This window comes from Perna viridis, chromosome 10, assembly GCF_037379345.1.
Source record: "Perna viridis isolate PV_CMFRI_1.1 ecotype Kerala chromosome 10, ASM3737934v1, whole genome shotgun sequence".
Lineage (NCBI taxonomy): Eukaryota > Metazoa > Mollusca > Bivalvia > Mytilida > Mytilidae > Perna > Perna viridis.
In genome coordinates, this window is record NC_142454.1 from 4,655,083 (window position 1) to 4,799,261 (window position 144,179).

The 144,179-nt window shown below is 32.9% G+C and overlaps 5 protein-coding genes, 1 long non-coding RNA gene and 1 pseudogene across 22 annotated transcripts in view; 5 read left to right on the forward strand and 2 right to left on the reverse strand.

Moving 5' to 3' along the window:
* Window positions 1-18,951: 18,951 nt before the first annotated feature.
* Window positions 18,952-44,487, forward strand: LOC148604227 (glycine receptor subunit alpha-2-like). Of its 6 annotated transcripts, XM_088547795.1 has the most exons (11): window positions 30,490-30,583; window positions 32,294-32,441; window positions 35,343-35,447; window positions 36,563-36,577; window positions 38,083-38,147; window positions 39,540-39,607; window positions 40,380-40,606; window positions 40,936-41,018; window positions 42,034-42,165; window positions 42,492-42,883; window positions 44,126-44,487. In XM_088547795.1, the coding sequence occupies exons 3-11, from the start codon at window positions 35,359-35,361 to the stop codon at window positions 44,303-44,305; spliced, it is 1,251 nt and encodes a 416-aa protein (XP_088403921.1). In that variant the 5' UTR covers window positions 30,490-30,583; window positions 32,294-32,441; window positions 35,343-35,358; the 3' UTR covers window positions 44,306-44,487. The 6 variants fall into 6 exon arrangements, with proteins under 6 accessions (XP_088403922.1, XP_088403926.1, XP_088403920.1 ...); XM_088547796.1 differs by lacking the exons at window positions 30,490-30,583; window positions 32,294-32,441 and adding an exon at window positions 18,952-19,108; XM_088547794.1 differs by lacking the exon at window positions 32,294-32,441 and having other exon boundaries at window positions 30,449-30,583.
* LOC148604228 (uncharacterized) lies at window positions 42,879-59,607 on the reverse strand. Of its 2 annotated transcripts, XR_015915780.1 has the most exons (5): window positions 59,418-59,607; window positions 59,123-59,197; window positions 58,232-58,244; window positions 44,906-44,987; window positions 42,879-43,406 (listed from the first exon to the last, which is right to left on the reverse strand). It is a non-coding gene; the product is annotated as an uncharacterized LOC148604228 (long non-coding RNA). The 2 variants fall into 2 exon arrangements; XR_015915781.1 differs by lacking the exon at window positions 59,123-59,197 and having other exon boundaries at window positions 59,418-59,606.
* LOC148604229 (glycine receptor subunit alphaZ1-like) lies at window positions 58,685-78,052 on the forward strand. 5 transcript variants are annotated; one of them, XM_088547801.1, is made up of 10 exons: window positions 58,685-59,054; window positions 63,756-63,864; window positions 65,488-65,505; window positions 66,994-67,067; window positions 70,571-70,638; window positions 71,076-71,302; window positions 72,522-72,604; window positions 74,037-74,168; window positions 74,590-74,972; window positions 75,982-78,052. In XM_088547801.1, exons 2-10 carry the CDS (start codon window positions 63,797-63,799, stop codon window positions 76,165-76,167), a joined length of 1,239 nt encoding a protein of 412 aa, XP_088403927.1. In that variant the 5' UTR covers window positions 58,685-59,054; window positions 63,756-63,796; the 3' UTR covers window positions 76,168-78,052. The 5 variants fall into 5 exon arrangements, with proteins under 5 accessions (XP_088403927.1, XP_088403930.1, XP_088403929.1 ...); XM_088547803.1 differs by lacking the exon at window positions 58,685-59,054 and adding an exon at window positions 63,446-63,490; XM_088547804.1 differs by lacking the exon at window positions 65,488-65,505 and having other exon boundaries at window positions 75,982-78,051.
* An 859-nt stretch (window positions 78,053-78,911) lies between these two features.
* Window positions 78,912-100,073, forward strand: LOC148604230 (glycine receptor subunit alpha-2-like). Of its 6 annotated transcripts, XM_088548338.1 has the most exons (10): window positions 81,272-81,909; window positions 88,630-88,731; window positions 91,150-91,299; window positions 93,275-93,339; window positions 93,763-93,830; window positions 94,535-94,761; window positions 95,515-95,597; window positions 95,927-96,058; window positions 97,781-98,160; window positions 99,313-100,073. In XM_088548338.1, the coding sequence occupies exons 3-10, from the start codon at window positions 91,166-91,168 to the stop codon at window positions 99,508-99,510; spliced, it is 1,287 nt and encodes a 428-aa protein (XP_088404464.1). In that variant the 5' UTR covers window positions 81,272-81,909; window positions 88,630-88,731; window positions 91,150-91,165; the 3' UTR covers window positions 99,511-100,073. The 6 variants fall into 6 exon arrangements, with proteins under 6 accessions (XP_088404463.1, XP_088404466.1, XP_088404464.1 ...); XM_088548337.1 differs by lacking the exons at window positions 81,272-81,909; window positions 88,630-88,731 and adding an exon at window positions 78,912-78,962; XM_088548340.1 differs by lacking the exons at window positions 81,272-81,909; window positions 88,630-88,731 and adding an exon at window positions 78,912-78,962 and having other exon boundaries at window positions 91,150-91,272.
* Window positions 100,074-104,631: 4,558 nt separating this feature from the next.
* On the forward strand, window positions 104,632-115,390 carry LOC148604231 (glycine receptor subunit alpha-3-like). The gene is made up of 8 exons (XM_088549641.1): window positions 104,632-105,255; window positions 105,590-105,654; window positions 107,171-107,238; window positions 107,468-107,694; window positions 108,160-108,242; window positions 109,151-109,282; window positions 109,708-110,072; window positions 114,605-115,390. Exons 1-8 carry the CDS (start codon window positions 105,176-105,178, stop codon window positions 114,764-114,766), a joined length of 1,182 nt encoding a protein of 393 aa, XP_088405767.1. The 5' UTR covers window positions 104,632-105,175; the 3' UTR covers window positions 114,767-115,390.
* An 8,281-nt stretch (window positions 115,391-123,671) lies between these two features.
* On the reverse strand, window positions 123,672-125,318 carry LOC148604232 (uncharacterized; annotated as a pseudogene).
* A 10,408-nt stretch (window positions 125,319-135,726) lies between these two features.
* The window catches only part of LOC148604233 (uncharacterized), a 21,217-nt gene continuing 12,764 nt past the window's right edge, over window positions 135,727-144,179 (forward strand). For both annotated transcript variants that reach the window (XM_088548209.1, XM_088548210.1), the window contains exons 1-3: window positions 135,727-136,487; window positions 139,785-139,895; window positions 143,500-143,685. In XM_088548209.1, the coding sequence (XP_088404335.1) occupies window positions 135,760-136,487; window positions 139,785-139,895; window positions 143,500-143,685 (1,025 nt within the window). In that variant the 5' untranslated portion in view covers window positions 135,727-135,759. The remainder of the gene's footprint in view (window positions 136,488-139,784; window positions 139,896-143,499; window positions 143,686-144,179) is intronic.

Here is a 144,179-nt window from a genome sequence, read left to right on the forward strand (position 1 = left end):
TGGTAAAAGTAAAACTATTGACCAAACTTTACGACAAACGTGAAGACTTTTCATTCAGAATTGTCAACTTTCCTTTCATCTGTGGCAACATCCCTTCAGCACTTGCGTATGGAGTGTTCATATCACAACTCATACGTTATACCAGAGCTTGCCGAAACTGCGCAGACTTTTTATATCGCGCTAGAACTCTAACAAATAGGTTTCTGAACCAGGGGTATGTTGCTACAAGATTGAAGTCATCACTACAAAGGTTTTATGGTCGTCATCATGAACTCGTGGATCGTTATGATGTATCCATCAGCACCATGAAAACTGATTTATTCAACGGGTCATATTTTGCCTATCCTCCTTTGTCTACCCCGGACCTGACTTTTTATGAGCAAGTCGGCGGGTGTTTCTAGAAAAGCAGAGGACGCTTTCCCTACCGGTGCACCTGGTCCATGCTCCCAGTTTTAAGTGGAGTCAGAGTTGCTCATTTACTTTTGTTACTTTGTATGTATGATTTTAGTTACTTTATGTTCTTTGTTGCGTGTGTTTGTTTGCCATGTCTAGTCTTTGTCCCTGGATTACATTCTTTTGATTACCGCTATAACCTTGGTTCCCTTGATTACTCTTTAGTTCTCTTTGCCTTTCATAGTTTCAAAAAACTATCAAACTGTAATGAATTCAATATAGAATTAATTATCATAAAGAAATAACAAAATCATAAATAATAAATGGTTTATATCTTGTTCTGATAAGTGAAAGATTCTGTCAGAATAGAATATTATGCAGAATCCCAGGATGCTATGAATCAACTATTTCGACATAACATTATTGTGAAGGCATTATCAAGTCCTTGCCAAAATGTTGAGATCGCTGTTTTGTCGTCGGTCAATTTTGATGTTATTTAGTTTATATTGTACATCTACAAATAGATAAGTATCACGTATACAGGGTACAAGCAAAAATTTTTACTCATATTTGTACTGAAATGAAGGGTATTCACAATCAATTTCTTTATGACCTGACATGTGATACTGATTTGATATTAATGGATAGACACAACTAACACAGTAATTTTCTTTTGTTTTATAATATTGGTATGCCAACCCAGTGAACCAAAATGGCGGTAATTTTATTTGTACTTTTGATTAATCAAAGAAGACTATCTGCACAAACTCTTATTACCTAGATATTTTGAAACAAAAGAAACAATGAAAGAGTAATCAAGGGAACCAATGTTATAGCGGTAATCAAAAGAAGGTAATACAGGACAAAGACCTGACATGGAAAACAGATTTACACTACAAAGAACATGAAGTAACAAAAATCATACATACAAAGTAACAATAGCAAATGAGCAATAAAAAAGTCAAGTACGTGGTAGACGAAAGAGGAAAGGAAAACTATGACACGTTGAACAAATCAGTTTTCATGACGCAGATGGATACATCTTAACGATCCATGAGTTCATCATGACGACCATAAAACTTTTGTTACAGTGATGACTTCAATATTATAGCAAAATAACCATGTTCCAGAAGCCTATTTGTTAGAATCTAGCATGATACAAAAAATCTGTGTAGTTTCGGTCAGCTCTGGCATAACGTATGAGTTGTGATATGAACACTCCATACGCAAGTGGTTTAGGTATATTGCCACAGATGGAAGGGAAGTTGATAATTATGAATGAAAGTCATCATGTTTGTCGTAAAGTTTGGTCAATATTTTTTACCATCAATTTTTAAATGTAGGTCAAGATATGAAGATGACCTCACAGTGTCTGTAGTATCCTTTATCACAAATTCTTTGGGGTAGATGCAATGCAAAATATCCCCGAAATCAGGAATGTTTAAAGGTAATACGTCATCTATATACCGGAAGCTAAGATTAGAGGATCTAGCTAACTGATATTCTTTCTTTCGGTTCAGATCAGCTATAAAGTCATCCTCATAAGCGTGAAGGAATAGGTCAGCAAGTGGAGGAGCACAATTTGTTCCCATTGGAATGTCGAGCGTTTTTTGAAAAACGCGTTCACCACACTGGACAAATATGTTGTCGATTAAAATTTCCAGCATTTTGTAAACATCTTCTTCTGTGTATTTTTAAGAACATGACTCAAAAACCACCCTATTTGTAGAAGGGGGTACCCTTTGTAATTTTGCTGGAGTAACAAAATAAACAACACAAGGTATCTACTTATACTTCATTTAATATGGGTATACATTCTTAAGTAGATTTAAGCAACATTTGAAATCATTGGATGGATTGGCTTCCCTTATAGGTATAAATATAGTAAATATTCATGACGTCACAAGGACCGCCCCTTTTGGGAGAACAATTTGTCCAGAAGAAAAGGCCCGTGGCCATGGGATTGAATAATATTTTTCAAATTTAATATAATTTGAAAGATATATCATTTTTGCCCTTCAGAATATGACAGTTCTTCATTTTGCTGTTTATTTTTTTTTTCACAGCATTTTAAAAAGGAGTGGGGGCTAGAGACAAAATGTAGCACATTTTCACATTGTATGTAAATAAGCCATGGAAATGGCCAAAAAATGACGTATGATCCTATGTTTTGAAAATTGCAGAGGAAAACTTGGCTTGGGAACCTATAAGAGTAATACATAAAACTGCTTGATTTCTAAAGGTTAGTTCACTAGGGGCATTACTTAAAATATGGGTTTGCATTGGAAGAAATGGGAGTTTTTTACTGAATTTATTCCTATACAGTAAAAACATAGGCTTATGTTTGGGGTTAGTATGGCAACGGTTTAGGTCACATCTACTTTATGAAATATTAATTTGTTGCTACTAAGGAAACCAAAGTTGCACATGTTATGCCTTGACTGCTTAACAAGTTACAAGTCTTTGGTGACATTTCCAGTTTTAACTGAATAAAAAGATATAAGGTTTTATATTTAAACATAGTATGTCAATTTAAATACCAATTATAAAGATAATTTATATGCAGACATTGTCAAAAGGAACAACATCTTTTGCATCAAAGCCTAAAAAATTCAACTATATTTGGTCCAATTAGAATACCGATTTTAGTTGACTTAAGTAATAATTAGATACGAGGTATTGAATTTTATAGGAGAGATGAGTATCTTTCTTGTTTTAATGAGAATAATAGTCAAGGTCAGAGGTCAACTTGTTTTCTTGTTTGTTGGTGAAGCCTGTCGACATTCCTGAGACAAAAGTTAAGACAAAACCTGTCTTGAAACAAAATAGTGCAAAACATGATTAGACTCACGAATGTATGGACAAAGACCAGACTAAGAAAACAAACACCACAAAAACATGAAATATCTCATTAAATATCCAAAGGAGACAACAGTAGATAAGCACCTCCAACAAAACGATAACTCTGACATGTAAAAACGGGCAGTTGGCAAACATAAAACTGCATATATGTAAAACAAATTTTAATCCCCAAGATAAATCTAATTTCAGATTTAAGTCCAAGGTAAATGTCTATACAACTGAAACGCAAGTTCTTGTCTGCAGGAAATGTGCACATATACAAATATCAAAAGCCGATGCAGTTCCATCTTTCTCTTTTTTTTCTTGATAACAGAGGTCAAGACCATAGGTCAAAATGCAATATACTGATTAATAAGGGTGACAACATAATAACCAAACATCAATCCGAGTCACAATCAAATCAAGTCCAAACAATCTAACAAAATACACATTACACCACCGGAGCAGCTGGTACCACAATGGTCGTGACTTGGCACAGGCACTTCAGACGAAATGGTGGGTTAAATCTAGGTTTTACAGTTTGCTAAGCAATCATTACTTATTAGTTTAGAAGAAACTGAGTATTTTTCAAACACCATATGCAGGATGTGAAGTGATATTGCTGCACAGGTAAGAACAATTTATGATATAAAAATTAAAGTCGTATCTTTTATCAAACATTAATCATAAAGGACATTGAGACCGGTCCTAGCAAACAAAATTTAGAATATGAAAATCACATCTGTTGACATTGAGAACAGTGTTTGAGGTAAAACACCACAATTTTTACCCCATTAAACGCAGTAATTCTTGATTATATACATTCAAATAAAATATTAAAAGCATATGTAAAAAGATTAAATTGTTATTGCAAAAAGCCTATTTTTAAAGGTTAGTCTAAATAATAAAAAATGCTGTTTCCATGGTTACAACCCTTTAATACAATTCTACAAAACGTTATTGTGTGCATTAAAACTACAATATGTCATTTGAATGATATATGCTAGTTTTTATTCCAGCATTTCTCCATTAGGCTAATATACTTTATAAAAGACGGAATCAATTGGTGCTTTCTTATTGCTTGAGGAACTTACCATGTATCTTGTGATGATTCAAGGTAAGCGTGGAAATGTTTGAAAGATATAATTCCAAAAATGCTTGAATTCAGTAGATTGTATCAGTTTTCAGAACAAACCCTTAGACTTTAAATGATATTGATGACTGAATCAATACACATTTGCCCCGAAAAGTGTGTTTTTTGGCTGGAAAAATAAAATTGTCTTTTGCTAGGGCAACCAGAGCCCATAGCAACCATACAATAATGCAAATTAAGTTAATTATTTATGTGCAAGAGCAATCAAAGGGACCAAGGTTATAGAGGAAATCAAAAGGAAGTAATCCAGGAACAAAGACCAGACTTGGAAATCACACATACACAACAAAGAACATGAAGTAACGAAAATCATACATACAAAGTAACAAAAGCAAATGAGCAACTTGGACTCCACTAAAATATTGGAGCTGGGAGGTTCACCGGTAGGATAAGCGTCCTCTGCTTTTCTAGAAACATCCGCCGAGTTTCTCATAAAAAGTCAAGTACGGGGTGGACGAAGGAGGAAAGGAAAACAACGAGATATTGAACAAATCGGCTTTCATGGCGGAGATGGATACACCGTAACGATCGACGCGTTCATGATGAAGACCATAAAACTTTTGTAGTGATGACTTCAATCTTGTAGCAAAATAACCCTATTCCAGAAGCCTAATTGTTAGAATTCTAGCGCGATATAAAAGTCTGCGTAGTTTCGACAAGCCCTGGCATAACGTATGAGATGTGATATGAACACTCCATACGCAGATGCTGAAGGGATGTTGCCACAGATGAAAGGAAAGTTGATAATCCTGAATGAAAAGTCATCACGTTTGTCGTAAAATTTGGTCAGTAGTTTTTCTTTCCATCGATTTCTAAGTATAGGTCAAGACTTCACAGTGTGTAGTATCCTTTATCTCTAGTTGTATAGAGTAAAAGTGATGTATCAAATCCCCAAAATTATGATTGTTTAAAGATAATACGTCATCTAAATAGCGGAAACTGAGATTAAAGTATCTAGCTGAACGATATTCTTTCTTTCGAGAAAGGAAACAAACATATTAGACTTAATCTATATGAGGAACTCCTATAGAATATGGTATCGAGAACTTTTAAGGCGTTAATTTAAAAACATGTTCAATTTAATTTCTAGAATCGATTTTTTCCACCTACATATTAAAATTAAAATAAAAATAATAAATATAATTGGTGGGCGTATCAAGGCCAAAAATATGAATAAGGTAAACAAGGTAAAACATGTAGTATTTTGTTTGAAAGGACATAGTCTTTCTCTATACTGTTCTACACTAGGCTAAAAGACTCTGACCAGAGAAATGAACTATTTAAAAGTGCACTTGCATATTATGATGATCTAATTAATATGTATGGTACGTAGCATTTATCATCTATCAACGGTGTGTTACCCTTAATAATAATATAAAAAAAACAGGCAGGTGTTTCGTTATTTGCTCACGGAACCATGTGACTATAACAGGTCATTTAGTTCATGATTCTAAAATATCAAGATAAGTCTTAGTTTGTAAACCTTTGATACAGATCATATGCAATGATCATTATAAGAGCGGCATGCATTTTATCTGTTATCTAGTGCATTTTGTTGTGATAACATCATTTGCTACACCAACAAAATTGAACATTCTTTCCTGATTAGCGATACATCAGTAAATATGTGTAAATATCGATTCTAATTTTAACTCGATTTGAAATATACCGTATCGGTAATCCAACTTTTTTTTTAACATTTCTATTTACATTTAGCTTTTGGGCCAATTTTGATTTGTACAAACTGGCATAGTTTTCCTTTTCTTCTTTCGTCTACCTTGGACTTGACCTTTTTATGAGCAACTCGGCGGGTGTTTCTAAAAAAAAAAAAAAAACAGAAGTTGATTACCCCACCGATGTACCTGGTTTATGCTCCCTGTTTTTTGTAGAGTCCGAGTTGCTCATTTACTTTTGTTATTTTGTATATTCAATTTGTTTATTTATGTTCATTGTTGCGTGTGTCTGTTTTCACTGTCCATGGATTTTGATTTCCGCTAGAATCTTGGTTCCCTTGATTACACTTTGCAGCGCAAGAAAAAATCAAGAAGTGCAAGGACACGGCATTGGTGCGTGAACTCTAAAGAAGATCTGATGACGTCACAAACATTTCCGATATTTTGACAAATATTTTTTAATGTCTTGTCAGGTACGTAAGGTACAGAAGAAGATCAAAAGCAAAAAATGCAGGTTACCGAAAAATCAAAATATTGGACTTAATCTGTATGAGGAACTCTTATAGAATATGGTATCGAAAATGCAAATATTACACGCAGCAAAAAGTTATGCAATAAGTTTTTATATACGGTTCCATATGAAAATCAAACAGTAACGTAAGAATGGGTGGCACTTGATGGTTTCAAAATTGGATTTGCCTTCTCAAAGAATTAAGATAATGGATAATCCAATCGTCAATATTTTGTAATCTATTTCGATCTTTGTAAAAAATCATTTCTCTTTGAAACATGGTTTGAAGAGGATAGCATCTAGTATAACAAATTGTTAGAGAAAATCAACAAAATAATCAATACGTGATTCCAAGGTTTGCCCTCTACAATCCTTATTTTGGATTTTACTGAGGTAGGGCTAGGGTAAGGGACACAACTCTTACAAATCATTGGAACGTTTGTATTCACAATTTTACATCAATCACATATAAGCATCAAAGTGATTCAGACTAATTTCATTCTGTTTCAAAGGGATGCCAGAAAGGCTTAGGTGAAAATGAATATGATACAAACATATCACTGATTTCCTGAGTTATTGTCCTTAACATAGGCATACCTTCTTAACCTTTTGTTGATAAAAAGCGTATTATTTAAACTCATTTCCCACCTTCTGTAAATCTTATGCAAATTTTTTGTCGTTCCCTCCGCGGGACTCGAACTCGTACCGTTCTGACATCTATGGCAACACCGCCTGCACTAAGTCCAGCGCCCTAGACCACTCGGGCAGCTAGGCTATATAAAAAATATAGCTTTCGCTGGCTGGGTCATTCCTCCTCGTAGGATTAATCTAGGGCTGTGACTTAGTACACGATGTATGGTAGTGCGGGACAGTTCATCTAGGTATTATTATGTAGGATAGAGGATCAAATTAATGATGCATGTCACAACAAATCAATATTATACAACGTCTCAGAATGTGACGACTCTATTCGCTACACTGCTTCATCGGATCAAATTGATACAGGGAAGATAGCGTAAACTTACAGAAGGGTCTGACAAATTCCCAACGATGTTAGAACTGTCAAATTTACGAAGTATATTGAGTCAAAACAAAGATTGAATATAGAAGAAGAACAACAAGCAAGTGTGTTATATAATTCTCTGTTTTGGTGCATATGTCAAGACGCTGATTTGCAAATGGTAAGAACATATAATTACGTGTTTTATAAACATGCCTCAAAACTATGACGATGCACTATCAGTTAATTCCCCCAAATTATATAATGTAAAAATAAATTTCTAAAGTATATTTAGTCAAAACAAAGATTGAATATAGAAGAAGAACAACAAGCAAGTGTGTAATATAATACTTCAAGCAGGAACAACTTTCTGACACGAGAATTTTACCACAAATACTAATCATTACTACAGAATAATCTGAATATTTATTGTAAATGGAAACAATTTATGAAAACAAAGGCGTGACATTTATAGACAACTAAAGTAGATAGTTAATTATCATCAATCCAAATACTTAGGCTAGGTCACTAACACATGCACTACTTATGGGTTGTGATCATTGCATCACGTTTACATATAATGTACATGTAATGTGCATGTAATCTTGCATTACCTGATATCTAATTTTAACCATTATGTCATACATTTGTATATATATTATCTCATAAAGCTTCATTTCCATATTAGTACTAATAGCCAAAGAGATAAGAGATATTTATTATTCAGATTGATACAATTTATAAAGAATTAAGAGGGAATTTGATCAGCATTTGAATTGCGGCATATTATTGTAAGAACAATATAATGTAGATTGTTTTGCCCTTGTGTTGACAGTACAAATAATTTGTTTCGCTGTTTACTACAAGGCTCAACTTTGTTTTTATCAGTCTTGAAACAATTCAATGCTGTGTTTTATTCTGCACACATGTTCTCGAATATTTAATTTATTTTCATGTACTCCTGGTTATTCTGTTTTCTTTAGTGTAAACCATTCTTATCCCTCACAATGTGTTGACAAGATAAAGTTATGTTAGTCTTTGAAGATGTATCTAAAAGTATTAGTTGTGTTGCTGTATGTCATAATCACATCATGTTTTACATATTGAAATAGACATTTCGGATTTTCCATCTTTTGACCTCAATACTATGTAAGCTGTGCACACTTACATAATGAATTTCGTACACTCTTTTTGATGTTTAGTATCAAATATTTTATAAAATATGATGTATTTTTAATGTAAACATATTTTAAAAATTAATCTTTTGTTTATTTGTTACAATATATACGCCCATGTATACTAGAAAATGGGTCAATATGACTAACCTATTGATCTTGTAACAGTGCATCTAACAGTTTTCAAATCCACCAAAAAGAATTAAAAAAAGATTTGCCTGTTATGTGATTACAACTATTGTACACAGTGACCAAAAGCCATAACTTCATCAGAAATGGGAACACAATGGAATTGTTTTTATTCTTTGCCAAACGACATCACTTTCGTTTTCTAAGAATATACAAAGCGTCGCTTTCATTGACGCATTAAAAATGGATTCTGATGATGACTGTTCATCAAAAGAAGACAATTGAGATTACTATAATTATGATACATTCAGTAAATACAATGAGTTAGAGTATCAAAGATGTAAAATTCGGTATGGTTGTGCAAACCAGTGTGATGGATGTTGATTTTGAATACGGTGGTGCACAGTTCGTTAAATAACATGTAATATGTGAAGGCAAAATATCATTATCATATCTCATTTTCTTAAAATTCTTAATTGGTTTGTGACTGGTAAGACGACCACAAAACATAAATAAAATAAAATAAAAATGGATTTTCCAGTTAAGCGACTAAGCCAAGACTTAAAGGGAATATTACTTCATATTTAAGCAAATTAACATGTATAAAGCAACGATATCATTCTTTTACAATAAATGTTCAAGGTTTGAAAAAAAGAGAAATGTACAGAGCGAGGAATAAGTTCACCAGCTGCTCCAGTGATGTAATATCTATTTTGTCAGACTTCTTTTGGATTTGACTTAATTATGCATCGGATTCGTGTTCGGTAGTTATGTTGTTCCTCTGTCATTGTCAAGATGATGTTGCCAGTCCCGTCTTAGTTTAGTCTCATCTTTTCCTGCAGTATATGTCGCTACCAATATTTAACCACTTTTTGTATGTAATATCGACCGACACAATGTTTTTTTTTTTTTTAAAATGATGACACGCAGGCTTTTAAAACCAATAGCCTGAAATTTATTTTTAAAAATCCTAAACTTCTTAGACTTCCACTGTTCTCGTTCCTGTTGTTATGGTACGGCGCGTATCTTGTACTACATACGAAGACGAGTACTCATCCCAATAAAAAAAAGGTGCAAATACGTCCAAAGCAATTCCAGTCTATATGTCTCCCCGTATCTTTTTGTTAAAAGTTCTGTTTTTTTTTTATACAACCATATTCTTTGCGAACATTTGAGTTGTTTGCGACTTAAACGGTGTTCAGTTAGAGAGTTGCGTTATTGAATTATGTTGTATCTTTGTATCTTACCATACACTACACTATCTAACACTTTTCTAGTATTTATCACCAGAGCCCAACATGATCGTCATGTTTTCTGCGGTGGTAGTAGGAGATTTACTTTCAAACTGTGAAAAAGTATTCAATTAATAAAAACTATCTTTGTACTCTAAATTTTTCGCTGACGTTTAATAGTGGAACCCATAGAGTAAAAAAAACTATTTTTCTGTTTTCTATGTTGTACTCAAATATAATGATATTCTTCCTCCATCCACCCCTATCATTCGTTGGACCCGGCATTTCATTTTCACTTTCTTGAAGTTGTCTAAATTCATTGGATATAACAGCTATTATCCGGCTCTTTTTTTATTTCTACTAGCATATTTCCCTCTTTTCCCTGTATGCTTTGCCTTTTTCTCTCGCTCCTCTCTCCTTGTCTGCAGTCCCCTATAGCAGTGCATTTCATTGATACATTAAAACAGTCAGAAACTTCGTGACTAGCTAAAGATTCCAACTAAAGGTCTTTAATGTTATATTAATATTAACATCAAAATCTGTCTCAGTGTAATGACCGTTTGATACTGATAATATACAACGATTGTGATCTGTTTTTATCTATCATCTTGTAATTATGTTGTTTAAACATTGTGTGATTTACAAACATAATTAGAGATAGTATCCACATTTAAGACCATCGATTTACATTGCATAACACATCAGTAGAAATTATGTAAATAGTGATACTTTTTTCCACAGCTATACAACAGATGTAAAGTTTTATTTTCGTTCAAATATTCTTGGTTATGGACAAAATTTTCATTGATTCTTGTCTTTAATGTCAACCTTGAAACTTCACAACTGAAATTACTGTTTTTTTTATTTTATCAACTTTTAGATACGCGATATTATTTTATGTTTTGAGTAAAGAGAGGTTATAGCGTATTCAGTCGTTAAGTATTTTGTTTTTACAAAACACGTGCTTTGCGTGTGGTTGCCAGATTTATTCCACATAATGTGAGTATATAATGCTGTTGTAGGCAAAATTACTTGTATTGAGGACCTTTTCCAGTGCAGAATTAATGCCAAATTATCCAGATTGGCGAAACGTCGTCACTTCCGGAAATCTGAAATATATTCAATTATTTAGAGTAGCTAATAGTATCTTTATTTCGTGAGGCATTTCTGAAACGTTTGGCCATATCGTCGCAAAACTTTCCAAAATCCCAAAATATTTATAATTGATTGTGAATTTGACATATATTAGTTCTTTCTCTGGAATTTCGAAAAGGGTTGACACATATAATAATTGTCGTGTTGTATTGTATCTTGGCCTGATTTATTCAACGGGTCTTGTTTTCCTTTCCTCGTTTATCTACCCCGGACTTGATTTTTTATGAGCAACTCGGCGGGTATTTCTAGAAAAGCAGAGGACACTTACCCTACCGATGCACCTGGTCCATGCTCCCAGTTTTTAGTGGAGTCCGAGTTGCTCATTTACTTTTGTTACTTTGTATGTATGATTTTAGTCACCTTATGTTCTTTGTTGTGCATGTCTGTTTTCCACGTCTGGTCTTTGTCCCTGGATTAAATTCTTTTGATTACCGCTATAACTTTGGTTCCCTTAATTACTCTGTTATAAAGCCTCTCCAATCAATTGTTAATTATAATGAATACTTTAAATCGATATTAACTTTTCGGGTTTGTCATTTATTGCCTCGAATTAAAGAGTAATCTCAGTAAGTTGTAAACATTCATACATTTTATCATTGGCTATGTTCCCGAACTAAGTTCACTAATTTTGTAATTCAATACAACAATTAGAAACTTGCATAAGAAAACACCCTTTATCTACCAGTCAATATACAGATTAGACATCCGAAAAATGACAAAAAGAGCGGGTGTTTCTAGAAAAGCAGAGGACGTTTTCCCTACCGATGCAACTGGTCCATGCTTCCAGTTTTTAGTGGAGTCCGAGTTGCTCATTTCTTTGTATGTACTATATTAGTTACTTTATGTTCTTTGTCGTGTTTGTATGTTTTTTTATGTCTGGTCTTTGTCCCTGGTTTACATTCATTTGTTTTCCGCTAGAGTCTTGGTTTTCTTGATTACTCTTTTACAGATGCTTCAGGATAAATTTAATATAGCTTTTCAGTTATTTTCTAGATGTATTGAATATATTTGAGGCAGAAAAAAGACTACTTTGAGAAAACAATTATGCACATTGCCAGATTCTTACACAGAATGGTATTTAAAAGTACAAAATACTGTCATTTAGTTTACTAAATTTGTATACCAATACAGCAATACAAAAAAATCAATGAGTATGATTTTGATTGGTCTTTATCAAGTCTGTCATTTGCTATATAGTCACAAGTAAATTGAGTATGACACACCTTTATTAGTGTACAGGTATGAGTAACAATTATTGCACTCACCCCGATTCTTGTAGAAATAATTGTAAAAATGTACATGCAATAACCACCTCGAACGTTCAATGTGACAATGGCTTGGTAATGTTTTATGTCCGGATAACTACTGTTTCATTGCACTATCCCTGAGTTTTTCAACAGCTAGTATTTGTGTTCACAAAATCTAAATGGTACGAGTACTCTCCTAGATGTCTTTTAAATTAAGTCAACATGTTAATTGATGTTTATGCTATCATAAAATAAAACAGAAGAAAGTGTAAGAAAAACAAAAATAAAGCATACAAATCAACACAAACATATATCAAAATAAAACATCAATCTAAAAGTTTTTGTTTTATATCATTATTGCCTAAATTTAAATAAGGACTTAAATATGATACATTGTAGCTAGCTAAATATAAGAAATAACTCGTGGGTTAATGGTGTTTTACTCAATCACACATGAGATGGGTAATCGTATTTGATGTTTAAACCGATCGTTACCGAGGTATAAACTACGAATACAACGGTCAACACGTGTGTAAAAGTTCAACACCATAACTGACATAAATCAATTCTTATAATTGGCCGGCATTTCAATGGTAACAAATTTATCTCCGCTACTAGCTGACATATTCCTTCATTTTGTATGAAGCTGACTATAACTGATCGATCCAAACAAGGATCATTGTTAAGCAAAATCCTTTGGTCTCAGTTTTCACTATATCGATCAAAATTATTACCACATTTTGAAGTAAAACGATATAAAAAATATACACATCTACTCAATACTTAGATATTTGCACAAAAAAAAAATGTTTTCCTTCAAAGATTTTTTCAGTCATCTTTCGTAACACAATAAGCCCTATTTTTATCACTTGTCCAATCTGTCTTGGAACATTATTGTTTTACTTCAATGACAAATGCAATTAAGGAAACGCTGATCCTATTTCTCAAAGCGCCGTTGATATATATTTACAAGATTTATCGTGTCATGTGTCTTGACCATAGATCATTCGTAATTGACATTGCATTCTTCAAAATAATTGGAAAATGATCATAGAAGGCTCCACATAACCAGTGTCGTCTTGCTTTATATCCCCAGAGATATTCTTCTGCTAAATATCAAGATGGCAATTATTTAAAAAACACTATTTGTAGTGTGTAATTCAATAAGAACATTTCATACGAATAAAAAATATATAGCCAGAAGGCATGGTCGACAGGAATATGTTTAAAATGTCTGTTCCTTCCATTAGAATCAAATTGGGAGCGTAATATATAAAAACAAAATAAATTTACAAAAATACTTGAATAAAAGCCTCTAAAACTACATCTATTTTAAGTGTTCCATTTTCAGTGGATAAAAGTAAATAAAATCCTTCTGTTTTATCACTTAAGTAGTGTTATATGTAAAAATCAGACAATATATGCAGAAACAGTGGTTCATGGAAAAAATGAAAATAACTGTTTTTGTGTAGTTATGATTAATTTGATATATTATTTCATGCCATTTATACAAATGTCAAAATATGGTAGATTTTTCAGAAGATCTAATAAATTTGTATTTTCCACATTTCACTGATAACTCTATAGAAACCATGTAAATAATACATTTTAGAAAGTTAATTTTTTCACATGTGCAGTTATATTTTTGTTGCAACCTGCATTTAAATTAAGCTATATATTTTCTTTTTTATAATATTCAAAAAAATATATGTGGTTTTAATTTCTACCCTTGTAAATTTTTTTTACTCTATTATTTTCTGCAGTTTGTTTAAGTGAGTTATCTCCCTTTTAAAAAAATTACCCACAATTTTCAGTTATAAATAAATGGCAGCTTCCAGTCCTTGCTCCATATCTGTCTTCTGCAAAGACAAGTGTGTCCTTTCGCAACACAAACAAAATAACTTTTCACTGATCAAATTGAGGAAATGTGACAGATCTATTCAAGTACACCATTCTAGGGTTGGATTACGGTCAGGCTTTAGAAATGAGGCAGAAGTAGAGTTTGAAGGAGACCTTATATCTTTTTTGTGGGTTTATTTGATGTAACCACAAATTTTAGTGTATTTCCTCTACATAGAGACAATTTTAGGATATATTGGCGCAGGAAGGCAGCATGTCAGTATCCATTACACCAGGGCAAAACCTTCAGGAATTTTACAGTTTTTATGAGTAGACTTTAGTTTTGGTTGACGAATTGTTCTGAAATGTTGATAAGATTTTACCAACAAAGAAGATAGATTCCTATTTAATTTGGACTTTGTTGCCACTGCCGCTTTAGAAAAAGGGGCCAAAAAGGGTACATATACGTATTTAATTAAAATCCATTTAGAATTTTTTTTATTCTAAATATTATTAATTTTTGATGTGTTATTTATGTAATTCGGCTAAACAAATGTACAGCAGATTTCATGTGTTTTGGATCGTTTTTAATTATAGGGTATCTAAATAGGGCAACGCATGAAAACATTTTCATAACTTTTTTTTTGTCCTATTTCGAATTTTTTTATTTGATTGGATTCGTCAACGGTTTCCTCATTAATCATTCTACCTCCATTTCTTTAATTAGATTTCGGATATCTCTTACGGTTTTCGAGTTATAAGGTATCAAACAGGCCACATCAGAATAAATCTTTTTTTTTTGTTTTGTCTTTGGTCCGATTTAAAAAAAAATAAATGGCAATATTTGTACAGCTTATTATATCTTATAGCGAAAATAATTGTCAAGAGATAATTACTTGTAGACTATCATGAAATATGTTGATTTTACAAAATTTCACAAGCAAATGTGCAAGCGCGTGTGTACATATTGCAAAATACTTTGATACAGGCACGCTGATCCCGATTTCACTAGGATATCATTGCATATGAACAGACAAGTGTGCGCGCAAGGGCTTTCTTTTTAACATTTCTTTCATTATTTCATCAGATTCGCTAAAATCGTATTTTGTATTCATTACGTCCATAGTCGTAATAATTTAATCTAGTATCGTAACTTGTCAGTACTTTTTTTGTTGTTAAAATTGACGTTAAAAGAGTTTTTACGTGGCAAAACAGAACGTTACTTTGGAAACGTCAGAAATGCGCTTTTAGACATTTTTGTTAGACACGGTTTTACATATATATTTTTTGACATTTTTGTTAGACACGGTTTTACATATATATATATATATATATATATATATATATATATGTAAAACCGTGTCTAACAAAAATGTCAAAAAGCGCATATATATATTACCCATTTGTTAAGTCAAAGAAAAAATGAAATGATAAAACCATAAAGGAGGATAAATACACTTTTAAGTATATGAAGAAATCGACTCAACACCATTTGCCTTATTGAACAATTCGTTCGAATTTCGCATGGTGTACGCGTGAATAAATAATATATACAAATTTTAGATGTTGTGACATTTTGGTTAGACACAGACAAAATGCAGCACTTAGATACATGTTCAACCAAGTACCATTATTTTTAGAATATACTGCAGCATACATACATGCATATAAAATTCAAAATTTCATAGTTATTAATTCAATCAAAGCTAACGAAAAAAGCTTTTGATAAAGACTGGGTAGCAAGCAACAATAAAAAACGTCGAGAAAAAGACAACGTGACATTACAACATACGTGTGTATTTATCTACTATTAGACAATACATCTCATTATTTTTTTAGAATAAACATGATATTCTGAATATTTATGCAGTCCTTTAAGGGTGGATATACTTTGGTAAAAATACTGTTCGTTGTTATATTTCACAACCGTAAGCAAGAAAGTAGCCATTGGCCAACGTCGAAAAAATACAGATTTGTGACATAATTGGCTTTTACAAAAAAAGACTGATTGAACATTTTATATATAGTTTCATTGGGGTTATGTAATAAATTGTCAAAATAGTTAATAAAAGTCCCGATTTAAAAAAGCTGTTCGCACATCTTTAAAGAAATGTCTAACATGTTGTCTTCGAATCGGTTTCTTTCCATTTTTAAAATGTCCACATCGAAGGGGTTATATTTGTGACATATTGTAATACGGTTTGATCTTATCATTACGTCATGAAAAATATGACATCGTCTGCAGCACAAACTGATCTTTCCAAAAAAGTTTGTTTTATCAAAATACGCCAAGAAACAACTTAGATATATTGGTGAAATGAGAAGCAAGCATTTGTTAATGTTACCCGTCCACATATGAAAATGGACATTCTTGTGATCGAGCTCGAAACACTCTTTTTTTAACAATGAGTTAATTTGCATAGGGTACAAAAGTCACAGTAGATCAATCTAGCAACATTAAGACTGAAAATGTGTATTCCTGTCTATAATAAAAATAATTGAATTTAAAAGATTTCACTTATGACATGCATTATTTGACTTAATGTTAAAAATTATTTAACGTTCAATAAACAATATAAAGACAGCTACAAGGTACAGATGTTGATAATGTGCATACTTATTTTGGCAAACAAATATACACACAACTTAGGCCCAAAAAAATATATCTGTTTCGGGTTTTCCAACCGACCCTAATTTTTTTCTCCCGACCCTAATGCATTTTTTCTCAAAATTAACAAAATCGTCACAATAGCGTTTGAATACTTAAAAAATCATCTTGTCTAAAACCACTAAGCCAATTTGAACCAAACTTGGCAGCAATGGTCCTTAGGTGGTCCTCTTTCAGAACTATATCTAATGACCGGATCTGTAATCCAAAATGGCCACCACAGTTAAACATGGATCTAATAGGAAAATCATATAAAAATCTTCTTGTCTGTAATCACTAAGCAAATTTGAACTAAATTTGGCAGCAATTGTTCTTAGGCGGTCTTCCTTCAGAGCTGTATATGATGACCAGATTCATAATCAAAGATGACTGCTACTGCTTACATAACTTAATATAGAATCCAATGGGTAAATCACTTACAAATCTTGCATAAATTCTCTTGATAACCAGGTGAGCGATGACATGCTCATGTAAGCCTCTGATTGAATCTCATATTCACAAGTCAGAGGTTTGCTTTATGTTCAGGCTAGCAATATAAGCGGCTGCTGGAACCACTTGCATTGTCTAAACCACCCTGTTTTCCAAATATACTGATACTACTATGAATCATTTGTGTAATATTGATCTATCGCACATTGAACTCTACATAAGAAGTTAGAAATTTGAGAAAATCTTACTATACCCGATGTTGCAGTGGCAGGAAATTAACACCACAAGAAGCGCAGAAAGAAATGAAAACCGCAACAGATGATTCTGGAAACCATCTTTTTTCTGGGAAGGACTATTTATCTGTTTCTCAGATAACTTCATTTTTCTCATTTTTCTTTGTATCGCGCTAGAACTGTGACAAATAGGCTTCTGGAACAGGGTTATGTTGATACAAGATTGAAGTCATCAGTACAGAAGTTTTATTGTCGTCATCATGAACTCGTGGATCGTTATGGTGTATCCATCAGCACCATGAAAACTGATGTATTCAACGGGTCATAGTTTTCTTTCCTCGTTCATCTACCCCGGACTTGACTTTTTATAAGCAACTCGGCGGGTGTTCCTAGAAAAGCAGAGGACGTTTACCCAACGGGTGCACCTGGTCCATGCTCCCAGTTTTTAGTGGAGTCCGAGTTACTCATTTACTTTTGTTACATTGTATGTATGATTTTAGTTACGTTATGATCTTTGTTGTGTATGTCTGTTTTCAGAACGAAATATTTCGTCTGACAAAAGGTAAAAGTATATCAAATGACTTTAAGATTTTTTGTGTTTCAATAAATGAGTTTTATATCACAAGAACCAGTTTCATTTTTGTGGTGAATTTGTTCAAGAATATTACATATGCAAGGTTCAACTTTTTTTCAATTTGTCAAATCAGAGGTACTTTATGTAAGTAAAACAAAATATTACACGTATTAACATATAGATGTAACAGGTCTAAAACAAATTCAGTGTTATATATATCCTACACCCGGTATCGATTTTCCGGTGCCTGGAATGTAAATACAATTTTATCACGCGATGCACATATGATGTTTTATCAGAAGACGCAATATTTCTTTTTTTCACTTTGTTCTAGAGGACTTAGATATAAAACTTTAATTTTGAAAGAACTTCGAACTAATTTTATTAATTGCAGACTGTTATAAATTAAAAAATAATCAACTTTGCAGAAATCAGAACAAACTTCACAATCATTTACTAGTGATGTACCAATGAAGTATTGATAAAACAAATATTTCTACAATTCTATAGATAATAGACAAAATTATATAAATTTACAAGTAATTAGCAGTAGTATTATTCCTAAATAGAATATCTCACTCAAAATCAAGGTTATTTCTGTTTTTCTAATGTTCTATGATAACATGAAATTAAAGCTCAATGTTACTCCTACTATGAGGATAGTTAGATAGATCGATACCTAAGCTGGAAGAGACATGTGTATTTACACTTCTACCACTAATGATTTGTTGGGATAAGCGGAAATTTGTATCATTAACTCTGTGTGTAAATATATCAAGATATGGTCTTATCTGGTGCTATACACTTATTTTAATGATGTGACAATGGCCTGGCTTGATGTGTACATATAGACTAGGTAAGATGATTTTCTTAATTTGATTAAAATCGTATCATTATACATCTATCTATATAGAAAAATGTGATGTCTGTACGGAAGAATCCATGCATCTTAACAATTTCGTATTCACACGTTATTTTAACGAAAGTCAAAAAAGTGAAACAAATATCATTCTTAATTGTAAACCATCATGTCAAGCATACATGACTTGTAAATATCATAAAAGTTAAGTTTTGATTGAAAAACATATAACATTAGATTTACGACATAAACGTACTTTTCAACATCTTGATCTTCATCGGGAAATAGTTTTCATTAACTTTGTAGAACGTATCGCCATATCTGATATTATGGATAAAATAAGTCATTTTCTCTGTAACTATTTGGAAAGGGTTTTATTGCCAAATAATTACGGTCGTTTCCTTTTAATTTCCTTTACGGTTTTCACCATGATACGTAACTTCCGAAGATAAGCTATCATGGTGATGGTTGTTGTGGGCAAGTAGGAACTGCTGGCTAATCATGAATATTGGAACTCATCTCCGGTTTGTAGAGGGTACCTTGCGTTTCGTTTCTGTATATAGTTTTAAGTTTCTGTGTGGTGTGCGCTTTTTTCATATTCTGATGTCTAATTGCTGTGTTTTATCCACTGGCGTCCTTGTCGGTATTCTTTATATTTTCTTCCAAAAATACTACAAATTCGGAAGTGTTTTATCTAGAACGTCTATTTGACAACCAGGAAACCAGGCAAATGTGCCACACATGAGAATCATATGATTTGCATCATATGATTAACATATAAATCGAGCACTATATGATAATCATATGTTTCGGTAAACATATGATTATCGCATGGTTTTCATATGATAATCATATGTTTTTTACAAACATATGATTATCATATGTTTTAAGACAAAATTCCCATATGAGAATCATATGATAATCATATGACCATCATATGTTCAATATCATATGATTGTCATATGATTACCATATGATTATCATATGTGGCCCTTTTGGCTGTGTAGTGTTTTAAATATAGATTTGAATAGAAACAGCACGAACTTCTTCATCTAAAAACCAAAGAAAAAAGTACATGACTTGCCTAGTCATAAATAAGAAAATATATGCATAGTGCATTTAACCCTGGTGACAAGCACGTAACAGTTAATCATAATTAAACAATTTTTACGGTGCAAAACTTCAAACCTGCAGTGGAACTAGTTAGAACCAGTTTTAGTGGAGTCCGAGTTGCTCATTTACTTTTGTTACTTTGTATGTATGATTTTAGTTACTTTATGTTCTTTGTTGTGTATGTCTGTTTTCCATGTCTGTATGTTCTTTGTTGTGTATGTCTGTTTTCCATGTCTGGTCTTTGTCCATGGATTACATTCTTTTGATTACTGCTATAACCGTGGTTCCCTTGATTACTCTTGAGGTTCAAAGGATGTACCATCATCAACATTATATTATCATAATTAATATTGAATGACATGACGAATAAGATGATGCAACAACAAAAGATATACTATAAAAATGAATATTAGATATACCAACTTTCCGATTTGGATCCTATCAGCTATTCAGATAGCTATTTTTTTCCTATATTATTAGTTTTTGTACAAATCAACCAATTAATCAGTTATAATAGGACCAATGTGTAATTAATTTGGTATCAAATGTGATCACTTTCGTTATAAATGCTTCATATTAATTTTACATTAATATGAAAAATTGATATAACAATAGCAAAACACTAGCTAAGTACAATCATAATTATGTTTGTGAAAAAAAAAGAATTAATTGAAATGCGAGACTTTTATCCGTGCACAAAACACTTTTCGGAAAGAAATTGCCTGCGTTCAATGATATGAATATTATTTATTAACAAACATTAGGTCTGTGAAGACAAGATAAGAAACCAATCTGCATATCGTTGAATGGTATAATATTTGTGTCTGTCCCCCTTGTTTGGTTTTATCATTGACATTAAAGTCGATCGGTTATTATGTAATACTGACAACACTGTCCTAAAGACGAAACAACTAAATGAAATTGACATTCTCTGTAAATTCAATGACCCAATAAATAAAATAAAAGATGGTTAATGAAGGATTGAGAGAATATTGATCTTCTCGTCGTCATTTTTCAAAAACTGCGTAATTAATTGTAATTTAAAGACCAGTTACATAATAATGACAAAATCAGAACGCGTAATCTCTCAATTAATTGTAAAACCTGAAAATCCCCCTATTTATCTAAATATAACGTGAATATATGGTTCTATTTAGACGAACATTATATGATTAGGAATAGGCCAATTGTATCGTCTATACTTGAAAAAGGTATTATGATAACAGAGCAATATATTTGATTTACACGTATAGCGGACCATGTATTTCAAACGATTGAAGTAAATTTATAGTTCATAACAAAGTACATTTAAAATTGGAATAGTTACTGCGGTCAGGTGCTTAAAATGCCATTTGATGACGACCTCTCATAGGTAAATCTTAACCTTGAATGCGTCGATATTCATCGATTCTCCGCCAATGATTCGACAAATTGATGATAGAGTGGCAATTGTTTGGCTCAGAGTCAGAATAATGAGTACAAGTGACTTAAAATGCATACTTACAGGCCATAGGCGCTTGTGTTTGAAAGCACATTAAAAGTCGACTTTTTATGTTATACTGTACAAAAGACGGTTTGTTTGAGTAATCAAGCATTCTCGCCCTAAAATGCATATCCAATATAAAATGAAAAAAAAACTATAGTCAATCAATCGACCAATAAATATGTCATAAGCTGCAAAACCTTGACAGATTTGAAATAGGATTAACCCCAATTTAAATCTTTCGCGGAAGTGATTTGAAAGAAAGAAATATTTTTGTTGTCCGTTTTCATCAATTAGCCAACACATCTAACAAATATATATTAAGTGTATGCAAAATATCGTAGAAAAAAAATCTGAAAGAATTATATACCTATATTTAACATATTTCAAGGTATCATCAATAAACTAGAAGAATGATACCACAGAGATTACTTACTAATTTGATCATTTGAAGAGTTCACTGATGCCCTATTGTCAATGACTTTCATCAATGTGGCATTAGCGCTAATTTAATTGCATCAAGGTCTATGTATTCTCCAAGGAACTTTATATCAATAAGTCTTCAGAATTGTTGTCAATTCTATCGAAATCTGTCGGATTCAATCTTCTAGTATTACTGGAGAAAATGCTGTGTTTGTATTTTTTACTTAAACCTTCATTCAAAATTGAAAAAAATCAATCGGAAATCTAGCTTCTATTCTATATTGATTTTAAAATGAATTTCTTTGCTATGATAACTGGTCAAATCAAGAATACCCCAGAAAATGAAAATATCATGTTCTGACTTGGTATAACTGTTTTAAATTGAAATTATGGGGTAAGGAGTAATCAAGGGGACACAGATTCAAGCCGAAATCAAACGCATGTATTCAAGGGACAAAAAAAGCGCCCAAAATAGAACATAAAATAACCAAAATAAAACATACCAATAATAAAAGTAAATGAACAACTCGTACTCCACAAAAACTGGGAGTATGGACCAGATGCACCGGAAGGGTAAGCTTCCTCTGCTTTTCCAGAAGCTACCGCCGAGTTGTTCATAAAAAGTTAAGTCCCGGGTAGACAAAAGAGGGAAAGAAAACTATGACTCGTTGAACAATTCAGTTCTCAGGTTTTATGGTAATAGTTTAACTTCCCGCATTTGACCAGACTAGTTCCAGTAGAAACAAAAACGGACATCGTGAAATGCAACAAATGCAACAGCGTGAAATATAAGTACGAGTAATCAAGGGAACCAAGGTTATAGCGGTAATCAAAAGAATGCAATCCAGGGACAAAGACCATACATCGAAAACAGATATACACAACAAAGAACATAAAGTAACGAAAATCACACATACAAAGTAACAAATATAAATGAGCAACCCGGACTCCACTAAAAACTGGGAGCATGGACCAGGTGCACCGGTAGGGTAAGCGTCCTCTGCTTTTCTGACACCCGCCGAGGTGCTCATAAAACGTCAATTCCGGGGTAGACAAACGAGGGAAGGAAAACGTCGACCCGTTGAATAAATCAGTTTTCATGGTGCTGATGGATACACCATAACGATCCACTAGTTCATGACGACGACCATATAACTTCTGTAGTGATGACTTCAATCTTGTAGCAACATAACCCTGTTCCAGAAGCCTATTTGTTAGAGTTCTAGCGCGATACAAAAAAGTCTGCGTAGTTTCGGCATCCCCTGGCATAATGTATGAGTTGTGATATGAACACTCCATATGCAGGAGCCGAAGGGAAATAGTAAATACGTTCGTGTTGTGCACGTTAGATTTCAAGTACGTACAATAGTATTTATGTCAGCGTTTAAGTAACGAAAAACACATCTAAGCATTAAATAGCGTATTTGATACTTTATTTTACCTATCTGAAGACAGCATAAACAAAACATCTATTTGGTATATTCTTTGTTTTACAATTAAAGTACAAAGAACAAAAAAGAAATCATAGCTCTTCATATCGATTTAATATTCCTTTCAGTTGATTTCATAGATATTCCAATTCATGTACATGTAATCGTACTATAAAGGTATACCCACTGATAGAAATGTGGTCTAGACAGATTACAAAATTCAATAACAGAGTCTTAATTTTATAACTTTTTTATCATTGAAAGTGAGATAATTTAAATTTCACCATCGTATCATGAGTGGTTCGTATTAATTGATTTCATCTAAGATGCTTTCCATAACAAACAAGTGGATGGTAACCTGATCCTTTTGAATCTTGTGATTTCATTTCTTTTGTGAGATTTTCTATCGCACATGTTCAAAGAAAACCTTTGAAAGATTTTGTTTTTTAGTTTAAACATATTTATTCAGTAAAAATACACATGTCATTTAATACAAAACAATTTGATATTTGACAGGATCTGGAAACAAGCCTCAAGGCTTTTACAAGTCCATCTCCTGTGATAGTGACAAAAATATAATACAAAGATTGCATGCTCTTAATAACATAATTTAAGCTGGTAACAAATTGTGGAATAGGAAATGGTGAAGACTTCAATTCGAAAAAAAAAGAAATTAATCAAGTTGCAAGTCAGTTAATAAATCTCTTACTCTTTAGAATAAATGTCTGCACCTTGATAAAAACTTGCTTATTTTGATCATCGGTCATCTGATCAGAACCAAATAGTAAAATATCGGTATTTAACAAAACTGGTAAATTTAGGGAAAATAGAGTCTCATTGCGAAGTTCTCGATATCCACCATAATGTAATAAGAAATGAGATATTGACTCACTTCTACCGCAAACGCAGTTCGGTGACTCCACTGGGTTGCGGGAAAAAAGAAGTTCATTTAAAGAACTACAATTCATTCGCAGTCTACTATTTAAAATCTGTCAAATTCTTGATCCGCTATGATAATAGGCAGGACATTTTTATCAAACATTTGTAAGTGATCATGTTTAATGATCTGGAATCGTGTATACAATGAAGCACTTTATTCCATAATTTAATGGCGGACGGTACGAAATACTCTGAATAAAAATTTGTGCGAGTACGAATCTCGGTTATATTCCGAGATTGACGCATGTTATGGGTATGCCGATCTATGACTAAGGTTGGTGTAATATTACCTAGATAAGCCGGTGTATTATTTGTCAAAATCTGTTGAAGTAATAGTAATCTATGCCGTTCTCGTCTTACGGAAAGTTTTTCCCAACCAGTCTCTTTACAGATTCTATCCATTGAGGTAACTTTTGTAGCCCCAGTTACAATTCTTGCTGCGTCCAGTTGAACTTTATTGATGAAGGAATGGTTGTTATAATCCCAGATAACATGCTTTTCCATAATAGGTCGAATAAAACTCATATATATTCTCTGCAAAGTATATCTATCGACAGAGAATTTGAATTTTCTATTTATTTTTAGTCGCTTATAGGCTCTTTTAACGATGTGTTCAATATGATCGTGCCATAATCCATTGTTCGATATTATAACGGCAAGGCGTCTATGACTAATTACCTCTTGTATGTCATGTTGATTCATTGTCAACAGCGGGTGAAGTGGTTTGGTTTGTTTACGTGAAATGACCATTGACTCAGTTTTTTGTGGATTAAATTTTACTAACCACCTTTCTGACCATTGGGGAAGTTTATCGATGCCCCTACTCAGTATCTCTGCCGATTCAGCTGCATTATCTATCTATAGATACAGCAAATAACTTAATAGATACATCGGATTTCGTCCACAATGTCATTAATAAATATCAAAAAGAAAAGAGGTCTCAAAATAAAACCCTGTGGAACAACAGCATTTATTTCCCTCCAAACGGACTTTTCCCGTCTCCTACTTGTGAGGTAATTTTAACCAAATTTAATAAGTTGCCAGATATTCCATATTTTTCTAGTTTAAATAATAACGCCTTATGCCAAACGCGATCAAAAGCTTTGATAATATCGCAAAACACTACACTAACTTCCTTCCGGCTGTCTAATGCCCTACCAAACCCATCTGTAATATAAACAAGTTGGTTTGTTTTTTAACTAGGTACAGGCAATGAAGACAAAAAATATGGGTTTACGACAAATTCATGTTTACATTTACAGTAGCTCAATATTTAGTTCTGTATTTTATTTTGTATATATATATAAACCTACATGTAAGGTATCGGATAGAAAAAAAAACCTTGAACTGTTGGCATTACCAATGTCAAATTACTAAAACTAACTCAAATTTTTTTATTGATAAAGTTAAGGTGTAAAGGACAGTGATTAACATACTAACAGTTAATTATTTTCAGTATGGAAAACACCCTTATTAAAATACCAAATATATACAAAACATCTTGAAAAAATACAAACTACTCGTAGCCTTCAAGCAATAAAAAAATATTATATGAAATGTGGTTTTTTTTACACGCAAATTATACAACGATTGAATGTTAAACTTAATAATTGATAACATATACATGTACATGTAAAATCACAAATGTTTCAATATTACCTCATTCCCCATTACTAAAACACATACCTGAAGAAATCCTCATTTCCCATTTAATCACTTTTAACAAACACAAAATTCTTTGAAAATTTATTTGCTAATTCTTCATTTTTCAAATTGTTTTCATTTAATTTTGAAAAAAAATCTTTTAAACCGATTTCTTCATTTTATTCTATTTCAAATCTCCACAGCCATTTGGAATCCTCTCTATTTACATCGGTTTACACATACAATTGCAAGTTCATCTCATTAATGGACACACTTTCTTGTTAAAAAATCATAATAAATACCGATGTGAACTAATATATTTACAATCTGTTTTATTAAAAGTGTTATTACAATGGTACTATTTACTGTTATTTTCTTATTATAGTTTCTGCCAATGTTTGTACATCGTGTTTTGTTTTTATTGAATTGACGTTCTGAACAAACACATAGATGTAGGTCTTTTCATCTGTCTGTAACGATATGTTTTGTACCACACAATTACTTAAACAAACAACATATGTTCAAATAACGGATAATCCAAATATTTCATCTCAACAACTTAGATATTAATTTACAATAGTTTATAAATAGAAAATAATAATAATAAATGAGATATTACAGCCGTATGGAAAAGTATTCAACCTTAGTTTTTTTTTTCATCATGTGCAAGCATACACCAAAATTTGCAGAGAAATATAGAAAGAGAGAGGAAAACATGAGGGATAATCCAATCAACGTCAGGAAAACTAAAAAACATAAAGAATATATATAGCACAGTATAAAGGAACTAAAAAGTAAATACAAACATCACAATTTTCACTACAAATTGAGACCGAACTCATACATTTTGAAAAATAATATAAAGAAAATTGACGAACTTCAAATGCATATAACAATCAATTTTTTTCAATCTTAACAGATCAGCGATATTGATATATGTAGTTTTTTTTTGGACAAAATATTAATCGAGTGATATAATGCTTTTAACATACTTATTTGAATTTTGTCACCTACAAGTAATGCCCTGTGCTTTGTTAGGTTCTCCTAAGTTAGACATCATTCATGTCTCTTTGTGACATACTTTAGATAATCATGTTACATATAAAACAAACAACTAGATAAATAAATTAGTTTTGATATTCATGTTCATTCGGTTCGGAATTGTTAATGGCGCACCGATGCTTGCGCCTTTCAATAAATTTACAATTCGTGATTACAGAATAACAACTCGTTTAATCCGACAGGAAAATTCACTCAATTGCGATGGAAATTCAATTAAAAGAGCATTATATTGCTGTAACGTTAAAAGCGATAATGACACATTAATGGAATAACCAAACAGGGTGTCTCAATTGTTTATCAATGAACTGTTTATACATTGGCTAAGTAAAAACAGTTGACCACTAGTCTCCATTCTGTAAATCTCGATGTTGTCCAATAAAACAAATCAAATTCGTTGGCAGCATTAACTAACCAAGTTGTGATTATCTATAAAGTACAAGCGGGATAAATGTAATATAATCGAAGATATACGTAATATAATTCTTAAAGTATCGATTATGACCTACGTAAGCTCTGTTTTTTTTATTTTTTATTTTTTTTATTTTTTTTTGTTTTTGTTTTTGTTTTTTTTGTTTTTTGTTTTTTTTGTTTTTTGTTTTTTTGTTTTTTGTTCTTTTTTTTTGTTTTTTGTTTTTGTTTTGCTTTAATCTTTATATTCTTGTTCTACTAGTTATTGAATCGGGAAAGTGTAATGAACATGTCTGTATTGGTATATTCGATGAATACACAAATGAATTTGCGAACTAAAGTTAAGGATGATCATTTGTTTGTTTGACTTGATTTGAATTGTTGATACAAATCATTATAATTTATTTATAAAAGGCTACACACACATTACGGTTTCATATATCAAAATAAACACGAACACAGAAATTCCATCAGTAAAATTTACTATCTATTTATGTTTCAAATTTGTCTGATCTGTTCATCTACCCAAAAGAACTTGAGATAAAGGATATTACAGACGCTGTGAAATCAGCCTCATATCTTGACCTACACTTAGAAATCGATGGTAAAGGAAAACTTTTGACCAAACTTTACGACAAACGTGATGACTTTTCATTCAGAATTGTCAACTTTCCTTTCATCTGTGGCAACATCCCTTCGGCTCCTGCGTATGGAGTGTTTATTTCACAACTCATACGTTATGCCAGAGCTTGCCGAAACTACGTAGACTTTTTGTATCGCACTAGAACTCTAACAAATAGACTTCTGGAACAAAGGTTATGTTGCTACAAGATTGAAGTCATCACTACAGAAGTTTCATGGTCGTAATCATGAACTCGTGGATCGTTATGGTGTATCCATCAGCACCATGAGAACTGATTTATTCAACGGGTCAAAGTTTTCCTTCCCTCGTTTGTCTACCCCGGACTTCACTTTTTTTTAATTTTTTTAACTGCTTTTGAATGAGCAATTCGGCGGGTGTTTCTAGAAAAGCAGAGGATGCTTACCCTACTGGTACACCTGGTCCATGCTCCAAGTTTTTGGTGGAGTCCGAGTTGCTCATTTACGTTTGTTACTTTGTATGTATGATGTTAGTTACCTTGTGTTCTTTGTTGTGTATGTCTGTTTTCCATGTCTGGTCTTTGTCCCTGGATTACATTCTTTTGATTACCGCTATAACCTTGATTCTCCTGATTACTGTTCATGTGTTGACCTTTTTGCTGAATAAATAAACCTATTAAATGGAATAAATGGTAGACAAAACTAATGGACCTTTTCCTATTTTATTACTATGACGGAATGTTCGAAAACTAGAAATGTACCGTATAACTTAATTCTAATGAATTTTCATTTCAAATATAACGAATTTAATCTATATCAAGATATCATTTTATTTGAATCGCGGAGTGCCAACCGGACGGCGTTAATGATGTAATTAACGCAATTAATACAAAATAACCTGGTTTGCTCTAAGAGATGCAACCAACCAGAAAGCAAATACATAATGCATAAGAATACTTTGACATCAAAACATTTAACTAAAGTGCTCAACAAGTATATTGGCGACTTTTTATTTGAAGTTCATGAAGTAAGTTCAAAGTTTGATGTAGTGCATGCTGCACGAACCATAGAGTACATGATAATGCCCTATAAATTTTTCGGGCTCTCATTAATAAAGTTCGTAATGCTTGTAATGAAAATGACATTCTTATTGTTAATTTGCAAAGGACTTAAGAAAATATAAGTATCTTTTATGACGAAGCTACTCTGGGTTTACCAGAAACTAATTGCTGTTCGTAAATAAGTGCATTAATTAGTAACTGTCATACACAATAAAATACGGTTAACGTAACTAACGCACAGTATTAATATTTGGTCAAATATTTTCCTTGATGTAATTTTAAACTTGATATACTTGCGTTTAACTGTGGTTTTCAGCTGTCATCTATACCATGTGATTTTGATAATAATTACTGAAAGGTATCGTATTTGTTTTCGTCATTTTCAATAAGTTTATAGTATTCATTTTATGACACACTAACAAACGAAATAGATTTATTGCTTGTACTTATATCGAGCCATGAGATCGAATCTGAAATATAACTCTCATCTCTTCTTTTGAAAAACAATCTAAATTGTATGCATTCTTAGTTAAAGGGGATTTGGAATGATAATTTTGGGGGTGGGTCCTTGTATTTTCGGATATTGGAATTGGTGATGGCAAATATTACTGAAATGCAACAATGACAGCAAATTAGATAAGTGAAAAAGTATATGACCCGAACGTAAAAAAGGGGAAGAATAGGAAGATCTTTCAAAATGCATTGATTCTGTCAAATTTAAATTTCATTGAAAAGATATAAAATTTATTTTGATATGCAATTGAAAAAATAACTTGTAGAAAAATGACACTACATTGGTAGGTGTTCTATTGGGAATATTACTTTCTCTATTATATGGAGGTAAATGATGAACAGTTTTGTTAATAAAATCTTTGTACCATTCAATAGTTGTATTGTACCAGTCTAATAAAATAATACTGTCGAAGAGGCACATTACTCTTGTATGCTTTATCAACAAACTAAAACAGACATGAAAAATTTTATTATCAAAACAAAACATTCAAAATGTAAGTACCATTTTTTCTGATCGCACAGTATTGTTTCATATTGTTCTCTTTTTTCTGATTGATCATATCACATTGACTGTATTATGCATCAAACCAAACAATATCCGGATTGTCATTGACATTTCTTGTTTCTGGCAATGAAACAAACCAAACTGAAGGTACATGACGCGTTACCAGTCTATATGTCTTTAATCAATAACAAGAGGGCATGTGAGACAGTTCTGCAAATTAATAGTATATTACACACTTATCACAGCTCTGCACTCACTTAGACGGATGTCATCGCTGTAACAACCTCGCAGGTAAGGTGTTTAATCATTGTTCTAGTTACTGATTTATTATCTTTTCTAAAACTGGAGCTGTAATTATTTAATAGTAATTACTGCAAGAAAACAAAAATATGGACACATAGTTGCAAATACGATCGAGTTGAATAAAACATATTTGTAATGGACGTAAGGTGAATTAATAGAAAATTATTGGGAGAATGCTTTATTTATGTTTGATAATTATTCAGCTGTTTACTGCTGCTTTCTTGGGTTATGTGGAATTAAAATATACGAAATCTAGAAATGTTTGTAAACATACAAGAAAAAAAACATTAATCGTAAACATTTGTTTTCAGCATTTGTTGGTTGTTTGAGCCTGTATTCTTTAGCTTAGTCCTGTAATTAGTACTACATATCTTTTTTTTTTTAAAAAGCTGAGTAGTCAAAAGTCTCATCCGAATATCTTATCAATTTTCTTTTTCAAACGAAACTAGATATTATTTTTTTTTTCAAAGTTCCTCCATGCTCTGATTTTAAATAAAATGTCGGAAAAATATAACTGGCAATTATGATTCCGCTAAGATTTGATAAACCAAGGTAAAGTAAAATGTAGAAATTTCATAAAGACCGGCATTTGAGCTATTATTGTCATGTTCTGATTGTGCTTAACACGATATCATCCATTTTGTAGCTTAGTGTTAATGCTTTTAATCAATAGTTGTTAATGCATATTTAAAAACTGAACTACTTTAAGAATACAAACTCGTCGCGTGAATATTTCGAAAGTCATGTTGCATTATTTTTGTCCAAAGGATTTAATTTCATACTTTTAATCAGTTTGTAAATACGAAATAAACCCTTGCAGAAAAAAAACCTTCACCCTGCCTAAGTACTTCAGAATATGGACCTACCATAACTTCTATTTGATCATTGCAACTGTAGCTTTTTTTGGTTGTTGTAATGACGTAATAAACAATTTTCATCACTAACTCCTTTACAATGTATTCCAGTTCATTCCTTCTCCGTCGTGTATACTATTTTTTCTGCTGTGGACCACTTTTGACTATTTTGTTCGGCCAACCAATGATCTATTGACTTTTCCTTTTTGTAATTGCAATTATGTTTACATACCACCGTCCGATAGTTTACAAGGAAGACGAATTCGATAGCTGCCAATGCATTGTAAACTAAAACATGTGTACATGGTATGCATATTTTCAATTATATACAATTGCTGCTTATTATTTTTATTAATACCGACATATATGTCAGTCATGTTTTCAGGGAAGTAACTTTACTGTTCATTCCCCAATGATATTTAGGATAATAATATGTTTCAGTGACGCTGACTTCTAAATGGTTTTGTTTGTTAATAAAGCTTGTTATAAATTTTTCTATTCTATACTTTTTACATCTTCTCTTGCAAAAAGCGTGGTAAAAAGTCTTGGATGTATAATACATTGCGAGTCAAAACAGTCACGGAATAAAAGTGTTGTTCAGTCCGCTTTAATTTAGGTAAAAGATTTTTTGTTTTCCTTATAAAGAATGCATGATGATAATATGTAATCTGCAAAAGTTTTCTTGGAAGAAAAAACTTAATTACTACATTACTACAGTTGGTAAATATAGATATTCCCATATGATCATTCTAGGAAAATCATCTATCAAATCGAACTTTTATTTGCATCGCTTGACATACTATTGATTTTGCCACATGGTGTATTATATTTATTCAGTTTGTAGTTAAATAAATGCAACACCTTTCGGTAAAAACTACATCGAAAATCATATAGACAATGTACATGAGCTTTGGAAAACTAGACATTCGATCCCACATGGTGTTTGAAGTCATATTTCTGGAATTATATAAATCTTAACATCAATTAGAAAGGTAGGATAGTTATATTTTATTACGGCATCTAAATAAAAAATATAAGCTCAACAAGACATTCGAAAGTGCAAGTGCTTTAGGTTAATTTGCTATCCGTTACCTCATCATTTCAGCACGCTGAGAGAATGCATCTATCACTTTTTTGTTATGTTACATTCGAAAGAAAACAAAATACTACAAAACAAATGTGTATTAGAACGATCATGTACACAAGTAAAAGCTGTCTGTATACTCTTGTCTATCAATAATTTTTCTTTTTCAATTAAATATATAAACTTCATATAAACTTATTTCTTGATATATGGGTAACGATGTAAAGTGTAAGACGATATAAATATCTGTCTAAACTGAGCGAGCGTAATTTGTCATTCATTAGATAATATCCTATACCGTTCTGTTTGTCAAAACGGTATCAAATTAATTTCAATCATCTTATATGAACCTGTTTAATGGACAAATATTCCAATAACTATAAACTAAGGGAGGCATTATACTATTTTTCATTTCACGTTATGATTGTTAAAATGTTTTAGTAAATGAGTACGTTCTAAATTGGATTTCAATATCCCGAATTTATTACATAGCACAGTAACACTAACCACAAGTAAAAAGTAAGCGCGCAATAAATTTCAATATTGCACTAGTATGAATATAGTGCAATGTAGGATTATCAATGACATTGGTGTATTATACGTTTGTCACACAATTAAAATGGTATCAGGATGCTTACACTAATAAATCTAGTAAAACCAACAATTTTCATCAAAATTGCTTGTATCAAGAAAGACAAATAAAGGTTATTTTAAACTTTTCGGGGGTGTTTTTGCCTTGATATCTCATTTGACTTTACTTTTGTTATTATTCCTTTTGACTATTGTCTGGATATTTTGCTTATCAGTTCGGTAATTTAAATGCATCCCTTTTGTCAATTCTTAAGTTTATTTAAATTAATTTCATATTTCCTATGTCAATGTTTTATTTATTGTCAAAACAAATAGTTGTGCAGATTTTGCTGAAGGAAAAAACACGTTTTGTTTTGTTTTGTTTTATTATTATTATGTAGGTCAAAATATCCAAGCTTCCCATTTCGCCTCAGAAATTTGACTACTTGCCCTGAAAGTTTGTTAGTAAAAATGTTTTTAAAACTTGTACCTTAGTGTTCGTAATCGATTTTATATAATGCTCTTAAGTGCATCTGTTAATGCAAACCACAAATGACCATAAGCAAATATTACAGATACCATCAGAGTTCATTTAATTTATTCCACTTTGTTAAAACAATTACTTTGAACGTGCAACTACTTATTTGCTATAACAATGGATTTCATGTGAGAAAAAATTATTTTTTATGTTTTGTATATACTTTTATAAAATAGATTAAAACAAAAAGACATTTCTGCATTACTGCATTGCTGTAATTTGGATATCCAGTAATTAAATCTTTATATTTTTGAACTATTTATTGATTTAATGGTACTACATTTGTCGTTAATTATTGTTTTATAGTCAGAAAACTTTTCCCTACATATACAGTGGAATATTGAAGAAACGATTGTACAATTGATCCATAAGTCTCTAGGTTAATGATAACCTACTTATGTAGGTCAAGCGGGATATAATGTACTCCAGAAAATGTTATTATGACATTTTTCGCCTTATCTCTAATTTAGTTTCTTATTTATTTGATAATCGTTCGACATCAGAATACACCATCTGTCAAAGTAACCATTTAAGTTTAACATGACATTGTACTTATATCTGATCTTATGATGCTAATAAAACAACCATCAACTCTCTATTACAGTGTTAAAATGTAACGTACCTTATCATTTCATGTTCATGTAGCAACCGTCCATCTACTTTACGATTATCCATTATATTTTGTGTTATTTATTCAGTTTTTTTAATGGACATGTCTGTCAGTTATTTGCTTGGACGTCTCTCTAGTTTGTTTATTTAGCCTACATATTTTGACCTAACATTCATTGTAATTTTTTTTATAATTTCAGCATCGATTTCTACGATTTATTGGCTAAATGTCGATTTTAAAAGCTCTACAGAGCTATAGTTTTTCGACATTTAACATCAGACTTATGTTGATAGTGACAAATGATATAGATTATTAAAAGATTTGAAAATGAATATAGCTCATAACAAAATCATGGCGTCGAAGAATAAAACGTTAGATATAAATCAGGACCGACTGAGACTTCTTTTTGATGTTGACTACTTCAAGAGATGCCCTAAAGAAATCATTTTTTAAATAATCCAATTTGTTTGCCTTTTTTCCGATTACAATGCCTTTTTTAATTGAGACCCGGTACTACGGTCTTTATTGTTTTATTGTTTATTGTTTTCATAGGCAATAATCTTTCCGCTTTTATCTGGGCAATTTTGCGATTGCCTTCTTGAACACTAACGTTTCAGTACAGTTCAAACAATGAGTTGTCGTTCATGTTCCTGTCACGACAATGATAGTTTTCAGACTTTTCCTTGCTGTATGTCTTTCTATAGCAGTATTCAAATCAAACGGTCAAACAACTGAAATACGTTGCATATAGTCGAATTTACATAGTCATATTTGTAGGAATCATTGTGTATGTAGCGCAGTTTGGAGCTTTTATTAGTATGTGAACCCATCCCCTTTATGAATTTTCAAAAAACGTCAAAACGATAAACACAATACAAATAATGTCTATATTAAAACCACATCTGTCACACCTGGAAAAATAACGCAAATTTAGTAGTGATATATTGGAATTATATATATTTTATTTTAAATGTTAAAAATTGTCTTTTATGAAAAGTAATCAGCACCAACGTATTGGTCGAGCATTTAATACTTTACATTTTAAGTTAAAATGAACCAGGAAATAATGCATGCTTATTTATTTATTTCAGGATATGAACACAGACCATGATGAGGAACTTACATTGGATTGTCTTCTATTCTTTCTGTGCAACCTGTGTTTCTAAAACAAGCTCAGCTCTTTATAGTAGGCTTAGGTAAGTTACTGTCTGTTCTCTTGGTGTTCAATATTGACTTATATCATTTTCGTCTTTGCTTTGGCTGTATTTATGGCTATTGCACAGATAATAACACTGAAATTTGCTCGTGAGTTATTATTCAATTTAACATACAGTCCTACAGAAACTATTTCTCCTCGCATGCTAATGCTTTAAATTCTTTATTTATCATCTAAATAACATTTTTGTTGTAAAACTATAGCAACAGAATAAGTACATCTTCAATTTTTAACGACTATATTTATAACCAACCGTTGTGAAAGTGGCTATACTCAAAATACTTCTTCGGATGAAAGCCACTATTGTAACACCAAAAGTGCAAATTTCGTCAATGTCTGTTTCTGTATATCAAACTGATGCTTAGAATATTTTATCACGGCAATTTTTTTTTTATCAAATATTTGAAATTGTAAAATTAGTAGAAGTGGAAATAAATGTGCTTTCTTCTTTTGCTTTGTTTGATATTAGGGAAAAAACCAATTCGGAAGCACAAAATGTGCCTATTACAATAAACATAAACCCAGAAATAATCAACGGCAATTCTACAATTCAATTGGAAGGGATTAAGTGTCATAGTTTATATTTAAAATAAGTTTTCTTTTTGTGTGGAATGTTGAATGCGGCTAATCATAAGTAAAAACGAGCAATATTTTAATAGACTTGTCACTACATTACCCTTTTCATATCGTCAAGCATCACAGTTTTTGTTTGTGTGAATTATCATACTATATTTTTGCGCCTTTCAAAATGGCCCTGAGATTTTACGCCAATAGCTACACTACAAAGTAATTTAGACGCCATGATTAACCTCACCAGCGTTTATATTTTTACGTGTGTCTCAAAAGGTCAACTGTCTTTATATTATTATATTGTGCTTCTCCTATATCATATTTCATATGAACGTGATTGCAGTTTAGTACCAACGAAATTGTATGTATACAACAAAATATTATGTTGAACAAACGTCTCAATGTTGATACACATCGCTTACCCTTCATTCATAACATTAAAGCTATACCCAGTTATTATTTAATTGTTTACTTTGCTAATGAAAAGCTTTGTCAGCCTTATGCTTTGTTTTGTTTTCATTTCAGACTGAATTACTATAGGTAAACAAAACAAAGAATCCTTCAGTGTACATGATACTAATGAACAAATTATGTAGAAGTGATTGTAAGAATCACGCCGATTCTGTATTATGTGATACACCCCGTAAAAAAGCTATACATTTTTTTATTATAATAAAATTGTAGAGCTTGCCATAACTATGCAGACTTTTTGTATCGCGCTAGACTACTTACAATTAGGCTTCTGGAACAGGGTAATGTTGCTACAAGATTGAAGTCATCACTAACTTTTATGGTCGTCATCAAGAACTATCTGTCATAGATTTCCTTTCCTCTTTCGTCTACCCTGGACTTGACTGTCTCATGAACAAAATGGCGGGTATTTCTAGAAAAGCAAAAGACGCTTACCCTATCGGTGCACCTGGTCTATGCTCCCAGTTTTTGATTGAGTCCGAGTTACTCATTTACATTTATTACTTTGTATGTATTATTTTGGTTATTTTATCTCATGCGTTGTGTGTGACTGTTTTCAATGTCTGGTCTTTGTCTCTGAATTAATTCTTTTGATTTTCACTAGAATCTTTGTTCCCTTGATAACTCTTGTATTATTGGTTTATAATGTATAATTTATCATACCAATCAGTTTGTTTCAAAGAAATAATTCACGTCGAAAATCCAAAAGTTTACAGACATATCTCCCTTAAATTTGAATTCTACAGTACATTCTACATAAAGTTTATCTCCGTAGAACATCACATATTAATTTCTGTTCACAATATCAATTTAAACAAAATATCAAAAATAAAACAAATATGTATCTTTTCAACCAAGAATTGCATACTGAATGATTCTTATCTGGAGTGCTACTTAACATTAAGATGTTTTACCTATGCATGTATTTTGAAAACGTTGCCATTTCTTGCTTTATCAGAGAAAAAAAAACTTCACAAACCTGGTTGAATACACATTTCACAAGGATCAGCAAGGGTCAGAACCTTATGAATAGGTTTGCTATACTACTTAAGTGATGCATTTCCTCTGTTCCGTCTTCATTATTCCACTATGTAGTACCATTAATGTTTGCGAACATTCATCTACCTTCTTTCTTTCATTACAAGTTGTTTTTATTATTATTATTCTTGTCAATACATACAGACTTTTGTAGTATATTGTGTTTGGTTATAGTTATTCTTAAATTAATTCTATGGTATGTTTTTTTTTTCAATTTACGAAAGCATGCACATTTGGGGAATGTTCAGCTCGACATTTCCGATAGGAAGTCTTGGTTTAAAAACGAATAAAGTCGTCAGATTTGCGTTGCAAATAAACTTGCATAAACCCCACATCAATATGTTTGGATGTTCAGTATCATAGAAATTTAAAAATTAACTTCCAAGATGTGTGTTTTCAATTATGCCATAACTTGAATTACAGCTTCGAAATCATATGGAAAAATAATTAAAAAGCTTCTATGAAAAAAAGTCATTATAATTGCTGCAAATGTGCACTTAAAACATATGCTTAAACTGTTTCTATATTTGAAATAGAGAAAAAGTTCTAAAGGAATTGTTTACAGATTATGATGCAACAATTTCTCCAAGTTTTAATGAAGGTAAGTAAATGTAAACATTATATTACATTGAGTTTGACTAGAATTTCTTCAAATGATGTATATACGAAATGGGAATCGGCTAAAGTGTAAGTATTTTTTTAAAAGGGTACATATATGATACTATTTAACAGATAAATAAGTGTCCTAGCTAGTTACATGCGTAGCAATGACATGTCCAAATTTATATACTTGTAATAAAATTCAATATGCTCCAAAATATGAACAAAACCGACGAAATGAAAAATTATGTTACCGTTTATCTCCTTGTTCAGTTGTAAGTCCTCTTGTCGACATAAAAGGCGGGACTGAAGCAGGTGTATATATTTTACAAACGATTGTATTTATTGCAAAATTCATAAAACACTGAGACTTAATTCCTTGTTTTTCTCAAATATTATAGAACCTTTTCGTGCTGGATATGACTTTCTTTCTTACCAATTTGACTTTGAGTACTTCTTTTATATACTTTAATTGTAGATTTAGATCTTCCCCGATCTACTACGAAGTACTTCAATTTGTTGATACCAATTTTTTCGTGGATTGGAAAAAAAACACACAAGTTCGTGGATTCTTGAATTCGTGGTTTTTAGGTTTTCAGTATACACATCAATGAGAATCTCCTTTTCGCTGAGACCCATATTTCGTGGTTAAGTCTTTCCACGAAAATTGATACCCTACGAACAATAGCAAAAGGGGTTACTTCTGAAACATGTGAAGAGTATATCGAAATATTAATAAGGTCTATAGGTTTGTATTTAATTACAACTGGTTCGATTCCACATCTGATGGACCAACGGCCCGCGAGGGTACTCACAAGTCTACTTGTCTGAACTCAAACTGTATGATGTATTATTCATGGAATTGTGCAATATTAAACACGGATGCTTTATTCTTCGTATTGCACGAGATAGAACCTCTCTGTGCTATATTTGACTACCAAATGCGATGCATTTGGTTTTGAATACTGGTTTTGAATTAAGATCTTCTTATCTTTTTGATTATAATGCTGCTAATTGAAGTTTGCTCCTTAAAACACGTGTACAGCATTTTGAAATTAAGACTATTAATATAATTTGTATTTCTGTAATTGTTAAACGAGGTAATAAAGCTTGCTTGAAAAATATATCAACGTAGTCAAGAAATACTGTCTCAAGTCAAGTTAACTTTTTTTATGTACCTGTTTTTTGTTGAGTTCTAGGCTGCTCATATACTTTTAATTTCATGTAGTGTATTAGTTTTTTATTTTTCCGGTTTTTGTTTTTGTTTTGTTTTTGTTTTTTGTTTTTGTTTTTGTTTTTTGTTTTTGTTCTTTTGGTTTTTTGTTTTAGTACTTGAATTAAATATTTTGACTCCTAAGTTATATTCGATGTTTTAGAAGTATTTTCATTTTAGATGTTGCTGTTATCAGTAGAATACAGCTGTATATCACAAGTATTTATGAAATAAGCGATTCATCTATGGTAAGTACATATAGTTCATTCTTCATCTAGACAAATCTCTATCAGTATGAAGATGCACAGGCTGAACTCTCAGTAACTGGGATCAGGTATTCCGGTTGCAACAAGAAATGCACTAGGCAAAATCGTTCTGTTATTCTTGGAGTTATTTGAACAATGCACAGGTGTATAAAGTTAACCTTGTCTGTTCTTTATTTATCTGCTTTAAGATATTGGGAATGATTGATATACGACAACAAGGTTAACCCTAGAAGAGGATATGATCGCTATGTTAATATTCCTATAGTACAAATTTGTTGTTAGTTCACAAAGAACTGTTTTACTAATTTAAAGGATATAAAAAGAAAAAACTTTACACTAAACCTACCGGTGTTGGTCTATGCTCACATTTGTTTTTGGAGTCCGAGTTTCTCGTTTACTTTGATTCTTTATATGTACATCTTATTTTGGTAAATTCATGTTCTTTGATGTGTGTGTGTCTGTTTTCCCTGTCTACTCTTTATACTTTGATTGCATTTTTTTTTACTTTCCCGCTGAAATCTTGGCTCCCCTAATTACTCTTACATATAATGTATTTAACTACTATCGAAAAAACAAAAATAGCCAGTCCTGTTGATTGTGTTTTGTTAAAATAAAATGAAGCGAGCATACAGATGTCCGTAGCATAAGCTAAGCGTTTTACAAAAACTAAATTTAGTCTTTTGACGTTTAATACTGTCCGGTTTATTTAAATTAATTTGATGATTTTTTAACTGAAATAAAAGGTATTATTTAGGACTTTTCTATGGGCTTGTTTCTACGGCAACGATGGAGTGATAGTCGATTGATTTTCAATGAAAGTGTTGGTGTATCACATTTAGAACTTGATACAAAAGTGATGGAAAAAGTGTGGGTGCCAGATTTATTCATTAACAACGAGAAAAAGGCCGAAGTCCATGACGTTACAGTGCCTAATCGACTAATGCATATCTATCCAAATGGTACTGTGGTCTACAGTATGAGGTTAGACTGACATAATGAACAAACTTAAAACTGATATCATTAAAATATTTTAAAAAAGTAACTTTTATGTTAAGTTACGTTTACTGTCACACCATGGTTTAAGCCAAGAAAAATAGACACAAAATATACAAAGAACATTTTTGCCTCATATTTACTTAAAATGTTCGAATTTAAAGATAACAAAAGGCTTTGTTGTTTAATAACTTCCCCTTTTTGCTAAATGTTTTTTTCCAGAACATACTTAAGCTCCATGAAAGAAATTTATAGTACAAACATTCAATAATTATTTATGTTCTTAATATACATTATATGATCTATTTTTTTTTTAGAATTTCTGGTACATTTACATGTGAGATGAATTTGCTAAAGTATCCTTTAGATACTCAGATATGTTCCCTAGGTTTAGAAAGTTGTGAGTATAATACCAAAACATAAATAAGATATTCCTGTATCAGCATAAAATAATAAAATATTACGAAATAACAATGATTTCGTAGTTTAACTTCTCTCAGTATTTCCTTCCCGTCACTCCGTCACTCAAAACATTCATTGCTTACTTATTCAATTCTTCGATAGATATTAACTAGATCAGCTTATAAGATAAGAGTTAACGTTATGTTTATTTGTGAAAACACAATAAGTGGACATTGAAAACGCAGGCAATGAACAAAGACCATCTGATTCTGTGATTTAAGGTGATTTTAAATTGGTAAATTCACAGATATCATATTTCCAAATGATGACTTCATAAAAGTAGATGTACCGATTACCTTTAGAAATCGATGGTAAAGGAAAACTATTGACCAAACTTTACGACAAACGTGATGACTTTTCACTCAGATTTGTCAACTTTCCTTTCATATGTGGCAACATCCCTTCAGCACCTGCGTATGGAGTGTTCATATCACAACTCATACGTTATGCCAGAGCCTGCCGAAGCTACGCAGACTTTTTGTATCGCACAAGAACTCTTACAAATAGGCTTCTGGAACAGGGTTATGTTGCTACAAGATTGAAGTCATCACTACAGAAGTTTTATGGTCGTCACCATAAACTCGTGGATCGTTATGGTGTATCCATCAGCACCATGAAAACTGATTTATTCAACGGGACATAGTTTTCCTTCCTCGTTTCTCTACTCCGGACTTGACTTTTTATGAGCAACTCGTCGAGTGTTTCTAGAAAAGCAGATGACGCTTACCCTACCGGTGCACCTGGTCCATGCTTCCAGTTTTTAGTGGAGTCCGAGTTGCTCATTTGTTTTTGTTTGTTTGTTTGGTTTTTTTTTGTATGTATGATTTTAGTTACTTTATGTTCTTTGTTGTGTATGTCTGTTTCCCTTGATAATTCTTTCACACTTAATGCTACCCAAATAGTTGGATGATTTTACTCCTCTATATGTATAATTTATCACGTTTATTTTGTAGATGGATACAGTAAGGAAAATTTGATATTCGAATGGCACGAGGAACCTTACGCCCATCCTGACAATCTATCTCTACCTCAGTTTAAGTTAAGAGGCATTAAAACATATAATTGTGATAAAGAATATGTTGGGAGTAAGTGTATATGTTTTTTTAAAAATGAAGTAAAGAAAATTAAGGTACTGAAAGTACTTATCTTAAGTAACAGTTGTATACAAACACTAGACTTATTTATCGTACTGTTAAAAAAGACACGCTTTACTTTATGTTCTTTTTTTGTGAATGTCTGTTTTCCATGTCTGGTCTTTGTCCCTGGATTACATTCTTTTGATTACCGCTATAACCTTGGTTCCCTTGATTACTCTTAAAAGCAGTACAATTCCTAAAAGTAATATCAAATGGCCATAAAACTGAATTCATCCTTTATTATGTTTTTTTTTTTTTTTTGTTTTATCTTACAGTCAGTTATACCTGTTTAAAAATGGATGTAACCCTACAGAGAAGTTATGGATATCATATCATTCAAATTTATATACCTAGTTTTCTCATTGTTTTCCTATCATGGGTCTCATTCTGGTTGAACATTGACGCCATTCCGGCTCGTATTTCCCTTGGATTGTTGACAGTTTTAACAATGACGACACAAAGCTCAGGAGCACGTGCATCTTTACCGAAGGTTTCGTATGTTAAAGCCATTGATGTCTGGATGGCTATGTGTCTGTTGTTTGTATTTGGTGCTTTGATAGAGTTTGCGTACGTGAACGTGCTTGCACGGGTTGAGCGACGACGACAAGCTTCGATGTCGGATATAAGGAAAATGAATTCTACTGATACTAATGGGGATCATGCGCAGGTAAAAACATTCTTTCATAAATCAAAAAAAGATAGCCAATGCAGTAAAATCAGTTCTTTTTACTTTTATTTTATTTTACATTCCATTCATAAAACAATTTCAATTTCCGATTCATTTTTTTTTCGAAAACCACTAAGTTATCAGTATATGGCCAATCAGGAAACAGGATTGCGATCTGGTGACTTTCGTTTCCATAGAAGAGCGTCTTTGAGGTAAAAGGCTAAAAAGTGAAGCTATACCGACTGCGAAAAATACAATAGGCATTTGAACAAACACTATGTTTCTCGACCGTTAGAGAAGAAACTCAGAACATGTTATTTATGCTACATAGTCAATGTGATTCACGGTAGCAGTAAGAAAACTGTTTTGAAAGTAATGTGAGACTTAGGACTGAATACTTGTAAGTGATGTTATTCCGTTGATTTCCTGAACAATTATCAATTTTAAGCATCTCGTGTAAGTATCAGATTCTCCAGAAAATATGCTTCCTTGGCTACTTTCCCGCGGTTGGATCAGACAATACCTATGTGCATAAAATATTTTTTTTTTACTTTTATCAGAAAAAGATGGGGAACACCTAAGTATTCGTTACGCATATCTTTACGGTACGATATAACGAAAATGGATATAGTGAATATGACAAAGGGTTAACATTCCCCCCCCCGGTTGAAAAATGTCAGCTCAGGCTACCAATGAGTCTTCAATGAATGACAGGAAAACCCATATACCACAAGGGGGAGGGGTGGGGTTGTAACTACCCAAATAAACACTGTTATACACAGGTACAGCGATATAGTTGCCCAAATATACTCCAGCAACATGAAAGTAAAATCAAAGTAAAAACGAAACAATATATACAAATGAATACATTACAAGACATTTCATCTGATAAAGATTTATTTTCGCATAAATCGTGCACTGCTATTATTTGTGTGTATGTGATATTCATTTTAATTAAATTTCTGTGTGCTTTATGTTAATCTTCTATTGTCAAAGTGCCACAACTAAAACAACCAAGAACATTTGCTGCCAATACATGGTAGATTTGCAAGGTATACTACTATAGGCACTTTATTTCAACAAAAGAAGGTTCTTATATCTCACACGATTCTCATATGAAGAGCTCAAATTTATTTCCTCTTCTTTGACGATGCTAAGTCATTAATTTGAAAGACTATTCCAAAGATGAAGACAATTTATTTACATCTAAACTATACATTACCAATGATAATTTTATTATAGGTCGGATGGGATAAAGTTCCTAAATATAGACTATTTCTCAAAAGTGTGACAGACCGTGAAAAAGCTAGAGTAGTGGACAAAGTTTCAAGGGTCGCCTTCCCGACGGTATTCATTGTGTTTAACATTGTTTATTGGACAGTGTATACAGTGTGGGAACCAGTTCTCCATGATTATATCTAATGATGTAATTTTTGATTAAAAGCACCATCTGTGATATGTACTACTTTACACCTTTGATACTTCAATTTCCATGTTTTAATTGTCATTTTAAACTTTCTCTACGATATTTTTTTCATTTTACATTTATTACCATATCCACTCGTCTGCTTTTCCAGAAATAAAAATAAATATATCATATTTTATTTTATCAATCTTTTAAATTGTGTTTACTACGATATTTAAAAAAAATACTTAAAAAAGTCTTTTGCAAGCAACCAAATGTAAACCAAATTGTTTAATTTAAGTAAAAAAAATATTGTATGCGGTAACAGGGAAACATTAATTGACAGAAACTCGCTATTTTCTTTGTCGTCAAAAACGATTCTCACAAATGTAACCTTCTAATGGCACATACTTTCGATCGGAAGAAATACTTTTTTCTTATTTTTAATCGATTCTCATATCTATTGACCGAAGTGTGAAAACTGTTTCTCGCCTGTAGAGATATTTGCAGATTGGTCGAATAGTTTTACAAAACGTTTTGTACTGATCGTATATGTGGTTGCCTTTTTTAAATATTTTTGTTTTGTTATTTATTGTTGATATTATTAAACCCATTACCTTACAATTATGCTGTATCATACAAAAACTTGTCTTCGTATTCACAACCTCAAGTCCTCATTGCTTGTAACAACCATGAAGCCTAAAAAAGAGAATTTGCAATAGGATTGTTTTCGTTTTGAAAAAAAAACTAAGAGCAATGGAATCTACAACTTTACCTCGTTGATTTTAACATTTCTGACATCTTGAGAAATTTCATTTACAACTTTCTGTCGATTTAGATTATATATGTAAATACCTGTTAAATGTGTCACAGCAATACTAGACTGACACGGGTCATTTCTGACAAATATCAAACCAGTAGTTAAACGAAAAACAAGACTTCATTATTATCGAAATATCAGATTCAATATACTATATATATATATATATATATATATATATATATATATATATATATATATATGTATAATTTCCAGTCCCCAGCTTTATACAGAAACATTGTAAATCTAGCAGCACATATTGGTTCACAAGTTAAGTAAAAGAAATGTCATGTACTAATACTCTTCAAGTAGACTGGGCTATGTTAGTAATGTGTAAGTAGTAATGAATGGGGTTCAATTTGTGCAATTTGCAGACCAAGTAATATACCTTTGTTTATTATGACATTTGTAAAGTTTTGGCGTCAAATAAGTGAAAGGATTAGACTTTATACATGGCCTAATGCTATACGAAAGACGAGAAAAGACAGATGGTTAATGGTAGTGGCAACCTTATGTATAGAGCTTACATTGTTTTGTAGAGTCAGCAAATTCAAGTTTTATAAGGGACCGGCAAAATAAAAATGCTTTAAATCAATTGGTCAAAAATGTTTTGTTTAGTTTTCTGTGCCACTGCACATTGTTCATGTATTTTATCCAATGAAAAGTCAATGGGGATATTGAGTTACAAACTTTTAGATTTTACTAATGAAGAATATTTAATTAGAAAAAGAAAAGGCACGTTATTTAGTATTATTATCAACACATGTTATTTACGATACGATGAATCATACACACACAAATATATTGGTAGACATATTATTATTTTAAGACATTTCATTTTCATATTCAGATTCATTGTCGCATGAATCACGTACAGCTAATATATATATCAAGACAATAATCGGTATGCCGTGTAATTCAATGATTAGTTGAATTAATATTACAAAATGCCTAACGTCAATCTTTTTAATGCAATCTATTTTATCATCAAAGCGGCATAACTCAAAAACTCCACAACCTATAGGTCTCAGTATCGTATTAATTCTCCCATAGACTTTTATAGTGAAGTGCATATTTTTAGGACTTAAAAAAATATGTAAATTGATTCAATAAAACTTTCACATATGTAGAATTTCAAAGGTAATGTGGAAAAAAAATTCCCGCAGAGAAAATAGGATGAGTCCACGAAGATCGGACAGAAAAGTAGTCTTGAACTATAAATAGCCATTTTCCATATGTTCATTTTCGTTTTGCACTCATCAAACCAACCTTTTACTTGCAACATTTTTATGTTATTATGTTAGATTTTAAAAAAGTTCGTCATCGTACAGTGTGATGTTTGCTCTATTTATAAGTCATTGTTCATATCTTTTGACAAAACATTAGTTTGTAGAGAGGCAAAAAAAATGCACTATATTTTAATAGCATCCATGTTTTGACGTACACCCGCTCAGGGATATGCAATACGAAACTGGTACCTAATGCAAATTGCATGACGCCTATAAATGGGCAGGTCTATGTAACGAGCAGACTGTTTATATTATATATTAAACCAACATTTTACAAAAAATGATTCTTAAACGATTTTAAATTTCTTATTATAACGTGATTAGTAAAAGGTTCTGACTTTGACTTTTTTTAAACGTAGCGGAACGAATGTTTTTTATTGATATAAATCCTCTTCCTTGACGATGCAATGCAAGACTGACATTTTTTTAAGTTCAATTGCATGTATACAAGTAAGTTAAAATAGACATAATAAAACAATGAATCACTTGCAATTTGAACAAAAAGAGAAAACAAAAACAGGAATGACATAACTAGTTTCGACATATCTGAGAAACTTTTTTTTTGAATCGGTGACGAAATAAGCCTTGTGAAATTTTGGTTCACGAGTTAAGTAAAAAAAAGTTCGTGTACTGTTAAAAAGGTGTAGCCTTTCTGAAAGAGTAATCAAGGGAACCAAGGTTATAACGGTAATCAAAAGAATGTAATTCAGGAACAAAGACCAGACATGGAAAACAGACATACACAACAAAGAACATAAAGTAACTAAAGTCATACATACAAAGTAACAAAAGTAAATGAGCAACTCGGACTCCACTAAAAACTGGGAGCATGGACCAGGTGCACCGGTAGGGTAAGCGTCCTCTGCTTTTCTAGAAACACCCGCCGAGTTGGTCATAAAAAGTCCGGGGTAGTCAATTTATGAAAATCAACATCTGATTCACGATACTTATAGACTCTTGAGGTCGTCAATGACTGCTTTAAATTGTTAGTAAGTAGTTTTTAAAGGGGATTTGTTAAGCAATTTTTAGACAAAAAATATGTTTTTGTATAAAATGACATTTGTAAGGGTGTTGTATCCAAATGAAAGGGATACCCTTTTTATATGACCTACGTAATACGAAAGACGAGAGGGAGACATTTGGTTATTGATAATGTCAACTTCATGTATAAAGCTAAGAGAAGAGATTTATAGTAATCAATAGTGATAAACGGAAAGTGGTACCGTGAATTATTACACTCCCAATATGGAGAAGGGAAATCCCAGTAAGATACTATCTTATCAATTTCCATTTTGATACTTGACTGTGGCTGACGTAATTCAGCTGTACCTTGGTTATTATTAAGCGCAATTAGTTGGTGAAATATCTATTTGAAAAATATGTCCAATACTGAAAAAAAAACAAAAGCCAAAAAAATCATTGATAATGGTAATTTCAAATACAATTTTTGTGGTATCGCATGATCAAAATATTTGAGAGATGGTGGTAACAAATAAAAAACGTGAGTGATTTGTCATCTTAACTATTTGTCTATATCTTTGAAATATACAAAAGCAACAATATATCGAAGAAGATGTTTTCTAAATGACGGACGTTATTTTTAATCGAAAACATATTTGTCCAATGTATTTGACACGCTCTTCAAAATACGGTCAGCATTCCGGATGGAACAAATTGTGAACTGGTACATGCCGACCTATTCGTTTACTCTTATCAAGCTGACTATAGCTGATATGATCTAAAAGAAAGCATACTGTTTAACTAGATCCTTTAATCTTATAGTTTCCGCTATATAGATGACGTATTATCGTAAACAATTCTAGTTTCGGGGATTGGATACATCTCAACTTCTACAAAGAACTTGAGATAAAAGATAATACAGAATGTGAAGTCAGCCTCATAACTTGACCTACACTTAGAGATCAATGGTAAAGGAAAACTATTGACAAAACTATGCGACAAACGCGATGACTTTTCATTCCGTATTGTCCTTTCATCTGTGGCAACATTCCTTCAGCACCTGCTTATGGAGTTTTCATATCACCATTCATACGTTACTTACAGCTTGCCGTAACTACGCAGACTTTTTCTACCGCGCTGGACATCTTACAATTATGCCTCTGGGACAGGGTAATTTGCTATGAGATTAAAGTCATCAATACAGACGTTTTATCGTCATCATCATTAACTCGTGGATCGTTACAGTGTATACATGAAAACTGATATGTTCAACATGTCATATTTTTCCCTTTCTTTTTCGTCTGCCCCGGACTTAACTTTTATGAACAAATCGTCGGCCGTTGTTCTGGAAAGCAGTGTGCTCTTCGCCTACTGGTCCCATGCTCTCAGGTTTTAGTGGAATCCAAGTTGCTCAGTTACTTGTGTTACTTTGTATGTATTATTTTGGTTATTTTATGTTCTTTGTTGTGTGTATCTGTTTTCTATGTCCCTGAATTACATTCTTTTGATTTTCACTAGAATCTTAGTTCATGCGATTACTCTTTGAAACAACAGCGTGTGAAATAACCACCATCTACGCATTCATTTTTTGCTATTCATTTTCGCAGTATTGGGCCTCTTTTTTTCAAAAAGAGATTTCACAGACTCACTTCAAATTGTATTTACCAAAAGACGGCTTGGTAGCATCAACCACATTTATGTATCTTAGTGGGATTCCTTCTTCCACATTCGGATGTGTCACAAGTGGTAAGGAAGAAAACTCGTGCAAATATAAGGGACCGGGAAAAATAAAGAGCTATTAATCAATTTGGGAAAAATATTTGGTTCGGTTATAACTTAAAGCGCGCAGTGGATAAACATAAAATAGAAAGAAACAGATTGGAATATTAAGTTACAAACTATTTACATAGGAATGATTTTTAAGTTTAAGAAAGGGTGTGTTCAAATGTTTTAGTGCTTTCAGAAAGGGGTCTGACATATACTAGCATGTTGATACTTTTCACACAGCTCATCTGCATACATCAACAACATACAAGTTTTTGGTACTACAGCAGGTATACAAATGAAATTAAATGTGTTTAAAAATGAATCACATTTTAATCAGTAAATATTGGATAAAAATGTGTCAAAGTATTCAAGATATTTGATTCCAATAGCAATACAAGCAATATAAAGAACAGGCATATCAACAACGGGGATGTAATATAAAATTGTAGAATGCTGAATGTAAAACCTCTGTTAATCGGTAAGTCGTTGCAAAACAGTAAGGCCAGGTAAATACCTAAATCCTTTTAGAATATGAAAACTCTTACCATACTACATTCCTGGCTAGGGTATGACAAACTGATATTGCTCATAAATCATATCGCAGTTCATGAAGCCGAAGCCGTTTTTATTTATCTGATCGCCTTATTTAGATAAAAATTGAAATCAATCTTTTATATTTACTTCTAATTATTTTTCTAATAATAAATAACATCGATTCGTGGTTGGAGATGATTTTTCGTCAAATACCCAAATCAAATAAACCTTTAGCATTAATCATACAATATATATTGTTTCCCTTTGGTCATATTTTTTCAGTGTCAAATTCGTCATTTGAAGTCACACTTCTCATATCTCCAGATTTATCAAGCTCTACTTGAACGAATGCTGAGATATTTAGTATATTGTCTTTGCATGATGAATTGCACCATGTCTCGCCTTTCCAGATCCTCGCTTTATTTTACATTTTGATCTTTAATAGAAATGGTTGAGTTGGCAAAATCTTATTTATTGAAAAAATGTACGTGCATTTGACTTTTAATATCCTATTAACATTTCTTCATTTTACAGAAGTTGATTTATGATCGACGATATTTTGTACATAAATCAATGAGAGTGAAATAACCACTAATGTTTCAAATATGTTTTATAATAAATCAGTAAATAAATAGCAAGATGCTGCAAATATTGACTAGCATTTGTTTGATATGAATTTAAGAGTAATCAAGGGAACCAAGGTTATAGCGGTAATCAAAAGAATGTAATCAAGGGAAAAAGAACAGACATGGAAAACAGACATAAACAACAAAGAACATAAAGTAACTAAAATCATACATACAAAGTAAAAAAAGTAAATGAGCAACTCGGACTCCACTAAAAACTGGGAGCATGGACCAGGTGCACCGGTAGGGTAAGCGTCCTCTGCTTTTCTAGAAACACCCGCCGAGTTGGTCATAAAAAGTCCGGGGTAGTCAATTTATGAAAATCAACATCTGATTCACGATACTTATAGACTCTTGAGGTCGTCAATGACTGCTTTAAATTGTTAGTAAGTAGTTTTTAAAGGGGATTTGTTAAGCAATTTTTAGACAAAAAATATGTTTTTGTATAAAATGACATTTGTAAGGGTGTTGTATCCAAATGAAAGGGATACCCTTTTTATATGACCTACGTAATACGAAAGACGAGAGGGAGACATTTGGTTATTGATAATGTCAACTTCATGTATAAAGCTAAGAGAAGAGATTTATAGTAATCAATAGTGATAAACGGAAAGTGGTACCGTGAATTATTACACTCCCAATATGGAGAAGGGAAATCCCAGTAAGATACTATCTTATCAATTTCCATTTTGATACTTGACTGTGGCTGACGTAATTCAGCTGTACCTTGGTTATTATTAAGCGCAATTAGTTGGTGAAATATCTATTTGAAAAATATGTCCAATACTGAAAAAAAAACAAAAGCCAAAAAAATCATTGATAATGGTAATTTCAAATACAATTTTTGTGGTATCGCATGATCAAAATATTTGAGAGATGGTGGTAACAAATAAAAAACGTGAGTGATTTGTCATCTTAACTATTTGTCTATATCTTTGAAATATACAAAAGCAACAATATATCGAAGAAGATGTTTTCTAAATGACGGACGTTATTTTTAATCGAAAACATATTTGTCCAATGTATTTGACACGCTCTTCAAAATACGGTCAGCATTCCGGATGGAACAAATTGTGAACTGGTACATGCCGACCTATTCGTTTACTCTTATCAAGCTGACTATAGCTGATATGATCTAAAAGAAAGCATACTGTTTAACTAGATCCTTTAATCTTATAGTTTCCGCTATATAGATGACGTATTATCGTAAACAATTCTAGTTTCGGGGATTGGATACATCTCAACTTCTACAAAGAACTTGAGATAAAAGATAATACAGAATGTGAAGTCAGCCTCATAACTTGACCTACACTTAGAGATCAATGGTAAAGGAAAACTATTGACAAAACTATGCGACAAACGCGATGACTTTTCATTCCGTATTGTCCTTTCATCTGTGGCAACATTCCTTCAGCACCTGCTTATGGAGTTTTCATATCACCATTCATACGTTACTTACAGCTTGCCGTAACTACGCAGACGTTTTCTACCGCGCTGGACATCTTACAATTATGCCTCTGGGACAGGGTAATTTGCTATGAGATTGAAGTCATCAATACAGACGTTTTATCGTCGTCATCATTAACTCGTGGATCGTTACAGTGTATACATGAAAACTGATATGTTCAACATGTCATATTTTTCCCTTTCTTTTTCGTCTGCCCCGGACTTAACTTTTATGAACAAATCGTCGGCCGTTGTTCTGGAAAGCAGTGTGCTCTTCGCCTACTGGTCCCATGCTCTCAGGTTTTAGTGGAATCCAAGTTGCTCAGTTACTTGTGTTACTTTGTATGTATTATTTTGGTTATTTTATGTTCTTTGTTGTGTGTATCTGTTTTCTATGTCCCTGAATTACATTCTTTTGATTTTCACTAGAATCTTAGTTCATGCGATTACTCTTTGAAACAACAGCGTGTGAAATAACCACCATCTACGCATTCATTTTTTGCTATTCATTTTCGCAGTATTGGGCCTCTTTTTTTCAAAAAGAGATTTCACAGACTCACTTCAAATTGTATTTACCAAAAGACGGCTTGGTAGCATCAACCACATTTATGTATCTTAGTGGGATTCCTTCTTCCACATTCGGATGTGTCACAAGTGGTAAGGAAGAAAACTCGTGCAAATATAAGGGACCGGGAAAAATAAAGAGCTATTAATCAATTTGGGAAAAATATTTGGTTCGGTTATAACTTAAAGCGCGCAGTGGATAAACATAAAATAGAAAGAAACAGATTGGAATATTAAGTTACAAACTATTTACATAGGAATGATTTTTAAGTTTAAGAAAGGGTGTGTTCAAATGTTTTAGTGCTTTCAGAAAGGGGTCTGACATATACTAGCATGTTGATACTTTTCACACAGCTCATCTGCATACATCAACAACATACAAGTTTTTGGTACTACAGCAGGTATACAAATGAAATTAAATGTGTTTAAAAATGAATCACATTTTAATCAGTAAATATTGGATAAAAATGTGTCAAAGTATTCAAGATATTTGATTCCAATAGCAATACAAGCAATATAAAGAACAGGCATATCAACAACGGGGATGTAATATAAAATTGTAGAATGCTGAATGTAAAACCTCTGTTAATCGGTAAGTCGTTGCAAAACAGTAAGGCCAGGTAAATACCTAAATCCTTTTAGAATATGAAAACTCTTACCATACTACATTCCTGGCTAGGGTATGACAAACTGATATTGCTCATAAATCATATCGCAGTTCATGAAGCCGAAGCCGTTTTTATTTATCTGATCGCCTTATTTAGATAAAAATTGAAATCAATCTTTTATATTTACTTCTAATTATTTTTCTAATAATAAATAACATCGATTCGTGGTTGGAGATGATTTTTCGTCAAATACCCAAATCAAATAAACCTTTAGCATTAATCATACAATATATATTGTTTCCCTTTGGTCATATTTTTTCAGTGTCAAATTCGTCATTTGAAGTCACACTTCTCATATCTCCAGATTTATCAGGCTCTACTTGAACGAATGCTGAGATATTTAGTATATTGTCTTTGCATGATGAATTGCACCATGTCTCGCCTTTCCAGATCCTCGCTTTATTTTACATTTTGATCTTTAATAGAAATGGTTGAGTTGGCAAAATCTTATTTATTGAAAAAATGTACGTGCATTTGACTTTTAATATCCTATTAACATTTCTTCATTTTACAGAAGTTGATTTATGATCGACGATATTTTGTACATAAATCAATGAGAGTGAAATAACCACTAATGTTTCAAATATGTTTTATAATAAATCAGTAAATAAATAGCAAGATGCTGCAAATATTGACTAGCATTTGTTTGATATGAATTTAAGAGTAATCAAGGGAACCAAGGTTATAGCGGTAATCAAAAGAATGTAATCAAGGGAAAAAGAACAGACATGGAAAACAGACATAAACAACAAAGAACATAAAGTAACTAAAATCATACATACAAAGTAAAAAAAGTAAATGAGCAACTCGGACTCCACTAAAAACTGGGAGCATGGACCAGGTGCACCGGTAGGGTAAGCGTCCTCTGCTTTTCTAGAAACACCCGCCGAGTTGGTCATAAAAAGTCCGGGGTAGTCAATTTATGAAAATCAACATCTGATTCACGATACTTATAGACTCTTGAGGTCGTCAATGACTGCTTTAAATTGTTAGTAAGTAGTTTTTAAAGGGGATTTGTTAAGCAATTTTTAGACAAAAAATATGTTTTTGTATAAAATGACATTTGTAAGGGTGTTGTATCCAAATGAAAGGGATACCCTTTTTATATGACCTACGTAATACGAAAGACGAGAGGGAGACATTTGGTTATTGATAATGTCAACTTCATGTATAAAGCTAAGAGAAGAGATTTATAGTAATCAATAGTGATAAACGGAAAGTGGTACCGTGAATTATTACACTCCCAATATGGAGAAGGGAAATCCCAGTAAGATACTATCTTATCAATTTCCATTTTGATACTTGACTGTGGCTGACGTAATTCAGCTGTACCTTGGTTATTATTAAGCGCAATTAGTTGGTGAAATATCTATTTGAAAAATATGTCCAATACTGAAAAAAAAAACAAAAGCCAAAAAAATCATTGATAATGGTAATTTCAAATACAATTTTTGTGGTATCGCATGATCAAAATATTTGAGAGATGGTGGTAACAAATAAAAAACGTGAGTGATTTGTCATCTTAACTATTTGTCTATATCTTTGAAATATACAAAAGCAACAATATATCGAAGAAGATGTTTTCTAAATGACGGACGTTATTTTTAATCGAAAACATATTTGTCCAATGTATTTGACACGCTCTTCAAAATACGGTCAGCATTCCGGATGGAACAAATTGTGAACTGGTACATGCCGACCTATTCGTTTACTCTTATCAAGCTGACTATAGCTGATATGATCTAAAAGAAAGCATACTGTTTAACTAGATCCTTTAATCTTATAGTTTCCGCTATATAGATGACGTATTATCGTAAACAATTCTAGTTTCGGGGATTGGATACATCTCAACTTCTACAAAGAACTTGAGATAAAAGATAATACAGAATGTGAAGTCAGCCTCATAACTTGACCTACACTTAGAGATCAATGGTAAAGGAAAACTATTGACAAAACTATGCGACAAACGCGATGACTTTTCATTCCGTATTGTCCTTTCATCTGTGGCAACATTCCTTCAGCACCTGCTTATGGAGTTTTCATATCACCATTCATACGTTACTTACAGCTTGCCGTAACTACGCAGACTTTTTCTACCGCGCTGGACATCTTACAATTATGCCTCTGGGACAGGGTAATTTGCTATGAGATTAAAGTCATCAATACAGACGTTTTATCGTCGTCATCATTAACTCGTGGATCGTTACAGTGTATACATGAAAACTGATATGTTCAACATGTCATATTTTTCCCTTTCTTTTTCGTCTGCCCCGGACTTAACTTTTATGAACAAATCGTCGGCCGTTGTTCTGGAAAGCAGTGTGCTCTTCGCCTACTGGTCCCATGCTCTCAGGTTTTAGTGGAATCCAAGTTGCTCAGTTACTTGTGTTACTTTGTATGTATTATTTTGGTTATTTTATGTTCTTTTTTGTGTGTATCTGTTTTCTATGTCCCTGAATTACATTCTTTTGATTTTCACTAGAATCTTAGTTCATGCGATTACTCTTTGAAACAACAGCGTGTGAAATAACCACCATCTACGCATTCATTTTTTGCTATTCATTTTCGCAGTATTGGGCCTCTTTTTTTCAAAAAGAGATTTCACAGACTCACTTCAAATTGTATTTACCAAAAGACGGCTTGGTAGCATCAACCACATTTATGTATCTTAGTGGGATTCCTTCTTCCACATTCGGATGTGTCACAAGTGGTAAGGAAGAAAACTCGTGCAAATATAAGGGACCGGGAAAAATAAAGAGCTATTAATCAATTTGGGAAAAATATTTGGTTCGGTTATAACTTAAAGCGCGCAGTGGATAAACATAAAATAGAAAGAAACAGATTGGAATATTAAGTTACAAACTATTTACATAGGAATGATTTTTAAGTTTAAGAAAGGGTGTGTTCAAATGTTTTAGTGCTTTCAGAAAGGGGTCTGACATATACTAGCATGTTGATACTTTTCACACAGCTCATCTGCATACATCAACAACATACAAGTTTTTGGTACTACAGCAGGTATACAAATGAAATTAAATGTGTTTAAAAATGAATCACATTTTAATCAGTAAATATTGGATAAAAATGTGTCAAAGTATTCAAGATATTTGATTCCAATAGCAATACAAGCAATATAAAGAACAGGCATATCAACAACGGGGATGTAATATAAAATTGTAGAATGCTGAATGTAAAACCTCTGTTAATCGGTAAGTCGTTGCAAAACAGTAAGGCCAGGTAAATACCTAAATCCTTTTAGAATATGAAAACTCTTACCATACTACATTCCTGGCTAGGGTATGACAAACTGATATTGCTCATAAATCATATCGCAGTTCATGAAGCCGAAGCCGTTTTTATTTATCTGATCGCCTTATTTAGATAAAAATTGAAATCAATCTTTTATATTTACTTCTAATTATTTTTCTAATAATAAATAACATCGATTCGTGGTTGGAGATGATTTTTCGTCAAATACCCAAATCAAATAAACCTTTAGCATTAATCATACAATATATATTGTTTCCCTTTGGTCATATTTTTTCAGTGTCAAATTCGTCATTTGAAGTCACACTTCTCATATCTCCAGATTTATCAAGCTCTACTTGAACGAATGCTGAGATATTTAGTATATTGTCTTTGCATGATGAATTGCACCATGTCTCGCCTTTCCAGATCCTCGCTTTATTTTACATTTTGATCTTTAATAGAAATGGTTGAGTTGGCAAAATCTTATTTATTGAAAAAATGTACGTGCATTTGACTTTTAATATCCTATTAACATTTCTTCATTTTACAGAAGTTGATTTATGATCGACGATATTTTGTACATAAATCAATGAGAGTGAAATAACCACTAATGTTTCAAATATGTTTTATAATAAATCAGTAAATAAATAGCAAGATGCTGCAAATATTGACTAGCATTTGTTTGATATGAATTTAAGAGTAATCAAGGGAACCAAGGTTATAGCGGTAATCAAAAGAATGTAATCAAGGGAAAAAGACCAGACATGGAAAACAGACATAAACAACAAAGAACATAAAGTAACTAAAATCATACATACAAAGTAAAAAAAGTAAATGAGCAACTCGGACTCCACTAAAAACTGGGAGCATGGACCAGGTGCACCGGTAGGGTAAGCGTCCTCTGCTTTTCTAGAAACACCCGCCGAGTGTTAAGACTTGAATCGATAAAAATAATGTGTAGGTTGAATTGTTAATATAAGTTGATGAAGTATTTTATGATCGTGCCGACAGATAGGCAGGGACAGCGTCTCGCGAGACTATTGACTACAAAGGGAGTTGGATTTGTTTGTCCCACGTCTTTCTGTGAAGTTTTGAAAGCTGGCAACTACAAAAATTTAAACGATCATATGTACATCATTTCATGTGTTCGTATTATCTCCAAAAATGCTTTCACATTTTAAGCTGAAATCGATCACTGTTATTAAAGACTGACATATATATATTGTATCTACTTTATATTGATTAACTTATTTTGAGATACACATATAATCAAATATGCACTTTGCTACATTTGAGGGCAATTAGTCGGTATTGTACGTGGCATATTCTGGTGATTATGAAATGCTGAATTATTAATTTATCAATCATATTTCTAAAGAGAAATAGATTGTTATAATTGATGCAACATAAGCTTCTATTTGTTCCAGTCAAACGAGTTCATATGGGAAAAGTTATAGTCATTGAAAATATTGTCATCTCAAATACCGTTAATAAAAGCGGAAAATCCATACATAGCAATGATTTTGAAATAACATTAACAACAAAATTACCAAACAATAATTTGATCACATAAACAAGTCAAGTCTAAAATAAATTTGATTGTGTTAAGTACTAGTAAATATAATGTGTTTACATCAGCACCATGAAAACTGATTTATTCAACGGGTCATATATTTCCTTTCCTCGTTTGTCTACCCCGGACTTGACTTTTTATGAGCAACTCGGCGGGTGTTTCTAGAAAAGCAGAGGACGCTTACTCTACCGGTCCACCTAGTCCATGCTCCCAATTTTTAGTGGAGTCGTAGTTGCTCATTTGCTTTTGTTACTTTGTATGTATGTTTTTAGTTACTTTATGTTCTTTGTTGTGTATGTCTGTTTTCCATGTCTGGTCTTTGTCCTTGGATTACATTCTTTTGATTACCGCTATAACCTTGGTTCCCTTGATTACCCTTTTATAAAAGATTATAATGGATTATAGAGCAAAAGTTCCTTCTTACATTGAAATAAAACGTTTACTTACGTTTGTCAATGTTCTGAAACAGAGTAATTCATGATTAGATAATATTTAGGAACTTAAACATTTATAGTCTGATATGTCGGACTGTACGTTCATTCAGTTTTTGTTTTATATCGTTTTCATATTTGTATTGTTCATTTACTACAAAGTGTACCAATCATGGTCAATAAAAGAAATCAAACACGCTATTATTCTTTCGGATCAGTTGGCTGTTTATAATTTCATTCTCCGAAATGGACCGATTTCAAATAAAAATATAGAGTGCCATTATCATTTTTTGGCCAATATGTGGCATGGAAACTTTTTTTAAACTTGATTTCATATTCTATCATCATACATATTGAAATATATATAGTTCGAAAGTTGTTTCAATAACATTTAGCAAACAACGTAACCCTGAAACTCAAAGACTCAATATATTTTATAAAAATTGATATAAGTGTTACCATTTTTACGCAGCTGTGATATCAGATAAATAAGTGTTAACACGATAACATGTTAAAACACTGTTCTTTTAATCTGTATATCGAATGATATTTACAAATCTTACTCCAGGGAATATTAACTCAATTATAAGTGATTGTTCTACTTGTGTACGTCGTGTAAATAGGTCTGATGGCTTACTGATTAAGTGATTATTTCATAAAAAAAAACCAGGATAATGACCGTATGTAAATGTGGGAAAGATATCAATCACAATTTGTATAACTGTGCATTTTCGGTGCACTAATATAGAGGTACAGACAGATACCAGGGATTTTAAAGACGGCTTTAGTTCTGACTACGATATCAAAAAGTACTATACACATGTTGAAATCAAGCTAAGGTAGGAGTTCCATTTTTCTCTGCTTTATTTGATCTGATTTACTGTGTTTTTTGGATGTGCTTACGTACCTTTACTTTATATTTTGTAGTTCTTTCAGAAGTATTTACGTTAGTGTCATCTTGCCAATATCGTAGATAATTATTCTGTAAAGACATTGTGCTAGGTTAGTAATACAATTGCATTAACTACATGAAGAAGTTTGTTATTTTAGGTTCTAGTATAAAAATCAGGTAAAGGTCAGAACAAACTGAAGTATGAATGTCAAAAACATATTAACCTTAGGTATATTGTCTTTTAAAATTGGTTACCCGTGTTCGAGATGACCACCAAAAATCTATATTATAGTCAAACGAACAGACTTACCTGTCCATTAATTTTTCTACTTGCAGTAAAAAGTCATGGCAATTCATAAAAAAGTATGGATACAATATATTCCCTATCAAAGTGTTGAAGTTGTTGTTGACCGTGTTTTACCACTGATGGCTTACATTCGTTCAGGCACTGACATATCTAATTGTAGTCAATATTTTAAATATACAGCTATTGACGTGTTTTGTTGATAACCCTTTAATTGTGTCAGTTGCTATATCTTATTTTCGTTTTTTATTTTTGTTTTTTGTTGTTGATAATGTGTCTACAAATCACTCTTTATACTTGCTGAAAGTATATTTCTTTTCCATTTCTTTACAGGCTTTTCCCCGTTCTATTTTAAATGGCTTTTTGTCTTTATTGAAAACAATAAGTATATGATGATTGTATGCATGCCATTCACAAAATTTGAAGTTTTTTTTCGTTGTTATATATGCCATTGTAATGTTATCTCAATAACCAGAGCTTTTACTTGTGATTTTTAATTGAATATGAATTTTTGTGTTCTTGAAATTTAAAAATGTAGATATTAATTAATTGTTCTTTTTTTATCAACTGAGGCAAAAATAAAAAAATCAAAAGCGTAACATTAAAAATTTATGACTTGAAATAGGCATTATACAATTACTTTTAAAATGCAAAAATATAACAAAATATTTCATGATTTATATTATGTTAACTAAAGATCTATCAGATGGTATGAACACTGAAAAAGTATTCATAATTCTCGCATTGATTATTATATTCTATTTAGATAAATGAAATGCTTTTACATTGATTATTGCATTGTTTCCCGGTTTACATATCACACGAAATATCATAGTCAACTATCGCGTCGTTATTATAGTTAACAGATGTATGTAACAGTTGTATAACCAGATATCTTTATAATATTTTTATACCATTTCAATGCCTAGAATGTATTCTACACTGCTGTAATTCTAAAGTTCATAATACAACTAAATATGTAAATATGAATTAACAAAATATAAATATCCAATATCCAATAAACAGCAAAACAGAAAGACAATGCGGAGACATCAGCAGCCAAAGACAAAACAAAACGATAATATGCGTAATATAGGCATTCAGTTAAAATTGAATTATATACAGTGCAAGGATGTTGCTGTATGAACCACAAAAAAATGAACAGCATTAATTCCTACAAAACGAATGTTGAGTAACAAATAATCATTTATTAAATTTAAAAAAATCTTTACCTGCGACATTTTTATCACGTGGCGTGCATGTATGTTTTAGGAACTTTGACTGAAGGGAAGCTAAATTCGTTTCTCTCATGCTACTAGCAAATACTTCATGAGAAATTCACATATAAAGCGTTCGCAATGGTTAGAACACTAAAAATACCAAATATAATACAGCACATACAGTTACCCTATATTTACTTGGATAAGGTGTGTAATACAAGTACAGTTTTATCTATTCGAGTATTTTTTTTCTAGATGTATGTGGTCGTTCAGAAACCGGTCTAGTTATATACAAATAAAACGACCTTTAAGTGCCAGATAATATGTAATCGAAAAAACACCAAATGCACTATGTGATTAAACAGTTAACAACAACGAACAATTTTGATAAACTAACACTTTAAGTGACTATATTGTTTTCCGAATATTTCCCGCAGCATTTAATAATAACATAATTACTGTGACATGTACACTGATGTGTCACATATAATTCTATTGCTCAGCACAAAATATTGTTACACGTGTACATTAATTCACATACATGGAACAAATTGTTGATAGAATAATTTGAGACATTCTTTCTTCGACATATGTACAATCTAAATCGTAGTCACTGTGGCTACATTTGCATTAGAACGACCATATGAACTCGATGAAACCGAACTGACTTAATATAGTATACACTATCGGTACTTTCTATATATCACTTATTACACATAATCCTGCATTATGACTAATCAAAACTTCATTGTGTCAGACACGAATTTATTTATTATTAAAACATCAATAAAATGATCTGCATCTGACCACAGACATTAGGTACCATTTAAATTTGTTGTAATGCTTAACATTATATAATGTTTCTAATTATTTTATTATTGTAAGTACATGTATGATCAATCATGTTAACTTTTAGAGAAAAATAGCCATAAAAATATATACCGTACAAAGGGAAAAATAATGAGAGATAAAATATCCTGATGGTAATTCGACTTAACCTTACACAATGTAATTAAGAGTGAAGCTTATCGTTTGCTATTACAAACATCACGATGGCCTGTAAAGTAACGATTTGAATTTTGACAACATTATTATGCTTCCTGTGTCGTTCACCTGTATTTCAATTTACAGGATAAGCTTTGTGATGAGCAAATATATTCTAAGATTTCAATGTTGTAATTATACAAACAAGGGAGAAAGACTAATCAAGTCCACAAAGGTTATAGCGGAAATCAAAAGAAAGTAAAACAGGGACAAAGACCAAACATGGAAAACAGACATACACAATAAAGAACATTAAGTAAATAAAATAATACATACAAAGTGATAAAAACGTATGAGCAACTCGAACTCCACTAAAAACTGGGAATATGGACCAGGTACACTGGCAAATAAGCGTCCTCTGCTTTTCTAGAAACACCCGCCGAGTTGAAACAAGTCCGAAAAGAGAAAGACGAAAGAGGAAAGAAAAAACTATGACACCATGAACAAATAAGTTTTCGTGGTGCAGATGGATACACCATAACGATCCAATTGATTGCAACCATAAAACTTTTGTAATGATGACTTCAATCGTGTAGCAACATAACCACATATGACATGATGCATGCAGTTGTTACATTCATGGTTGATTGTTGTGACATGATGCATGCAGTTGTTACATTCATGGTTGATTGTTGTGACATGATGCATGCAGTTGTTACATTCATGGTTGATTGTTGTCTAATATATAGGAACTGTCAACAATTTCAGAAAAATGTTGGGGTTCATAATGCAACAGATTATTTCAGGAGTGCACTTATCTCAATATTGATGATGTTGTCTCTATTCTTGATCCTAAATTTTCATTTAATCACCAGAGATCATAGCATGTCATACTGGCATAGCTTATCCGCGTCATATTTAGACATTTTTCTCGAATTTCCTCAGTACAATAATAAATGACAATTTGACCTTTAAATTATAAATTACCCCTTTATGGGTAGGATATGCCAGCTTCACCAGCATGATTTTCAGTATACAGGAAGGTCAGATCAATTTCTGACTACTTAAACATAGACAGTCTTCTTATTGACTTAAGGTTTTAAAAATATGTCTCATACGATGCTTGAAATGATTTACTTACGATATCCACATTTTATTGAAATTTATTTTTCATGACAAAATATATATTCAAGATGGATTATAACATCCTCAATATATCATCTGTACTATTTCACCTACTAACTATACAAACTTTGCCAAGTGGAAATGTTGTGCTGCCTGTTTGTATTATACTAAACCTGGACAATAAAAGCGTATTGACACGGAAGGTTTAGCAATCTGGTTTAACTCCTTGGAAATGCCTGAACCATGTCAGGATTATTGTCGGTGTTTCAACTTACTATTTTATGTCTTGATATTGTCATTCATTATATCAATTAATCCTCTTTTGACTTTCCATTTTGACTATTCATTTTGGCTATTTCCTAGAGTTTTTCAGTTTGGTAATTTTGTTACGTCCCATATTTCCGTTCATTGATTAAAGCATTACTTTGGTTCTGTAAATGCATTTCTTGGTTTTATTTTTTTCTAAAATTATTAATACAGAGTTTCATACAAGGTTTAATAATGAAATGACTTAACTTTTTGTTTAAGGACATGACATATTTCACATATTGCATGTAACTTTAGACTAGCCAAAATGCATCACTTGGCTGGCATACAGATTGTAATTTAGTATAAACAGGTAAATTTTCTGTTCTATCGTCATTTTTGGTGATCGTTTCATATTTACGCTTTACACAATACAGTTTGACGCATCGCCAACAACACTTCTATCATATTGTTATCTTCTATGGGATCAGCAATGAAAAAAATGTAATTCTTGATTCCCATCTTTTTAAAGAATACGCTAGCAAAGTAGATTATATAACAAATACGATATTGCACCTGTCAATATGCAAGCGAGATGGAAATGATTTTACAATTTACAATTATTGGAATGTACTCGATTAAGGCTTATTATTTACTTTGGAAAATTAAACGCTGAGAGAATGTGTTTGTTATCAGGGATACCTTTATCATATTTGTGTTATGATGAATCATACCACTATTTAAATTAATTAACATGTCATATTTTCAGGATTGATGGCGAAACTTCAACTTTGACTTAACGATATAGGAATGTTTTGCTTTCTGATTTTTACTGCTGTGAATATATTAAACGTACCTGGCTACAACATAACAGACAGGTAATGCTATTTTTTTATAGATAATTCAGTTGTCTGGTTCTGTTACACGTTTCATTTATTTCATTGATCATTACATGTAATCATTTAATTAACAGAACAAGAGAAGAACTATATTTTAGCCCAGGCGTTGAGTTATATACAGACTTAAATCTTTTCGAATATTATATTTAGTGATAGTAAAATATAACAACGTGTTCAGAGTTCAAGTATGTTTTCTCAAATGTTGACCTTTCTAAGTCCAAGAGACTGGAGTAAAAAATCACAAGCCGTTTGCCAATCTTCTGATATGAGTTCCAGGTATTTTGCACCTTGCTCTTAAATTTATAAGTATTAGAAACATAATCACCATAATGTTTTAACTCAGGGATTGATAATGGAGGTTTCGTATTGAGGATTAGGATTCAGAATGGTAAGAGTGGAACACGTATATTTAACACAAAGTGGCAGTCGTTTTAGTATTGCAAATATCGATATGCTGTGCACGTGTTTAAAGTTGTAGCATCTCTCCAGTAGTATTAGAATCAAATACAAAGGCAGGTCTGAATAAAAACATACTATTCGTATATAATTTGGTTTTTTTTTCATAATTATATTCAACATATTTAAAACAATTAAAGTTCAAATTGTTATATATAAAAAATGTTAATTAACATGAAAATGAATAATGCATTTGGGTCTGGAATGGTTAATGGTAAAAAGAGGAAGTTTATACCATTCAAGGGTCGTACTTGTTCGAGACTGTCACTGTCCTTGTGTTTAAGATTTTCGATACATGTTCACGTTTCAGTATGGTTAACAACAGGAAATAGTCTATATGTGTTTATTTGAAATACTTCATAATTGTATAAACTTTCTATTTACAATACATATAATCCCATATTTTCAATAGTTAATTCTGTATGATTTATTTTCTTATTTTAAATTAAATTAAGTATTTTTATATTTAATAAATACTTTTTTAATCTGTTTTACCATTCTTTTTTTTTAAATCTGCGTTCCTCCATAAAAAAATTCTAATTTCCAATACTCCATCCTAAAACCAATAGAATGAATAGACTACATTCTATCACTGTAAGATGAAATGCAATGCACTAGACTGACATACAATAGCATTATGGTACTGGAAGCAATATTCTTCCAGAAGTCCTGACTAATTTTCATATTTAAATGTGCAGAGTTAAATTTCTTCTAACGGTAACTGTATTATGCAAGAAATGATATCATATGACATATATACCAGTGCAGTATTTAAAGTCTGACTATCATATTGGTATGGTTATATTTGTCTGTATTATTAACCCTTAGTATGTATCGTTTTTTAACCTCTTTTTTTTTTTTTGTTTGTTTTTGTTTTCCAAACTTTGTCTGTATTCTTTTTAAAAATATATTTATTCTGATGATTAGTTTGTGGAAAACGCACAGTTCCACCATGCAACAAAAGTATATGTATGCATACATATATTGTACCGTAACACTGCATAACAAATTTTAACTACTCAAACAATTTAAGGGTATACCAGGTACCATTTAATTATGGATAAACCGAATGCTAAACGTAAAATGTATAAATATACTGATTTATGCATTTCAATCACTCATTTGCACACATATTTCTGCTTGCAGTACACATTTGTCATACAAGTAAGTGGAATTTATCATTTTAGGTTTGGTTTGGTCTGGTTTCATTTTTTTAAAAGGCATCATGTTATACGTTTTGTACTAGGGCATTAACATTTAAAAAATGGTAAATCATATCCGTATATCACGAATTTCATACCGAGCATTGCATGCGAAGCTGACGATATACGCTAAGTAAACTGAATTAGGTATGAAATAGGTCCGCAGAAATGGGTCATAAGTGAATTCAATTATTTTTTTTATTGGACTACCGTTTACGTAATGTGTTCAAACGTAAGAAAATGTGTTAGTGCAATGTTCAGTTGTAGACTGTGCCTAACTCATATCTGTCAAATAATTAACATACTTTTATATAATTGTAAAAAATTATAAGAAACAAAGAGTTGTTTTGCTCAGTTTCAAATTTAGGACCATAGTATACAGTACTTGTAAGAGGAAACTTCCCCTTCTGTGGGTATATGGGGAATGGAGATATTTTATGGTTGGATGGGGATTTTCAATAGAGAGGATGGGGAAATCAGTTTTTAAAGTATTTTTTGATATGAAAATGTATAAAATCAAATTAAAAATAACAGTTTAAATGATGACGAATTTTAAAATACAAAATTTGATTTGATAATGTAAACATTTGATTAGAAAAATACGATGGGATTCAATGGGAGATGGGGATTTTCTTTTTGATTTGGGGATTGGGACAATTGGAAATGGGGAATGGGGGTATATGGTGTAAGTGGGAAGTTTGTATCATTCAAGAGCTGTTTTCGTAGAACTATTGCTAAAGGACAATGAACAGAGTCACTGGAATGCAACAAGGGAAACCTTTTTGAAGAAATCACTTTCCGTCTCTGTAATGTTAATAGAATACTATCTTGCTTGCTTTATAAAAAGACTTATTGGAATAAGCTGCAAAACAAATATTGTATCGACTACGCATGTGGCCTGTAACGATATTAAGTATATTTGATAGTTTGAACTGATTTTTATATCTAGTGTTATGCATGTACAAACGGCCAAGTCAACACACACAAAAGTTCTGTTTCATTTGACAGGTTTGTTCTCATTACAGACTTTTTGTATTGACAAAACATACTACTTTTATACGCTTAATAATAAGAAATGTTTTGCAGTGTCGATTAATCGACAATTGTACCTTGAATAATACCGTGAATAATAATTGTACGGTACAAATTTACGACCTGTTATAAAATTGGATGAAAAGCCGATTCTTTTATTAAAGTCTAAAAAGTATTTACCAAATAAAGAAAAAAAAGGTATTGTACGTAAAGTCGTTATGATGTATAAAAAGGTAACACTGATTAAAAAAAACTGTCAACGGAACATGATGAGGAACAGTTTCAATGGAAGCTGTATTGTTGATAGATTTAGTTACCAACTTGGCTACCAAGGCAACTTTTGTAACTTATGTAACATTACCTCAATGCAAAATCAGATATCGATTTCGATTTATTTCTGTGAATGTATACATTTCAGAGAGCTTGAAGAGAGATTCAAGTTAATATTCAATTCAAGCTATGATCCAACACTGCCTCCGGGATTCAGCATCGGTGGGTATTTTAGCACAACAACAAAATGCATGAATAAAAGAAAATGTTGTAATGTACTTTCTTCTGAATGGTTGCCATAATTTTGCTGTTGCGACATTGTGCGTAATTTTCATTTCGAGGCAGTCATTATTTATATACTAGTCTTCCCCATAAGTCACACATCGAGTTTATTTTCGACTTCTGCTATATCATATATCATCAAACTTTCACCCCCCCCCCCCAAAAAAAAAAAAAAAAAAAAATCGAAAAATACAAACGTGCTTTAACATTCAAAGAGTAATCAAGGATACCAATGATATAGCGGTAATCAAAAGAATGTAATCCAGGGACAAAGACCAGACATGAAAAACAGACATACACAACAAAGAACATAAAGTAACATAAAATCATACATACAAAGTAACAAAAGCAAATGAACAACTCGGGATCCACTGAAAACTGGGAGCATGGACCAGGTGCACCGGTAGGGTAATCGTCCTCTGCTTTTCTAGAAACACGCACAAACACGCGCCGAGTTGCTCATAAAAAGTCAAGTCCGGGATAGACAAACAAGGAAAGGAAAACTATGACCCGTTGCATAAATCAGTTTTCATGGTGCAGATGGATACACAACGATCCACGAGCATAATACTTCTGTAGTAATGCCTTAAACCTTGTAGGAACATAATCCCGTTCCAGAAGCATATTTGTTAGAGTTCTAGCGCGATACAAAAAAGTCTGCGTAGTTTCGGCAAGCTCTGGCATAACGTATGAGTTGTGATATAAAAACTACATACGCAGGTGCTGAATGGATGTTGCACGGATGAAAGGAAAGTTGACAATTCTGAATGAAAAGTCATCACGTTTTGTCGTAAAGTTTGGTCAATAGTTTTCCCTTACCATCGATTTCTAAGTGTAAGTCAAGATATGAGGCTGACCTCACAGTCTCTGTAGTATCCTTTATCTCAAGTTCAAACATTCACGACCAGAATCCTTAATAATCAAACAGATGTTGTAACGCATGTAGGACATTATTTGAACAAATTTAATGACTCGTGTATCTTGTTGTTAACATTAACATAAAGCAGTAGTAAAAAATGTTAATAGTGTTTATTATTTAACTCCCTAGTTTCTACGTTTTGAACACCACAATAGTTGTCTGTTGTATACACTATTTAAGACAAACATTTAATAATAAATATTTCGAAATTATACAAAATGGGGTAATCTATCGAATAATTTCCATTAAATGAGTTTCGTTTTGTTTTGTTTGTATATACGACCAAAATATATACTCTTTACTCTTAAAATGAAACAGCTGTGATGGTGATGATATTTGACGAAGCTAACGATTATGGATATGTATGGTGTTCTCAGTACAATAGATCGTCACATGAAATAAACATTGAAACGTTAATGATACTATAATTTATTGATAATTGTAAGTAAATAAAATGACCAATCATGCTCGAAATATTAATAAATTTATACATGACGCGAGCACGTGTGGACCCAGTGAAAAAAATCCACAAAAAAGTCTTGTGTTTTGTCTACACATTTTTGCTATTTATTGCCCATACAATATTGCAAATGTATATGTGATATGTATGCGATATAAGTACAAATATTGCGAATTCATTTCCATCAGTTCTGTATTTGTTCATTATCTACGGCTTTTTACATACACACTTAGTTCTAACCTTTCATTGTTTAGTTGTTATAGTATCGTATTGACTAAAATGTACGTTTTTTAATGTATTGTCTTGATTTTCTGTCGAATTAATTTGAACGTTAAACACCAATATTGTTACAGCTTTATTGAGCTGGTAATCTATACTTTGTGAAACAATACATTATTTACGGTTGTTACCGAGTTCAAGTTTCTTACTATCTATTTACATTAGAGCTGTTGAAAGAGAAGACTCTTAATTAATTTTGCACTGAAGCCTGGTATTCCGGCATTACATCGAAAAAGTTTCAACCCACACTATAAACAATTAGCAACTGTATCGGTATTACTCTTGAACACGCACTAAACCTTTGTATAAACATGTCATTGCTTCCATGGTTCAATTTATATTAGCAGTAATAGTGATAGTTGCATGTTCTATTGTAAAGAAAGATATACACTACTTGTGATACGGATTAGACAAATAATAACTAGCGAAATGCCTCCTTTCCAACATTTTTTCTTTCTAGTAAAGTACCGTTTTATAGCTTGTTTTAGATGCAATTTAATTGTTTTTGTTTGGATCATAAAAAGGATTGTTCACCAATCACCAAATAGAGATAAAGCAAAACGTACCATCACGGAGAATTTGATTACCGACTCTACGTCTACATAAAATATGTATGATGGTGAAATTCATTATTTTAAAGACTTGACCCTTACACAAACGTTAATTGTTATGTTATATATTTCATATTAGTAAAAGTGATTTGTCGAATGTTCCCCGTAAAATACATTTCGATAATTTCATAATATTTCTCTAGGATTTTCTTCTGCCAATTTTTCACAACACGAACATCAATCCTGCGGTCTCAGAATTTAAATGGTTGAGAAATTTATTATGGAGGAAATAAATAGAACAATACCTAGATTGGATAAATATTTGTTGACCGTGAATACATAAAATATTATTATTCGTGCCCAGATCGCTTGAACAAGTTCCCTGTACCCATTAAATCTAGGCATACTTAAGCATCGTGATCATATTTTAGTTACTCACTATTCCAATTAATCATCATATCTTTATTGCCTTCAAATTATTATCATCTGTATAACAAAACACTTCTGTCTTAAAATAAAGGTAATTAGCAAATACATTAACCTTCGATATCAACATCATCTCCGGTATACATACACCCTAGACAAATTTAAATCACTTCTAGCCAGTCACACTCTATCATAATATGAACGTAAAGATTGATTCGAAAACGTCACACAAATAAGTAGGTGAATTATAAACTACTATTATTTTATTATTATAAGGTACTCGCCTTTCAGGCTCGTGATTTATTTTTAACTCATTAAAAGCATCCCATCGCATCTATTGTTTGTAATATACTCTTTGCCATGTTTACATATTGGTTTATTTTACCCTCATGGGATACACCCGGGAATATGCCCTAGCAATCATTTTTAAGATGTTTTGCTAACCAAACAAAATCTTTGACAACACATCAACGTAATTTATTAAACAAAGTCTGTAAATGTTTTAGACATTTTTATTGATTATTTCATTTTTGTGATATTTCTAGAATTAACATTTTCAAGAATATTTGGTAAGGTATTATTTTATTGACAATGACTTTATTGGCAATGAATTACATGAGAACAGTTCTGAATGGTGTGGCATAATTATATTGTTTTATTTGTTTTTATTCTATCAGATTAATTGATATTCAACTCTCAAACCCTGAAGTAGTTTATTTTGTGTATACCTCTTAATGTTAGATTTAAGTTAGTTTAGTTCATTATTTTCATTCGTTAATACTTCATCATATGTAATTGTTTCTTTCAGGTCAGCCCTTAACTGTGTCGGTTCAGCTCTTCATTCTCAGCATAGATTCTATCAGTGATTCGTCTAATGTGAGTAAATAAACATAAAACAATATATAGGTGTGTTTGTTCAAGGCTTCCTTATTCTTCCAAGGACAAAACACATTTTGCAGAAGTAGGTTAATATACATATTGCAAATTGTATTTAAGTATATATTTCATGATTTTCGTTGTTAGTAGCAATGTAATTACATGCACAAAATTGCAACCTAAAGCTTTTTAAACACGTCTTATTTAATTAATAATTAATTCATTATTCTTGTAAATACCAAACACAATGTCGCATCGTATGATAAAGTACACGTAAATGAAATTTCAAATGTCAGTAAACTTGATTATTTCCCTTATTCTTTTCACCAACACGTCAATGATTCACTGCCATCTTTTAAATATAATTAGTAAATTTGGTGAATATCGTCAAATTCCTGTCTTTCAAAACTACGAACCAAAACATTAATGTTTTATAGGACTTTTCGATGAGTTTCTTTTTGAGACAAAGATGGAAGGATCCAAGATTATCGTATACTCCCGTTCCGGGAATGACAGCATTTCAACTGAACCACAAGTCTATCAATGGCGTGTGGGTACCTGATATATTTCTTCTCAATGAAAAAGAGGCCGACATTCATCGAGTTGTGGTGCCAAATAAACTGATGCATATAAAACCTGATGGCTCAATATTGTACAGCATTAGGTACAATATTCTTACTTCAAAGTTTACTAATATGATTATTGTTTTAATACCTTATCGAATCAGGAAATATGAATATTTTTTATTCTATAAATACAGTAACTGAAAAACAATTGTTCTTCATTGTAATCAGAGGAACCAAGATTCAAACATGAATTAAAAGAATACAATCTAAAGATGGCGACTAGACAGGGAAAATAGACTCACATAAGACACAACGACGAACATGACATTACAGAAATAACAAGCTAAGTACATAGAAACAAAGGTAGTTGAACAACCCGAAATTTTGGAACATTGACTAGGTTCACCCGTAGAGTAAGCATCATCTGCTTTTTCAGAAACACCGATCGAGTTCATCATTAAATGCCACATGAGGGGTAGACAAAAGGGGAAAGGAAAACTATGGCACAAATCGGTTATTATGATGATAAATACATCATAATGATTAACGAGTTCGTGATTTTGGAAGTAATGATTCTAATATTGTAGCTGTCATTGTTCTAGAAACCTAATTAAACGAAGTCTAGCATATAACAAAAAGCTGCATAGTTTTAGCACGCACTAGTACTACGTGAAATATGATATTCTATATTCGCCTCTGGAAAAAGTGGACACATTTGTCACCGAAGTCGACCTTAAATTTATTTTTTTGAATCAAATAATATGTGCTGACCTGAAGGAAATGGAAATGATCACCGTATAAATTTGACAGATCGATGACTGATCAAAAAACTGATCGGTGATCGATGACGTATCGTAATTTTCGGATCGGTTCAGATACTGTATATGCATTCTGAATATTACATGCCAATATCTGTATCACAAACCGTTTCAACACAAGAATCCTATATCACCATGAGGCCATCGGCCGCGGGGTGGTTTACGTCGAGGGCTGACAACGCAAGTGATACAGATTTTGACATGTCATGTTCATTATATCATATATTTTAACTATACGTCAAGTGTTTTATGTGTATAATGCGAAATAAGGTATGGTAATGTCTAGGGATGTGATATCGGGTATGCGATATAGTATAAGCGATAACAATCTTGATAAGGTTTTAACAGTCTCTAGCAATACATAAACCAAAAAATATTTATTTTACTCTAAATATGTGATATAATTGGTTATTGTTATCAGCCTAAATTAAGTATTCAAAACTTCATAAGAAGTAATTGTAAAACAGACTCCAAATTATTCCAATAACTGCTATTTCAGGGTGTCTGGAAAGTTCACCTGTGATGTAGATTTAACTAAGTACCCATTAGATCAACAAATATGTCCTCTAATAATTGAAAGCTGTAAGTGGACAATAATTAATTAGAAATTTTACGGCTAAAAGCTAGAAAGATACAAAACCAGTAGAACACTTATGTGGAGCATAAACTTTTTCGGACTTATATTTCGTGGTTATAGACATGTCAAAACAATATAAGAGTAATCAAGGGAACCAAGGTTATAGCGGTAATCAAAAGAATGTAATCCAGGGACAAAGACCAGACATGGAAAACAGACATACACAACAAAGAACATAAAGTAACTAAAATCATACATACAAAGTAACAAAAGTAAATGAGCAACTCGGACTCCACTAAAAACCGGGAGCATGGACCAGGTGCACCGGTAGGGTAAGCGTCCTCTGCTTTTCGAGAAACACCCGTCGAGTTGCTCATAAAAAGTCAAGTCCGGGGTAGACAAACGAGGGAAGGAAAACTATGACCCGTTGAATAAATCAGTGTTCATGGTGCTGATGGATACACCATAACGATCCACGAGTTCATGATAACGACCATAAAATTTCTGTAGTGATGACTTCAATCTTGTAGCAGACTTGTTAGAGTTCTAGCGCGATACAAAAAGTCTGCGTAGTTTCGGCAAGCTCTGGCATAACGTATGAGTTGTGATATGAACATAAGCAGGAGCCGACGGTAATCTAAACAGTTGTTCTATATAGTTATATGAAACACTGTTCGGAAAAGTTTATAAATAATAATTTTTGGACATGAAATGACGCTCATGTTTAGTGCTATTCACACGTATGTTATGGCTGTTTATTTCCCTTGAAAAAACCCAAACAGCCCCTTTTTAACATATGTTTGAACGTCAATATTTTTGCGGGTCAGTTGTGCATTTTCTGTTAATTTATGAAGTCATGTTAATGTAAGGTTTTTGGAGTATCGAAAATTAAAGATTGGCAATTTCTCGCGGTTTGAAAGTGAGCAAAGTCGCCTTGTTGGGTTATACCCCCTCCCCTCTCTCTCTCTCTCTCTCTCTCTCTCTCTCTCTCTCTCTCTCTCTCTCTCTCTCTCTCTCTCTGTGTGTGTGTGTGTGTGTGTGTGTGTCAGTATTCAGAATAATAATTAAATGTCGAGTGCTGCTTTATATGTTTTATGGCTGTGTCCTTTCTAATGTATGGACACATTACATTTTATTAGTTTTAGATCTAAACAAACATATTACATAAAGCTTGATATAATCTTTTTACATTTATCCACACATTATAATCAATATAAAGACTTTAACATTGAACTATCAATATTAGAATCAAACAGAAATGCGTGAAACATTGTTGACTTGGTAGCATATGTTTAACCATGTTGATATAAACCCTATATTTTCGCTTAAAAACACTTGAACAAAATATTCATAACAGATTATATTTGTCCGATATATTTCACCTTCTGTTCTAGAATGCTAACCAAATCTGACACAGTTCTTATTGTTTATTGATAGATGGCTATACGACTGAGATCATCAGATTGGTTTGGCATGAAGAGGCAGTAGAGAAAAGAGAAGATATAATTTTGTCTGATTTCGATTTCGGGGATGTTATCTTGTTCAAATGCGATAAAACGTATTTCGGTCGTAAGTTTGTATCAACAGTAAAACAAAACGTATTTTAAAAAATGCCTGTGTGTATGAATTATTATATAAATTACTAAACATCACGAATTCTGCAAGGTATTCGATATAAATTCTGTCCCAAAGCCAAATAATATATACCGTAAAACCAGTTAAAACTTTAGGAACAATCCGGTTATCATACATATTTTTAATTTCTTAGAAATATATACACTTCATTTATTAAAGTAATTAGCAATCATTTCATACAATCAACATATTTTATAATGAGCAAGTCATGAATCCTAAGCGTGCATGATATTGTGTAAATTACATGTTCAACATTCCAATCGCTATGAATCTGTCATGATATGTCACATGGGGCTGCGATTTAAAATAAATGCGGAGAGCCAGTTTTCACAATTGAACTTCTTTCCGTTTTCAGTTAACTTTTCCTGTGTGCAGATGAATATTAAACTAAATCGCCGTTACGGATACTATATTCTACAGACCTACATTCCATCTTGTCTAATCGTCATCTTGTCGTGGGTCTCGTTTTGGATCAGTATCGATGCAACACCGGCTAGAATTTCTCTCGGTCTATTAACTGTTCTAACGATGACCACACAGAGTACAAGTTTACCACAGATGTACTATTTCAAGGCAATTGATATATGGATGGTGACGTGTCTTTGCTTCGTATTCGCCGCTTTGATAGAGTTTGCATACGTGAATGTTTTAGCTAGAGTGCAACAGAGGAGGCGTGAGTCAACTAGAAATGGTGCAGTTGATGATATAAGAACACAATCCTCTCCACAGAGACGTATGGTATGGTATTTTCCAAAGATTGTAATTGATCGTTTTTGTAACAAAGACGAAGTTGGCTGTTCAAGGATAACTATGCACTTTATATAAAATGAAACCTGACTAATTTGAACACCGGACTCTACCACTTGTTCGGTTTAGACATATGTTTTGTTTACCAAGGTTATAAATATACCTTAACTGATATAAATGGACGTTAAAAAGTGTCATGTTTAAACAGGTATTGGGATTATTCTGAGTTCGGTTTATGCAGGTTTCACTTTGTATATGTAAGGCAAATATCCGATTAAAGACAAAAATACATTCTGACTACTTTGGTAACACTTTTTCATAATATGAGCTGCCATTACAGCTGTAATAATACTAAAAACAAATCTTGGAAACTCCATTTTATTAATGTTTTTTCGTCAGGCTGGCCATTTATGTCGTTATTTAAAACAACGCGACATAAATGGGCAGCCCGTGGTAAAACAATGATAAAATGGATTTTCCGCAATTTGTATCGATTCCAATACGAGTAGTTTCTTCCTATCCTTGAATAGACACAACCTATGTGTTGCACGAAATGTTGGCCATGTGTTTATTACTTCTTTTACGATGTCTGTCGTTTTATGAGCTTTGAACTATGTCTTATCAAATTAAGAACAAGTGTTGGTTGCAAGATAAAAAAAGATACCTCCAACTGGTCAGTATGATTTCTTTTTTTTTTGTACAACGAAAAATGATATACATGCTCGTAGACCAAATGTGTTGCTTCTTTGTTGTAAGTGACCAAAATGTCCATCACAATGCACTAGAGATGAAAGTAAAAACTAGAAAATGAAGGCCTTATTACTTCCTTTCAAAACACAATTTCCATTGAATTTCTTTGCAGTGTTGTAGAAATTTGAAGGTTATAGACATGCAGAGTTGGCCATTTTTATATTTTTATAAAGACCGTGAACTATTATTGTTACGTGCATCAAACATAGCTTGTACAATTTTTAGAAATAAATTGTACATTTTTTTTCAGAAGCCAACATCAGGGTTTTGTTTCAAGAATATGGGAAATCGAGAGAAAGCTCGTAATGTTGATAGAATATCAAGAGTTGTCTTTCCTACCGTGTTTACTTTATTTAATTTGATATATTGGATTGTTTACTTTCATGTTGTGAAGACCTGTACAGTTCATAAGGATGCATATAAAGAGTGTTCATGACAGGAACATCACGCTTGTTGACATTCCTTTTACTTTAGTTTATAAATATGTATTCAACTGAAAAGATAGAATCATTTTTTGTTGTTGAATGTACAGATCTAAAGTGAATAAGATTCATTCAAATGTTGGTGAAAAATGAAAAAGCATTTATATTTAATATTGTGTATTTTATGTTCCTGATCTCAGTACAATTATTACTAAAATCATCTGTAAAGATAGCTTCAGTTTAAATTAGATGAAAACTGCTACGGAATGAAGAGAAATAGCTTCAGTTTTATCATACAGAATTGTGTTATTGTAACGTTTCGTGTAGATCAGCTCAGTGTATATCGCTTTTATTTAATTTCCATTTAGTTTCAACGGAAGAAGATCTGTACAAGGTGACAACAAAATTGTATTATATGAGCTATTGAAAGCTATTTATATAAATGTGCCATCAAATAGTTAGGATACAATGTCATTATGACATACAAAAGAGTAATTTTCAATTATCTATGTTCCCCGTTGAATATATCACAAAGTGCGTTTAATACGTTTTTAGTTTCTCACATTCATTATAATACAATATATATTGTCTTCTGCTTTCATCGATATAAATGTTTAAAGCCCCAACACCTGTTGGAGGCGTTTAATAACGAAATGTTGTTAATCACTTGTTCAAATATTTATCAGTTTAAATTCTGCAAAAATCAAACAAAAATGAAAACTCTTCCTACAATCGACACGATGGATTCCATTAGAAATTAAAATGTATTGTTATACCGATTTTTTGTCATACAATTATGGCACATTAATGTAAATCTCTTTTATAATGAATGTTTGTCTTACGTTTACGCTTTTTATGTTCTTTACTGATTGTGCCTTATACATTACGCCAATAAAATTACATTACATACTTTTGCAAGTACAATGACATTAATTGTAAACTTAAACGTTTTACCCTATTATTGCCTAACAATCATAAGAAATTCATAATATATACAAATGATCCACGAAGAGCATAACGATTCAAATTGAAGTATATGTTTGTCACAAGGTCACAAGTAATTTGGACAAATACGTTAAAAAATAGTTTATTTAATCCACTATAATGACCCATTTTAGTCTTTACATGTAGTCATGTGATCATGACCGACATGCTTCGCTCAACCGATCCTAATCTTACACATATTTCAGTATTATAAATAACCCAAGGTCAATCGTTATAGTGCATCTTTTGTACTTACTTGAAAAACATCAACAGCTCTGGAGTGTTGTTAAGATATCGGAAACAAATGTTTCCAAAAATATGTATATGTATATGTATGCATCCACATGAAATAATTACAAATAGCCTTTAAGTAACAGTCGTCATAAAATCAAACAGTCGGTGATTCAGACATGACAAAATCCACTCTTGGTTCTCATTCAGCAACAATTACATGTACAAATCACATAAACAGTCATAGTTTGCTACTCGTTTGTTGCACTTTAAAGTTGAGCAATATATAGATTGTGCATGAAATTTGCATTTTGCAAGAGTTATCGTTTCTTTGATTTAGTTGATTTTAGTTGGAAATGAATGTACATTATTATCAGAAATACAGATATTAACACAGACTATTGTTACATATATTGTAATATATGTAACCTCAAAAACACCTCCACCATAGGAAGTGTCTGAATTTTATATGGATTTGTACTTAAGTCCGAAACCACCTTTTAATTGGATCTTTACCGGTTGATATGGTTTTATGAGGTTTATGTAAATTGCCATTATTGGTTATTAAAATATCTATACATTCGAGATAGTTAAAAACCTTTGTTTTAATTATGGAGAGTGTAAAAATCTTGTAATCTATAAAAACTGAGGAGAATCTATATATCAATAAAGGAAATGGGAAATTGAAGACGTATTTCTTTCTCTCATTCTATTATTTTTCCCGATTTTCTCCGTCGAGTACCCCATCCACAACCCTTTCGGAAGTAAATATCAAATATCGCAAATATCAACATATCATTTTCTTTTTGACACGTGAAGATGAAATGATTGGAGCGGAATAATTTATCACAAAACATCCGAACTATATTTATACGCATACTAACGATTTCAAACAGTTGACGAATGGCGGTCAGGTGGGAGGTCATTACCTTACATTTGACCAATGGAATAAATCTAGTGCAGGAGGCTTTTTAATCCCCTATGGAATCAAATTATTTTTAATCACCTGGTCGAGCGGTATGGAAATTCGTCAAAAATTGGAGAAAGTTTTATCAACCTTACATTTGAAAACTATCTTACAAGTGCAAGTTTTATTGGTCTTATATATTTGAAAACGGATAACTTTGAGCTGTTATTTCTAACATAGTTAGCTGTTTGTTATTTTAAATCAATTAATTGGTTTTGAATTTCTTTATTACCATAAAATCCTTTCAATGAATATCAGTACCGATTTCATATATAGTATCAACTTATCGTGTAATGGACCAACCGTGTACACATACATTATTTATTTGCAATGATTTAGAATTATACCTTTAATGACATAATATTTACAAAACATATCATAATCTCAGATTACATACTTGAGATTACATTTTAACAAATTTAAATTTACATGTACATGTATTTAAATGAGATGAAAAGAATAAACGTAAGACGGCTGGTTAGTCGACTGGAACTGAAAATGAAGGGTTAACAAAGGAAAGCTAAAAAGATATTTATAAATAAAATACGTCTTAAATCTCAAGGCTTCTTCCGTATTATTAATTGAATTAAAGGTCAATTTATACTTTACCATACATACAGGTGTACAGTAAGTATACATTCGTATATATTATTTTATTAATTTTGCTTCATACATAGCCCTGTGTATTTCACTTATCCTCTTTTCATTTTTTAAGTGTGTGTCCTAGCCTAGTGATACCGTCGTTATATTAAACAAACAACACATTCATATGTACCTGCATATCAACAAATTAATTCCATTGGCATTTCGAATTTGACTTAATTAAAAACAACAGGTTAAAGCATGAAGTTCGTCTCCATTTTTATTGCATATACTAGTATTTAGATTGTCGGGATTTTGGCATACATGTCTCTGATTTTTCCTATTTTGCCTGATTCTTACAAATATAACAAAAAATACCGCCATTCCCTACATTGTACCTGTGTTTTTGTTGCGGATATGTCAGTATCGAATCTCTTTTCAAATAAGAGCGTTATATCGATATAAACAATTTAACATTAATGCATTGAATATAAAAAGATATCTTCTTAAAATAGAAATCCTCTGATGTGAGAAATGTATATCAAATATACAATGTAATAAATACAATACAAATAGAATAGTTTACACTCTATCCACACATAGAATACTTAAACTATTACTAATTATTTTTAGGTCATTCACATTCTCAGCTTAAGTTTTCGTCGTGAACATCGAATGAATAAGGATGAAAACAAAATTACAGAACGTAATCATGCCCAAAACAAATCTGGCGAAATAGATATTACACCACCGGGGCAGCTTGTACCCCAATTGTACAGACATTTCAAACGAAACATATACCGCTTTACCATAATATTTATACCACATAACACCATGGATTTCTTTTTAGACGCATATGACTAGTATATTATTCTGATGTATACCATGACTAATATATTATTATGGTTCATAATTTATCATTTCATTTACATACATATTTATTTTTAATATTTAATTGAGCAAATCACTTTTGAAATGCACGGATAATTATATCCCATTGAAAGGAATAACATATCCCAACTTGTCAGAAGAAGAAAGTAGTTATATTGATCATATTTTTCCAAATTAATAAATGTTTTCAAATAATAACTGTTCGTGGCTTGATTTTCAATATCGACTCGTGGCAAACATATTTTAATCAAGAAACTAATCATTTAAAGTTTGAGAAAAACAATTTTACTTTTCATATTGAATCGCAGTCAAGTAATGTTTTTCTTAACAATACTAAATCCAAAAATACCAATCATAAAGTAGTATTTTGGTATATTGCAAATTTCGATATGCTGTACAGATGTTTCAAAGAGTAATATCTTATCAGGAGTATTAGTATCAAATATATAGAAAAATTAAATCTAAAATATAGTTATAAACAATAAAGTCTAAAAACAAAACCTATGTAAATCCAAATCCATCACCAAGGTTCTACCGTGTACAATACAATACAAGGAAGAAGCTTCAGTGTTTTAGGTATTTTGAAATGCGTTATACATGTACTGCAAATTTTGATAAGTATGAAACACAATTTTGATTACTGGGTTGGTGAATACATTCCGGAACGTTTATTTCACCAGCGTGTCATCAACCCAGTTGTTATGAAATACAAAAATACAGATGAATTGCGAATCCCAATATGTTATACATGTTCCAAGGAGTAATCACTCATCAGAAGCATTAGAATCAAATATATAGAAAGATCTAAATCCAAAAATTAATTGTGTACAAGAAGTACTCAAAACAAACAACTAATCGAAATAGGAAGCCCAATCATCATCAAGAGGTTCTACCATGTGCAGTAAGCTTCCGTGTTTTGGTATTTTGAAAATTGTAATACTGTAAAATTTAATAAATATGATAAATAAATTCTGATAAATATAATTCGGGGTCAGACAAATCTGCCTGCTGGGTTGGTGAATAACCTCGTGGACCTTTTATTAACTAGCAGTGGTATCGACCCAGTGGTTATCAAAGACACAATTTGTCTCCGAATATAAAAACGAAATTGGCACATATGCAATACATATGTTTATAACACTCTATGTCGATTGTGATTCGACTTCGGTGCATTGATCTTCCTAGTAAGTGGAATCAGCAGCTTTTTTCATATAAAAAGTATTACCATGTTAATGTATCTGGCTATATGCTCTCATTTTTGGCAAATTATTTTATTTCAATTTCTACATGCTTCAGCTGTTATATATACTACAGCAATTGACTCTGTTGGAATTCTGTGTACTTTGTCTTAGATTTACTTATTTGAAAAATATATTATAAAATTCCAATAAATTTTTAATAAATATGACTTTTATGCCATATGTTGAAACTCTAATAATTAAACTTTTAATCCATTCTAAAGACACTACAATAAATTTGACGAATTGGCGATTCCCACGTATATATATGCATTTTGTATGTATATGGTTCCTCTGTGAACGGTGTTATGTACTTTATGACGATTAATATATTTTCCATTTAGACTCCTTGTGCCTTGTTTTGCATGTCATGTAACAAAGCATTGACACATGTGACCTTTTTTTATCTCCTACTACACGTTTGAACAAAAACAATGCATAGCTGTTTCAAAAGACATTTGATGTTTTCTAATCAATCAGACGTACGGACGTCTAACATTATCATATTTCTACGTCGCAACGTAACTATTCAGAAGAGATTCTACTCAAGTTGCAAAACATCGACTACTTGCAACAGCCAAATATATACTTTAACGACGGGAATAAATCTGGTTCTATCCCAATAGTACATGTTTGCATTTATTCAATATATTCATGTATCGAATGAACAATAATTCCCAATAGTCCATAAAAGGCTCATAATTTTCTATTATTCATCGAGACAGTCTCGTTTATTACAAACAATCTGGCAAACGTCTTATTGGGAATATATTCTGAAGAAAGTTATTTAATTCACCTGGCATGATGCCCTGCATGCATTGATGTTATTTTTACTGTCATAGCTGTGTTTGGATGGATCAAAGGTAGGTATGGTAAACGGTTTTTTATAGAAAACATATTAAAATTACTAATTGACATTTTGCCATGATCAATTTTGATATCAGTCATCTCTCAAAATAAAGTGTTTTTTTTTACTTATGTCTTTTTTGGAATTGGAGAAAAATCACGTTGTGTATTCGTAGGATATTGAAGTATTGAATACAATTATTTGCAGTAAACGTTTTGACAGCTGGCAAACTAACCTTTTACGTGCATACTTTATTAATATCAAAACTATTCAGCTCCTGAAACGGATGATCATAAATCTGTTTAAGTCACACGTTATTACAGTATGCTGTAAATTATTTGTTACATTCGTTTATACTTGTTTAGTTACTGCAAGCGTTCTTTAATGGATATCTCATTTTGTCTGTATGTTGTGTATTGAGATATTTTCGTTAAAAGAAATTGGTGTTATATTGAATAAATGGAGGGTTTCTTTGTTATTTCATTTCATTTTTTGAACTAAAGGGGTAGTTATTGTCTTTTAAAGTTTAACCTCACTGCAGATGTCAGCGAACGTCCACAGCCATATGATGTTGGTCACTTTTGTGTCTTTGTGTCGTTATGGTACTTTTTAGTTTAATTTTGAAGAATTGTAATCGATCTGTTACTGTGGATTTTAATACTTTTGCTGCAATCAAAATAATGTCAGAGCTTACTTGTTGCTTGTTGAGGAGTGTTGGTAATCTCTGGAAGTATTTACTATTTTGTATTTACGTTAAACGCGGGTGCATTTTGTTACGTTTCACCATACCCGCCTTTTTAAAGTTAACAAAGAAAACACATTTTGAACAAGATACAAAACGTCGGCTTAGCTTCGGCAAATTATGAACAAGTGTTGTAAAAACTCTACTCGCACGTGCTGATGATGTTGATGATATTAAACGAGAAGTCATGGTATTTTACGAATATTTTTCCATTTCCATCGCCTTCTTAAGGCGTTCTTATTGTGATTTTTTTTCACTTTTTACGATCACAAAAAGTTTATCCGATGAATTAGCCATTTTGTTTATATCCTATCTCTGTTGATTCATAGGGAACTCAGTGATCGGACTGAAAAGTATCATTTCGGAAATCATCACATCCATTTCGACATTTTTTGTGTCTAACGCTATACGTACACTTATTTTTGTTTACATAATTAAACTATAACAGGCATTTTAATTTGATAATAATATAAGGAAGGTGAAACCTAAACCGCTACCAAAGAAACAAATGAATTCGAACACATAAGTCCTTCCATAATGTTTGTTAGTCCTGTTGTCAGGGTCTGAAATGTCCGGTTTTGGTAAGGAACTTTGGATTGTCATGGTCCGAAATGTCTTTTGATCGAATTGTCCTGTATTGATGACATGATTACATCATTTTCGTAAACATTCATTCCGGTTTCATATTTTGACCATCCCTATCTTTGAAAAAAGCTAAGATTCGATTTGTATTTAATCATTGAAGATAGCTAACATTTCCTAGGCTGGTGTGGTTCTCAATTGCATATACCAAGTATTCGAGCTGCCACGATACTATTTTTAAGCTCCTGCTTTTCACATTCACAAACTGGATATAGATGTTTTTTTTCTGGCCATTAGTATACAGGATCCAATTAATAATACAACCATTAACTTTAACCTTTAAAATTAACGTTGTTTCGATTCTTGTATTGACTATTAAAGGATGTTGTTATCAAAAACTTATAGTTAAACTAAACGTATTTTTATGTATTGAAGACGTATATCATTTTTACATCTCTTTTTGCAACAAGGTTCCGACATGAATTAGTATACATTATTTTTTTAAAGAATAAGAAATAACTGCATAATGATTATTCGGGCAAGTATGTTTGATTTCCTTGGATGTCTAACAAGTAAGGGAAACAGTTATTGAATTGGGTTAAGGACATATGTACATCATTTTACTGTGCTTATAAATATATATCTCCACAAGATATAGTTGTCCATTATAATAACAACAGTCGTCTGCTCTCAAGTTCTACGGTGGCCAAATTCCAGCATACACACGACTTCCATCTGTCATAAATGTTCTTACTCTCGGCATGAAGTACAACGATCAAAATAGCAATCTTCTTGCTAAAAGAATTACTCACCGGAGTACATGAGTTCACGGCCGGATTGTGTACACTTAAAATGTCTCCGTTGTGTTGTGTAACTTTACTTTTCTCTGTTGTATTGTTTGTAAACCCGGTATTGTTTTGTCCATATACTGACTATCGTTAGATCGTTCCGTTTCCTCCGGTTGAAATGTATAATCCATTACAAAAGCATTAACACAATAAATATATTACTTATTCCTGAGAGTGCAATTATGATTGTGTACCTGCAGTAGATCTATGTATGGATGCTGTTGTTTTGTCGTTTAATCAATTTTATCTTCAATTATAACATTATCTTAAGCTTTATACCATGTTAACAATACATCACAACATTATAGGCCATAATCCATAAACTCTATTATCACCTTAGTAAAAACTGCATTCTGACATGTTGTTGTTGCAGTCATTCCGACATATTAATATTTCAGTCATTCTGACATGTTGTGGTTTTCAGTCATTCTGACATGTTCTTCTTTCAGTCATGCATATATCTGAATGCAATTTCGGCATATCTAGATCAAAGCTAAGGATATATTATACTATTATATTTTAACTTTCAACATTGCAGTTTCTGCTACGCAGGTTCTTCGTTTCGTCGCGAATGATTGACTAAACCTTAAATTTCATTTTATATATCTTACATAATTAAAAGAATAATAATTAATATTTTCGAGATAGGGGTCGATTAACCTTAAAAAGTCTCCGATATATTGGTTTACCATATATAAAAGAAAAATAACGTTTGATAATAAACGGATAATAATTTAATCAAAAATTGATAAGTGTTGTGGAAAAATTCATCATAGATTGAAATTGAAGATAACTGCATGATGAAAGATTGCAACATCTTATATGGATTTTAATTATAAATTTAAACGCTCCATTTGAAACTGACCGGTTTGAGTAAGGTAACATAGGATAAATAACGATATTTTAAGATGTGAATGGAAATTCATATTACTAGTATTTAAGTCTTTTTTTTTTTTTTTTTCTTTTTTTTTTTGCTTATTGTGTAATACCTGATCTCCAGTCTTATATGTATTCGTTTTGCTACATTGTGTATATTAATTGTCTTTGTTTCCTGTTTTCATTTGCAGTTCATGTATTTTGATTTTGGTGTATTGGTGTATCTGACATTTTTAACCCTTTGGTATTCTTGCCGATGTTTATGGTGTTTTAAATATTGAATCGGTTTTCATTCGATTGTATTGTTTCAAATCAACAACAAATTTACGGAAAGCAACGTGGAATACATGTAAAACTAAAACCTCATTGAATAAGTGTAAAAACAACGGTTAATGGCATCATCGGAAGCCAATGATTGTTTAAATACATTTTGTACCTTTGATTAACATCAAAAGGATCACTGCCTGAACAGTTTGGAATAACCGCCTTATAAACACATAAATTGTGTATGTGCGGGCTTGGGCAATACTAAATAATTTGTTTAAAACTCATATGAACACTTTTGAATCAATAAATTATGCAGTAGTCAATAATTTGTTTCCTGTCAATGCGTACTAATATCCCTGAATATTATTGTGAAATACATCCATGTATATAAGTTGTTTAATATCCTTTTAGACCTGATGCTTTAGTGTTGTATTGCAATGGTTTCATGAACATACTTAATTGAAGAAGACGAGAAAAAAAATTAAAATTCAAACAATGCCAGAACAAAATTAAATTGCATAAGGAAATGCACCGTATGTAACAATGAATGAGAGTTATTCTATAAAATTGAGGTGAATTGTATACATGTATACTACAAATTTGAAAAAAAAATGACGGAACTATCTAATAGTTCACAATTTGTAAAGTGATGCGTTATATCTTCTCAATTTGATTTGATATTTCGATTTTATGTAAAATAAGTAAAGCAAATTTTGCAATTATACTAATGATTGCTTATACATAATCAGATGACGAATTACTCAATTTATACGTTTTTATCATAGTCACCGTATTTGGCAACAATCTCATCTTTTACTGCATCACCATTGCTTTCACTGTTCATTCAAATTAGAGGGGACATCCCTATTTTACAGAAAAAGACACTTTATTTAAATTTAAAATGTTTGTTTAAGTTGCTAAACTATGATTCCATGGAAAATTTTTTTTTCAAAACCAATATCCCGATAATGAATATGCAATTACGTTTATCTTGTATATCAGCGATAAAGTTCTCTTTGCTTTATTACTTTAGATGTTCAAAGAGAACCTTGCCTTACGACACTGTAAAATGTACAGTTTTCAATTATTCATCAAAGGTGTTTTCTTTTCTAGTGATATTAAGGCATGAATTATGCAAACGTTTGTATCATTGCTTGTCAAAGGTAATGTTGCATGCACTATTCCTATTACCAATGGGTTTGCCGATTACTTCTGTTGAAAAAGAGCACTAATAAAATTAAGAACAATAAATGTTGATACTACAAAAGTAGCCAAATTGATGAGGAAACTTAGTATGGTTCATACATGAAGTTTCTAGGTATCAGACTCGCAATAAAGGTTAAAACTGGTGAGAATTGTGATTTTGTAATCAGTTACTGCAGTTCGTGAATGTTCTTTATGTGAGAGGTTTATCAATATAGCCTGTCCAGACACTTTAACGGTTCGTTTTATAAGTGTTTTATAGCAAAAAAACGGATGAGTTCAGCTATGCCATTCAGGCAATATACGGAAAGTTAATACTAGTAGTCCAACTGATATCAAACAGTGCATGTACATATTCAATTATGTTTAAACTACCATCTCTTAAGAGCCATAGAATGTTCACATTTTCCTGGAGACCTTCCAGTTAATTGGTAAACATGTTCATATTAGTAATATAGCTTCTCACGTTTGTGTTAGTATATCCTTACCGTCATTCAGTGAATATTCAGTAGTATAAAAGGCATTTCATAGATAGGACATATATCATTTATTATTCATTACAGATTAGAGGGAGAATGGGGTGCTTTGTCACAAATGATTTCAAGGCTTTTACAACTGACAATCCATTTATTCTGAAACATTCTGAAATATGATTCTTACATATATCAAAGAGAAAACACATACTTTTGTCGATTATTAACCGCGAAAAAATAAGAAGAATTTTATAAAAATTTCTCAAATAACATTTTCAGGTTTTTTAATGAATTTATGGAAGAAAGTAAAATTATATAATTTATATAAGAAAGGTGGGGGTCACTAGGTAATAAATGCTTTGAAAGGAATATAACCAGAGGAGTCCGAAAATCTGACAAAAAATGGCTGATCATGAGCAGCGGACATCCTTAAAAACCTTGTTTCATTTATAATTATATTCATTTCTATACAATTCAAAAGATTAAACAAAAGGTTATATTAGTTATCTTTGTACTACAACTACAAAATAGTTTTGATTTGAAGCATACAGTTTAAAGTGAAGCAATTTGTCCAGTATAAATACAAAAGAAAAGCCAGGCAATCATGTTTATCTAGATAAAATTATTTTTCTCAATTTGTCTGGCTGCTCTTTTGATCGGCTTAACGTTTTAGCCGTGACCAGGAAGTATTGTAGTTTCAATAAAAATGAATAATATTTTAATTTGATAATGTTGAGAAAGGTTAAATCCACATTTCCGTTACATCTGTCGTTTAAATGAAAACAAAATATAATATCGAAATCGGAGCAAATACTGAGATCACCCGGAAACAAATATTGCCGTACCAGTATATAGGATTTTCCTGGTTCTAATAAATAAATACAGTGGTGAATGATTTGTTATTCTTCCTGTGTTTTGTTTAACTCATTGTTTTACCTGCATTAATGTAACAGTATATTAATGAAAAGGTTTCACTTAATCAAATTTTAGTGTGTCTCCGCGTGACCTCGTGTCTTTACGACCAACGTGATGACTTTTCATTCAAAATTGTCAACTTTCCTTTCATCTTTGGCAACATCCCTTCGGCTCCTGCGTATGGAGTGTTCATATCACAATTCATACGTTATGCCAGAGCTTGCCGAAACTACGCAGACTTTTTGTATCGCGCTAGAACTCTAACAAATAGGCTTCTGGAACACGGTTATGTTGATACAAGTTTGAAGTCATCACAACAGAAGTTTTATGGTCGTCATCATAAACTCGTGGATCGTTATGGTGTATCCATCAGCACCATGAAAACTGATTTATTCAACGGGTCATAGTTTTCCTTTCCTCGTTTGTCTACCCCGGACTTGACGTTTTATGAGCAACTCGGTGGGTGTTTCTAGAAAAGCAGAGGACGCTTACCCTACCTGTGCACCTGGTCCATGCTCCCAGTTTTTAGTGGAGTCCGAGTTGCTCATTTACTTTTGTTACTTTGTATGTATGATTTTAGTTACTTTGTGTTCTTTGTTGTGTATGTCTGTTTTCCATGTCTGGTCTTTGTCCCTGGATTACATTCTTTTGATTACCGCTATAACCTTGGTTCCCTTGATTACTCTTTCAACTATCCGTTAAGTGGGAAGAAGTTATAAACGTTTATATCCCATACAATGCGAAATAATATATGACTATATATATTTATATATTATAATATTCATAATGTGATACTAAATGGTGTGCCACTCAATATTTTAATTGAATAGGGAGTAATCAACGGAACCAAGGTTATAGCAGTAATCAAAGGAATGTAATCCATGGAGAAAGACCAGACATGGAAAACAGACATATACAGCAAAGAACATAAAGTAACTAAAATCATAGATACAAAGTAACAAAAGCAAATGAGCAACTACGACTCCACTAAAAACTGGGAGCATGGACCAGGTGCACAGGTAGGGTAAGCGTCCTCTGCATTTCTAGGAACACCCGCTGAGTTGCTCATGAAAATTCAAGTCGGGGTAGATGAAAGAGGAGAGGAAAACTATGACACGTTGAACAAATCAGTTTTCATGGCGCAGATGGATACACCATAACGATTCACGAGTTCATGAAGACGACCATGAAACTTCTGTAGGTCATTTTTACTAAAATTATAAATCGAATACAAGAAAATACCAGTGTATTTAAAAAGGAAAACCAAATACAAAACTTTGATAAGTGTGAAATGTTTTAATTTGTTGTCAAAAAGTATTTAACTGAAATCTAGGCAAAAGAATTTTTAGTAATATCTGATTGAAAATACATTCACGTCGGGTATTGAGTATAAGCGATATTTCGTTTCAATGAAAATCATTGACTTCGAAATTTATTACATTACATGTCATCACGTTATTCATTCTCTTTAATTATCCGGTGGTATAAAATAGATAAAACATTTTGCACTTAATGAACACATTACTAAAAAAACACGTTTCTGGTCTATTAATATTAGTTTGGAAAATTATCTAATGGAGACATTCAAAATGATTCTACCGCCCTTTCTCATTGTTAAACAACATAATTTTGCTCATTGGGGATGTTTGTATGACGCAATGATTCTTTGAGAAATTCATGATACAAATCGTAGGATAATAATGATAATCGCATATAATTTCATTTTTAATCAGAGAAAGGCGTAATGGGTCCATTACATGCATGTACATTTACCAGCACGGATCATAACATTGTCAAAAACAGTTAATATAAATTATAAGCTCCAAGTTGACCGTGTATGGTTATTATGACTTTCAGTGTATTCGGTTGGAGAGTGAGGCGAATCCTTCAAACAGTTCTATTGACTGTCTAAATAATGGTTACGGGAGCTTATAACATTTTTGTACGATTTTGCTCGTCTATAATAGGGGGAATAAATTATTCGTTGTATTGAACTATATCTCTTCACTTTTTTGGGAAATCATGCATGTATGATGGTTACTACGTAAAATCTTTCTCTTTATCTTGGCGTCAAATTATTAAAATGTACACACTTTTCAGGTCAAATTGTTTGAAAGTGCACACTTAGCGCTCGTCGTTTCATTCATGAGGTACATGTTAATCTAAACGTCAACGTCATTGTCAATTAAATTATTGAATAGAATAAACCTAATCTGCATTATTATTATTATCACTGAAGGATGGATTTTCCTTTTATGGTCATTTGCATACTGCGTCGTCATATATTGTCCTCAATGGCGGATGGATTTTCTATGCATTGTCTTCATTTGTAAATTACTGCTTCTGTTATTTGAACGAATAGTTTTATCCAATCACGATTGCAAATACATTTTACAAAGGGGATCAATAGGTTGTAAATATATCACCAACACACAAACTATATTTTATCTTTTCTACAATAACTAAACTTATACGCTTCATAGACTAAACGTTTTTTTTTCTGTTTGTTTTTGTTTTGTTTTGTCATAATTTTTTTTGTTTTTGTTTTTGTGTTTTGTTTTGGTAAGAATGAGTCAAAATAATTTAGAATGTGCGCAGGTAAAAAGATTTTGAGTTTGAAAGTAAGTATTTGTTTACATAGTATTTGAAGCAGCATTATTTAAACCGCTTTTAAATTCGTTCTCATCACTTCAAAATTTCTTCGTCTATTCAAATACTCAGTATTTTAATTGGATTTAAAAAAAAATACTCAAATCTAAGTTTTTTTTTAATTTTTGTTTTATATTTATTCGATCTGGTTTGAATTCAATGCAGCGCTTATTAATATCACAAGGTAAAATGAACAACTAACCAGAAAACAAGATGGTTTTGTCAAGTAGTGTAGCTAATACCTAATTTATGTAAAAGACATCCGTTGTAATCATTTATCGAAGAAAGGTAGCGATGACGATTTGCTTATTTCTATTAAATTCTTGTGTTAAACCATTATAACTACACCACTAGTTTACCTTTCATTTTTATCATTATGTTGACAAGGATGCTCGTATACATTGCTATCGATTCGACAAATATTTTGGTTTTTTTTTAAATCTCTCGTCTTAACAAGCACCAATATAATAGTTATGTACGCACATATAGTCGATATATACCTTATATATATACCTATTAAATGTTGAGTGTATTGATATTGTACTGTCATTTCAATTACATCGCTAATAACCAATAGGTCTCTTGTATGGTTGAAAAAAAAACGAAAATCGTGCCAATTAAAATTTATTGTCAACCATGGATTTTTTAAATTTATTTACCTAAGGAATTTACCAATTTGAAAAACAAAGTTTCTTTTGTAGTAAAAAGGATTTTAAGATGGATGCCATAGGAAGAGGCACATTGGTTATGAAGCTAGTGTTATTCATGAATTTGATTGATTCTGTCGTTTCGATGACGACGACGGTGTCGCCGAACAGAACAAGGTACAGCAGAGACTTTTTCACAGAGAAGTATAAACATTTTTGTCGTATTTTTCTTTTTTTTTCTTTTTCGCTTATTTGTGTATAGTGCACATTCGTAGTATATTAATGGTCTTAATGCTTGGTTGTTTAGATCATGATACTTTCATTCAACGATTGGGCGATATATTTGGATCGCCTTGTCCTTGTCAGTATCTGTTTTATTAGTCCGTCCTTATTGTGTTGTAATTATCTCGACATCATGTTCGAATTGTGTGGATTTATGTCAAATTTGGTAGGTGACTTTCAAAAAATGCGCATGCGTTGTCAGCGCTTTTGGTTGATGTCCGATACCAACATTTATGTTTTAGGGTATTTTCATTTGTTTTTACTACATGAAATGATAGTGGAAAAAATTCGACACAAAAGGCTATGCCCCCACTGGACAGATTGGTCACAAATAAAGTATGTTAAAGCTATTTGTGAAAGGGCAATCGTTATAAACTTGTAGTTCCGTGTAATTTTCCCATGTATGAGTTTAGTTTTACCTGGCAACAACAACGTGTGCAAATTTATGTTGGTTTTATATAGTGGTAGTAGAACGTAATGGTTATTGTTTTTTTGTACTGTACTGTGGTGTAAATTATGCACATAAGTTTGATTATTACCACACATTTATACTGTACAGGATATCATTTATTTTAAAATATATATAACATAAACTCAAAACCGGTGCTGATTTTTTTATGTGGTTGGTGAAAGTCTTTATTAATTACGATAAATCTAACCAAATGTTTTACGTAACATCTTTACATGAAATAACGTCCAAATCAAATACAATGTAACACTTTCCCGTCCAAATCAAATACTTTCATAATGGACTTTTACAGACATGGAATGGAATGCAATTGTATCATTTTATTGTTTAAACTCTCCGTTTTATTGTACCAACCATTTGAAACGATTTTATATAAGAAACCACAAAGTTATATGTCAGAATTCCATGTTGGAGAAAATTACGATCATGAAAAAGAGACGAAATATTCCAGCAAACGCTGACGTAGTTATCAGTACAAAATATGTGAACACGTTTCGAGGATATTTTGAATATTTGAAAGAGAACGAAAGATTTTATGTGCACAAAAATGTTGTTAAGTGGTTCATCTCTCTACATTCTGTAATGCCGAAAGTTTTAAGAGAGAGTCAATGCAAAAACTCATTGACTTCAACGATTAAAGAAAAATAAACTACATTGAAAGCATTAACATATATTGAAGAAAGGGAGATAACTCTTTAGATTAAGCAAAATTTTGTCGCATTGTTAGGGAACTTTCAATTAATTTTCTGAGTCATACATTGTCAATTCAAACAAACGTTATACGATTTGAAATTCGTGTATTGTATACACTACATTGGAACAAAAAAAATCGGTGGGATAAAATTGACCATGTGCCACCCATATCATAGGATCTGCCTGGTGAATGTCGATATTAGGGTTCCAGTAATTTTATATACTTTGATTTTAACTTTCTGTCAACGGCACTGCTATCTTTTATATTTATTTTATTGTGTGTGTGTGTGTATGTGTGTGTGTGTGTGTGTGTGTGTTCTTTTTAAAGTTTTTGTTATTAGTATTTTACGTTTTTAGTGCCGACATGTTTTAAGCAACGCCAATGTGAAATAATATAGAATATAGTTAGGTAGTTATTAAGTATATCTAAATATAATTGAATTAAAACAATATATGGAAATCGAAATATACTATATGCTTATTATCGAGATTAACATTTTACATTTTTAAATACTTACTTAATTTCGTGGTCTTACGATTAACTTTTCTTGTACTATGAACAATATTTGTGATTATCTATGATAGTGCTTTTGACATGGATATATTTTTTATGACCAAAGTGACAATACATCACTTATGATAACAGTGAAACGTATCTATATTTATGTGCTCGACTAAACAATTCGTATGTATTTAAGTAAATAGAAACAAATAATGTTGGGTTTTTTTTTTCAGAGTAGAAATATTAAACGATTTATTGGTTGGCTATGATGCAAGAATCTCACCTAATTTCAATTCAGGTATGAAATAAGTCAGTAATATGTATCTAATATAATAAGACCGTTGCAACATGTCTGTCTCCATAAAAAAAGTAAGGTCTAAATGCAATTATTCAGATGTGAATATATGACCGGAGTAAGTGTTTCAAAACTATTAATTTGGTAACATAAGGGACAGTATACCATAATGAAGTATGAATCATGTGTGTGGCTCTCCTTTAAACTTGATATTGTATATGTAGATGTACCAGTTATCTCAGCTGTTCAGATATACATACAAACTATATCTTCATTCGACGATGGCAGATGGGTGAGTTCTACTTGCACAGATAACATTTTAACATTTATTTCGTTAGAATGGCGTTGTTTGTTTTTGCGTGCTGAATGTCATATATATAATTTTTTTCTGTCGATTAATATATTTGTACGTTTATTTGGTTACAGATGGGCCCATTACAAGCGAAGTACAAATATACATCTCAGATATGGCATCAATTAGCGATTCTACTATGGTAAAGTTGCAATGCCCGTACAGTATTCCGCTTTGTAGATAGTTTCATTTGTAGGTGCAAATTCGTTAGGTCCTGGATCGATCACTGTATCTCTGTTTTAATCACACTTGAATGTTAGCTGCTTACATTTCCTCTCCTTTATCCCCCCGTCACTCAATCACGCCCATGCTTTTAGCCCTATTATTTATCTCTTAATTGTTATATGCAAATTTTTCCCTTTCATTGTAAAAAAAATAACTATTTAACTATCTTGCTTGGCATAATGCAGAAGAAACATACATTGTATTGCTTTTAATATGTAAAATAGATCAAATTACTTTACCGTCTGTACTTGTTGTGTTTCTGTTTTTGTCCGTATGTACTGATAGTATAACTAGATTTTTCTGTTATTTTTTTTATTTTAGCAATTTTGCACTTACAGCAATTAGTACACGCTTAATACTACGATCAAGATATTACTTTTTGAAATATGCAACATATACATTAAATCAGAACAAATATGAATAACAAAACAAATTCATTGTTACTATCAAAATGGATGCACAGTCTGTTTTACCAAGAACCAATTGCAAATTAAAATAACTGCAAATAATGCATGGCTTATTTTCTAGTGCCAATTAAGTCAAAACTCTTAAATTTACAAAGTATGTCTTTGAGCCGTTGACAAAATGTTATAGACTTATGTTCGAATTTTTCACGCGTAGGATTATTCCATGTCGATGTTCTTACGACAGCGGTGGACTGACCCAAGGTTGTCATTCAATCCACTACCAGGTAACCGCTCTCTTGAGTTAGACACGAAGTTGATGGAAGGCATATGGGTTCCTGATCTTTACATCCTAAACGAAAAGAAGGCCATCTTTCATGATATTACTATTCCTAACAAACTAATGCATATTTATAGCAATGGGCTGGTGTTCTACAGTGTTAGGTAAATATAGATATACGAGAAAAATACATGTTCATATACACGTACACCAAAATTAAATGACCAAAACTGCATGTATATTTAAGATGCTTGGTCTCTCTTGTAACTATTTTGCGCTTCCCCGTGCAATTTACTGGTTCAGTAGTCTCTATCCAATATAATCAAGCACTCAAGTGTTGACAGTAGAGTTAATTGCTGTCATGTAAAATGTAAATACCGCATGAATTGTTTGTCGCCCGGCGATCAAAAAAAAGTGAGACGTGTCATAGACAAAATTCAGTACCACTTTGATACTATCAGTGCATCAATTTAGTTATTACATGTATTTCCCTGGGTTTTGTGATAATATCAGGGTTAATATGGATTAGCCCATATATGAATCTATAATAATAGCAAAAATATGGGGAAATAATATAAAAAAAAAAACGACGACTCTAGCAGTATTACACAGTGATAATATAGATAAAAGAGCAAGGTAATTCGTCATTTATATCAATGAAGGTTCTATTTAACAAATTGAAGATATAAACCTATCGATAAAGCATGGTTTAAAGGGAGGCAATGCATAATAGGTTCAAGATTAACATTTTTCACTCAGTGTGAAGTAATCCCTTGCATTTTACAAAATACAAAACAAACTCTGGTAGCACACTAATCCTTATTTATATTGATACTGATTACATTTACGAGATTGTTTCAATGAAACTTGTCTTCCATTACATTCATGATACAAGTTTCCTACGTATTGTTTTGTAGAATTTCCGGAACATTTTCTTGTGATATGAATCTATACAAGTATCCAATGGACTATCAGATATGTGGCCTCACAATGGAAAGTTGTAAGTTGTCTTCTTAAACCAACAATAGATTTACCTACTGTGCAGCTAATCTCGTTTCATTCTTTTTGTTCTGGATCAATTGGAATCGATCATTTTATAAGTTAAAAAACATACTATTTTTTACAGATCTTTGTTTTTGAACGACTTGCCTTTACAACACAACAAAGCTGTCTTTCAGTATGGCTAAAATACCTCAAATAACATTGTAGTTTTACACTGTTGATTTATCAATATTTATTTCATGCTTCAAGTTGGTTGTTTTAAAGAGATTCAATCTATGATTCTTTTATCCTTTTTTATCATTGTCTTTGTATTCTGCTTCATTTAAGATGGTCAAAGTACAGAGAATCTGTTGTTGAGGTGGAATGATATACCAGTGGTACGACCAGACTCACTGACGCTTCCTCAGTTCGAGCTTGGGAAAATCGAATCATTCGTCTGCGATAAGGAATATTCTGGAAGTTAGTACTTATAATATGAGATAAGTGAAACCAAAAAACACATCCGAAGTAACCAATGTCCATACAGGTACCACCTTTTTAGCTGCAATGTCTTATCGAATCTTTGTCCGACTTTTCATTTGTTCCATTCTGATATAACGAACTCGCAGGATTTAATATACGTGCCACAAACCCCTTATTCGCCATTTTGCAGAACCTTTTTTTTTTACCCATAGTATTTCGCACCCTTAAAGTACATTTCAATTTTGTTACTTTCCTACCATTTAGCTCCCCCTGAATCATATGGTGTACTTTACAGAACTAGATATTCAGAATAATGACATTTATTCGGTTTTTTTTTCTGTTTTTTATTTTCATTATTATTATTATTCTAAGACAGTATTTCAAGCAATACTCAAAGCAAACTATCTAATAACAAATTCATTGATGTTGTAACGCAATAAGTCCTGTAGAAATTAAAATGGAAACATGTAATGAATGATAAATTTCTGATAAGGTTGGTGCTAGTGCAGAATTCTGTCAAATAAATGTTACATGTAAATTAGAATTCGAATCATTTACTTTAAACTAGTCAGTAATGAGTAATTACTTTCAGGGTCTAAAAGTAAAGTTTGCAATTAGCAAAGGGAATATAACAATAAACCGCTTATAAATCTGAATCTTTACATCAGTAAAGATGAAAATAAATAATCAATCAAAGTCAGTTAGGTCTTCCTTAAGTCTGAAATATTCGTACAGTTACGGTATATTCTTTGATCTGTCTTTAGACCACATGTAACATAATTATCATGATGGTTCATATTTTCAATGTAATTCTTAAACCAAACAAGCTTAAATAAAAAAAAACAAAACATAAAATTAATTAAAAGCTAAATTTAACACACGAGTTTACTTTCAAGTATTGTACATAAAAGGCACTTCTAAGTTTCATTATCTTCCCTGTATCAATTTGATCCGACGCAGCAGTGTAGCGAATAGAGTTTCTGATACTTTTGTATAATATGGATTTGTTGTGGCATGTATCGTTAATTTGATCCTCTATCCTAGATTAGTCCTACGAGGAAAGACCCGGCCAGCGAAAGCTATATTTTATAACCCCTAGCTGGCCGAGTGGTCTAAGGCGCTGGACGTTGTACAAGCGATGTTGCCATATTTGTCAAAGCGGTACGAGTTCGAGTCCGGCGGAGAGAACGACCAAAAATTTAATTCGCAAATTTGACATTTCTAATATCATTGGGAATTCTTCAGACCCTTCCATATATATATATATATATATATATATATATATATATAATTAAGAATAATGAATATGAAAACAGTAAAATATGAAAAAAGTGGGGTTTTTTAATCTTTTGTTCTTTAGAATAAATTCCTGTGCCGTCATAAAAATGTTAATATTTTGCTAATTACATGTATTAAGCTGATCTGAACCAAACGCGTGAAGATCGGTGTCAATGATCGGCAAATTTAGAGTAAATATTGTTTCATTTCGGAGTTCTCTTTATCTATTACAATATAGTAAAAAATGGATTCATTACCACCACAAATACAATTTTAAGAATCCATTAGATTCCGTAAAAGTAAGTGTTAATTTAATGAGCAACAATTCATTCGCAGTTTACTGTAATATCAATTCTAATTACCTCATTTTCACAAGAACCAACTCCATGTTATGTTACATTGCATTTCCAACATACGGTTCTATTTCATTTTTCTTTTCAGTAAATTACACTTGTATAGAAATGAAGATCCATTTAATCAGGAATTATGGCTATCACATCACACAAATATTTCTTCCAAGTGCACTAATTGTTTGCCTGTCGTGGGTTTCGTTTTGGCTTAATATAGACTCAACACCAGCAAGAATTTCCCTCGGGCTACTAACCGTACTTACCATGACAACGCAAAGTTCCGGGGCACGTGCAAATCTACCTAAAGTTTCGTACATAAAAGCCATTGATGTATGGATGGCCGTATGTTTATTTTTTGTATTTGCTGCCCTAATTGAATTTGCATGGGTGAATGTATTGGCTAGAGTACAAAAACGTCGACAAGAAGTTTACCAGACAGACGGAAAAAATGGAAACAATAATACACATAGGGTAATTTAACTTGACTTCAGTAGTTTACAATCATGAATTACATGTATGTTTTCATGTAAACAAAATTGGCTTTCAAATGAAGGTTATTTTCCATGTACATGTTGATATAGACTTCATTCATTCTCTGTCAAGATATGGTATTTTGCTAACTCAAAAGTCAATATCATGCGATGAGAATGTTCTAGTTAATTGATTAATACATATACATATATTTAGATAAAAAGATACCTTTTTGTATATGCATTATAAGTGTTTGTTCAAACCCTATATCGTATACCCTGTATCGAATACCCTATATCACACCCCTAGAGCTATATGGCATACCCTATACCAAACTTCTTCACGAACCATACTTAAAAATATAGTTAAAATATATGATATAATGAACATGACATGTTAAAATCTGTATCACATGCCATATCAACCCTCAACCTATATCACACCACGGGCCTGTGGCCCTCGGGTTGATACAAGAGTCTCGGATTGACACCACATGTGATACAGATTTTGACATGTAATATTCAGTGTATATAAGGTAGTGTTACTTACCACGAGAACCAAGTTTTAATCAATATACTTTTTTCTGAATTATTCTTTCTGTTGGCTTCTACTAATTGTATGAAAATCGAACGATGGTACATGTAGGTCATTACATTACAATTCGGGAATAGAGATGCATGTATTTCAATAGTTATGAATCATAAACAGGGAAAAATAATTACCCTCGCATTCCCTTCCTGGTGCAAGCATTTTAAAGTGAAATGGTGAGATAAAGGTGAGATAAACCAGGTTTTGTGTAAATTCATTCTTTTTCAACTATTGTATAATGTAATTTACTTCTGACGGTTTACATGTAATATTCTAAACAGGCATGACCAAAGGGCGAGGAATTATATACGATTCAAACAAACAGGGTTCCATATTTTGTGTTTTATATTCAATTTAGATATTCAAATATGTACAAAAATTCGAGTGCTCTTTTGGGCGACAATTTCATAGGATATGCAAATAATAGCTACAATGACTTACATGTAGCAATTATTTATATACACAAGAAGTCGCGTTGTTTTTTTTTTATTTACATGCATAGGACAGTATGTGCAGTCATATTATGTATATTCTTAATTAGCATTTTTTTTTTATATATTTTAGCAAGATTCTGAGATGACGACGTCGACTCCAGAACAAGATAAACTCTGCTGTTGTATTAAAACAGCGTCAGATCGAGAAAAAGCCAGGCTTGTTGATAAAGGAGCACGTATTCTTTTCCCTCTGTCTTTCATCGCTTTCAACCTGGTGTACTGGTTATTTTACATGTTATGGGAACCAGTTCGGAGCAAATCAAGCTGAAAGAAGAATTTGAAAAGATTTTTTTTTAGACGTGCTTTTCCACCAACGTTGGAAACTATCGGTATAGTTACGTGAATCGACTATATAAAATGGTTCCGTCCATACACAACGAGCAGGCATGCAACATCATATAAAACACAACCGCAAAGTTTATAATCGCAAACTGAGTAGCACTCAGCTATTTAATATCTCCTACACAAATAGTTTAATTTCTATTTATTATACGCTGTTAAATACGAGATAGAACTTAAGAGGTGAATTGAAGTTTACACAAAAATTCGAGAACTAGAGATGATTTTTCTTTTGAAAAGCTATAACGGCATGCTCTATACCAATATATTAACATACCACGCTGCTTGATATCACGTTATTCGAGGTGCATTGTATGGTGCTATAATCATTACGTCTTTCTTGCCAGATTTTTACACCTATGTGAAAACACTCCATAAAACCAAACGTGAACTCGATTTTACATCAATGTACAAATTACTATGCCGTGGTGCAATGGTGCACAGTTTGTCTATCATCATTTTATTTAATATAAAGAATTACAGTGGTCACTATTAACTACGTCTATTAACCCACATTCAGTTCAATTATCGTGATTACTAGTAAGCAGTATTATGCTATTGCATGGAATACAAAACGTTTTTTGCTTGGTCAATTGTAAAAAGTGTTTTCAAACGCAGCGTAGTTCCGATGTGTAGATTGTTGAGCGAAAATACATATCGCACCAGAAACGTCCCTCAATTACATCTTTTGTTGGATCATGTAATAATACTACGCAAATGAAAATGGTCACATGACAACTAATTTCACTTACTACACCTTGTCTTTACACCATCCTTGTGCGTCCTCAAAGGATAATCAAGGACATTAAAAATCCTTCAGTCAATCATGTATTGCACAAATTGCAGACAGGATCTCATTTAAGCACGAACAAAGGTAATAAAACCAAGTTATGTATAAAGGTCAAGGTCATTGACTTGTGTCGTAGACAGTCAAATTGTCTGCTAACGCAACGCTGTTTCAGTGCTCCCGAAAAACAATGAACGAAATAAAAGGGTGCATTAGTGAGATACCGCAACGAAAAGTGTTATCATTTTCAACTTTTATGTAATAGTTTGATTCAACTAATTATTTAGGCCCGTACGGGTCCGAGTATCAAAAGAATAGGCCCACATCAGCGCTAAGCATGTCGTAAAAAGCGACCAAATAGTACTCAGAACCCTGGCCGGTCTAGGGTACTCTGCCAACATAGCAACTTGATTATGTGTCCCAGGTGGTGGAATGGTGTACCCTTGGCATGCTACATGTCGGGGTCGTCTGGCCAAAATACGGAAAACCTGACCGCAAACCATAGTGGTGCAACGAGTTGCCACGTTCATCACACGTTTAAAGAAAGCTGCTGTGGTATTCGACAGTAGTGAGAATCTTTGCGCACCGCCGAAGGAGGTTATATTGCCCAACCCAACCCCCTCTCTCTATTTCCAGTGGAAATCAAAATTTGTTGACCCTTTTATCCTTTTGTCCCATCCAATTTTTAATTTTATCATCTTTTCATGTTATCGCCCGGATATATAAAAAATATTGCTGCTTGGGAGTTAAACACTATCCAATCAATCAATCAATCAATCTACTGACGCTGACCTAGGAAGTGTTTTTTCCGTGGTTTTGAATAAGTACCGATCGGAATATAATTTATCATTAGTATGTGATAAGTTAACTTAATGCTTTTACAGATACAAAACAGTAGATATTGTTTCTTAAGTCCTGCATTCATATCGAAGATAGGCTGCTGCTTTTCTAATTCCCTTTTGTTATTTGTTCGGGAAATATGTGTTTATCTTATTTATAGTCATTTTGTCTTGTTTTGTGTTTTAATCCTGTTTAAACATATGTTCAAAATACTGCATCGATTACAATTTTAAATGTAGACTACGTGTACATGTAGTACATCCGTAACCACTGTGGTTGTTTTTCCCAAAGAGGACTTCAGATTTGATGGACGCAGTACGCTTACTTAACATCTCATTGATTGATTGAATGTTATTTAACTGACACAATGTATGTCTTAAAAAGTACTTGCTCCTCAATTACATAAAGACTTAATGTAATACATGTACCTCTGAAAAAATTGCCATTAAGCCATGGCTTCCGTCGGTTATCTTTTAAAACTTCGGGAAGGGTTGCTCTACATGTGTAACAAACTACTGAACACAAACAAAACCAAACAAAAAATTAAAAAACTTACCCCTTGCGTTTCCACTTTTAATGTACATAAGCTATCTGAGGTAGTAGCGCAGAAATGTTTGTGATAGCCGATGACAAACTAGATTTTCTTGTGTTTTAACTACGCCGTAAATATTAATTTCCCTACTTAATAGCAGGTATTTGGTGATTGTGGCGTCCGTCCGTCCGTCCATTTGTTCTTTGTTTTTGTTTTTTTTCCTTTAAGCTTTCTTTGTAATACTTGTACATGTATTTATAACTGCCTTATAATATATTGACAAAAGCTTTGTGGGGTTCGATTTCAGACCGAAGCGACATCAACTTTCTGTTTAACGACTTCTTTTGTATTTCTGTATCTTCATTTTTGTGCTTTTACATACACTTACCTGCAATAAAGACCTATAGATATATAAAACAGCGACGAAAGTGATTGTTTTCTTTTCAAAATTGAGGGGAGATTATCCCTTAATGTATTTAATAGTAACAACACAAGTGTTTATTTCCAACTGAAAACATTCCCCTCTAGCTTCAGTTTTAATCTTTAAAATGGTTACAATTGTTTAACCTGTCTTAAGCAGACAGAAAACCTTCATGATATTTTTCCGCCTTTCCGTATACATTTTATTTACGGTCATATCGAGGAACAGTAAGATTCTGGAACGATTTGTGCAGAATTAAAATGTACATGTTCATTATTGATAAGTAAAACATTTCTAAGGATAGATTTCAATGCTATGTATACAGTGACGGAAAGTTAAAAGGTACGCATTCTGTCCGCTGGTTATCACAAAGCAGTTGCAAGTAAGCCAGTTCAAACAGGGATATATACAAACATTAATTTCGATATGCAGTGTTATACATTGTATGTTGCTCTTTAGTATATCATTAACTTAGTTATGTTATAATGAATAGATAAATGTTTTCCCTCAACTAATGATTGCCTCTGAAATGCGGGAAAGAATAGATATAGCGTTGAACATCCACATTGATCTAATTCAACGAAAGTTTAATGGTCAATAGCATATAAATGAAATTCCCTGGTTTTAATGAACAGAAAGTATAGCGGAACAACCACACTGACTTGTGTAGGGCAGAACAATAATTCATAGGAATACAGATCATCGTATTTAAATTATTATTCTTAAATTGAAAGGTAATTCATATGAAAATAATTCTTATGGTAAAAATGTTAAGTATTAATAAGTATAGCGCAGCGCAACCACACTGACCTAACACATTAAAGAAGGATACTCTTTTTTGAAGTGCAGTCTATAACACATATTTCTAGTTTCCTCCTCTGGCTACATGTACAAATACACGGGTAATCAGTTTGTTATACTTTTATGGCACCGTGAAGATTGAAACGAGTGTGACTAATGAAAAAAAAGGATTTATTAATAATTCCTAGCAAATAATTACAAATATTTTTAGATTTTTGTTTATTTTTGTAATACAAAACTGTAAAACAAGTAGTTTTTGTAGTGGAATAGCGGGGAAAAAGTCACAAAAAAGGTAGTAAGCATTGAGCTTGGTCTTATTGAAACAGCTTTTTCCCCTATTTTTCTTGTTTAACTGTATTTGTATTTGATTGTATTGACTTTTTTCGTTTAGTAGGCAATCATTACACACTTTATACCTCAAACTCTTGGTGTGAACAGCTTTAGCCGTATACATTTGTATGTCTCGCGTCGCTAAGGTCCTCAAGTTCCATATCTCAAACAGCCTTAGCCGTATACATTTGTATGTCTCGCGTCGCTAATGTCCTCAAGTTCCATATCGCAAACAGCTTAAGCCGTATACATTTGTATGTCTCGCGTCGCTAATGTCCTCAAGTTCCAAATCGCAAACAGCTTAAGCCGTATACATTAGTATGTCTCGCGTCGCTAATGTCCTCAATTTCCATATCTCATACAAAATGCACTGAATAAAATCAATGGTGCAGTAATGTCGTACTGAATATGGCAACAATCTCCAAAGCGGTTTCAGGGAATATGCATCCACAAGATGAATACATCCACATACACTGAAATCAATTAATGTGTCACCATGTTAAAAAACAAATAGAATAAAGATTTCTTTAATCAGATAGGAGAGATTTAAACTAAACGAACATGTACATTGTACAGTTTTGATATTCAACGTGCAACCTTTTTGTTGGCATGTTAGTTAAAATGACTAACTGATCAGAAATCGTTTAAAGGAGAATTATTATAGGTATCTCTCATGAACGAAACAAACGGCAGGAACGTAAATCATTGCTGGGTGTACATGTACGTACAGTAATTATATAAACATTGTCGGATGTTTAAAATGTCGCTTAAAATTTTATCACTCAAAATATTTCTTTTGTAAAATGTATGGAAGCCCATTAGAGTCACTGTTTTTTATTCTTTTTTTTTTTCATTTGTCGACTTTAAAGTTACAATTTCAAAGTTTAAAGTCGGAATGTCCAACTTTAACGATGAAAAAGCCAACTTTTAAGTTGGAAGTTCCAACTTTTCTTTTTCTTGTATAATTTGCTGAATTTTAAAGTTGCCAACTTTAATATTGGAATAACCAACTTTAAAGTTTAATTAATCAACTTTAATGTTGGAATTATCGAATTCAGTGTTAGAATTGTCAATTTTTGTATAGTTTGTTTTGTTTACTTTAGAGTTGGTAATTCCAACATTAAAATCAACCATTTGAAAAAAAATAATGATAAAACAGTGACGCTAATGGGCTTCTGTAAGAATGACATGATTAAACCACAGACAACGATAAATATATAAAAAAAAAATCTGCAAACGAGCTTAAAATATATATTTTACATTCGTTTCAATGCTCTACTATAAAAGTATTTTTGAAAATGATTCATATTATGCATTAAATTGGACAATATGTGTCAAATGCTTAAATGTCAAAAATTACTCCAAAAGAACTGGATACGGTAAGTTGAACGATTTGTTGAAAACTATGTCGGGCAAATGTTTGGAAGTGCAAATATGCCAAATACTTTATTACTTGACTGCTAACGAGAAAAGTATGATAGAAATTATCAAAAGCAAAGAAACTTAACATGAAATTTAAATCCGATTCATATTGTTATAAGTTATTAAACGTTCATGAATTACATCTTTTCTCTGCCATCAAAGTGATGGTAGATAAATAATGCATCCGTCTCCAATACTTAGGACTGATATCAAATGAAGCCTAACGAAAGTCTTAACCTAAGGTTACGTGGTAATATCGTATATCCTTTTAGTGACTGTGGCAACCCTGACGGAGCATAAAGACACAACCCGCCATGCAATATAATAAGGAGATTTGTTTGGTTCGTACAGGTGCAGATCATTTTTGACTTATACTTTCCTGCATTCAATCATTTAAACATTACGCACTGTGATATCCATTCAGTCAACGAACTTTACTTTGCACCGTAGACTCAGAAAATATGGGGCGATACCACCCAAAGTTGGCTCTTATTTTCAGCTTAATGGGAATCTGCCGCACAGCTATTTCGAATAAGACCAGGTCAGTTTGTTTCGAAGGTTTTATTGATTCATTTAATTTATGATAATGGAAGTATTTAAAACAGGACTTTTATATTTAAATATATTCAAAGCCAAAACATCAGATGGCAAATTAAGTGCATAACTCCGATTATAAGCAGCATACTCAAACCATTAGTCGAAAAATCATATATGTAAATGATTATAATCATATTATAGTAGTTTAAATTCACCATCGAATAATTAACTTGCTCTGGAAAAAATACAGAATGTTATCCATTTAATCAAATTAAATTAAAATTAATTTAGTTAAATATATGTAACATACATGTATACATCAGCTTTATTAATTACAGGTCGGAAACACTTTATGATATTTTCAAGAATTATGATTCCTCTATTCCTCCAACATTCAACGAAGGTAAGTTATAATACTACGGTGGCTATGTCGTTCCAAAAAGAAAGACGTATTATCTTGATGGAACTACATATCTCTAGGGAACGAAATATCATTTCTAGGGAACGACATATCTTCTCTAGGAAACGCACATCTTCTCTAGGAAACGCACATCTTCTCTAGGGAACGATATATCTTCTCTATGGAACGACATATCATCTCTAGGGAACGGCATATCATCTCTAGGAAACGGCATATCATCTCTAGGGAATCACATATCTTGAAGAAGCAACATATTTTTTTGAAGGAATAACGTAATATATTGAAAGAACATGACACCTTTCTTGTAGGAACGAAAAAATACATCGACGGAACAAAATGACTTTTTTTATGGGAACGACATATAATTGTAGTGTCTTGAGAGAACGATATAATTATCTTTAGGAAACAAGATAACTTTTTGTAGTAGCGACAAAGTATGTTGAGGGAATGGTATAGGTTTCTTGTGGGATCGTGAACTATTATGTGTGAACGACATTAAAAAAATTACATGGCCTCATCCAGTTACCGTATATCACAGCTTCACACATACAACACGAAGTCATATCGATTGCGTAGTGGATATAATTCCACTTCTCTTGTATAGATAAGCGCACCTAGAGGTATCCGGGGTAGTTTTAGCATCTCAAACACGTATAAAAAATGATCCCATGAAATGTGCCTAGCAGAATTATCTGGTGGTTGGTCAGGGGAAAACGCTAATAAGTTTTATTTCAAGATAGTTTGTACTTATCCTTTCTACATTACATTCAGTGTCATACATTGTTAAAGCCGCGTTGTAGTATAAAAGGCGGAACAAAAGGCAAGCCATGTTCCAAACGACGATATTTATTTCTGTGCGTTTTATGTAAGCAATGTTCAATCCCATACAATTACACTTCTGTCTCCAAAACGATTTGTTTCCATGACACCGGGATCTTACATGTAAAAACTATTCTCCTTGAATACGGGTTTGTATGAGCTCATTCAATCCTTAGGTAACGCGTTTACGCTGTTTAAATAGAGGACCTATTCGGAGATGGACTTGCCCTGGCGGAATAGGACGTGCTTACCCTTATGGAGCACCTACATGTAACATTACTCATGTTTCGTTTCGTTTGTTTGTTTTGTTTTTTTATGTTATGTAGTAAGGTTTCAAGTGTTTTGCCGATAGTTACACACGATTGAATGACAAATATAAGACATTATTTTCGTACTGGCAAAATATGTTATTTTATGACAGCTTCATGTATAAGCAAGCTTATTTCTTTTAAATCAGACATTATTTTGTTAGCAAAATTAACCGTAAACAAGCATAATATGAATTATGTAAAATGTCTGACTGAAAAGACAGCGAGACTGTATCGTCCTTTTTTCGCGCACCTACCTGATAAAATCTCCCGGAAGCCTTCTAGCTAGGAGTCAATTAAATATATTTCATTTAGAACTGTTTAGATATGATCATTCACACCCAACTTTATGTATTTATTGTGTTTTACAGATGAACCGGTCCTGGACCTAGTACAGTTGTACATTTTGAGCATAGATTCTGTCAGTGATTCTGATATGGTAAATTCTCTGTTTCTAATCAATCAAATTTAAAGTATTTTAAATCAAAGATCATTCAACTAAGTTGACATTGACAGGAAATAAGCTGTTTTTTACGCAATTTTTTTTTATACTGTATACAGGTTAAGTTGAAATATTCCGAGTGTATAAGAGCAAAGACAACTTCGTTGTATATATTTGAATTTTATTTCAACAATCAAAGAAGATTAAATTTGTCTTTTTTTTTCAGGAATACACCTTATTTCTGATTCTCCGCCAGAAATGGTACGACAAACGGCTTCAGTATGATCCGATACCGGGTCTCAGAGCATTAGAACTGGATCCCAAAGCAATGAACAACGTATGGGTACCAGATCTGTATTTTCAGAACGAGAAAAGAGCGCATTTCCATGAACTTACCACTCCAAACAAGCTGCTTCATATCTATAGCGACGGATTGGTCATACATACCATGAGGTACACGGGTATAATGTTACTATGATATGTACGTAAATTTTTTGTGGCGATTGTTTTCGTGGTCTAAAAGTAAATAAGTATGGCATTGCGCTAAATGCATTGTATTATAGTAACATTGAATAGTGTCTTTCCTGAACATACAATACACACACTCATATTCCAATGTGATATTACATCAGCTTGCTAGTAAACATACTATTTTACAACAAAGCTACAATGTAAAACATTAGCTTAATGTATTATTTATTTTACTAGTATACAATGTAGTAAGCTTAAGATAATTTCGCAACTATTACCGATTTTGCACGCACGGTAAGCTACCTGAATATGTTTAAAAGCCTATCTGTTGAGATTATTAATATTTTAGTACTTACGTTTCATGGGACAAGAAAAAAGAGATTTAGAATAAATCTTCTCAACATTCAGTTTACTTTTAATTGTTTATACCACTTCAATTTTTTGTAGACTGTCTGTGACTTTGTCATGCCAGATGAATTTATTGAAGTATCCTCTAGACGTTCAGATATGTTCAATGAATATTGAAAGCTGTAAGTGATAGATACTGATATTTAAAAGAATCAAGGTGTATATCTTCAGTACAAACCAGTGGCGAGAATATTTTATTCAAACGTGGAGCTGTCGTGTAAAGCCTTGAGTCTTACTTAATTCAAGTCTGGAGCTAAAACAAAACAAACAAAAACAAAAAAACAAAAAAAAAGACGAACAAAACTAAAATGAAAAAAAAATAATAACTGCGTTTTTGTTTGAATGTCAAACTTTTGTGCGTTTGACTGACCTCCGTTCCAATTATAATTAGCAATATTTGTAAAATGGTTGTCGCTCTTGTTGTTTGTTTGTTTTTGTCTTGTTTTGGTTTGTATTTTAGAGGGATGAAAGTCTTTTTTTCTCGAATACACAGATATGAATACAAAAAGGGCTATCGTAACGCTACTAAGACAATATATATATATATGTCTGAAAAATTCCCAACGGTGTTATAACTGTCAGATTTGCGATGCAAAATTTTTTGTCGTTCCCTCCGCGGGACTCGAACTCGTACCGCTGTGACATCTATGGCAACAACGCCTGCACTAAGTCCAGCGCCCTAGACCACTCGGCCAGCTAGGCTATATAAAAATATAGCTTTCGCTGGCCGGGTCATTCCTCCTCGTAGGATTAATATATTTGCTATATTTTATTCAGTTTCATTGTTAGTGTTGTACAACAAAGCTAACAATGGGGAAGGTAAGCAATTAGGACGTGTACAATGTAATTGTAATGCAGTCATTAACAAATAAATGCTTAAGACAGATTTGGTTGTGGTTCTTATATAAATAGTATTTCTCACAGCTATGATTCCAATCGTTATAAACTTTGCTCATCTACATGTTTGTCTGGACAACTAGAAGTAAACCTACACTACGTAGATGTTTGTTTTTGGTATCTTTTTATATAGACGGTTACAGCACTGATAGATTAATATTCCGATGGAATGAAGTTCCGGTAGAGTTAGCAGCTAATATGTCTCTGCCAAAGTTCTTCCTTGGTGACATCACAACATCGGTTTGTGACAGACTTTATACTGGTGGTGAGTATATGTACATTTTGTGCAATAATTACGAGTACTTTAAGCCACTTAGCTTTATTTACATGTACAAAAACACTTTTTTTACATTTACCTTATTAATTTTAAAAGCGATAAATACTATCTATCCTAACCAACTTTGTGCCATGGGTAAATGCCAATGCAAAACAAATATATGTTCGTTCAGTGCCACAGTGCCAGTTTGGACCAACTTATAAATGGATGACTGAAATTTCATTATCAAGGATATCCAATGCAAAATCGTTATGAACGTTTTTATTGAGTTAAAGTCTTATTTATTCAGATTTAAGCTATGTTATGATTTAAAAACAAAATAGAAACGAAATGGTGAGTGCAAATCTAAAACCTTGCTACATTTTGTAAATCTGAAATAAAGCTGAATGTTTCTATTGTATATTTATCTGCAGTGGAATATACTTGTATCACTATGGATATACTTTTCACTAGACAATACGAGTTCCATTTACTCCAAGAGTTCATACCAAGTGCAATAATTGTCATGCTATCCTGGGTCTCATTTTGGATAAGCCTGGACGCCGTTCCAGCAAGGATTTCTATTGGTTTATTATCAGTACTTACCATGACAACACAAAGTTCAAGTTCACGTGCTAACCTCCCGGAAGTTTCCTATATCAAACTTATTGACGTCTGGATGAGTGGATGTATGCTATTTGTATTCGCAGCATTACTTGAATACGCCTTGGTGAATGTGTATGATAGAAAACATAAACGGAGGGACAAGTACCAGCAATCCAACGGATTCAAAAAAGAGGTATTTACAACAAATCTGGTTCTAGATGTAAATCTGTACAGCTTTATTTATAGACACATAAATTTTTTAAACATATTTGTAATTAATGTACATGTCACTCCCATTCCGATGTCAAATGAGATAAACATTGGTTGTTACAGTCTACAACATTAACATATTCACCTTCGCAGAGACAACATGTTTTTCGAAGGCTACTATGTGTTTTCTTCAACTTTAATTTCATACAAAATGTTTAGTGTGTTCAAAAACACTTTATAAGCTTGTGTTTAAAAACATAATAATTCTAAGAACTTTAAAGAGTAGATCATTATAATGAACGGGGTCGTTCGTCTGTGGAATGTGAAGCTCTTTGTCATAGTTTCATTAAATAAAATCATGTGCGTACGAGAAAATGACCAACAATTTTAAATAGCGGGGGATCTCTGTATTCAAAAATGGCATGTAGTTGTTTCAAATCCATATATACTACTACTATACGTTCGCATTTAAGTGAAGTGAACATTCGAACATTTATATTTAAACGCTGCTGAGGGAAAGCGGGTAAAAGTACATGACTATACATAATATGTACCTTAATTATAATATGTACCTTAATTATCATAGCCGAACACAATTACTTAATGATAGATACTTCTACTGATTGATTGTTGGGGTTTAACGCCCGAGCAGCAATATTTCAGCTGTATTCAGGCGATGAACATGAAGTGAATGATAAAATGAACATGAAATTATGATGAAATGAAAAATGGGATGGGGCACAAGGATAATAGGATCGACAAATTTTGATTGCCACTGGGAATAGGGAGAAGTGGTCGGGCAATTTAGCATCCTGTGGCGGAGCCCTATGGTTCCTACTCCGGGAGAATACCACAGTAGGGTTCTTTAACGTGCGAGGAACATGGCATCTTTCCCAACACGATGCACCACTATGGCTTGCGGTCAGGTTTTCCGTATTATAGCCTGACAACCCCAGCAAGGACAGTCAGGGTTGTACTGCCCATAAATCAAAGTCGTTACCGTGATCTGATCATTGTTGATTGACCAGAACACCCTCTATTTATCATCGATATTCTACCTCTTTAATCGAACTTGACATTAAACGAGCAGCATGTTGGGTGCTTTACACGAAGTAAGAACTACTAGCCCTTCCGGTACCACTTGGTTTTAGTGGGGTCCGTGTTGTTCGTTTCTGTTTATTTCGGTTGCGAGTGTGTGTTTTTCTGTTCTTCTTGTCGTGTTGTTGGCTTTTTTGTCCTTGGATTTCCTCGTTTGAACCTTTGCTATATTTGTTTCTTCTTGTACATTCATTGTAGATAAGTATCATTAACATCCTGCCCAACCAGTAAAGTTGGATCAAAATAGAAATGAAGAATGAGCTATACAAATAAAGACGGATGTTAACCTCCATCAATTTTTTAGGGTGCCCTATACAGTTACTTTCGGGCTCATTGTTTCGTACACAAAACTGACCCGGCCTAATTTGGTAAAAATAAACTCAAAATATAGTTAAACAGATGCGATACAGTTTTACGTGCTTGGTTAAGTGTAATTTAAATTGAAAAAATGTATCCGGAATGTCTTAGGCGTGCTTTTTATTGCGAAAATGCATAGACAAGGGTGACTTTTATTATCTTTTAAATTTTACCACCTGATTGATTTCAAATTTAGTGTGCGGCTTTATATAGATGGGGCATATGTTGTACGCAATTTTGATGACTCTACGATATCAACTCCCTGTTTCGCGAATCTTTGCCATTTTGACTATATTGAATAATAGAGCAAACTTCCGCCACAAAAATTTGAGCTCTCAGTGGATGGATTCATTTAAAATCTGGTGTGTGGCTTCATATAGATGTGGCATATGCTTGAAGCAATTCTGGTTGTTCTTTCTTCGTTATCAGCTTCCTATTCGAGTGGGGGTATGCAAAGCACGACAACACGTGCCATTGTATTTGACTGTTAATTTTAGTGGGGCATCCCTGGTTCGTACTATAACAGTAATATTTTTACTCGGAAGTCATGTGACTTCTGAGGCTTAAAACATCTGGCGGATGAATATTAAAATGTATCAAATTGATTATTTCGTATAAATACATTGCATGTTTTTACAGTTACTGTATACGATTGAAATTATATTTTACATAATTGATTGTCAAAGAAAAATTCAAATACATACATAGAAGTTTGAATTGTATTTTATTAATGCCTTTGATATCCATACATGGATTCCACGTGATTGGCTACGTTTTAACCTAAAATAGGTTGTCAAGATAATACATTGAGAAACAAATAAAAAACGAAATGATAAGAAAAAAAAAGAAAACGAAATTTAAATTGAAATTTTGAATAATCAGTATTGTGTGTAAAATACCTATAAATATCTCATGACCTCCGAGGTTCAACGCCACAGGCGCTTTGATTTTCAGTATGTTGTCATGGCATCGGATTTTTATGAAGGTATTCTCTGATGCACTTATAAATTACTTGAACCTCCACACACCAATGATAAGAAAAAATATGTACTCAAGCTTTTTAGAAGCATTCCTTCATTCGTGAAAACCTCAAATACTTGGTGTATGCGTTTATTTTGTTCATTTTTGATATTTTCTCGGTTTCTTTATCAGAAAACATGTAATCCAAGTATTTCAAATTGGATGTAACAGATCATCGTTATTATTCAAAGTAAACATGACACAAGCTTCAGCTAAAACTAGTATCCCATTTTCCGACGCTAAGGGTAACGAGAGATTGTCTTAATTTGGAAACAAAGTGTGCAATTTTATAGTAGATTCCTATGAATCATCGGGCTATTCCTTGTTTCATCACAATCAGTTATCTTTGAATCAGAAGATCGAATCTGTTATAAGTCTGTTAACTCCAGTCCATTTAATAGTGCAATTATTCATAGTTCTTTAAAGTCATTACAGGGGACTATTTATGATTTGTCTAGCGTCTTCCCGAAACGTGAAACGTTGATACATTTTTGACAATGATAGCCCCAAAAAATTAGCATTTTAAAATTATTTTTTAAAAAAGATTGCAAATTAACCCATTTTCATGATGTCACTTCCTAATTTTTCATTTTAAGTGCATTCTAAATGCATTTTCATGGATGAATTTGCACCCTTGTGCAAATTTACATGCCTGCAAATTAATTTGCAAACGTGCAAAGTTTGTCTTGAGAACGAGGCATATTTTTTTCCACATCGACATGTCGTAAATTACGCCCTTAAAGGTGAGTTTGTAAATACATTTGCCTCGACGAAGAAGAACCCCTCAGAACAGGAAAACAATTATTGAAAAGCAAATATTGAAAATGTCAACTTGAATGAAACACTATTTACCGCTACTTCCTGTGATTCTAAAAAAGACTAACGCTCTTTCAATCCTGAGCCCGGAAACGCAATATAAATATACATATCCGGTTTTGATTAGATTTGACTTCATCAAACCCCTCAATCAAAATCATATAGCTTCTATTTTTTATATAATTGTCACATTTCAGATGAAACGTACTGACGATCGCTTGAAATCCTGGATTACGTGTTTTCTTTAGAAAACTGAGAAAAAATTTATAATAACATAGCACAAAAATATCAACCATGCAAGTTTTTTCACGAATAATTGAAAAGCAGTATCTAACGTACTTGAATCTCACATAATGAAATACGATTGATTGATTGATTGATTGATTGATTTTTGGTGTTTAACGCCAAAGCAGCGATATTTCAGCTATATCCTGGCGATGAATAGAAATGGATGATAAAATGAACATGAAAAATGGGATAGGACAAAAGGATACTAGGGTCGCCGATTTTTTTATTACCACTGGTAATAGGGAGAGGGGGTAATTTAGCCTCCTGCGACTGAGTGACAACGTTCTTATTCCTAACGAATACCACAGTAGGATTCTTGAACGTGCAATTAAAGAATGTGGCATCTTTACATTCTTAACACAGTGCACCACTATGGTTTGCGGTCAGGTTTTCAGTGTTACGGCCTGACGACCCCAGCATTTGGCATGCCAGTGTTGCCCCAGTCCACCACTTAGGGCACACAATCCAGTTGCTCTGTGGGCAGAATGCCCTAGCCCCAGCCAGGGTTCTGAGCACTATTTAGTCGCCTTTAAATTTACGATAACCTAAGCGCTGCTACAGGCTTATTCTTTTGACACCCGGACCTGCACGACCGGGGCTTATGAAAACGACAACTGCAAATATAAGCCTGTTAATTTAATTTTTATTCCAGGCCTACAGAAAATTGCAATCTACTAGCATCTGTCATAAACACGTACTATTTGTACCGTATAAGCCTCGATCGTTGTTACCAAAATTCAACGTATTCTAACTAAATGGATTTGAATGATATTGCATGTACGGTCAAGTTCAATGTTAAAACTTTTAAAAAAAAATATTGTGTCAGCTTAGGCTTTGCCGTTTCATTTTCACAGTCATCATGATTATTTCATGTAACTATCTAAGTATATGATTCAATTGTGCAAAATAGCTCACACAAATTGTCCTCTTTTTCAGAGATCGAAGACTATAGATAATGATTGTTCCTGTTTGAACGTTACAGAGAGAGCCAGGATGATTGACAAAGTTTCGCGTGTCATATTTCCCGTGGCTTTTGCTGCTTTCAATATCGTGTTTTGGTCAGTTTATCTCACGTGGGAACCAGTCAGTGAAACATAATATTAAATAAACAAATTTATATTACAAGTTAAAGGGATATGTAAATTTGGATTTGACACATGTAAATACAATTTATATGCAGTAATGTAATATAACACATCGTAGTTTTTAAGGGTGTTTTTCCCTATCTTTTTACCATACATTTAATGCCGAACTCCATAAAACATGCACAAGTATCTATTCATACAATTACTTAAAAAAAACTAGGATTTTTGTTTGCATTTTATGATTCATTCTTTAAATGAGCTATTATTTTGCATTAAAAAGTATTCAGTAGTGAAAAGACAACTTCTACCGCCCCGGAAACAACAAATAACCATAAAACACCCTAAGTATTAGCATTATAAATTAATCTACAAAGTATTGAAAGTGTGCATTATGTTGTCTTCGATTTCTACCTATTTTGCCACCAAATTATTCCTCGGTGTACTGAATCAGTTAACATCGATTGCTTCTATTTTTACCTCAAATCGGCGTCAAATGCATAACATCGTAAGAATTGGGATATATTATTACTTCAAACGTATCTAAACATAATAAGCTTTGCTAGTGTAAATACAGTGAGACGACGGGTCAATCATTTGCATTAAAATGTGTCGTAACATCATGCAAGGATGAATCATATTTTTGTTGTCTGATTTTTTATTCACTTTATTAGCATTAACCGATTCGCATACGCTTATGCTCTAAACTAACATATTCATACAATTCATCTTGAAGATTGTGTAATTTTCATAGTGAGTGTACATTCATGGGTCTCTAGAATAACAATATAAATGAATAAACACTAAACTGTCCAAAATCCTAATTTTCATTTGCCAAGCTAAGGTTGAACTATATAGTTAGGTCGTTTTTGAAAATTATTCTCATTTTGTTGATAAAGCTGCTTTGGGGCAGTCGTAACATTAATTTCAAGTGTTTTTTTTTGTTTTTTTTTGTTTTGTTTTTGTTTTGTTTTTGTTTTTTTTGTTTTGTTTTTGTTTTGTTTTTGTTTTGTTTTTTGTTTTTTGGTTTTTTTTCATGAAAAGTATATAATTATTTTTTTTCTAATCCTAGATTAATTGTTAAAAAGGAGGATCTGGTCGTGAACGTTCATGTTTACTATCTTTTCAGTTATGGCTAAATTTCTTGTTGTTACACATGCCTACAAATACGTTTCTTATTGTCTTGTTGTATATTTGAATTGGGAAACGGTTTATGTAATATTGTTATTTTGAGACCGTGAATTAAGTTTAAAATTATAGCATATCCGGTATGGCTTAAAGGGATATAGAATTTTGCTTGAATACTGGGGATTTTTTCGATTTAAATAAATTCCACTCCGTAAGATGATTTTTTGGAAGACATCAGGGAATATGCAATACTGTCGTAAAATTGAATGCCGCTATTTGCGGTGTTCATTCAATGGATACGATATATTCTGGTCAAAACCGTAAAGGAAATGAGATTGTGGAACCCCCTCACAAAGCTCCATGCATTGCATGAACTACAATGCCACTCGGGTTCGTACATGTATAGTTCTCTTGTGTGTAAGGATGATATTAACATTCAAGCTTATGCATACTTTTACAATATTCAAACTTAATATATATAGCTTTTAATGACTATTTCAGACTTTATGTTGAGTGATACGCTTGGTTTTCAGAGTATCTAAAAATGCATTTCGCTGTCAAATTTGAATCGCAAAGACATGACAACAAACAGTTCTATAGAAAGGACGAACTTATAAAGCATCTTCTTTTATTAAATGAAGATGAAAATTGTATATGTCACATACTGAAAGACGAAGGGTGCATTGGCAAAGCATAAACACAACCATCGCTAAGAAGAAGGCATGTAATAAATCCCTTTATCAAAAATCGCAAATATCCCCATACACATTTTTGACTGTATACCATGTCCCCAATTTCAAAATAAAGTTTTGTTCAGCGATTTCGAGTCAAATTAATGATCAAGCTTATGGGGTTAAGCAGGGTTGTATTCTTTCACCCGTGCCTTTCTCTATTCTTATGATCTACCTTATGTAGATGTAAATGGTGTGTTCCCATTTTGCCTTAGCTGTGAATAACAGGTGTAAGTGTGAATTACGAAAATATAGATGTGAAACCATCTTTCAAATTAATTAACTGTCTACTATTCGCAGATGAATTTATTTTAACTGCTGAGTTCCCAAGATATCTTCGGACAATATTTCAAATCTTGCGAGAATTTTCCACAAAAAATTTAAGTCAAGTAAAGATTTGGCAGAGGGTTGGTACTAAAGGGACAAATAATCAACCATACATGAATGATAACGACTTCCGAGCATCTAAAGCCATTCTACTGAAAATATATTTAAACAGAATAATTATGTCCGAACACGATATATGCAATCTTTGTAGTGCAGGGTGAGCGAGGGCCTAGACCATGTTTTTTTTATTGCCCATCGTATAGCAATATACGCCTGAAATGTACAAGAATGATGAGAGCAATTTAAACTCCCTTTTGTAGATCTGCTGCCCTTAGCTACGATGCAGTTCCTGTTTGTTAAAATGATGATTTTTATGTATCTTTGATCCATCAGTTTTGCGTTCATCGAACTGTTTTGTAATTGATTATTTGTTTATCATATTATTTTAAGCTTTATTCAATTTATGTTCCAATTGGAATAAAGAAAATAAATCGCAAATCGGAGTGGAATGCATTTTTAATTGAAATCAACAAAACCTTCAGATTTGCAGGAAAATTTCTTTTCCAATATTCGCCCTACAGATCGTTTCCCATATCATGTGAAGTGAAATCCCTTTCATCTACATTGTATATTTAACCATGACAAATGTGAAGTAAAATCATGAATGTTCAAGATCAAACCATGCATCTTTTAACAATATTGTTTTATGAGAGCGTTGCTGTCGAGTCTTTATTAGACAAGATGGTGGATAAACAATACGTTCAGTGCAAAATTCTCGTAGCAAAAATAAATATGGGATTGAAATATTTGTACATGTACACCTAATATATTTATGCTGACAATTGATTCGTAGATCAAGGAGTCAAATATGTTATATATACATGTAAGTCCTTGCGTAGATGTACCCGAAAATAACATGTAGTGTTGATGAGTTGGAGAGCATTTGCCCATTTATAGCGTTTAACAGTCCTGGTAACCTTTTTCTGAATCTTCGAGGATGATTCTTACGTGGAAACCAATAGCCAATCAAGAGATTTTCAAAATGCAAAAGGGGGTGGGGGGGGGGCAAATTTTCACCAAAGAGAAATTTGCACAAATAATAATACGATGCTTAATAATTTTGTTCATGTGGTCTGTCAGTCCGGGAAAAAAATTGAAGTTCTCCGCTCTTTTTTTCTAAATAAATTCAGATATTGAGCTGATTTTTGGTATGTGAGTCTACCATCATGAGTTACAGTTCAAGTACAGGTTTCGTTCTGCTTCGCTGATTTTTTGTCCGTGTTAAGGCTCTTACATTTACCGAAATGTTTGTTCACACATTGGGAACATAAAATTTCTATCAATTTCGTTTATTTTTAGTAGTCACTTGGTAAATCTGTTTCGAAACGTTCCACAAGGTATCGGTACTATGTAACCGCCTTATACACCTCAACTGGTCCTTCCATCCTGTTCTCCTCCGTGTATAAATTTGCTAGTTCGTAAATATTGTTATCGCATCGTAAATATTAAGTCTTGCAATACGTTAAACATGTTTCTACATCATGAAAGTTAGCGTCTTTTGACTGATCTGAAAGCCCATCAAAGTTAGGTATAGTACGTTGGTAGAACATGAATGGTCGACCCAAAATGCAACCTTCGGCATTATTTTTCCTGATTGTTTTTTCTTTCTGTAGTAGGGTTGGGGCACTAGGCCAAACAAAAATCAACTGCTCACTATATGTATAACTACATTTATTGGTTCGAGCACTTTCCGTCAATTTCGGACATACAAGAAAGAAAAAAAAAACACCCTGTAATATGATAATGACAATAAGCTACATATATGGAAAGTGTAATAATAATAATAATAACCATAATAAATTAATAACACATAAAAGTACTCACACCTTAAAGCGCATAGCAGAGTTCGCTTAGAAGAACCGGGCACTGCATTTAAAAAGAAAATAGATATTTGCGTCTTGTAAGTAGTGCATGTATCTACATTGCAAAATGAATATAGTACATTTTGCTAACTTTAAACTGATTCTCAAAAATACAGATAAACTACTAAATCAATTATGCACTGTTCCAGAATTCATATTACAGTATACGAATTGCTTATATAACTACGCAGTTCAAAATATAGAAAATATAAAACAATTATTCTGTTAAAATAACTTAGCAATTAAAGTATACCTTGTAAGTTTGTACAAAGGCTTTTTGTACGTCTGGAATAAACAGGTATCAAACAGTCATACCTACAGTACAACATACGAATCATAAATACCTTTATCAGAAATAGTGCTGCGGTAAAACAACGCATCAATAAATTATAAATGAATACAGTTAAGATATTTAGCACTTTACCAATGAAAAATGTACATTCGCACATATTTTAGTGAATCAGGATTTAGATATTTTTTACTTTTAAACCGCAATTGGTTTTCTTTAAAATAAATTGCTTTAAAAATCTTTTTACCAACTAGCGCTCGTCCGTTACTCACTACAATCGCACATCTGCTCAAAGCCACTCGTTCCTATACTTACGATAAATCGTGAATTTTAGAGCTAGAAAATTAGAATAATTAGTAAAGAGAATGAAAAACTAACTTGGGAATAAATGCTGAATGAGTATGCAAAATTCTACAATTCTCCCTGTAACATTAGCACATCTGATCAGCTCGACTATTGAATTCCCTCTGACAAGATTCCCGCCGAACAATTTCAATTTGAACTCAAACTAGTAAAATTCAATACCTAAACCACCTGACCAATTTCACACCTGAGCGAAACTGAAATACCTGAACTACCTGAATCTACTCCCAGTACAAATATATCTTGAATATGACACTACAATACAAATATAATATGTACTGAAATATAAAATAATTAACACAATAAAAATGCACAAGTAAGCCTATAAATATACATACATACCAAAAATACCACCTTACCACACATTCCGCCTACCTGCAAAATTGACGTCCCGTCATTACAGCTAGTGTGGATGGATGATGTCTAGAACAGAAAGAGCTGCTTCCCTGGTTAAGCCAGTCTCTCTAAACAGAGGTGTCTGTGCTAAAGATGTCAGATATTCAGCTTTCTATCGCCACTCAGGTAAACTAGACGGTACAGCTGCCATGCTGGTTTCAAACTGTCCAGGTCGAAGCCAGGCTGGTTGTCTTTGCATCCTACCAGACCGTCTGACATGCATGGGTGACGTCTGCTCTGACTCCTGAGACATATCATTATGGACGGAGTGACCATCAGTGATATCCTCAATATCATCGGAAGCGCTTCTCTGTGACTCCTCAGATTGGGCGTCCCCAATCGAGCTGGCATTGTCAACTGGTACATCCATGTTAACAGCAGGTGTCTCAGCAAGAGTTGATTCGCTGTCTACTGTCCACACGGATCCAACATCGGACTCCTCAGTTACTGTTGATTCTGTTTCATCAACTGATTCGTCTTCTGTTGACTTTGCTGTCTTTAATCTAGTTCTTGGGCGTGGCACTGGCTTTGGTTTTCCTGCAAGGTTACCCTGGTCTCTAATGTAACCCACAGGAAGTAACAAGTTTCGGAGAAGCTTCTTGATGTTTCCCTTTCCATCCTCTCGGGTGACAGCAAAGACTGGCACCTCTGGATTTGGCTGGTCTACAACAACATAAGGTGTATCTTCCCACTTGTCTGCCAACTTGTGTCGTCCGTCGAAATGGAGTATCTTCACCAGAACTCTATCACCCTTCTGGATGGCGGCACCTCTAATGCGGACATCATATCCTTCTTTCTTGGTTGCCTGTGCCTTTCTGGATGACTCCGCTGCTAGCTGATAAGCATGGGCTAATCTGTCACGTAGATCCTGTACATACTTTGTCATCGGCATCTTCTTGTCCTTGTGTAGGCCAAAAGCAAGATCCAGTGGAAGGCGAGGATATCGTCCAAACATAACAAAATATGGTGCAGCTCCTGTGGACTCATGACGAGTACAGTTATAGGACTGGACCATGGGTGCAATGTATTCCTTCCAGTTGGACTTCTGATGCGGCTCAAGGGTACCAAGCATATTCATCAAGGTCCCGTTGAATCTCTCCGACATTCCATTACCCATAGGATGGTATGGTGTTGTTCATTCCAAGTAAAACAGATAGTTCCTGAATAACTTCGCTCTCAAAATTCCGTCCTTAATCAGAATGAAGTTTCCTCGGAATGCCGTAATGGACTATGAATTGGTCGAAGAGTGCCTTTGCAGTGGTTCTTGCTGTTTCATTCTTAGTTGGAATCGCTTGAGCATATCTGGTAAAGTGGTCCGTGATAATGAGGACGTGCTCATATCCACCCTTGGAACGCTCCAACTTCAAGAAATCAATACAGACAAGCTCAAGTGGGAAACTGAATTCGACGCTGACTAAAGGTGCTCTCTGACTGTCTCTTGGTGTTTCCCGCTTGATACATCTTCCACACTGACGTATCCAGTTGTCAACTGCACTATCCATCCCTGGCCAGTAGAATCTGTCTTTGAGTAAAGATAGGGTCCTATCTTTACCTGGATGGCCCATGTCATTATGAAGTGACTGGAGAACAGTGTCTACATGTGCGGAAGGCAAAACCAGCTGTGTCTTGCGGTCATCGTTGATAATTACCTGTCGGTACAATACACCATCTTCCAGAATCAGATGATGGAATTGCTTCAATAATGGAGTTGTTGTAGGTTTCTTCCCATCACTGACATGTTGTACGAATGGCTGTATAACTGGATCCATGGTTTGTGCCTTTTTCCAGTCGATGATGTTATCTGGATATTCATCATCATTGTCATCTTCAACGACATCAGGGTTGACAGTAAGGCTCTCAACAAGTGACTTTGGTAGAATTGAGTTACAGACAGCTTGCACTGACTCCATGGAAATGGTCTCTGTCTCAATACTAGCTAAGTCGATGTCCTCTGACTGTGGCAAACGGCTAAGTCCATCTGCGTCTCCGTTCTTCCTACCAGGACGGTAAACAATGTCAAAGTTAAAAGCGGCGAGTGCAGCAAGCCATCTGTGTCCTGTTGCGTCTAGTTTGGCTGTAGTAAGTACATACGTTATGGGGTTGTTGTCAGTGAGTACTCTGAAATCGCTCCCATACAAGTATTCCTTAAACTTATCACACACCGCCCACTTCAAGGCCAGGAATTCCAACTTGTGTGGTGGGTATCGCTTCTCAGACTTAGATAGACTCCTACTGGCATAATTGATGACTCTCTTTATCCCCTCCTGTTCTTGGTACAATACAGCTCTCAAACCGACTCCTGAGGCATCTGTATGAACTTCATAGGGAAAGTCACTGCTGGCATATCCAAGAATGGGTGCGGACACAAGGAGATCCTTCAAGTACTGGAAGGCATGATCTTGCTCTGGTCCCCATTGCCATAGTTTTTGCTGATGTTTCTTTGATTTCTTGGATAGAGGTGCTGGCATCAGGTCGATTAATGGCTTACAGATTTTGCTGAAGTTACGAATGAACCGCCTGTAGTAGCCCACAAATCCTAGAAATAGGCGAACATCTTCAGGGCTGGTTGGCCTTGGCCAGTTCACTGCTTTGTTTGTCTTTTCAGGATCAACTTCCACTCCACCTTCAGACACAACATGACCCACATACTTAACTTTCCTCTTAAAGATAGAACACTTGTCAGGTGCTAACTTCATTCCATGCTGTTTGATTCTTGTGAAAACCTTGTGAAGATTGTCCAGATGTTCCTCATATGTTCTGCCAAATACGATGACATCGTCTATGAAGATACAGCAAATCTTGAGATGTAAATCAGACAAGCAGCTCTCCATCATATGCAGGTAAGTAGCTGGCGAATTTGTCAAACCAAACGGCATTCTGTTGAATTCATAGAAACCCAACGGACCAACTGTGAATGCAGTTCTGTCTTTATGGTCTTCTAAGATCTCAACTTGATGATAGCCGCTCCTCATGTCTATGGTTGAGAAAAAGGTACTTCCTGCCAGAGATTCCAGCAGTTCTTCAATTCTTGGTAGACCATAACTATCCTTCTTAGTATTCTTGTTTAACAATCTGTAATCCACACACAGTCGTAGTTTGCCATTCTTCTTCCTGAATAACACCACTGGAGATGCCCAAGGACTATGAGATGGCCTGATAGTGTTGGCTGATAGCAACTGTTTAAGGTGTTGTTTGACTTCATCGTACATGGCTGGTGGAACTCGACGGAAACGTTGCTTGAAAGGCTTGTCATCCAATAAGTCTATCCTATGCTTCGGTGTTACCAATGTGAATGTCGTCTTTGGCAAAAATACTCTCATACGATTTGATCAACTGCATGCCCCTCTCAAGTTGCTCTGATGTTAAGTCACTTTTGATGATCTCTATCTTGTCCAAAACTGATGTAGTGGATGGTATGACTGGTGCAGATTCCTGATGTTGAGATTCAATTGTGACTGGTTGGATCTCGCACAAGACTGCTTTCGGATTTATAGTGATGGTTCTTGTTGCCACATTTGCAATCTGCACATTTACTGTTCCTGTGTCCTTATATCTGTATTCGATCAAGCTTGGTTCAATATCTAGATCTTTGTAATTGGGCTGGTTTTTGGATGAGACCAACATGGCTGGAGTGGTACTGTATGGTATATCTCTATTTACATATCCTGGAATCCTTATTGTTGTAATAGGTCCAATGGTAACTGGTCGATTTACAGCATTCTTGATGACAGCTAAGGTATTATGGTGTTGTGCAAGTTCTTTCTCTCTAAGTGTAATAGCTCGAAAAGTCAAATAACATGGCGATGTAAGATCGGATCTCTGTAAGTACTTATCTCCATGTTGTTGTTGAAGTGTTCCCATAATGTGGTGAAGGATGTTGGTTCCGACTAACATTGGAATATGATTATTGTAGTTGCTATCGGGAACAATTAAAAGAATACATGGATGGATCTCCTTCTGATGTGGTAACTGTAACCCAGCTTCAATATAGCCCTCATATGGAAGTTGCTGTCCATCTGCACATTCAATGTCCAGTAGAGTTGTAAGTTTTTGCAATGGTATGGCTGCTAAATTGTTCCTATAGTAAGTACGGCGTAAAGTTGAAACTGTTGAACCAGTGTCTAGTAGACTCTTTACATTCAAACTATTAAGTACAACCTCAGTCTCTGTTGAATGTCCAAACAAACCTGGTGGAATTGATGAAGGACCTTGTACTGTGGTTACTGCACATAAGCCTATCGATGGTACTGCTCCATAAGCTTCTTCTCGTTTAAATATTGTTGATCCTTGTCTAGAACAGCAGTGCAACCCTTCTTAATATGACCACATTTTCCACATCTAAAGCACTTGGTTTCTTGGGTTATTGGTCTGCTCTTGGTCTGATCTTGTGACGATTGATCTTGTTGTGGCTGATCCTGATATCTTTGTCTCTGATGCTCATCTTGTTGTATCCTCCTGTTCTGTCTATAACCTCTACCCCTTCTGCTGAATTGAGTTTCCCATCTATCCATTCCAGTAGTGAGTTGGTGAATGAGTCCCTTAAATTCATCCATCTGGGTTTGTTGAATGGGCTCTGATGATCTGGCAACTTTCGCAGTGTGTGGCTTGGTGTTGTTCTTTCTGTCATCATGATCTTTCTCTATATGTCGCAAAGCAACTCTCAACTCATCAAAGTCTTTTATAGAATCGAACTTGTGTCCTGAGATGTTCTATCAGCTCTGTCTTCAAACCAGTCCATAACATAGAGTGTAGCATGGTGTTTTTGTCTTTCTTATTAATTATTCCCTTCTCAACTGCTCGACCTATGATGGCTTCGAGTCTGCAACTCCACCTAGTAACTGACTCATCCTCAGCTTGTCTGGCACGGTAGAACTGTGCAAGCAAATCTTCTTTTCAACATCTCCATAAATGCTGTCTAACTTGTGGATAATATCTGGAACGGAAGCATTTTGACCAAGGTGCATCGCTATGACCCCTGCGTCTCCTTTCAATGATCTCCTGACGGCGTAGCTTATGTTTTCATGGTCGTACAACGTATCTGCCATAAGTCCAGTAACCTCGTATCGCCATAACTCATAACTCGTCTCTCCTTTGTTGTTACTACCAGAGAAATTATAGATTCTGGGTGGTTCTCTAAACTTAGCATGGGTCTTCTGCGTTCGTTCTTCAGTTTTAGTGTCAGACTCAACTTCAGTCATTGGTATTACCCCTCCGCTTGTTGCTAAATAACTCTTCATCCAGTCCTTTAAAGCCTCTGGGGTGTCACCTTTAGGTAAATCTCTCATCTCTTTCTTCAGAAGCTGGAGTAAGGCAAAATCTTCTATGGATACTTCTGGTTCCTCGGCATCAGTGTCAGCCATAGCGGCAATGTATAAGTCTCAGAAATGGCTGCCGTCAACAGGACATGGTAGGTTGAAAAATATCCGTCGGAATTTTCGGGATTTAAGCTGGAAAACATGAATGCTACATAAAGAAACTTTCTGTAACATTAATACTTATGTAGATGTACATTACAATTGATATTCAGCTGATTGTTTGATACACTAACTTTTTGAAGTGAACTCGATAGTGAGCTCGGACTCACAAACAACAACAACAATAACAAAAACATAAACAAACATGGACGCCCCCATACATGATCCGCCTTTCATTACACAGTCACAACCCAACCCAACTTCGACTACTGGTTTCGATTCTCTTGATTCTACTGACCCTATAAATAACAAACGGCCTAGTCCAGAAAGTCCCGAAGGTTTGCCTGCAACAGAAAAGCAGACACAGCGACAAATCCGGAGACGCAACTCCTTTGGTGATATGACAGAGCTGAAACCACTTACAAAGAAGCAATTAGCCGCTCAGAAAAACCTCGTTGACAAAGTCCTAGAGATATTATCTAGTCCCGAGGTGCTTGACTCTATCATCCCTGTGTTAGCCAGTAAAATCGGCCAGTCATTATCAACCATGATTGAGCAACAAGTAAATGAACGGGTACAAGCAGAAACAAAATCACTGCGAGAAGAACTAGCGAAACAAAGCGCTGATATTAAACACAATGAGACTAAAATTTGCAAGCAGTTTATAGAAATCTCCCATCTTGAAAGGGTGACAAGGGAGAGTATTACTGCTGTCAAGGAGCGCGAAAGGGACATTGATGCTTTGTATCAGAAAATAGCTGACTTGGAATATAGATTGGAAAACCAAGAACAGTATTCCCGTAGAACAAGCCTCCGATTTCACAATGTACCCGTGCCCATTGGTGATGACGGAAAAATCACACATCCAGTAAATACCGACCAACTCATATTAGATATATGCAACCAGAAAATGAAGCTGAACATCCAACTTCAGGACATAGGTCGGACACACGTCATCGGTAAAGTGCGCAATGGTAAATCGCAGGTGATTGTCAGATTCATATCCTATAGGACTAGGCATCTGGTGTACTCCAATAAAAAAGCACTGAAAAATGACTCTAACGGTACATTCATTTCTGAAAATTTGACGCAGTTCAGAACAAGTCTAGTCAAGAGGATTGCCAAGATTAAAAATGACAATCAGATAGAGGCCTACTGGACCTTCGATGGCAGAATATTTGTCAAGCGTACAGTAGATAGTACAAAGCTTATTATAAACTGTCATGACGATATCTCCAACCTAGAGCGAAGGATCCGGGAGCAACCACCGTCATAAAGTGTCTGGAATGATGACCAGAATAGCAATGATGGTGTAGAATAACTTAGTTATTATAAACAATAAATTTGTAGAAACTTAATAAACTTTTGCCAAATTAACAATTCATAACTGTCAACCAAATACTTTCTTTGTTTGTGTACTCTTTATGTTATAATATTAGAACTGTGTATTGGGTTCTAAAATATCCACGTCAAAGTGAAACACGTGATCTTTCATTGTTATTGTTACCTGGTTATTGATACTCACCTGTTCCACCATAGGGTTTTTCCTGTTGCTAAATTTAGAATAGACCACTTACCTTGACTAGAAAATTTCACATGTGTGATTAAAAGATGTTCATTTTCTCATTGTTTTTCCTCGACAACTTCATAAATTCTCTGGACTTTATGATTAATTATAAAAACGATTTCAAGAGTTAAATCTTTTCCGGCGAATCAAAAAGTAGTTGATTTCGTTTTGGAATAATTTCATTAACCAGGTTTTATAATCTTAATACCAATATCTTGCTTGTAGACACTTAAAAAAAAACAGTAGTTATTTAATATATTGTATATAATAAGTACCACGTGTATATCATTCATTTCTGCTATTTAAAATCAAAACAAATGCTGCTTGATGTGTATGAATGAAATATAATGTCATTTGAATTCAAAATATCATGGTATTGCTTTCAAAATTACTCATGATACCCGAATAATTCATTTTGTTTGTGTTTTGTAGTTACTGTAGTCCGTGTTCAGAATTATTCTAAAATATATTTTTATATTGTAGTTTATGTATTTTCCATCGTAATGTATTTTGTACTTTGTTTTGATTTTGGATTGCTGCTAGGCCTGAAGAACTGTAATACATGTCCTAGACCTCTGCTGTTGCAGTTCTGCGGATCTGTCAATCCTGACAAAACCATCCAATGGGTACGATGTGCATTGTGATGGATATATCTCTGCAATTATTTAGAATGATGTTTTATATCTAAATTTACTAAATACAAGTACATGTAGTTATACAAATTTTCAGCTTTTATGATTTACCATATTTTAATGCATTTCTGTGTTCGTGAAAATCTCTCAAAATGATCCCTAAATTCCCCAATGAAATGATATTTGTCTTTTACCTGTATATGTCTCCATATCTTGTGTTTTATATTGTTTCTCTTTGTACATTTTTATATCTGTTTATCTTTTCTCTTGGTGATGATGATTTGATACGGGTTACACTTTATAACCATGGCTGTACTGTGGTAACTTACCTTATATCTGTCCCTGTATTAGATGATGGGTAGTGACCTTAGTACTTACAGGGCAGCCATTGGTATATTCAACAACAGAAGATTTGTCAAATCTGGGCCACTAAAACCGTCAAAATCCACCTTCTTTGAATTGTTGTGTATTAATCTAAAATGTACATTTCTCGTCGTCAATCTGTCCATCCTGCAGTCAGTTAATCCTAATATTGACATTGTTTTTCTGCTTTTTGTACTCCATTTTATTTTGATCATCGGTAACATAGAGATGAACCCTGGTCCAGGATCATCTACTAGGTCATCGGTCACCGACAACTCACTATCGATATGTAACATCAATATCCGAAGTATCAGAAACAAACTTAATTTCTTAAACTTGTTTTGTGAAGATTTTGATATTATTTTCCATCACAGAAACACACTTAGATCCAAACATTAAGGACGAAGAAATCCATTTAGAATCATTTTCTAAATCCATTCATCGAAAAGATAGAAATGCGTTCGGTGGCGGTATCTTGATATTAACCAAGGAAAATATCCATGTAAAACGAATGAATATGTTGGAAAATGATGTTGATGAAACTATCTGGGTCGAAATTAGTGCAAAGGGTCAAAAATTTCTATTATGTAATGTTTATCGTCCACCAGGTACAGATTCGGAATTTTACACGCGCTTGAACCACTCGATAGGTACAAGTTACCTATACAGTCACGGTTTAGTGATCTGTGGAGATTTAAATACGGATTTACTTGTCAGAGAAAATAATAGACTTCTCGACACAATGAATCTGTTTAATCTCCCTAATGTGATCAAGAAAGCAACAAGAGTAACTGACCAACGTAGATCTTTATTAGACCCTATACTTATTAGTGATACATTGTCGTACAGCTTTTCTGATGTTTTTGATGTTCCGAGATCAATATCGGACCACGATGCAGCTGTAGTATACCTACTGTGCCCACATAAAGAATCCGTAGCCTTTAAAAGACATATTTGGTTGTATGATAAAACGAATAAAGAAAAGTTTTCAGCTGATTTACAGGCTCTGGATTGGAATGCCCTCCTTCCCGACGGTACAGATGTAGATCAAATGACTGATATATTTACAGAAACATTTCTGGCCGTCGCGGGGAGGTCCATTCCAACTAGGGAATTTACCATCAGACGAAATGACAAATCGTGGTTTAATAACAAATTAAGAAGGGAAATAAGAAAACGTGACCGTTTACGGAAAAGGGCATTAAAATCAAAAACCGACGATGACATTCTTAAGTACAAGAGGCAGAGAAATAGAGTAAATAATCTTAAAAAATCAGCAAAAGAAAAATTCGAAAGTAATTTGGACAATTTCATTTTAGAAAATGTTAACAACCCCAAAGCGTACTGGAAAATAATGAAAATGTTGATAAAGTCAAACAAAGGTTCCAACTCTATACCCCCACTTCAGAATATTATAAACGATCAGAATTTAAATGATATAGCATATGCAGATGACGAGAAGTGTGCATTACTAAATAAATATTTCTGTTCAATCACTAAATTGGATGAAGAAAATCATCAAGTCCCGGAATTTCAAAACCGAACAAATCATAAATTATCGGACGTACATATAGAAGAGTCTGAAATTATTGATATTATTAAGGTTCTAAAACCAAATAAAGCATCTGGACCCGATGTTATCAGTCATAAAATGCTTCAGCTGTGTCCTGATAAAATCGCTCTCCCATTGCAGAAAATTTTTAATAAATCTATTCAGCAATGCAAATTTCCTACTAGTTGGAAATTGGCAAATGTGACTGCTCTCTTCAAGAAGGGTGATACATCTTTACCATCCAATTATAGACCCATATCATTAATAAGTTGTGTTGGAAAAGTAATGGAAAAAATAATTTTCAAATATGTGTACAACCATCTTCACAGCAACAATCTCATCTACAAATATCAATCTGGTTTTCTTCCAAAACATTCGACTGTCCACCAACTACTTGAAATTTATAGTAACATCCTAAATTCACTTGAGAAAAAAGAAATTAACTGTTTTGTTTTTTGCGGTTTTTCCAAAGCTTTTGATAAAGTCTGGCATAAAGGTCTTATGTGTAAGCTAGATTCGTATGGTATATCAGGAAATCTGGTTAACTGGTTTAAAAGTTATTTATTAGACAGACGTCAAAAGGTGATTCTAAACACATCATCCTCTAACAGCTGCTCTCTGTCGGCTGGAGTTCCTCAAGGCTCGGTCCTCGGTCCTCTCCTTTTTATAATATACATAAACGATATTGCAGGGAATTTGACATCTCTGTGCAGACTGTATGCAGATGACACTTCTTTCAGTTACTCTGACTCTGATAGAGAGCAGATATTTTCTGTTATCAGTCATGATTTGGTGGAACTGGACAAATGGTCAAACAAATGGCTTATGTCATTTAATCCGGACAAAACTGAGATTATGGTATTTTCAAACATCGAAAAGCCTGATTTTAATTTCTCCTTAAACGGTACAAGCGTTCCAATCACAGATTGTCACAAACATCTTGGTGTTACATTTAGTAGCAATGCTAAATGGAACGATCACATTGAAAACGTTGTAACTAGTGTTAAAAAACACTTGAATATCTTGCGAAAGCTAAAATACCAACTTAACCGTAATACATTAGAGAAATTATACTTAGTTTACATTAGACCCATACTAGAATATGCTTCTGAAGTCTGGGATAATTGTGGGGTTTGTCTTTCGTCTAAATTAGAAAGACTTCAATTGGAAGCTGCTAGAATAGTGACAGGTTTACCTATCTTCACCAACTCAGAAAAACTCTACGGAGAAACTGGTTGGGAAAAATTAGAAGTGAGACGTAATAGGAGAAAGTTAAACATGATGTATAATATCGAACATAAAAATGCACCTGCATACCTATGCGATCTAATTCCACCTAAAATCCAGTCACTTACAAATTACCCACTTAGAAATGGAAATGACATTATGCAGCCTTTTTGTAGACTATCTGTGACAAGCGAGTCGTTTTTTCCTTCTACAATTAAAGAATGGAATAAACTCGATATCTGCACGAGAGAACTAGATTCAATTTCTAAGTTCAAGCCCGCTTTTAAAAGTAATACAAATATCTTGCAAGTTCCAAAGCATTTTTCTTTTGGTCCACGGAAACTAAATATTATTCTGACCCAGCTAAGACATTCTGTATCTTCCTTAAAGCATGACTTGCACAGAATGAATATAGTGGATGCACCTTTTTGTAGATGCGGAAGAATGGAAGATGTTAATCACTTCTTTTTTCATTGTCCGTTATATGATGAAATAAGAGCACGCCTTTTAAACCACATTAACTGGATTCCTGATACTTTAACAATAGATGTTGAACTTCTTACACGTGGTAGTTTGGAATTAACATATGATCAAAACATAAGTTTATTGAAGCACGTTCTAGCCTTTATTAAAGATTCTGAGAGATTTTCTGTTGTCTAATAACTTGTAAGATATTACTTTGTGTACCCACTCTCCTACCACCATCATCACCATCATCATCACCACTACTTTTCTGTCAATTTTTTTTTTTATTTCTTTTCTATTTCTTTCTCTTTATTTTCTATCTTTAAATTTAACTGATTATTATAAGTATACACAGTTGATGCATGCTCAATGTCATTTTGTTATTGTATATTATATTGTATTTAGGAGAGAACCTCGTAAGTGTGATTCACTTTTGTTCAATCCCTTTTGTTTATATGCAAATAAAATATGTTTAAACTAAGTCTCTGCTGAACACAACTAATACTCACAAATACCTACTAACCTACCTAAATACTTAATTATTCACTTAAAGAATACCCCTTCAATTTAACTACTTAATTACTTCACAATAAACTGAAAAATACAAGTGAGACAATTATTTCATGACAACATTATCAATCAAATTTAATAAATGAAATGTACAATAACTCACCCACTGGAAACGAACCTAAACTTGGATATGGGTAGCAAAGCTTAAATCAACCTTCCAGCCAATTGCGGGTCCGGGTGTCAAAAGAATAGGCACACAGCAGCACTAAGCTTGTCGTGAAAGGCGACTAAAAAGTGCTCGGAGCCCTAGCCTGGGTTAGGGCGCTCTGCCCACAGAGCAACTGGGGTGTATGCCCAAGGTGGTGGAATGGGGTACCCCTAGCATGTTACATGCTGGTGTCGTCAGGCTACAATACGGAAAACCTGATCGCTAACCATAGTGGTGCACCGTGTTGGGAAAGATGCCACGTTACTCGCACGTAAAAAAACCCTTCTGTGGTATTCTCTAGGAGTAGGAACCATTGGGCACCGTCACGGCAGGCTGAATTGCCCCGATCCTATTCACCCCTCCCTATTGCCAGTGGCAATAAAAATTTGCCTACCCTATCATCCTCTTGTCCCATCCCATATTTCATTTCATCATCATTTCATGTTCATTTTATCATTCATTTCATGCTCATCAACCTAATCATGATGTGACTGTCTTTTATCAATTGACAACAATGCTACATGTACCTATCTATAAATATTTGTATCAATTACAACGTGCTTTAATTTGGCGGAAAATTATGTAATAGAGATACATTTGTACAATGAAATGTCGTTGAAGGGCGAGTGATTTCTTTTTACGAATCAGTAGCATTTCATTGTTTCTGTAACTTAAAGTATTGTTTGACGTCTTCGAATTAATCTGTGATGACTTCCAATTAGGTGTTTAGTGTAACTCAAGTAAGCTAAATTCGCTTCGGGTTTATAATGGGTATTAACAGCATTACTGTATTCATTCGTTTCCAGTGTTATCATGACCTCGTCAACTTTGATCCATAGCAAGAAGTCGATAGTTGAACCGTTGATGATACGAAGATCCTATGACATTGCTTGACCCAAAAGCCAAATCGTCATTTCGACTTTTTTTCGAGTTTCCGAACTACATTTTTATCATAAAATTGTTTTCCAATAAAATGAAAAAGCTGAAAGGTTTGTCTCCATTTCTTTCTTATTAAAAAACAAATAAATAAATAAATAAATAAATAAATAAAAAATGTTGTCCTTAAAAGTAGCTACGTGTATCATATTATACAAGATAAAAGTGCATGTACTCTTTTTGACGTGTAGTTCAATTCACATAAATATGACACTCCAAAAAGGGTTTGTGTAGTAGCGGGCATGTGAAAGCAGGTGGGTGCTTGCAATTTCTCATGCATTACCGAAAACGGCAGACAGATAGCGGAGGCATTTTGTAGCAGTATTTTTTCGTATTTAAAAAAAATATTATCGTATCTCGCGAAAAAAAATCATTAATTCAAGTTTACCCTTTTTATGATTAAATTAACTATAATATGATAAATTGTATTCGGTTATGTTTTGTTGAATTTCAGTCCAGCACGCTGGTCAATAGACAAAGGCCTCGGGTACAGGCAATAGACGCCCAAGTTACAAAAAAATCCTATCTAAACAGTTTTATTCCGACTAACAGCTGCAACGCACATACACGTCCCAGTTACGGTCTTAATGGATTATTGATCTTGAAATAGCCAGTCATCACTACATATCAAGTGAAAGAGTAATCAAGGTAACCAAGGTTATAGCGATATTCAAAAGAATGTAATCCAGGGACAGAGACCAGACATGGAAAGCAGACATACACAACAGAGAACACAAAGGAACTAAAATCATACATACAAAGTAACAAAACCAAATGAGCAACTCGGTCTCCACTTAAAATTAGAGCATGGACCAGGTGCACCGGTAGGGTAAGCGTCCTCTGCTTTTCTAGAAACACTCACCAAGTTGCTCGTAAAAAGTCAAGTCCGGGGTAGACAAACGAGGAAAAATCATAGGTTTTAATGCTTTTATATTCAAATAATAGTCCTGAACTGATTGTCTTCAAAGATCTTCCGAATTTTTCAGGATCCACATTGAATTAATACCACTACGGGAGTAACAAGTGTTGTGGTAGGACTGTAGACCCTCTTTGACAGTTGTGAGTATAGAAGTTTAAAGTTTTAAAAGAGGTTTGGTGGTACATTTTCCAGATCGTGCTATGAAACGTTGTTTGTATGGATTCTTGTGGAGTTTAGGAATCCAATACATAGACGGTAAATCACAATTATCGTCCTTTGTAGAGAGACTAAAAGAGGATAGTACAGATTTATGTGTACAATTAAAGGCCTGATCGTGATAAACATGCGAAAGGACTAGCAAAAACCCAACTCAGGTTAGTGGATATATACATTCAGAAGTTAACGTCAATAAAATGACAGAACTTTTTCGTTAGTTTTTTTTTTTTTTTTTTTGGTAATAAGTGGTGTACTGATAAATCATTCAACGGTTTACACTTCCTAAAAACTACTCACTGAGTTGTTTTTGGAAAGTTTTGTCTATTGTTCGTTTACCGTTGATTCGTAAAAAAGAATGCATTAAATACATGAAATAGGCGTCTTTATATTTATTGTCTTGCAAGACAAAAAATCGACCTAGATAAATTCGTATGCATGTGACTTTTGGTGACACATGTGCTGTAACGGTCGGTTTTTTAACAACAAATCTGATTGCAAAGCAAAAGTGGTTATTCAACGGCAAGGAAGACCGACGGACTCAAGCCGCAAAAGAAAACAAGTTCGAATATAACGCAAGAATCCTTTTGAAATTTATGTATGGTGATAACATGTGGCCCAAATATGGTCATTATTTATTTGAAAACTAATCAAGAAATAGATGAAATGAAAAGAAGACACGTGCATACCTGTGTATCCGTTACTGTTATTTTTTACCAAAGTTAAAGTATTTTTAACCCAGGTGTATGTCCTGTCGGCAATCTTCGGAAGTACTGGCGAAAAATAATTAGATCAGAGCTATCGATCTTCTCTGATTAAAAAAAAAGTTGTCTTGAACTTTCACAATATTCTGTAGGTATAGTCGACATTTATTGTTTCAACTGCATTACTACACATTTGTGTCATTGAATCAGCAAATTTCAGTAGAATCAAAACCGAACAAATTTGGCAGCTAACGCAGCTTTAAGTAATATCAATGACGTACTCATCACGGATGGATACAATGAACATTGTCAGTATTACTGAAAGAAGGGACAACTGAGCTCATTTCATTGAAAAACAACTTTGGACATAGTATAACGAAATGAAAATCGTCCTCAATATCAACTTTATATAAGGGACAAATTCTATCTTCACATTTCGTTATATTTAATCTACCAGTTTCTTTGGCTAATTTGCTGTAACATTGCTTAGTCTAAGTTAGGTATAAATTTTGATACTATTTTGTCAAAGTTATAATAGTAAATATTTTTAAATTTTAAATCAGATTTAACGTTACGATATGTTCTTAATTACCTTGTTCTGAATTTTCATCATTTTTAATGGATTTATTCCAATAATGATTGAAATTATCTTTCGGTTTCAATGAAATTGCTTTCAATAATCTTTTCTTGGAAAAAGTGGTTTAGTCCTCCCATATACTTTATTTGTGCTAAACCTATGTAGAAACATCGGTATACAGATAAACTTGTATATTTTACAATATTAATGTACAGTTGTTGAGGAACAAAGATTGAAGTACAAATAGCCAACAGACAAAAATATAAGAGAGATAAATACAAAATAGCACATAAAAAGATGTGGGTTTATGTGTAATGGATAAAACCAGGGTGATGAGTAAATGGCTAAATGAAAGAATTCATTTTCTTATTGATAATTCTGATAAATTGACACAACTTGCGTTGAACCCCATTAATCAATCAATCAAAATTGTACAATTAAGGCAAACATTAAAAGAAGGACGAGGCACGTATACGCTTCCGTAAATTAGTCCCACGTGATTTAAATTATATTTACCAACTGATAAATATAAAACGACAAAGAGGAAGTAAAATCCGGACATCAATATGTCCAACAAAATGAATGAATTTTGTCTGCTATGTGATCCTTATATAAGATGTAGCGGTGCTACTAAATGTGAAGATTGCGACGTTACATTCTGTTCAGCATGCTATAAATCTCATAAAACTTCCTGCAAAGCCATATGTGACGGGAAGTTTCATTTATGCAGGGAACATGACATGGAAATACTCCGCTATTGCGTCGAATGTTTTCATTTGACTTGTATATTATGTCCTTGCGAAGGGCATCATAAAACTTTCTCAATTCGTGATTCATTCGATAATTTTAGCAGAGAATGTAAAGCTTCCATAGAGGAACTCGATTTGAGGATAAAATTAGAAGAAAGTTATAGCGAGAGGCTTATTGAAATGGGGAAGAAACATTCGCGCATCGAGAATGAAGTTAAAAATGTTGGTAAAGAAATTTACGATCGCTTAATTGAAATAGAGGGATTTATAAATGCCCAACTAATCAAGGAGTTGTCAGAATGCGGCCGATATATCAGCGAAATTGAGAATGCAAAATCAACTTTAACTCTTGCAAGGTTCAACGCTACGACGGTTGAAAACGTACAAGACCCAATACTCTTTCTTGGAAAATGGGAAAATCCAATCAGAGCATGCGATTGCTACGACACTTTCAGCAAGGAAAGAAAACAAAAGATCACAGAGACTTTCAGTATTCTTGAAGAATCCATTACTATTAGAGATCGTTTTTACAATACCTTATTCAAGTAAGTTACAGTATAATGACAATACAGATGTATAGCCGTAAGGCACATTCTTCATCATCGTAAATGTCAAGAATCTGAGCGAAGGTTAAACTTTGTTCCTGACGATGGTTCTGTTTTGTACATTACATAAATCAAAGTACTCACGCACTGAATCAATTCATATCGATTATTTGGATTTTGTTTCGTCTTCAAACGTATTTAAACAAAAGGTTGTTGTTTTAAATTGATATTAGAACATTTTTATTTAAATTCACCATATTGAATAAGAGTGAAATACAATTTATCTTTAATTGATCACACCATAATTCACGCGGCATTGTAGCAGTGCCTCAGCTTGCGTAATATTTATGTTTGTTGTCGATTTGCATATAGCGCATAGTCATGATAGATGAATGAACACAAAAACTGTCCGACATCCTTCATAACTGAACAACGAACTACAAGTTCTAGTATCTAAATTTTGTAGTAGAAATTTTATGTATGTGTCCTGTAAAAGCGTTAAGTTTCTTTACACCGATAACCAGAGACCCATACATGAACATAACGCCGAAGTCTAAGGATATGATATCAGTATAAGGTGTGATGGCGGAAACAATAGTCATGTACTTTTAAGTCACTGGAGCACCTAAAGCTTTATTATCAAATATAATCCATGATGCGTCTAGCTTTGAAATAAAAAAGAATTTTCAAAATTAATACATCATCGTCCAAGGAAGTCTCATCTTCATTAGTCATCTCCATCCGATGTCATGAGGCCATAAACGTACTCAAATATGTTAAGATTGAGTTCAAAACACATTGTGTTTCCAACTTTGCTGCCGGTTTTTAGTCTGTTTAACTCGACGATTTTGTTGTTTTTTTTCTTTGACAGAGATAAATGATAACATTGTCTACTGTCACTATAAATCATCAAGTTCCCTTTCGGCATGTCGTTCTTATGCAAAGAAATCTTCAACTTATAAAAATGGTGGCATGCTAATTAAAAAATGAATAAATGATAGCCTTGAATTAACTCCCTTAATATGTATAGGCAGCTATTCGACAGGACCCAGTTGAATATCCTATCTATTGTGGACATGCTATTCAACCGGACTTAAAAATATAATGTAAATTGTATTTTCTCGACATTTTCATGTTTGGTGAGTAAAATCGAGTTTCCATTGAGTGACCCAATGAGTATACTAGTACTTGGAAACATTTTAGACAGTTATATACAAATGAATGTATGAGAAAGAAAACACTTTTATTTGATTGCATATTGAGTTCTAAAAATAATTTTTTTTTGACAGAATTAAAAATCAATTTCATGTACGAACGTCTTGTCTATTTGAATAGTTACCGAATTTTACTAATGACATGTAGGTCGATTGTTCCCTCCTTTCCCATTCTAATTGCACTTCTGATTTCAATATTATCTTTTGCCTCTGTTAGCTGCAGTTTTTCTTCCATAAATTTTAGTATTTCTTGTACACATTCCTCTCCTGTCTCTTCGGGGATATTGTAGAAGACGAGATGCTTTTTCACTTCTTGTAATTGAAGGTCGATTAGTCCCTCTTACCTTGATGCTTTCGTATTTCTCCTTCTCACGTGTTTGATCAATTTCGGTTTTAAATTAAACAGACATCTGATCATCGAAACGTTGCACATTTTCAGCTTGTGTGTTTAGCTTTAAATGCACATCCTTAATTTGCCTTTCAATTTCACTAATCTTGTTATTCTGGCATATCATAAATTCTATTTTTGTTTTGTGGTGCGTCTTTAAATTCATGAATTTCGTTTCTATGATCATCGTAACTGTTACTTATGTTTTGTGTAGCTTTTTCGACTTCGATCACTCTTTGTGCAAGTACTTTTGTTTCATTCTTTACTTTATTTACTAGGGGCAGATCCAGACGTGTTAAAAAGGAGGGTGCAAATTGAAGGATAATAATAAATCATTTTATTAAGACGTCACGCATTGAATTTACAGAACAGTCCAATAAAATAAAAGATGAACACACAGCCTATATCGACTTATGAAACACTATTTTATACATTTAAAAACAATTAATTAATAACAAAAATATAAGAAGTATATTACGCTTAAAAGGAGGTCCTGTCATAGTGTGTACTTTAGATAAAATTGATAAATTTACCGGTAAAAAAATCAAATTTAGAAAAAAATACTTTACTTTAACACTAAAACTTAAAAATTGTAAAACTTTGATCAAAAATAGAAAATATTGTGATGTATCAACTAAAATGTATTTAGAGGTAGAATAAAAAGTAAGAGAGACAAAATACTAGTAATGAAATATATTAATTTTTGAAAATTATATCATGTACAATGTAGAGGTAAAAAAAAAAATAAACGAAAAAATCTATGAAGAAATTCATACTATTAAAACCTTTTTCTCCTGACATTCAATTTGTGAAGTGAGTGTGCTACACTATTATTTGAATGTTATTACAGGTCATTAAAGGATTGGACTTTCACTTTATACTCATGTTATCGAAAATATTCAATAAATACGTGTGCCTTTGGAAGCAAGTCATATCGTAAATCTTCATACTAAAGACCATTAAAAAATGTGTTTCATGTTCAATATTGCTCGCGTCACAAACTTTAAGGATCTGTCATATACAATGTAGTTGAATCTGCGACCTGGAGTATCGTCGTGTCTCTTTATATAGTGAGAAGTATCCACTATACGAGATAAGGCCCAAGTTTCGTGATAAAGACGATAAGATGTACTAAAGGAAACCTTTACACCATTGTTACACCACATTTCACCCTCGTTCATATAGAGACGCAAAGATCACTTTAAATAATGGAGCGAAAAACTACGAACAAATTTTAAGAAATGGTTGATGTTTCTAACTTGTTAAAACAAATATGACATTATGGCCGAAGCTCAACCAGAACGAAGTTATAACGTACTTAGAATGGACGTGAAATCAAAAACGTAAAAGTGAATGTGTCGAATATCAACGAATTATTGATGTATCTGTATAACTGTCTAAACGGATATGTAACGGATGCCTACAATTTAGTAAAAGAATAAGGAAAACTGACACTGTATTTATTTCGACATGTACTTGTAAAAGGAATTACATATAAACAAAGAGTAATTTAAAATCAAACAAATTAAAAAGGCGCGTTCTTTAAAAGATAAAAATTATCTATCATAGGAAATCTCGCATGTACTTTTAGGTTTACAGTGTATATATTTCACTTCAAGTGCTATACTTTTTGTTATATTGATTGTCATAATGCCCGAGTGGCTGAATTCAACTTGTTTTTTTTTCATGTTTCAGGGGTTGGAATCGAATCATGAAAGGGAATGTAGAAAATATGACAGTTAATGACGATTCCAAAAACACTAGTGACCAAATAGCATCAAGAACTACAGATGCATGCATTGATAGGTATATCCATACTCTTTCTTTGTTCTTGGAAAACTCTTTGTAGCTACATGAAGAAGATACGCTTTGGTATTTAAAATTTCTGAGAATTTATTTTTAAAATAAGTCGGCGACGAAATCACGATTTAGTGATCAACCATATTACTAGCATGCATGTGGATCGGGGCTTGGATCTGCTTAATATCTGTACATTAATGTTAAAGTTATTTACTTGGTTATCTGTTCCCAGAAATTCAAATTGATAAGTTGTTGTTTTTCATTAATGTATAGTCATAAATTGTTTATTTTACAATTCAACATAATATTCAGTGGTGGATTCAGAGAGGAGGACAAACAATAAAACTATTTTTTTTAAATACAAGGAGGGGGTACTTATATAAAAAGAAAACTTAAACAGGATGATGGATCACAGGAAAAGGCCAAGAGATCGTGTTATTGCCACTTGTACATAAACAATAATATTTACTACAACAATGTAGCTCCTACGACATACATGCACTCCGTTCCGTAGAATTTTATTTTGAATAGACCAAGCAGGTGTTGATGTCTAGGATCAGTTGCTGCTTTCCAACAATTCCATTCACAAATGTAAGCTTCATATAATTCATCAAAAGGAAAAGGTATTAAATATTTTTTTCTTCTGCTTGTGACAGGGAATGGGAATCATAGATTGTTATTTAAGAGACATTAAAACATGTAAATAAGGCATATTATGTACTTTTTGCACAGTACATACACATGTTGATGCAAACAAGGGTATGTTGTGATTATTTCAATTTCTTATTTATTACTCATTATTTATTTCACTTCATTTTAAGTTGTTTTAATGATTATCAATCACAATAACCAGTTACATGTATGCACATTCTAGGCAACAGGATGGAAAATGTGTACAAGAACATCAAATATACATCAAATGTTTAAGAGCAAACAGCAACATAGAACTTTCCACCAGCAGACTATTCATCATTACATAATCTTTATAACCTTTCTAATTATTCCCAATTAGTTAGAATTGTGCCTACAATGTATCTAAAATATGATATAGTCATCTCTAATGATGTCGGTGCATTGAAGTATCAATTTGGATACATTTATATTTTCTTCTCTTACTAGCTAACTAACATGAACCACAAAGCAACATTTTAAAGTGCTTTATATTGCGACTGAAATAATTTATTACTTTTTTCTGTTAAAAAGTGGGCAGACATAAACATAATGATTTCTATCTTCGGTGTCAACTGCATATACACCACAATCTCCTGGACGAAGTGCGATTTTAATAGTTGGTCTTACAAATCATTTTCTTTACCGGTATTACAAAGTTAACAATAATTGAAAAAAAAATATACTTGAATAACTTTATTTTGTTTAGTTTGGTATACATTTTTGTTTTAAATGAATGTATTTCCATAATATTTCCGTATATAGTTTAATGTTATTACATTTTTAAATCTCCGCTGAAACTACTTGACCAAATTTGTACCAAACTTCGTTTGAATGTTCCTTAGGGCATTCTGCATAGAACATATGTTAAGGATTTTGATCCATTGAAAAACATGGCGTTCGTTACTATAAATAGAAAATAGGGGTCAGACAGAATTGGGATTGATTTTATATGCGATGGGCACATTTGTGTAGGTTCAAATAGGCCTGGAGCAGGCATGTCAGTTAACTGCTAGTAGTCCTTAGTACATTTATACAATTTATTTTCAATTTCTTTATTTCCGCTGTAACAAAGCACTCAGACCTTTTTGAAGTGGTTTTTAGGTGTCTTAAATTGTGTAACATTTTTTTTCCACAGTGGCCCGATTTTAAAGGGGAAGGGTTGTGGTCACATCAAAGTACTTTAATTCCGCTGCATTTTTTTGCGCCTGTCCAAAGTTAGGAATTTCTGGCCTCTGTATGTCATGTTTCGTTTCCACCTTTAGTTTATTTTTTTTATGTTGTTTGAGTATAAAAGGCCAAATCTATCGATGTATCTGTGTATAATGATGATTTCGGGCAAGCTGAAACCTGCCCTGTGGTATGAGGGTTTCCTTGTCGTTCATTGAAGACCGATGGGTGGCCTTGGGCTGACATTTTTATCCTTGGCTGGTTGGGTTGGTGTCGCTTTGACCTATTCACCATACCAATTCTCTTTATACTCCTATGAATGTGACGATTGTACAGTGTGTAGCACATACTATATAAACTTTGAATAAATCCGATTGAATGTTGTTCATCTGCTAAAGATTGTTAGTTTTCCTGAATTGGTAAACTTTAATGGTAAATGAATATTAAAAAAATATAGGTTTATCTTATAGGACAAAAATATGCCCACTTTTAGTAACTAAACTGGCTCGTTCCAACCAGGTCATTGGGAGTGCGAGATTCAAGTCCGTGCACATTTTTCATCTGTGGCTAAAATATTCAAATTAACTCTCAAATCAAAGTTAACACCTAAAAGCAAAAATGTGCACACTCATTGAGTTAATTAACATTTGTTAACCTGAAGTGGCTTCCCATCCGGTCCATTTTACCTTGTAACGGGACCTCTTGACAGTATGTGCCTAGTAGCTAAAAATGAAACGTAGTCCTGGAAACCAGGATAACTCGGATGCAGAAAGCAGAATATGCCGGAATTGTAGTCGTACGCGAATCAAATATACATATCACTAGAAATAAAAAAAAAAAATTCAAGAATTTTAGCGCAAAACGAGGAACAAAAAAGGAACGGTAAACTAAGTATACAACCAGTTTAACTATAACTTAGAATCGGATCAGTCAAATTCCGCACAGATTCTTCCACCTCCAAGGTTTTTCTTTTGTGTAGCGACAAAAACTGAAGGGTTTCGATTGGATACCGTCATTTGCGTAAACATACTACTGTTGGCAATTATCTATATTTTGATTTTTATCCTGCAACTATGCTTTCTGCTATACGAAGAGTAATCAAGGGAATCAAGATTCAAGTCGAGTCAAAAGGTGTGTCGAATAACGTAAAGCTTTATTTTTCCACTTCATAACATGGTCTCCTGGTTATCTTTTCAGTTATGAGCAACGTCAAAGAGTAATTAAGGGAAACAAGATTCTAGCGGAAATCAAGAGAGTGTAATCTAGGGACAAAGACCAGACATGGAAAACATAAACACATATCGAAGAACATAAAATAATCAAAATAATACATACTGTACAAAGTAACAAAAGCAAATGAGAATGTGGTCGCAGGATAAAAGCAATACATAATTATTGCCGAAAATATCAATATATTTATTTATACTCGCTTCGAAACATTCAGATTAGCTCGGGGAACCTGGCGATCTGACTGTTCTTAAAACTCCTCAAATGAATTGGATATTTTCCGGCAATGTACATGTACTATATATGTATTTAATCATGTTTTCCGATACTGGTTTGGTTCCCTATAACATTTAAAAGAATCCCTTACAGTATAAAAAGTAGAGTTGCCATGATGCTATTTTAGCCGCCGAATAAAGGTGTAGACAGGATGTCGATACCCTTTTTTCTGTACAGTGGACTCAATAAGCTCTCTTGGGAGCGTACATGAAGCTTTCACTATAACCCGCAGTACTGTATTCAATTTAACTTTCATTCTATATTTTAGAACAGAAGTATTTGGATATTTATTAGAGGTATCTGAATGTCTACCTGATATTGTTAATAGAATAAAAGAGGAAAAGGAATTCGGTCAATTTGGATATCTTCAAAAGAATGAAAACATCGAAGTAGATGCCATTGTTCAAAATATCAGAGTTGCCTATGATTTCATCATAAAGCAGCATGGTGATATGTAAGTCAGAGTTACTTCGTAATCCACGAACAAACTTATTCAACAATTATACATTAAAAATTGTAGTAATGTCTTTACAGATTTATACTCTTGATCATAAATTTGGAATATATTTTTTTTTCTGGACAAGTTGGAAGATAGAATACTGTTTATTCAAAATGTGGCGTTGTATAAGAAAATAGTCCATATTTGTTAAAATAGTTTAACAAATAACATAAATTTACCCATTTTACTACATTTGTGTCTACTTTATCAAAGCCTTTTTGTGTTATTTTACAATGTATATATCAGAAAAGACGTAGATACGGTTTGTCATTTTAGTTAACACTTGTATTTTAAAAGATGAAATTCGTCGGATGTCACGGTATTTCGTATATATAGTACTTGCTTGAAAATATGTATGTATTGACAATGAAGTAATAATTATAATAAAATATAAACTTCGTAAAATATTTAGATGTATGTTATAGACCGTCAAAATTGTAAGATACGGT

Bases quoted from the DNA above. Each gene is read 5' to 3' on its own strand.
- LOC148604231 (XM_088549641.1), top strand. From the start codon at position 105,176: ATGGGGCGATACCACCCAAAGTTGGCTCTTATTTTCAGCTTAATGGGA. The intron at 107,239-107,467 runs GTAAATTCTCTG...TTTTTTTTTCAG, and splicing joins CTGTCAGTGATTCTGATATG to GAATACACCTTATTTCTGAT. The intron at 110,073-114,604 runs GTATTTACAACA...CCTCTTTTTCAG, and splicing joins CCAACGGATTCAAAAAAGAG to AGATCGAAGACTATAGATAA.
- LOC148604230 (XM_088548335.1), top strand. The intron at 91,300-93,274 runs GTATAAACATTT...TTTTTTTTTCAG, and splicing joins AGAGACTTTTTCACAGAGAA to AGTAGAAATATTAAACGATT. The intron at 94,762-95,514 runs GTAAATATAGAT...ATTGTTTTGTAG, and splicing joins CTGGTGTTCTACAGTGTTAG to AATTTCCGGAACATTTTCTT.
- LOC148604227 (XM_088547796.1), top strand. From the start codon at position 35,359: ATGATGAGGAACTTACATTGGATTGTCTTCTATTCTTTCTGTGCAACC. The intron at 39,608-40,379 runs GTAAGTACATAT...GGTATTATTTAG, and splicing joins AAATAAGCGATTCATCTATG to GACTTTTCTATGGGCTTGTT. The intron at 41,019-42,033 runs GTGAGTATAATA...TTTATTTTGTAG, and splicing joins TTCCCTAGGTTTAGAAAGTT to ATGGATACAGTAAGGAAAAT.
- LOC148604229 (XM_088547801.1), top strand. From the start codon at position 63,797: ATGTTTTGCTTTCTGATTTTTACTGCTGTGAATATATTAAACGTACCT. The intron at 71,303-72,521 runs GTACAATATTCT...CTGCTATTTCAG, and splicing joins TCAATATTGTACAGCATTAG to GGTGTCTGGAAAGTTCACCT. The intron at 74,973-75,981 runs GTATGGTATTTT...ATTTTTTTTCAG, and splicing joins CCTCTCCACAGAGACGTATG to AAGCCAACATCAGGGTTTTG.